This window comes from Bufo gargarizans, unplaced genomic scaffold (assembly GCF_014858855.1).
Source record: "Bufo gargarizans isolate SCDJY-AF-19 unplaced genomic scaffold, ASM1485885v1 original_scaffold_1895_pilon, whole genome shotgun sequence".
Classification (NCBI taxonomy): Eukaryota; Metazoa; Chordata; class Amphibia; order Anura; family Bufonidae; genus Bufo; species Bufo gargarizans.
In genome coordinates, this window is record NW_025334560.1 from 48,696 (window position 1) to 187,266 (window position 138,571).

General features: G+C 49.6%; 4 protein-coding genes across 6 annotated transcripts; 3 read left to right on the plus strand and 1 right to left on the minus strand.

Moving 5' to 3' along the window:
* Positions 1-36,925: 36,925 nt before the first annotated feature.
* AUP1 (AUP1 lipid droplet regulating VLDL assembly factor) lies at positions 36,926-48,838 on the minus strand. Of its 2 annotated transcripts, none has more exons than XM_044274613.1 (12): positions 48,770-48,838; positions 46,175-46,264; positions 45,953-46,090; positions 43,715-43,859; positions 43,449-43,636; positions 43,247-43,319; positions 43,090-43,163; positions 42,127-42,193; positions 41,849-42,050; positions 37,757-37,872; positions 37,380-37,468; positions 36,926-37,302 (listed from the first exon to the last, which is right to left on the minus strand). In XM_044274613.1, the coding sequence occupies exons 2-12, from the start codon at positions 46,213-46,215 to the stop codon at positions 37,248-37,250; spliced, it is 1,188 nt and encodes a 395-aa protein (XP_044130548.1). In that variant the 5' UTR covers positions 46,216-46,264; positions 48,770-48,838; the 3' UTR covers positions 36,926-37,247. The 2 variants fall into 2 exon arrangements, with proteins under 2 accessions (XP_044130548.1, XP_044130549.1); XM_044274614.1 differs by lacking the exon at positions 48,770-48,838 and adding an exon at positions 48,619-48,739.
* An 11,482-nt stretch (positions 48,839-60,320) lies between these two features.
* DQX1 (DEAQ-box RNA dependent ATPase 1) lies at positions 60,321-93,317 on the plus strand. 2 transcript variants are annotated; one of them, XM_044274611.1, is made up of 12 exons: positions 60,321-60,411; positions 62,471-62,762; positions 74,646-74,839; positions 75,188-75,566; positions 75,640-75,873; positions 76,829-76,925; positions 82,320-82,478; positions 82,862-83,053; positions 91,607-91,729; positions 91,813-91,997; positions 92,074-92,255; positions 93,132-93,317. In XM_044274611.1, the coding sequence occupies exons 2-12, from the start codon at positions 62,493-62,495 to the stop codon at positions 93,301-93,303; spliced, it is 2,187 nt and encodes a 728-aa protein (XP_044130546.1). In that variant the 5' UTR covers positions 60,321-60,411; positions 62,471-62,492; the 3' UTR covers positions 93,304-93,317. The 2 variants fall into 2 exon arrangements, with proteins under 2 accessions (XP_044130546.1, XP_044130547.1); XM_044274612.1 differs by lacking the exon at positions 60,321-60,411 and adding an exon at positions 60,419-60,465.
* LOC122923781 (basic proline-rich protein-like) lies at positions 60,519-62,150 on the plus strand. Its single transcript, XM_044274621.1, has one exon. The coding sequence runs from the start codon at positions 60,519-60,521 to the stop codon at positions 62,148-62,150; it is 1,632 nt and encodes a 543-aa protein (XP_044130556.1).
* A 31,949-nt stretch (positions 93,318-125,266) lies between the features above and the next one.
* Positions 125,267-132,888, plus strand: LOC122923782 (interleukin-12 subunit beta-like). The gene is made up of 7 exons (XM_044274622.1): positions 125,267-125,368; positions 128,253-128,334; positions 129,144-129,362; positions 129,881-129,989; positions 130,070-130,260; positions 131,526-131,659; positions 132,739-132,888. Exons 2-7 carry the CDS (start codon positions 128,253-128,255, stop codon positions 132,886-132,888), a joined length of 885 nt encoding a protein of 294 aa, XP_044130557.1. The 5' UTR covers positions 125,267-125,368.
* The last annotated feature ends 5,683 nt before the right edge of the window (positions 132,889-138,571 follow it).

Genomic DNA, 138,571 nt, shown 5'->3' on the forward strand with positions numbered 1-138,571 from the left:
CCGGGCCACATGCAGTGTGAATTGCTTCTCAATGTGGTGCTCAGCAAAATAATGGCTTGGTAGCAGACAAAATGGCAAATTGTGAGGAGAGTTGAAAAAGAAGTTGCGGCACTCACCGAAGTGTATCAAAGCTTTCTTTTATTGTGGCTTCCTTAGCAGGTAGCAAAAAGGATCCGGGGTGGACACATAGTTGCGAGCAGCGACGGCCGTTTCGCGCGCTAAGACGCGCTTCCTCAGGCCACTGATTACGTCATTGCGCCTACATGCGCTTTATACAGGTGAACAGGGGGACGGCCGACGCCGTCAGCAAGTACCTCACTCCCACGGATGTGACGTATAAAATACAAGCAAAACAACAGGTAAGATTGCAATCTGGAGGTTAATTGAGTCAGCAAAACATATTAAGCATACAGAGGAAGGGCGATTATGCGAGCGTACATAGGAAATAAGTGGCAAAATTACATCTCTTGAATTGCGGTCCAAAAGGGATGGAATGACTGGTATAAGTGGCGGCAGTGAATTACGATTCCCGACTAAGGACCATACACCCGTTATATATATTTCAGGGCCTCATCAAATTGGCACAGTATATATTGGGAAAAACGGTAGGAATGAATGATAGAAATGACATGTCCGTGTTTCTGTGAACCTTCATGCGCTCACACTAGGAGGGACTTTTTGCGACTTGTCTTTCCCATGTAGAAGCGGACCCTCCCCCTTTGTTTTTCCCAATATATACTGTGCCAATTTGATGAGGCCCTGAAATATATATAACGGGTGTATGGTCCTTAGTCGGGAATCGTAATTCACTGCCGCCACTTATACCAGTCATTCCATCCCTTTTGGACCGCAATTCAAGAGATGTAATTTTGCCACTTATTTCCTATGTTCGCTCGCATAATCGCCCTTCCTCTGTATGCTTAATATGTTTTGCTGACTCAATTAACCTCCAGATTGCAATCTTACCTGTTGTTTTGCTTGTATTTTATACGTCACATCCGTGGGAGTGAGGTACTTGCTGACGGCGTCGGCCGTCCCCCTGTTCACCTGTATAAAGCGCATGTAGGCGCAATGACGTAATCAGTGGCCTGAGGAAGCGCGTCTTAGCGCGCGAAACGGCCGTCGCTGCTCGCAACTATGTGTCCACCCCGGATCCTTTTTGCTACCTGCTAAGGAAGCCACAATAAAAGAAAGCTTTGATACACTTCGGTGAGTGCCGCAACTTCTTTTTCAACTCTCCTCACAATTTGCCCGGGCCCCCCAGTGCTCCCAGCACCTCACCTGCCTGAGAATAAGGGCGCCGTGCCCGTTCTGTGGACCGCAAAATGCCGTCTGCAATGCACAAGCACCCACCGTGGCCAGCCGCATGTGGATCGCGGACCCATCACTTAAATGGGGTCCGCGATCGGTCCGTTCGGAGGCCCAGGAGCGCTGCGTAGGGCTTTCCTGGGGTTCCATCTCCGGATGATGCCGGTGCCCCGTGTATTGCTGACCGCCGTATGCGGGCCACAGTCCGGCAAGAGAGGGGCAGCGGCCGTGTGAATGAGCCCTAAGGGTGAAGACGCCCATCAGATGGCAGCGGATACGGCGATGGCGGTGACAGACGCTCCGTACGTTATATATCTCCATCGGGGGAGGGTCCCAGTGCTAGGACCAATCAGCTGTTCCCAGCAGGCTCCTTATTATTGATGCGCTCTCTTCCTGCACCGGAGAACAGAAGAGGCGGTCTTACTGTACACCGGGGGCGGCGTGAAAACAGCCAGAGCCCCGCCCCCAGTGTGCAGAGCCCCGCCTCCAGTGTACAGCTCTCCTGCGCCAGACACACAGAGCCCCGCCCCCAAGGTGTACAGCTCTCCAGCTCCAGACACACAGAGCCCCGCCCCCAGTGTACAGCTCTCCTGCTCCAGACACACAGAGCCCCGCCTCCAGTGTACAGCGCTCCTGCTCCAGACACACAGAGCCCCGCCCCCAAGGTGTGCAGCTCTCCTGCTCCAGACACACAGAGCCCCGCCTCCAGTGTACAGCTCTCCTGCTCCAGATACACAGCCCCGCCCCCAAGGTGTACAGCTCTCCTGCTCCAGATACACAGCCCCGCCCCCAAGGTGTACAGCTCTCCTGCTCCAGACACACAGAGCCCCGCCCCCAGTGTACAGCTCTCCTGCTCCAGACACACAGATGCCCGCCCCCAGTGTACAGCTCTCCTGCTCCAGACACACAGCCCCGCCCTCAGTGTACAGCTCTCCTTCTCCAGACACAGCCCCGCCCGCAAGGTGTACAGCTCTCCTGCTCCAGACACACAGAGCCCCGCCCCCAAGGTGTACAGCTCTCCAGCTCCAGACACAGAGCCCCGCCCCCAAGGTGTACAGCTCTCCTGCTCCAGACACACAGAGCCCCGCCCCCAAGGTGTACAGCTCTTCAGCTCCAGACACATAGAGCCCTGCCCCATTGTACAGCTCTCCTGCTCCAGACACACAGAGCCCCGCCCCCAAGGTGTACAGCTCTCCTGCTCCAGACACACAGAGCCCCGCCCCCAGTGTACAGCTCTCCTGCTCCAGACACACAGAGCCCCGCCCCCAGTGTACAGCTCTCCTGCTTTAAACATACAGAGCCCCGCCCCCAAGGTGTACAGCTGTCCTGCTCCAGACATACAGAGCCCTGCCCCCAAGGTGTACAGCTCTCCTGCTCCAGACACACAGAGCCCCGCCCCCAGTGTACAGCTCTCCTGCTCCAGACACACAGAGCCCCACCCCCAGTGTACAGCTCTCCTGCTCCAGACACACAGTCCGGCCCCCAGTGTACAGCTCTCCTTCTCCAGACACAGCCCCGCCCGCAAGGTGTACAGCTCTCCTGCTCCAGACACACAGAGCCCCGCCCCCAAGGTGTACAGCTCTCCAGCTCCAGACACAGAGCCCCGCCCCCAAGGTGTACAGCTCTCCAGCTCCAGACACAGAGCCCCGCCCCCAAGGTGTACAGCTCTCCTGCTCCAGACACACAGAGCCCCACCCCCAGTGTACAGCTCTCCTGCTCCAGACACACAGAGCCCCACCCCCAGTGTACAGCTCTCCTGCTCCAGACACACAGTCCGGCCCCCAGTGTACAGCTCTCCTGCTCCAGACACACAGAGCCCCACCCCCAGTGTACAGCTCTCCTGCTCCAGACACACAGAGCCTCGCCCCCAGTGTACAGCTCTCCTGCTCCAGCCACACAGTCCGGCCCCCAGTGTACAGCTCTCCTGCTCCAGACACACAGATGCCCGCCCCCAGTGTACAGCTCTCCTGCTCCAGACACACAGCCCCGCCCTCAGTGAACAGCTCTCCTTCTCCAGACACAGCCCCGCCCGCAAGGTGTACAGCTCTCCAGCTCCAGACACAGAGCCCCGCCCCCAAGGTGTACAGCTCTTCAGCTCCAGACACACAGAGCCCCGCCCCCAAGGTGTACAGCTCTTCAGCTCCAGACACATAGAGCCCTGCCCCATTGTACAGCTCTCCTGCTCCAGACACACAGAGCCCCGCCCCCAAGGTGTACAGCTCTCCTGCTCCAGACACACAGAGCCCCGCCCCCAGTGTACAGCTCTCCTGCTCCAGACACACAGAGCCCCACCCCCAGTGTACAGCTCTCCTGCTTTAAACATACAGAGCCCCGCCCCCAAGGTGTACAGCTGTCCTGCTCCAGACATACAGAGCCCTGCCCCCAAGGTGTACAGCTCTCCTGCTCCGGACACACAGAGCCCCGCCCCCAGTGTACAGCTCTCCTGCTCCAGACACACAGAGCCCCGCCCACAGTGTACAGCTCTCCTGCTCCGGACACACAGAGCCCCGCCCACAGTGTACAGCTCTCCTGCTCCAGACACACAGAGCCTGCCACCCTGTTGGACCTGTACAGAGTATTTCACATTCATTCAGCCTAGAAGGCCAATCGCAGACATTTAACCTCTCAGGTTCCGTGGTCAAATGTGAGCATGGCATGCGAGTAGTGAGAATGTGGAAGCCGCGTGCTCCCGCTCCGATGACAACCTTCCCCAGCTGAGCTCGGGGAAGCCGTCGGGTTCCTGTGATAACCCGATCCTGCTGGAGGCGCAGATGCCTGGCACTGGTAAATGAATAAATATCCCTCGCAGAATACAACTGGCAGTCTAAGGGTTTCTTCTTATAGCGATTGTGAGGGATGAGAATCCATTTGGTATAAACATGTCCTCCATCTTGTACAGAAAATTACTGAGCCGGCTGGAAGGACGTGGGGCGTCTCTGTGTATATAGATCAGAAGGTCCTAACTACAAGGTCAAGATAGCAGCTTCCTCCTTATCGGTCTGACATACAAGAGAGTTCTGTCCCTTCCGAGTTTCGGGATGGACTGCTGGAGAATGCTAGTTTTGAGATAAAATGTTGCAGAAATGTTTTCATTATTAGAATTCTGTTAGTGTGGTGCTCAAGTATTGATAACGAATCAATCACTAGATTCGATCTCCACCCCTTGGTGATTGGCAGATTTATCTGTGATTATAAAGATGTATCCGTGTGAGGAAGAAAGTCAGAGATCAATCGGGGAGAGTCAGAAATCAATCGGGGAGAGTGATAAATCAATCGGGGAGAGCGAGAGGCCAATCGGGGAGAGCGAGAGGCCAATCGGGGAGAGTGAGAGGCCAATCGGGGAGAGCGAGAAACCAATCGGGGAGAGCGAGAAACCAATCGGGGAGAGCGAGAAACCAATCGGGGAGAGCGAGAAACCAATCGGGGAGAGCGAGAAACCAATCGGGGAGAGTGAGAAACCAATCGGGGAGAGAGAGAAACCACTCGGGGAGAGAGAGAAACCACTCGGGGAGAGCGAGAAACCAATCGGGAAGAGCAAGAAACCAATCGGGGAGAGTGAGAAACCAATCGGGGAGAGCGAGAAACCAATCGGGGAGAGCGAGAAACCAATCGGGGAGAGCGAGAAACCAATCGGGGAGAGCGAGAAACCAATCGGGGAGAGTCAGAAGCCAATCGGGGAGAGTGAGAAACCAATCGGGGAGAGAGAGAAACCACTCGGGGAGAGAGAGAAACCACTCGGGGAGAGCGAGAAACCAATCGGGAAGAGCAAGAAACCAATCGGGGAGAGTGAGAAACCAATCGGGGAGAGTCAGAAGCCAATCGGGGAGAGTGAGAAACCAATCGGGGAGAGTCAGAAGCCAATCGGGGAGACCGAGAAACCAATTGGGGAGAGTGAGAAAGCAATCGGGGAGAGCGAGAAACCAATCGGGGAGAGTGAGAGATCAATCGGGGAGAGTGAGAGATCAATCGGGGAGAGTGAGAAACCAATCGGGGAGAGTGAGAAACCAATCGGGGAGAGTGAGAAACCAATCTGTGAGAGTCAGAAATCAGACAGGGAGAGTTAGAGATCAATGAGGGAGAGTCAGAAATCAATGAGGGAGAGTCAGAGATCAATCGGGGAGAGTGAGAAACCAATCGGGGAGAGTGATAAATCAATCGGGGAGAGTCAGAAATCAATCGGGGAGAGTGATAAATCAATGAGGGAGAGTGAGAGATCAATCAGTGAGAGTCAGAAATCAATCGGGGAGAGTCAAAAATCAATCGGGGAGAGTCAAAAATCAATCGGGGAGAGTCAAAAATCAATCGGGGAGAGTCAAAAATCAATCGGGGAGAGTGAGAAATCAACCAGGGAGAGTCAGAGATCAATCAGGGAGAGTGAGAAATCAATCAGAGACAGTCAGAAACCTATCAGGGAGTGTCAGAAACCAGTCAGGAACAGTCAAAAATCAATCAGGGAGAGTCAGAAACCAATCGGGAAGAGTGAGAAATCAATCAGGGAGAGTCAAAGATCAATTAGGGAGAGTGAGAAACTAATCAGGGAGAGTGAGAGATCAATGAGGGACAGTCAGAGATCAATCAGGGAGAGTCAGAATTCAATCAGGGACAGTCAGAGATCAATCAGGGAGAGTCAGAGATCAATCAGGGAGAGTCAGAGATCAATCAGGGACAGTCAGAGATCAATCAGGGACAGTCAGAGATCAATCAGGGACAGTCAGAGATCAATCAGGGACAGTCAGAGATCAATCAGGGACAGTCAGAAACCAATCGGGGAGAGTCAGAGATCAATCGGGGAGAGTCAGAGATCAATCAGGGATAGTCAGAGATCAATCAGGGATAGTCAGAGATCAATCAGGGACAGTCAGAGATCAATCAGGGACAGTCAGAGATCAATCAGGGACAGTCAGAGATCAATCAGGGACAGTCAGAAACCAATCAGGGACAGTCAGAGATCAATCAGGGACAGTCAGAGATCAATCAGGGACAGTCAGAGATCAATCAGGGACAGTCAGAGATCAATCAGGGAGAGTCAGAAACCAATCGGGGAGAGTCAGAGATCAATCGGGGAGAGTCAGAGATCAATCAGGGAGAGTCAGAAACCAATCGGGGAGAGTCAGAGATCAATCAGGGAGAGTCAGAGATCAATCAGGGACAGTGAGAAACCAATCGGGGACAGTGAGAAACCAATCGGGGACAGTGAGAAACCAATCAGGGAGAGTCAGAGATCAATCAGGGGGAGTCAGAGATCAATCGGGGAGAGTCAGAAATCAATCGGGGACAGTGAGAAACCAATCGGGGACAGTGAGAAACCAATCAGGGAGAGTCAGAGATCAAGCTTCCTGCCAGACAGAGTGAAGGGACGGGCTAGTTTTACAAAGAAGAATTGTGTGTGTAGAATAGGGAAAGGCAGGTAAAGCTGTCAGCCAGGGAGCGAGGAGAGAGGAGCTGAGGCTGGCAGTGTCTGCAGCTGCTGCAGAACCTCAAAAGCAGCTACCTGCAAGATTATTTCTCTCATTTGAACAGAAAGACAGTTGTACTGCTGTTTTCCAAACCTGAAGTCCCTCCAGGCGTATTGCCCACTTGTCCCCAGTACAATGAGCCTCATGCTGCAGTGCTGGGCAGTTAGTACTTCTTTATATTCAGTACATCATCCGGCTGTGCTGGGCGCTTTGTAGCAGAAACATTTTACGTCATTACCGCCAGCGGCCGTTGCTGAGCAATTGTTTTGTTTCCAAGGCATCAGATCTGTGCTGTTTTTAAACGCATTGCAGAACAGCAAAAGCAATGCAGCTATTTTTCTGCAAAACTGAACATAAATTCCACCGTACACAGAGATCAAACCGCTTCCCTGCATAGTTCAAGTGTTGGTGTGTGTGTGTGTGTGGGGGGGAGAATTACCTGCAGTACAAGTGTGCAGCGCGTATTTTACATTCCCGTGTTTTAAATCAGACTGAAAATACCTAAAACAGTAATATAAAAATCCATGTCAGAGCATCTCTAGAAGGTCAAAGTGTTGGTGTGGGCCAAGGGGTGGGGGCAGTAATCTCCTAGTAGGTTGACAACTTATGATAGAGAAAGCTTTTTGTTTTATCTGCAGTTGAACGAGCAGAAGACACTAGGCCCAAACCTGTTAGCGGCACTGATACTGCAGTATTTACAAAGTTAATTGTCAATATCAGTGTCTTCAGTGTTTGTAGAAAGGGAAGGACATTGTATTGCGTCTCTTTTCTTTTTTCAAGAAATTAAAGACCGTTCCATCCATACCCAGAGCCAGAATGTGGGCAGAAGCAACACCAACTGACCCGGCCAGAAGTAGTAGTAGTAGGCCGCAGTTGTCCCTGGCTTCTGAAAGGCTCAACATTATAGTTTAGGCAAAAGAGGATGAGATTGTGGATTGGATGGCCCACTCCTCCTCCCAGTCACAGCCTGGACTGCAGAGTCTGACACCATGCCGTGGAGCCAGGGGTCACAGAGAAAGCTTTCAGTGGAGTCCTCCCAGTCTTCACTGCCCCTTTCTAGTGGTGCGCCTATCTTTTTCCTTACAGCTGGCAAAAAACCCTGCCATCCCCTATGGAAGATAGTCAAGAGAGTCTCCCTGTAGATGACTTGAATGGAGTCAGCATTTGGACGGCTCTGATGAGGAGGCGAAGCAGGAGGCTGGGGACCCCATGCATAGCTGTGATGGTGGTGGTAATAGTGGCATCCATAGCCATGGTATTGGCAGTAGGGAAAGCAGAGGAGACGTATCTTCCGAAAAACAACCAGGGCCATATCTGCTTCGGGATCTGGTGATGCCACTGACGCTGTGGGTGGGTTAGTCTCAAAAGATGCCAGAGCTAAGTTGAACTCAGCTGCCTTTACCTCTACTGTGCGAATATCTGCCGCCTGGCAGTTTTTGTCCACGCTGCCAGAAGAACAAAATAAGACATGGGCAGGCAAATACAAACATAGGCACCACGTTTCTACTGAACCACATGAAGCGGCATCATTGCATCCTGTGGGCAAATAGTGGTGGCAACCAGCCACGGCAGCAGGCGTTCCCTCCTCCTCGGGGTCGCCCTCGCAGCAGCCAGCTTCGTCATCATCCCTTTGCAACTTCTCCCGCTCAGACTCCTCCTCCGCTCTGTTATCGATAACAGAATGTGTAACCAGTAGAGTTGAGCCAACCCGAACTGTAAAGGATTTTTGGACCCCGGACCCGAACCCAAACATTTCAATAAAAGTTCGGGTTCGGTGTTCGGCGATTTCTTAGCACTTTTTGAAAGGTTGCAGAACAGCCAATCAACAAGCGTTTAACTGTCTGCCCTTAGAAGCCATCACAGCCATGCCTACTAATGGCATGGCTGTGATTGGCCAGAGCACCATGTGACCCAGGCTCTATATAAGCTGGAGTCACGTAGCGCTGCACATCACTCCGCTGTTACTAGTGTAGGGAGAGGATGCGGCTGCTGTTACTAGTGTAGGGAGAGGATGCGGCTGCTGTTACTAGTGTAGGGAGAGGATGCGGCTGCTGTTACTAGTGTAGGGAGAGGATGCGGCTGCTGTTACTAGTGTAGGGAGAGGATGCGGCTGCTGTGCTTAGTGTAGGGAGAGGATGCGGCTGCTGTGCTTAGTGTAGGGAGAGGATGCGGCTGCTGTGCTTAGTGTAGGGAGAGGATGCGGCTGCTGTGCTTAGTGTAGGGAGAGGATGCTGCTGCTGTGCTTAGTGTAGGGAGAGGATGCGGCTGCTGTGCTTAGTGTAGGGAGAGGATGCGGCTGCTGTACTTAGTGTAGGGAGAGGATGCGGCTGCTGTGCTTAGTGTAGGGAGAGGATGCGGCTGCTGTGCTTAGTGTAGGGAGAGGATGCGGCTGCTGTGCTTAGTGTAGGGGGAGGATGCTGCTGCTGTTACTAGTGTAGGGAGAGGATGTGGCTGCTGTGCTTAGTGTAGGGAGAGGATGCGGCTGCTGTGCTTAGTGTAGGGAGAGGATGCGGCTGCTGTGCTTAGTGTAGGGAGAGGATGCGGCTGCTGTTACTAGTGTAGGGAGAGGATGTGGCTGCTGTGCTTAGTGTAGGGAGAGGATGCGGCTGCTGTGCTTAGTGTAGGGAGAGGATGCGGCTGCTGTGCTTAGTGTAGGGAGAGGATGCGGCTGCTGTGCTTAGTGTAGGGAGAGGATGCGGCTGCTGTGCTTAGTGTAGGGAGAGGATGCGGCTGCTGTGCTTAGTGTAGGGAGAGGATGCGGCTGCTGTGCTTAGTGTAGGGAGAGGATGCGGCTGCTGTGCTTAGTGTAGGGAGAGGATGCGGCTGCTGTGCTTAGTGTAGGGAGAGGATGCGGCTGCTGTGCTTAGTGTAGGGAGAGGATGCGGCTGCTGTGCTTAGTGTAGGGAGAGGATGCGGCTGCTGTGCTTAGTGTAGGGAGAGGATGCGGCTGCTGTGCTTAGTGTAGGGAGAGGATGCGGCTGCTGTGCTTAGTGTAGGGAGAGGATGCTGCTGCTGTGCTTAGTGTAGGGAGAGGATGCTGCTGCTGTGCTTAGTGTAGGGAGAGGATGCTGCTGCTGTTACTAGTGTAGGGAGAGGATGCGGCTGCTGTTACTAGTGTAGGGAGAGGATGCGGCTGCTGTGCTTAGTGTAGGGAGAGGATGCTGCTGCTGTGCTTAGTGTAGGGAAAGGATGCTGCTGCTGTGAGGGAGAGAGTAGGACACAATCTGTGATCAGAACTCCAATTGAACTCAGCGATCTACATAGATTTAGTTGTGTGGGTGCAGGACACAATCTTTTTACCCTGCCCTGAGCCCAGTGACAGAGAAAATAACTTTTATCCGTCTGTTAGGTGGGCCGCGACGGCCATTTTATGCAAGCTCAGTGCACCAGCACAGCATATGTGCATTTGTGAGAGTCAAATCCAAGCTTGAAAAACTGCACTAATAATCTGGGTTTAAAAAAAACACCCTTTTTTTGGCAATATCCAACATCTGGTGCCTCTGCAGCATTAGTCAGTGTGCAATTTAAACTAGAAATAAAGCTATAATTTTCTGGGTTTTTAAAAACACCCTTTTTGGGCAAAATACTTAATATTGCAGCCTGTGCTGCATCTGTGATTGTTAAAAACAAGCTTGAAATACTGGCTTTGAAAAAACACCATTTTTGGCAATAACCTTCATTTTGTGCCTCTGCCGCATTAGTCAGTGTGTAATTTAAGCTAGAAATACAGCTATAATTTTCTGTGATATTCTGTTATTTGGAAAACATCCATTTTGGGCAAAAAACTTAAATTGTGGCCTAGTCTGGATCTGTACGTGTGAGATACATCCTTTACATACTGTCGTTCTATTCTACTATTAATTAAACACCCATTTAGGGAAAGATCCTAAATTTGAGAAATAGGAGAGCGTCAAATAAGGTACGTGGCCCAGGTCGTGGTGCTGCTGGTGGAGCTCCTGTTGCAGGGAGAGGACGTGGTCGAGCTGTTCCAGCTACACACACAAGTCAAACCCCTTCCTCAGGTGCGAGTAGGCGACAGAACCTGCAGCGGTATTTGGTCGGGCCTAATGCGGCTCTACGAATGGTGAGACCTGAACAAGTACAGGCGATAGTAGATTGGGCTGCTGACAGTGGCTCCAGTTCCTTCACATTGTCTCCCACCCAGTCTCCTGCTGAAAGACCACAGTTGGCACCTGCAGCCGATGTCCATCAGTCTTTCACCTCACCCCCTTGCACATCAGCCAAGCAGTCTGAGCCCCAAGTCATGCAGCAGTCTCCTCTGCTTGTTGATGACTCTGTTAGCAGGGTTTCCCAGGGCCATCCACCTAGCCCTGCCCCAGAAGTGGAAGAGATTGAGGGCACCGATGCCCAACCACTTATCTTTCAAGATGAGAACATGGGAGGACCATCACAGCACGTCTCGGATGATGACGAAACACAGGTGCCAACTGCTGGGGCTTTCTGCAGTGTGCAGACCGGCAAGGAGGACAGGGGTGAAGACTGGGTGGAAGATGATGTGGAGGACGATGAGGTCCTTGACCCCACATGGAATCAAGGTCATGTGAGTGACCTATGTAGTTCGGAGGAAGAGGCGGTGGTCGCACAGAGCCACCAGCACAGCAGAAGAGGGAGCAGGGTGCAAAAGCAAAGCGGCTGTCCCCTAGACAGTACGCCTGCTACTGCCCACCGCAGCAAGGGGCCGAGCACACCAAAGCCAGCTCCAAGGAGTTCCCTGGCGTGGCAGTTCTGCAGACAATGTGCTGACGACAAGACACGAGTGGTTTGCACGCTGTGCAATCAGAGCCTGAAGCGAGGCATAAACGTTCTCAACCTGAGCACAACCTGCATGACCAGCATCTAAGTGCAAAGCACGAGCTGCAGTGGAGAAGACACCTCAAAAACCAAGAAAGGTCTCTGGCTCCTCCTGCTTCCTCTTCTGCTGCAGTCTCGGCCTCTTCATCCTCCTCTGGAGTGACAGTGCCACCTGCCACCCCGCAAACAGAGGATCTGCCAGTAACACAACCACCTGGGTCACCAAGCATCTCCACAATGTCCCACGGAAGCGTTCAGCTCTCCATCTCCCGAACACTGGAGAGGAAGAGGAAGTACCCCCCACCCACCCGCGATCCCTGGCCCTGATTGCCAGCATTTCTAAATTACTGGCCTATGAAATGCTGCCATTCCGTCTGGTGGAGACGGAGAGTGTTAAAGGCCTTATGGCGGTGGCTGTCCCACAGTACGTCGTGCCCAGCCGCCACTACTTTCCCTTCCTGCACAACCAAGTAGGGGACAAAATCAGGTGTGCACTGTGCAACGCCATCTGTGGCAAGGTGCACCTGACTACGGATACGTGGACCAGTAAGCACGGTCAGGGACGTTATATCTCCATAACAGCACACTGGGTAAATGCAGTGGCGGCTGGGCCTGAGGCGGATAGCAGTTTGGCGCTTGTCCTTCCACCACCGAGGATTTCAGGGCGCTTCAGTTTGCCTCCTGTTGCTTCCTCATCCTCTACCGGCTCCTCATCCGGTCAGCGTAACACCGTCACCACCAACTTCAGCACAGCCCGGGGTAAACGACAGCAGGCAGTTCTAAAACGTATCTGTTTGGGGGACAAACCCCACACCGCGCAGGAGCTGTGGACGGGCCTTGAACAACAGACCGATGAGTGGTTGCTGCCGGTGAGCCTCAAGCCCGGCCTGGTTGTGTGCGATAATGGGCGAAATCTCGTTGCAGCTCTGGGACTAGCCGGTGTGACGCACATCCCTTGCCTGGCGCATGTGCTGAATTTGGTGGTGCAGAAGTTCATTCACAACTACCCCGACATGTCAGAGCTGCTGCATAAAGTGCGGGCCGTCTGTTCGCGCTTCCGGCGTTCACATCCTGCCTATGCTCGCCTGTCTGCGCTACAGCGTAACTTCGGCCTTCCCGCTCACCGCCTCATATGCGACGTGCCCACCAGGTGGAACTCCACCTTGCACATGCTGGACAGACTGTGCGAGCAGCAGCAGGCCATAGTGGAGTTTCAGCTGCAGCACGCACGGGTCAGTCGCACTACAGAACAGCACCACTTCACCACCAATGACTGGGCCTCCATGCGAGACCTGTGTGCCCTGTTGCGCTGTTTCGAGTACTCCACCAACATGGCCAGTGCCGATAACACCATTCTCAGAGTTACTATCCCACTTCTATGGCTCCTCGCTCCTGGCGATGATGGAAGAGGATGTGGCACAGGAGGAGGAGGAAGAAGAGGGATCATTTCGTAGGGTTTCCGGCCAGTCATTCCCAAGTGGCTCCGAGGGTGGGTTCCTGCACCCACAAACCCAAGGTACACAATTGTACAGCCAGGATGACGAGGTGGAGGATGAGGAGATGGAGGAGGAGGAACCATGTTCACAGCAGGGTGGCACCCAGACCAGCTCATGGCCATCACTGGTGCGTGGTTGGGGGATACAGAGGACACTGACGATACACCTCCCACAGAGGACAGCTTTTCGTTGCCTCTGGGCAGCCTGGCACACATGAGCGATTACATCCTGCAGTGTCTCCGCAACGACCGCCGAGTTGCCCACATTCTTACTTGTGCTGATTACTGGGTGGCCACGCTGCTGGATCCCCGTTACAAGGACATCGTACCGTCCTTAATTCTGTCACTGGAGCGTGATCGTAAGATGCGCGAGTACAAGCGCACGCTGGTAGACGCGCTGCTGGTGGCATTCCCACCTGACAGCGGGGGCACAGTGGAAGCACAAGGCGAAGGCAGAGGAAGAGGTCGCCAACGCAGCTGGGGCACCACCAGCACCTCAGAAGGCAGGGTTAGCATGGCCGACATGTGGAAAAGCTTTGTCAGCACAACAACCAGCACCACCAGCTGATTCAGCAACATGGTGGAGCAGTAAGTGGGCACACGTCTACACGGACTGACTGACGGGTCTGCCCCCTGCAACTTCTGGGTCTCCAAATTGGGCACATGGCCTGAGCTTGCCCTCTACGCCTTGGAGGTGCTGGCCTGTCCTGTAGCCAGTGTATTGTCTGAACGTGTGTTTAGCACGACTGGAGGGGGTTATATTTCCCAATGTTTTGAGGTGTACCCTAATTTAAAAAAATACAAATACATTTAAAACCAAAAAACAGTGTAGGCACCTCCTCCTCCTCCACCGCCTCCTCAACCTCCTACTCCATATGGACCTCGTCCTCAAAGATCAAGATTATTATTTTTTATTTGTACATATTTTGTTATTTGAAGTCATTTCCCTATCCACATTTGTTTGCAGAGCACTTGCCATGATCTTGACCGCATGTTGATGCCCTTTGCAGCCCTCTAGCCCTTTCCATGACATTTTTACAGCCATTTTAGTGCTAAAAAGTTCGGGTCCCCATTGACTTCAATAGGGTTCGGGTTCAGGTTCATGGTCAAGTTCGGGTCCCGAACTCAAACTTTGTTGTGAAGTTCGGCCGAACCCGAACATCCAGGTGTCCGCTCAACTCTAGTAACCAGGACACGACTCTTAATGCCCAACAATCCGCTGGTGCGCAAGCTTCATTCCCACCTGGCGAAGGTGCTGGCGGTGCAGTCACTGCCGTACCATTTAGTGAAGTCTGCTGCCCCAGTGGGGCTGTTGGTGTGCTCTCAGCCTCGCTAGAAGATACCTAGCCGACATTATTTCCCCAGTCATCCCTGCCTTGTTCTCTCAGGCGGGCTGCTTCTTAGGATTGTCACTGTGCGGCAAGGTTCACACCACGGTGGACACCTGGAGCAGCTCTTACAGGCAGGGACAGAACATTTCCTAAACTGCCCACTGGGTCATTGTTTTTGCGTTGAGCACCCCAGCAACAAGGCCAGGTCCTTTTGACCGATTCCTGACTGTGTCAGCCTGGCTCCCACTTCCTCCACAGTGTGGGGTTTTGCTCTGGTAGACAGGTTAGTGGACGCAGTATAGATTCAAGGAACCAGGTTGTAAATCAACTTCAGTGTTTTATTCACACTCAGCAAAAACACAACATTCTTGGTGCTTGTTCACACACAGCAAAACATAATAAGATAATAGTCTTTGTGCTTGTTCTCAGCAAGACAAAACAATGGTCACCTGGAATCCTAGGTGTCAGTTCACACCCGGCTGAATGCTCGCCACAGAAAAGTTCACTGGCCTCTTCCAGGCGGCCTGCACACCTGTTTGTAGTCTTCAGCACAGAGGCTCCACAGCTTCACTGTCAGATGGAGGTAAAATCCACCCAGCTGAGACTGGGTTTTATATGCCAGACAAAACCCGGCCTGGAGCGTGGGGAGAAGCCACCCACTCTGCACTTTGACTGCTCCCAGTAAGAGCCGGCCCGGATCAGCTCTACAGCCACACTAAATAACCAATAGTGTCAGCGAGCACTAACTGCCGCTGAGACTTAAAATTACCGGCTCTTACCTCACCGAGGCCAGGAACCTCGGTGACACATACCTTCCGTCAATGACGGCCCCTTGCGCCTTCCTACAACAGATACTCTCCCAACAGCAGCCGGATACAGCGTCGCTCTCACTCTCCCCGCTTCCTATCCATCACGTTATCTCAAGTGTTGCCACGCTGTGTCGAAGCTGATCGGCCTGGGCAAGAGTAGCCACAATGGCAAGTTATTGCTACAGTACATCGAGCAGCACACATCCCGCTGGCATCCCGTGTAAGGTGGTCAGGGACTATGGATGCAACATCCTGGCTGCCCTGAATCTGGGGAAATAACTCATGCTCCCTGCCTGGCGCACGTCATCACCCTACTTGTAAATACCTTTTTGAAACGTACACTGACCGAATCTTCCTCTTGATCCATGGCGTTCCAAAAAGCTGGAATTTGACATTGCACGAGCTTGAGCGTCTGCATGAGCACCGGAAAGCCGTGAATGATTTTTTTAAGCACCAGACCTCCTCGGCAGCAGGGAGCATGTGAGGCACTGAGGTCAGGCAGTGGAAGCTCATCGAAGATGCCTGTCGGGTATAGAAATCCTTTGAAGAGGCCACAGAATTTGCCATCAGAGACAACTGTGGCATGAACGAGGAGCAGAAGAGGCCACGGTGGAAGAAGAACAGCTGGCGCATCCTGCCGTCAGCCCTATATGGAAATCTGCCATGAAGGAGGATGAGGAAGATGAGAATGAGCTGCCACTGCAAGAAGTGGAGGAGGAAGAGGATGATGATGGCACCAGCCACAACACCCAATCTCAGTGGGTTGGTGTGTGTGACGGTGGAAAGAACTGGCTCCTCAGGCACGCTGACCAGTGGGCTCTCCTGCCTACACAGTGACCGGCGGTTCGGAGCCATCAGGCAGTCTGAGGATCACTGGATAGCCATGCTTTTACACCCTCACCACCAGGGTAAAATGGGGGAACAGAAGGAGGACAAATTACTTTATAATCAGGAAGCACTGTATACGCAGCCAGAAAGACACCCTCCGCCCGTCACCACAAGCAGTCTCTTCCGCTTAATGGAGACGTTTTCTCTGATGCTGCACCAGGCTGTGGGAAATCACAAGTGGAGACCTCCTGCCTCGAGGTCCAGGTTCAGGACTACATACGCTCTGGTTCTGGTACATACCTGTTCTCTGACCCAATGGATTTCTGGGCAAGCAGACTGGAAGAGTGGCCCGAACGGGCACAGCGCCTTCGCCTTTTTCTTCCTTGCCCAGTCCCCAGTGTCATGTCATAGAGGGTTTTCGGGGGGACAAGGGGTATGGCGACACCCAAAAGGACCACGTTGTCCTCTGCCAGTGTCCGAAACATCACTTTTCTCATATGAACCCAGCCTGGAATCAGGAGGATTTTCTCACTCCGCCAGCTGACAGAGCCCCATCTTGTTACTGTCTGTCTGCCAACATGTACCATATGTCTGCTGCCACCACCGGTGCTACTCCTCGCTACCAAACCCTACTGCCACCACCCGTAGACAGCCGACCTACTGCCTTGTATGTTCCATGTTCTGCTGCTGCTACTATTGTGTCCATGTGCCTCTAATACTCTACCCTTTCCACATCCACGCTGCTGGTTCAGCTACGACTACACCCATACCCTTCCAAATCTCCACTGCTGCTGCTACTACTCCCATACCTTTTCTACATCCATACTACTACTACTACTACACTTATTACTACTGCTACTACATCCATACTACTACTACTACACTTATTACTACTGCTACTACTACTACATCCATACTACGACTACTACTACACTTATTACTACTACCACTACTACATCCATACTACTACTACTACACTTATTACTATTACCACTACTACATCCATACTACTACTACCACTACTACATCCATACTACTACACTTATTACTACTACATCCATACTACCACTACTACTACTACACTTATTACTACTACCACTACTACATCCATACTACTACTACTACACTTATTACTACTACCACTACTACATCCATACTACTACTACCACTACTACATCCATACTACTACACTTATTACTATTACCACTACTACATCCATACTACCACTACTACATCCATACTACTACTACCACTACTACATCCATACTACTACACTTATTACTACTACCACTACTACATCCATACTACCACTACTACATCTATACTACCACTACTACATCCATACTACCACTACTACATCTATACTACCACTACTACATCCATACTACTACACTTATTACTATTACCACTACTACATCCATACTACTACTACTACATCTATACTACCACTACTACATCCACACTACTACACTTATTACTACTACCACTACTACATCCATACTACCACTACTACATCTATACTACCACTACTACATCCATACTACTACACTTATTACTATTACCACTACTACATCCATACTACTACTACTACTACATCTATACTACCACTACTACATCCACACTACTACACTTATTACTATTACCACTACTACATCTATACTACCACTACTACATCCACACTACTACACTTATTACTACTACCACTACTACATCCATACTACCACTACTACATCCATACTACTACACTTATTACTACTACCACTACTACATCCATACTACCACTACTACATCCATACTACTACACTTATTACTATTACCACTACTACATCCATACTACTACTACCACTACTACATCCATACTACTACACTTATTACTACTACCACTACTACATCCATACTACCACTACTACATCCATACTACTACTACTACACTTATTACTATTACCACTACTACATCCATACTACCACTACTACATCCATACTACTACTACCACTACTACATCCATACTACTACACTTATTACTACTACCACTACTACATCCATACTACCACTACTACATCCATACTACTACACTTATTACTACTACCACTACTACATCCATACTACTACTACCACTACTACATCCATACTACTACACTTATTACTACTACCACTACTACATCCATACTACCACTACTACATCCATACTACTACTACTACACTTATTACTATTACCACTACTACATCCATACTACCACTACTACATCCATACTACTACTACCACTACTACATCCATACTACTACACTTATTACTACTACCACTACTACATCCATACTACCACTACTACATCCATACTACTACACTTATTACTACTACCACTACTACATCCATACTACCACTACTACATCCATACTACTACACTTATTACTACTACCACTACTACATCCATACTACCACTACTACATCCATACTACTACACTTATTACTACTACCACTACTACATCCATACTACCACTACTACATCCATACTACTACACTTATTACTATTACCACTACTACATCCATACTACTACTACCACTACTACATCCACACTACTACACTTATTACTACTACCACTACTACATCCATACTACCACTACTACATCCATACTACTACACTTATTACTACTACCACTACTACACTTATTACTACTACCACTACTACATCCATACTACCACTACTACATCCATACTACTACTACCACATCCATACTACTACTACCACTACTACATCCATACTACCACTACTACATCCATACTACTACTACTACACTTATTACTACTACCACTACTACATCCATACTACCACTACTACATCCATACTACTACTACTACACTTATTACTATTACCACTACTACATCCATACTACCACTACTACATCCATACTACTACTACCACATCCATACTACTACTACCACTACTACATCCATACTACTACACTTATTACTACTACCACTACTACATCCATACTACCACTACTACATCCATACTACTACACTTATTACTATTACCACTACTACATCCATACTACTACTACACTTATTACTACTACCACTACTACAGCCATACTACTACTACACTTATTACTACTGCTACCACTACTACATCCATACCCTTCCCATGTCCAAACTGCTACTATTACTGTTATTACTATTAGAGATGAGCGAATCGAAGCCGATGAATTTGATTCGTACCGAAGCCGAATTTCCTTGCGAATCGTGGTAACAAATTGCATTTTTTCCTAAAATGTCTGGTGCACGTGTGAGGACATGGAGCAAGGAACTCTGGGAAGGCGGGATCACCCACAATGCCATGCATGCAGCCAATCAGCCGCCAGCCCGGTGATGTCACAGCCCTATAAATAGCGGCAGCCATCTTGGATTGCTGCACTGACTGCAGAGCCACATTGCCAGTATACAGCTCTGTAATTCCAGCAAACTGTTCTTGTTATTGGGGTGTACGTGCCGTGTGATACCGCCATTAACAGGGTTATTACAGGAGATGTCTACGTCCTATTTGCCCTTGTGCGGTGCAGTTATATGTTCTAAAGCAGTTTTTGGCTTATATTAGTGGGGAAAAAAGGGACGCATTAGCTGTTGTATGGTCAAGTAAGAAATTTTTACTTTTTTGGGGGTTTTTAATTTCCTTTTTATTTATTTGATCTAACAGTAGGTCAGACAGAGAAGTGCCTGCACGGGGGGGGGGGGGGGGGGGGGGGGGGGGTCAGAGGCCTAAATGTTCTGGCCACAGCAGAGTAAGGGTCCGTGGCCACAGCAAGAGGCCTGAGCTCATAGTGTCAGCTAGCGGTCGTGTCTTGAATGGTTGACTTAATCTTCGACTTCGTCGCAGGTGACCTCAGACACCCCCAGCCAAGAGTCGTTGGGTTCCTCTGACACAACCCTTAGTTGGCATGGCCCGGGAGCAGGCCCTGTGCCCTCACCTGTCCTCAACCTGCCTCTGTCCTTTGCTCCTTTGCTGTTCCCTCAGCCAGAGAAGTATTGTACGCTGTGGGCTCATCTCCACTATACAGCGAGGACGAGCTACTAGAGGACAGTCAGCAGCTACTGCCCAGCCAAGAGTCTGTGGGTTCCTCTGACACAACCCTTAGTTGGCATGGCCCGGGAGCAGGCCCTGTGCCCTCACCTGTCCTCAACCTGCCTCTGTCCTTTGCTGTTCCCTCAGCCACAGAAGTATTGTATGCTGTGGGCTCAGCTCCACTATACAGCGAGGACGAGCTACTAGAGGACAGTCAGCAGCTACTGCCCAGCCAAGAGTCTGTGGGTTCCTCTGACACAACCCTTAGTTGGCATGGCCCGGGAGCAGACCCTGTGCCCTCACCTGCCTCTGTCCTTTGCTGTTCCCTCAGCCAGAGAAGTATTATATGCTGTGGGCTCATCTCCACTATACAGCGAGGACGAGCTACTAGAGGACAGTCAGCAGCTCCTGGCCAGCCAAGATCTGGAGGAGACATCCGCCGCTTCCTCCGCTAGACGGGCAAGTAGTGATGAGGAGAGTGGTGTGGGATCTGGTGTTGTGAGCAGTCAGGCTCCTGACTCAGAGAACGTTGAGGAGGACAATAGTGACGTGCAGACCCTACTCAATGATGACGATGTAGCCGATCGCACTTGGGAGCCGGTGACGAAGAGGCTTCATCGTCGGGAGAAGAGGGTGGCAGCTTGCCTGTGAGGCAGCGGCTAAGCCAGCAAGTCTATAGCGTGGCCGGGAGTCAGCAGGGTGGCACCAGTGGGAGGTCGGGAGTCAAACCTGCCCGGGGTAAACCACCCGCTTCGCAGGAGCCTACCTACCCGGTAAATAGCGGTGCAAGGGCTCACTGAGGCAGCGGCGGTAGCAATCAGTCAGTGCGGAGTGTTGGGGGTAAAATCACCTACTCAGCGGTGTGGCAGTTTTTTGTTAAGCCGTCAGAGGAGGTGAACATGGCCATATGCAGAATCTGTGGGAAGAAGGTGAAGAGTGGCCAGGGTATGTTGGCACTACAGCCCTGCGTCAATATATGCAGCGTCACCATAAAGTGGCCTGGGAGAACCACAGCTTTGATGTGGTGGTCCAGCCTGTCGCAGCAACCGCTGCCATCACCCTGTGGCACGCACCCGATTTCAGGCAGTCAAGGCTCCACCACCTCAGCTGAAGGGAGCTGTCAGTCCTTCCCATCTTCTGCTGGTCCAGACGCTCCTGCTCCTCGTCAGTCATTCCGTCAGCAATCGATCACCGAAGCGATTGCCCAGAGACAGCAGTCTGCGTGCACTCACCCAACGGGGCAGAAGCTGAACGGGCTCCTGTCCAAGTTGCTGGTGCTGCAGTCCCTTCCTTTCCAAGTGGTGGACTCTGCACCTTTTTGAGAACGGACAGCTTGTGCCAAACCAAGGTGGAGAGTCCCAAGCTGTTATTTCTGTGCCAAAAAGTCAGTACCAGCCCTGCACACACATGTAGAACAGAAGGTGGGCCAGTCCTTGACCCTGTTGGTGTCTGCCAAAGTGCACGGCAGCGCCGACGTGTGGAGGTGTAACTACGGTCAGGGATAATACATACTTTATGGCCCACTGGGTGAATGTGGTTCCTGCACAGCCACACAAGCAACTTGGCCAGGTGATGCCGCTTCGCCTCCACATTGCCACGCCGTTGGTCCTGCAACAATGTCCACCTTTGCCTCCTCATCCTCCACAGTGTCCTCAGCCTCCACTGCAGGGACAATTCACAGGGCCCCTTCAGCATACGACATGTGCAGGGCACGGCGGTGTCACGCTGTTCTGCACCTCATTTGCCTGGGAGAATGGAGTCACACAGGGGAGGAACTGCTCCATGTGATTCATCAAGAAATCGAATCCTGGCTTTCTCCCCGGCGCTGCATCAAGGAAGGCTGAGCCATGCCTGAAGTCTTCCACCCATCCGCAAGACACTGCAAAGCACACACTCCTTGAGCGGCAGCGGCAGAACAGCATCCCCAACATAGGCTGATATGTGATGTTTCCACCCGTTGGAATTCCACCCTCCATACGTTGGACCGACTATACGAACAGAGAAAGGCAATTTCTTGATGATCCAAGCGGACAGGAGTACTCCCCTGTGTAACTTCGATGTCAGCCAGTGGTAGTTCATGCGTGACACCTGCCGTTTGCTCAGGCCCTTCGAGGAGGCCACATTATTTGTCACCAGGACTACGGGATGAACGACGTCATTCCACTGCTTTATGTTCTGGAACAGATGCTGGTAAATCTAGCTGGTCAGGGGACTGGAGACGTGGCACCATCTCATGGCCACATGAGCCCTGTGGGGGCTGAACTGGAGGAGGACATTAGAGCACAGGCAATGTGTAGAGAAAACTGTGTTTTTTCTACACAGGTGACAGGAGATGAGACGCAGGAGCAGCCAGGGGTGATGAGGAAGATGAGGCAGAGGACCCAGACACACCGTGGCAGTATGCAGTGGAGAGGGAGGCAGGGAGTCTCTCCGAGTCACTTGCACAAATGGCCCGATGCATGCTCACTTGCTTGTGTAGTTACAGCCTAATTGTCACCATTCGGGAGAGGGATGACTTCTGGCTCTCCACCTTGTTGGACCCTCACTACTGGTCCAAAATGGGGGCCTTTTTTTTTTTTACACCCGCTGAGGGGGAGGACAAACTGAACTACTACAGAGACATCCGATGTAGTCAGTTGGCTGCTGCCTATCTGCGCCATGGGGGGGGGGGGCACTCTGAGCTCACGTTCCTCAACCATGGTTGCCGTGGAGGGGGGGGGGAGTAGAAGCAGTTCCAGCTCAATCAGCAGCAACTTAAGTCTAGAGACCCTGATGAGCAGCTTTATTCACCCGCCTAGTGAATAATAACCTGGAACAGATAAACCTACAAAACCTCTCTAACGCCGACAGCACTACACCCCACCTGAGACAACACACAATGTCATAGCAAAAAAAATAATAATCATATATTAAAATATGGAGAAAAAGGGCATAGAGATATTTGGTCCCACAGTTTTTTTGCTAAGACATAGAGCAGAACCTGAACCAGCAGGTGGTGGCATACTTGGACAGCACCCTGCCACCCCACATTGAAGATCTACTGGGCTACTGGGCAGCCAAACTGGATTTGTGGCCGCAACTGGCAGTGTTTGCCCTGGAAAAGCTGTCCTGCCCGCCCAGTAGTGTGGCATCAGAGCGGGTGTTTAGTGCGGCAGGGGCCATAGTAACCCCAAGGAAAACTCGCTTGTCCACCCAAAATGTGGAGAGACTGACCTTTGTCAAGATGAATCAGGCGTGGATCAGCCAGGATTTCCACCCACCAATGCCTGATGCATCTGATTAGATCATCCACGGTGCCACACCCACATTTTATAAAAAGAGACTGGTTTCTTCTGGCTACCTGCCTCAGCTACTACTCTGATGCCAATTACTCCTTCTTTCACCCACTATCTTCAGCTGGTACTGCCACCCACGTACCCACTCTGTGGCCTTCTGATGCTGCTGCCACCTCCAGACTCTATGATTGGGCCACTCTGCAGTCTCCTCCTGCTGCTTCCACCTCACCACTATGTCATAGGGCCACTCCGTGGTCTCCTCATGCTGCTTCCACCTCACCACTATGTCATAGGGCCACTCTATGGACTTCTCATGCTGTTCCCACCCTCCCCACTCCATGACTGGTTCACTATTTTGCCTTTCGGCCTGGCTGACATCATGTATTTGAACCTTCTTCTGATCTGTCAGAAGGAAGGAAAAATGAGATGCACACCGGATCCTGTCTGTGTAGTAGCTGTAAGGCCTGTATGGTCCCATCAGAATTGGCTTGTGATTTAGTAGCCAAAAGCAGGAGTGGGTACAAAGCACAGAAGACATGCAAATATCCCATTCACGTGTCATCTCTGTTTTGGATCCACTCCTGTTTTTTTGGCTTTAGCCATACTGATGGATTACTGACCAAATGCTGACCGAGTGAAGGCGGACGCTCCACAGACAGGATCGGTTTTTGGGGGTTATTGCTCTGACGGATCAGAGGAAGGGCAAAATAATCAGTGACGTCACCACAACCTTACTGCTGACCCCCTCTCCACTCTGTCGGGGGCTCTACTTGTATAAGGGGTTAATAGAACAGGTTCTGTAGACATCTGTGTGGAATCAGCTGGCGGCGGTGTAAGAGGAGCGCGCTTCTTCTTGCTATAGTAGGATCTCGGGCCTCTGCACGGTTCTTTATACCTGCTGCTAACACTGACCTGTACGGTTGAGTTCACTCGACCGTTACCTCACTGTGACTGTATTGCAGTCCCCATCATGGACACGGAACCATTCACTTGAATGGGTCCGGAGATGCGGTGCGGAAGCAATACCGTACTTCCGTTGCACAAAAAAATAAAATAAAAATAACTTGTTCTATCTTTTTGTTGAACGGACGGATCACAGAACCCATTCAAGTGAATAGGGTCGCGATCTGCATGCGGCTGGCCAACGGTCGGTGCCCGTGCGTTGCAGACCACAATTTGCAGTCCGCAGCACTGGCACGGCCAGCACACGGTTGTGTGCAAGAGGCTTAAAAGGAATCTTTCACGCCGATTGACCCTATTAACACACTTATGTCCACGGCATCCCCCCTAATAAAACTGCTCTTACCGTTAGTTCCCTGCTAGCATCATTCATCCAAAAAACACTTTTATTCCGTATGCAAATGAGGCTGTGAAGGTGCCCAGGGGCGGCCTTACAACGGCCGGTGCCCAGGCCCCTGGGTCATTTTCATACCAATTCACTCCCCCTCCTCCGCGTCTGCCCACCCTTGGTCTCTTCTCTATCTTTCCTCCTACTGTCCGTTATCCCGCGCATGCACCGATGACCGCGACATCGCCGCGTGCGCATTGAATGACCAGAGTCTGGCCGGGGCATCACAGTTTACTGTGCGCATGCGCCGGCCCGGGCCTAACTTACGTTCTTGCCGTGATGCTGTGATCATTAAGATGGGAATACCCCTGTAAGGCTGAGTTCACACTGGAGTTATTTGGTCAGTTTTGGCCCCGTGACTGCCCTAATAAGTGCAGTGCGCAGTGATTGTAAGAGCGACGCCGGTCATCTGCATGTTATACGGACTCACAGTGTTATCACTACCACAGCAGACTCCCTATGTGTGTTACTGCAAGGCACAGTGTCCTACACCGCTATACAGGCACAGTGTTCTACGCCGCTATACAGGCGCAGTGCTCTACGCCGCTATACGGGCACAGTGCTCTACACCGCTATACAGGCACAGTGTTCTACACCGCTATACAGGCACAGTGTTCTACACCGCTATACAGGCACAGTGTTCTACACCGCTATACAGGCACAGCGTTCTACACCGCTATACAGGCACAGCGTTCTACACCGCTATACAGGCACAGCGTTCTACACCGCTATACAGGCACAGCGTTCTACACCGCTATACAGGCACAGCGTTCTACACCGCTAAACAGTCACAGTGTTCTACACCGCTATACAGGCACAGTGCTCTACACCGCTATACAGGCACAGTGCTCTACACCGCTATACAGGCACAGTGCTCTACACCGCTATACAGGCACAGTGTTCTACACCGCTATACAGGCACAGTGTTCTACACCGCTATACAGGCACAGTGTTCTACACCGCTATACAGGCACAGTGTTCTACACCGCTATACAGACACAGTGTTCTACACCGCTATACAGGCACAGTGTTCTACACCGCTATACAGGCACAGTGCTCTACACCGCTATACAGGCACAGTGTTCTACACCGCTATACAGGCACAGTGTTCTACACCGCTATACAGGCACAGTGCTCTACACCGCTATACAGGCACAGTGTTCTACACCGCTATACAGGCACAGTGTTCTACACCGCTATACAGCACAGTGCTCTACACCGCTATACAGGCGCAGTGCTCTACACCGCTATACAGGCGCAGTGCTCTACGCCTCTATACAGGCACAGTGCTCTACGCCGCTATACAGGCACAGTGTTCTACACCGCTATACAGGCGCAGTGTTCTACACCGCTATACAGGCACAGCGTTCTACACCGCTATACAGGCGCAGCGTTCTACACCGCTATACAGGCACAGCGTTCTACACCGCTATACAGGCACAGCGTTCTACACCGCTATACAGGCACAGCGTTCTACACCGCTATACAGGCACAGCGTTCTACGCCGCTATACAGGCACAGTGCTCTACGCCGCTATACAGGCACAGTGCTCTACGCCGCTATACAGGCACAGTGCTCTACGCCGCTATACAGGCACAGTGTTCTACACCGCTATACAGGCAGTGTTCTACACCGCTATACAGGCACAGTGCTCTACACCGCTATACAGGCACAGTGTTCTACACCACAATACAGGCACAGTGTTCTACACCGCTATACAGGCACAGTGCTCTACACCGCTATACAGGCACAGTGTTCTACACCGCTATACAGGCACAGTGTTCTACACCGCTATACAGGCACAGTGTTCTACACCGCTATACAGGCACAGTGTTCTACACCGCTATACAGGCACAGTGTTCTACACCGCTATACAGGCACAGTGTTCTACACCGCTATACAGGCACAGTGTTCTACACCGCTATACAGGCACAGTGCTCTACACCACTATACAGGCACAGTGCTCTACACCGCTATACAACGGCTATTTCCGGGCTGCAGAGAACCTGTGTAACAAAATTTGCCGCAAATAAATTCGGATCAAACCAGATTTTTCTCAAAAAATTCGGCAAACCAGCCAAATCAAATTTAGGAAAAATTTTCTCGTCTCTAATAACTACTGCTACCACTACATTCGTACCCTTTCCACATCCACACTGCTACCACTACATTCGTACCCTTTCCACATCCACACTGCTACTACTACATCTGTACCCTTTCCACATCCACACTGCTACTACTACATCCGTACCCTTTCCACATCCACACTGCTACTACTACATCCGTACCCTTTCCACATCCACACTGCACTACTACTACATCCGCACCCTTTCCACATCCACACTGCTACTACTACATCTGTACCCTTTCCACATCCACACTGCACTACTACTACATCCGCACCCTTTCCACATCCACACTGCACTACTACATCCGTACCCTTTCCACATCCACACTGCTGCTACTACATCCGTACCCTTTCCAAATCCACACTGCTACTACTACATCCGTACCCTTTCCACATCCACACTGCACTACTACTACATCCGTACCCTTTCCACATCCACACTGCACTACTACTACATCCGTACCCTTTCCATATCCACACTGCTACTACTACATCCGTACCCTTTCCACATCCACACTGCACTACTACTACATCCGTACCCTTTCCACATCCACACTGCTGCTACTACATCCGTACCCTTTCCACATCCACACTGCACTACTACTACATCCGTACCCTTTCCACATCCACACTGCTGCTACTACATCCGTACCCTTTCCAAATCCACACTGCTACTACTACATCCGTACCCTTTCCACATCCACACTGCACTACTACTACATCCGTACCCTTTCCACATCCACACTGCACTACTACTACATCCGTACCCTTTCCACATCCACACTGCACTACTACTACATCCGTACCCTTTCCACATCCACACTGCACTACTACATCCGTACCCTTTCCATATCCACACTGCTACTACTACATCCGTACCCTTTCCACATCCACACTGCACTACTACTACATCCGTACCCTTTCCACATCCACACTGCTGCTACTACATCCGTACCCTTTCCACATCCACACTGCACTACTACATCCGTACCCTTTCCACATCCACACTGCTACTACTACATCCGTACCCTTTCCACATCCACACTGCACTACTACATCCGTACCCTTTCCACATCCACACTGCACTACTACTACATCCGTACCCTTTCCACATCCACACTGCACTACTACATCCGTACCCTTTCCACACTGCACTACTACATCCGTACCCTTTCCACATCCACACTGCACTACTACATCCGTACCCTTTCCACATCCACACTGCTACTACTACATCCGTACCCTTTCCACATCCACACTGCTACTACTACATCCGTACCCTTTCCACATCCACACTGCTACTACTACAGCCGTACCCTTTCCACATCCACACTGCACTACTACTACATCCGTACCCTTTCCACATCCACACTGCACTACTACATCTGTACCCTTTACACATCCACACTGCACTACTACTACATCCGTACCCTTTCCACATCCACACTGCACTACTACATCCGTACCCTTTCCACACTGCACTACTACATCCGTACCCTTTCCACATCCACACTGCACTACTACTACATCCGTACCCTTTCCACATCCACACTGCACTACTACATCCGTACCCTTTCCACACTGCACTACTACATCCGTACCCTTTCCACATCCACACTGCACTACTACATCCGTACCCTTTCCACATCCACACTGCTACTACTACATCCGTACCCTTTCCACATCCACACTGCTACTACTACATCCGTACCCTTTCCACATCCACACTGCACTACCACTACATCCGTACCCTTTCCACATCCACACTGCTACCACTACATTCGTACCCTTTCCACATCCACACTGCACTACTACTACATCCGTACCCTTTCCACATCCACACTGCTACCACTACATCCGTACCCTTTCCACATCCACACTGCTACCACTACATCCGTACCCTTTCCACATCCACACTGCTCTACCACTACATCCGTACCCTTTCCACATCCACACTGCACTACCACTACATCCGTACCCTTTCCACATCCACACTGCACTATTATATCCGTACCCTTTCCACATCCACACTGCACTATTACATCCGTACCCTTTCCACATCCACACTGCACTATTATATCCGTACCCTTTCCACATCCACACTGCACTATTACATCCGTACCCTTTCCACATCCACACTGCACTATTACATCCGTACCCTTTCCACATCCACACTGCACTATTACATCCGTACCCTTTCCACATCCACACTGCTACTACTACATCTGTACCCTTTCCACATCCACACTGCACTACTACTACATCCGTACCCTTTCCACATCCACACTGCACTACTACATCCGTACCCTTTCCACATCCACACTGCTACTACTACATCCGTACCCTTTCCACATCCACACTGCTACTACTACATCCGTACCCTTTCCACATCCACACTGCACTACTACTACATCCGCACCCTTTCCACATCCACACTGCTACTACTACATCTGTACCCTTTCCACATCCACACTGCTACTACTACATCCGTACCCTTTCCACATCCACACTGCACTACTACATCCGTACCCTTTCCACATCCACACTGCTACTACTACATCCGTACCCTTTCCACATCCACACTGCTACTACTACATCCGTACCCTTTCCACATCCACACTGCTACTACTACATCCGTACCCTTTCCACATCCACACTGCTACTACTACTACATCCGTACCCTTTCCACATCCACACTGCACTACTACATCCGTACCCTTTCCACATCCACACTGCTACTACTACATCCGTACCCTTTCCACATCCACACTGCACTACTACTACATCCGTACCCTTTCCACATCCACACTGCTACTACTACATCCGTACCCTTTCCACATCCACACTGCTACTACTACATCCGTACCCTTTCCACATCCACACTGCTACTACTACTACATCCGTACCCTTTCCACATCCACACTGCACTACTACATCCGTACCCTTTCCACATCCACACTGCTACTACTACATCCGTACCCTTTCCACATCCACACTGCTACTACTACTACATCCGTACCCTTTCCACATCCACACTGCTACTACTACATCCGTACTCTTTCCACATCCACACTGCACTACTACATCCGTACCCTTTCCACATCCACACTGCTACTACTACATCCGTACCCTTTCCACATCCACACTGCTACTACTACATCCGTACCCTTTACACATCCACACTGCTACTACTACATCTGTACCCTTTCCACATCCACACTGCACTACTACATCCGTACCCTTTCCACATCCACACTGCACTACTACATCCGTACCCTTTCCACATCCACACTGCACTACTACTACAGCCGTACCCTTTCCACATCCACACTGCTGCTACTATTACTGCTACTACTTCATCTGTACCCTGTCCACATTGCTGCCACTACTTTTACTTCTTCATGCATATCCTTCCCACATCCACACTGATGCTACTGGTACTACTGAGGCTACTACTACTGGTACTACTACTAAATTCTGAGTCCTAGGAGGCTAGAGGGGGTTATAGACCAACTACTTTCAGTGCAATTTAAGCAACTCTGCTTTGGGCAGAATCTATTCAGGTTCAAACCAAACTTTCAAAAATTAGGTGAACAAGACCGGAAAGAAATCTCAAAAAGATCATAATGGAGAGGATTCCATGGTCAGTCTGTTAGTGCAGTGATGGAGCGGGTGCAAGTGAAGACAAAACCCATAAAACTATATAAATGTGGTATCGCTGTAATCGTACTGACCGGAGAATGAAGGGAACAGGTCAGTTTTATCTCATAGGGAACAATGTAAAAACAAAACCCATAAACTATATAAATGTGGTATCGCTGTAATCGTACTGACCCGGAGAATGAAGAGAACAGGACAGTTTTATCTCATAGGGAACACTGTAAATACCACATTTATATAGTTTTATGGGTTTTGTATTTACAGTGTTCCCTATGAGATAAAACTGTCCTGTTCTCTTCATTCTCCGGTCAGTACGATTACAGCGATACCACATTTATATAGTTTTATAGGTTTTGTTTCACTGTAATCGTACTGACCCAGAGAATGAAGGGAACAGGTCAGTTTTATCTCATAGGGAACATTGTAAATACAAAACCCATAAAACTACAGGTCCTTCTCAAAAAATTAGCATATTGTGATAAAGTTCATTATTTTCTGTAATGTGCTGATAAACATTAGACTTTCATATATTTTAGATTCATTACACACAACTGAAGTAGTTCAAGCCTTTTATTGTTGTAATATTGATGATTTTGGCCACAGCTCATGAAAACCCAAATTTCTTATCTAAAAAAACTAGCATATTTCATCCGACCAATAAAAGAAAAGTGTTTTTAATACAAAAAAAGTCAACCTTCAAATAATGATGTTCAGTTCTGCCCTCAATACTTGGTCGGGAATCCTTTTGCAGAAATGACTGCTTCACTGCGGCGTGGCCTGGAGGCAATCAGCCTGTGGCACTGCTGAGGTGTTATGGAGGCCCAGGATGCTTCAATGCGGCGTGGCATGGAGGCAATCAGCCTGTGGCACTGCTGAGGTGTTATGGAGGCCCAGGAGGCTTCAATGCGGCGTGGCATGGAGGCAATCAGCCTGTGGCACTGCTGAGGTGTTATGGAGGCCCAGGAGGCTTCAATGCGGCGTGGCATGGAGGCAATCAGCCTGTGGCCCTGCTGAGGTGTTATGGAGGCCCAGGATGCTTCAATGCGGCGTGGCATGGAGGCAATCAGCCTGTGGCACTGCTGAGGTGTTATGGAGGCCCAGGAGGCTTCAATGCGGCGTGGCATGGAGGCAATCAGCCTGTGGCACTGCTGAGGTGTTATGGAGGCCCAGGAGGCTTCAATGCGGCGTGGCATGGAGGCAATCAGCCTGTGGCCCTGCTGAGGTGTTATGGAGGCCCAGGATGCTTCAATGCGGCGTGGCATGGAGGCAATCAGCCTGTGGCACTGCTGAGGTGTTATGGAGGCCCAGGAGGCTTCAATGCGGCGTGGCATGGAGGCAATCAGCCTGTGGCACTGCTGAGGTGTTATGGAGGCCCAGGAGGCTTCAATGCGGCGTGGCATGGAGGCAATCAGCCTGTGGCACTGCTGAGGTGTTATGGAGGCACAGGAGGCTTCACTGCGGCGTGGCATGGAGGCGATCAGCCTGTGGCACTGCTGAGGTGTTATGGAGGCACAGGAGGCTTCACTGCGGCGTGGCATGGAGGCGATCAGCCTGTGGCACTGCTGAGGTGTTATGGAGGCCCAGGAGGCTTCAATGCAGCGTGGCATGGAGGCAATCAGCCTGTGGCACTGCTGAGGTGTTATGGAGGCCCAGGATGCTTCGATAGCGGCCTTAAGCTCATCCAGAGTGTTGGGTCTTGCGTCTCTCCACTTTCTCTTCCCAATATCCCACAGATTCTCTATGGGGTTCAGGTCAGGAGAGTTGGCAGGCCAATTGAGCCCAGTAATACCATGGTCAGTAAACCAGTTACCAGTGGTGTTGGCGCTGTGAGCAGGTGCCAGGTCGTGCTGAAAAATGAAATCTTCATCTCCATAAAGCTTTTCAGCAGATGGAAGCATGAAGTGCTCCACAATCTCCTGATAGCGGCTGCATTGACCCTGCCCTTGATAAAACACAGTGGACCAACACCAGCAGCTGACATGGCCCCCAGACCATCACTGACTGTGGGGACTGGACACTGGACTTCAGGCATTTTGGCATTTCCCTCTCCCCAGTCTTCCTCCAGACTCTGGCACCTTGATTTCCGAATGACATGTAACAGTCCAGTGCTGCTTCTCTGTAGCCCAGGTCAGGCGCTTCTGCCGCTGTTTCTGGGGAATGCGGCACCTGTAGCCCATTTCCTGCACACGCCTGCACACGGGGGCTCTGGATGTTTCTACTCCAGACTCAGTCCACTGCTTCCGCAGGTCCCCCAAGGTCTGGAATCGGTCCTTCTCCACAATCTTCCTCAGGGTCCGGTCACCTCTTCTCGTTGTGCAGCGTTTTCGGCCACACTTTTTCCTTCCCACAGACTTCCCACTGAGGGGCCTTGATACAGCGCTCTGGGAACAGCCTATTCCTTCAGACATGTCTCTCTGTGTCTTACCCTCTTGCTTGAGGGGTCAATGATGGCCTTCTGGACAGCAGTCAGGTCGGCAGTCTGACCCATGATTGCGGTTTGGAGTAATGAACCAGGCTGGGAGTTTGTAAAAGCCTCAGGAATCTTTTGCAGGTGTTTAGAGGTAATTAGTGGATTCAGATGATTAGGTTAATAGCTCGTTTAGAGAACCTTTTCAGGATATGCTAATTTTTTTAGATAGGAATTTGGGGTTTTCATGAGCTGTGGCCAAAATCATCAATATTACAACAATAAAAGGCTTGAACTACTTCAGTTGTGTGTAATGAATCTAAAATATATGAAAGTCTAATGTTTATCAGCACATTACAGAAAACAATGAACTTTATCACAATATGCTAATTATTTGAGAAGGACCTGTATATAAATGTGGTATCACTGTAATCGTACTGACCCCGAGAATGAAGAGAACAGGTCAGTTTTATCTCATAGGGAACGCCGTAAATACAAAACCCATAAAACTATATAAATGTGGTATCACTGTAATCGTACTGACCCGGAGAATGACGGGAACAGGTCAGTTTTATCTCATAGGGAACGCTGTAAATACAAAACCTATAAAACTATATAAATGTGGTATCACTGTAATCGTACTGACCAGAGAATGAAGAGAACAGGTCAGTTTTATCTCATAGGGAACGCTGTAAATACAAAACCCATAAAACTATATAAATGTGGTATCTCTGTAATCGTACTGACCCGGAGAATGACGGGAACAGGTCAGTTTTATCTCATAGGGAACGCTGTAAAAACAAAACCCATAAAACTATATAAATGTGGTATCACTGTAATTGTACTGACCCGGAGAATGAAGAGAACAGGACAGTTTTATCTCATAGGGAACAATGTAAATACAAAACCCATAAAACTATATAAATGTGGTATCACTGTAATTGTACTGACCCGGAGAATGAAGGGAACAGGTCAGTTTTATCTCATAGGGAACGCTGTAAATACAAAACCTATAAAACTATATGAATGTGGTATCTCTGTAATCGTACTGACCCGGAGAATGACAGGAACAGGTCAGTTTTATCTCATAGGGAACGCTGTAAACACAAAACCCATAAAACTATATAAATGTGGTATCTCTGTAATCGTACTGACCCGGAGAATGAAGAGAACAGGACAGTTTTATCTCATAGGGAACGCTGTAAATAAAAAACCCATAAAACTATATAAATGTGGTATCACTGTAATCGTACTGACCGGAGAATGAAGAGAACAGGTCAGTTTTATCTCATAGGGAACGCTGTAAATAAAAAACCCATAAAACTATATAAATGTGGTATCACTGTAATCGTACTGACCCGGAGAATGAAGGGAACAGGTCAGTTTTATCTTATAGGGAACGCTGTAAATACAAACCCATAAAACTATATAAAATGTGGCATCACTGTAATCGTACTGACCCGGAGAATGAAGAGAACAGGTCAGTTTTATCTCATAGGGAACGCTGTAAATACAAACCCATAAAACTATATAAAATGTGGCATCACTGTAATCGTACTGACTCGGAGAATGAAGGGAACAGGTCAGTTTTATCTCATAGGGAACGCTGTAAAAACATAACCCATAAAACTATATAAATGTGGTATCACTATAATTGTACTGACCCGGAGAATGAAGAGAACAGGTCAGTTTTAAAGCCTCTTCTGTAGGAAGTCTTCTGGAATGTAGGCTTTATGAGAAGCTCCTGCAAGCAACTCCATTCTAGTCAACTCACTATTTTAGTGTCTACAGTGCATTAGCTCTAAGAAAGATCTGCCAGCAGCTGCTCCATTCTAGATGCAACCAAGAAAAGAGTAATGACCTACTGAGGAGGAGAGCAGGACATGAAACACTGACCCAAACGGATCACCTCTATCTCCTCGTAGATTGTAAGCTCTTGTGATCATGTCTTCACTCCTCTTGTGCTTCCTCTATCTCCTCGTAGATTGTAAGCTCTTGTGTCTCCTCAGAGTGTAAGCTCTTGTGGTCACTGTGGATTTGTTGAGGCAGGAGATGAGGAGACACTCACAGACTGAACCGCTCGTCCTCCTCAGCTGTGTGCATGGCGGTCATCATGGTAAGGGTGTATATCTCTAGGTGCCCCAGCTGGGGCGGCAGATGACATTAACCCTCTGTGTCCAATAGGTAAGCTGTTTCTATAAGTCTCCATGGGACACCGTAAAGAGGGAGCCCCCTAGGAGTCAGATGCTGTGAACCCAGTTCATCAGAGTATACCACTGATCAGAGCTGTATTGATAAGGTGACAAGGCAAGCAAAGAAAGAGGGGGGTCAGAGGAGGGGGATGCACAGCAGGCCGAGGCGACAGAGTGGGGACAGCAATGTGAAGCGGTGGAGGGCATAGCGGAATAGGCGGCACAGTGAGGGGGGGGGGGGCAATGTGGAGCAGCGGAATAGGCGGCACAGTGAGGGGGGGGGGGGGCAATGTGGAGCAGCGGAATAGGCGGCACAGTGAGGGGGGGGGGGCAATGTGGAGCAGAGAAGGGCAGAGAGCGGGAGGGGCAGCACGGAGAGGGGGGCAATGTGGAGCAGAGAAGCGCAGAGAGCGGGAGGGGCAGCACGGAGAGGGGGGCAATGTGGAGCAGAGAAGGGCAGAGAGCGGGAGGGGCAGCACAGAGGAGGGGGGGGCAATGTGGAGCAGAGAAGGGCAGAGCGGGAGGGGCAGCACGGAGAGGGGGGCAATGTGGAGCAGAGAAGGGCAGAGAGCGGGAGGGGCAGCACGGAGAGGGGGGCAATGTGGAGCAGAGGAGGGCAGAGAGCGGGAGGGGCAGCACGGAGAGGGGGGGCAATGTGGAGCAGAGAAGAGCAGAGAGCGGGAGGGGCAGCACGGAGAGGGGGGCAATGTGGAGCAGAGAAGGGCAGAGAGCGGGAGGGGCAGCACGGAGAGGGGGGGGCAATGTGGAGCAGAGAAGGGCAGAGAGCGGGAGGGGCAGCACGGAGAGGGGGGCAATGTGGAGCAGAGGAGGGCAGAGAGCGGGAGGGGCAGCACAGAGGAGGGGGGGGGCAATGTGGAGCAGAGGAGGGCAGAGAGCGGGAGGGGCAGCACGGAGAGGGGGGGCAATGTGGAGCAGTGGAGAAGGGCAAAGTGGGAGGGGCAGCACGGAGAGGGGGGGCAATGTGGAGCAGAGAAGGGCAGAGAGTGGGAGGGGCAGCACGGAGAGGGGGGGCAATGTGGAGCAGAGAAGGGCAGAGAGTGGGAGGGGCAGCACAGAGGGGGGGCAATGTGGAGCAGAGAAGGGCAGAGAGCGGGAGGGGCAGCACGGAGAGGGGGGGGCAATGTGGAGCAGAGAAGGGCAGAGAGCGGGAGGGGCAGCACGGAGAGGGGGGCAATGTGGAGCAGAGAAGGGCAGAGAGCGGGAGGGGCAGCACAGAGGAGGGGGGGGGCAATGTGGAGCAGAGAAGGGCAGAGAGCGGGAGGGGCAGCACAGAGGGGGGGGCAATGTGGAGCAGTGGAGAAGGGCAAAGTGGGAGGGGCAGCACGGAGAGGGGGGGCAATGTGGAGCAGAGAAGGGCAGAGAGTGGGAGGGGCAGCACGGAGAGGGGGGGCAATGTGGAGCAGAGAAGGGCAGAGAGTGGGAGGGGCAGCACGGAGAGGGGGGGCAATGTGGAGCAGAGGAGGGCAGAGAGCGGGAGGGGCAGCACGGAGAGGGGGCAATGTGGAGCAGAGAAGGGCAGAGAGTGGGAGGGGCAGCACAGAGGGGGGGGCAATGTGGAGCAGAGGAGAAGGGCAGAGAGCGGGAGGGGCAGCACGGAGAGGGGGGGCAATGTGGAGCAGAGAAGGGCAGAGAGTGGGAGGGGCAGCACAGAGGGGGGGGCAATGTGGAACAGAGGAGAAGGGCAGAGAGCGGGAGGGGCAGCACGCAGAGGGGGGCAATGTGGAGCAGAGGAGAAGGGCAGAGCGGGAGGGGCAGCACGGAGAGGGGGGCAATGTGGAGCAGAGGAGGAGGGCAGCAGTCAGAATTACACTTTATTTTATATAAAATATGCTCATTATTTACAGTAATCCCAGGACAGCGGTCAGACACTCGCACTACAACTCTCATCATCACAAACCAGCAGCAGAGGACGCAACATCACCCCAAACAGGTGTCTGTAAGAGGAACCCCAGACATAGCTGCCAGCTCTGGGGCCCCGAGTCCCCCCACGTGTGGTTGCCAGCTCTGGGGCCCCGGGTCCCCCCACGTGTGGCTGCCAGCTCTGGGGCCCCATTACTATTTACCCCCCCCACCGCTCATTATTGTACGCCCCAAGCCCCCTCCCGAGCCCCACGTTCCCATCAATCGCTCTTCTTCTTGGCTGCAGCGACTCCTCCATACTTCTCCAGGTACCTCCTGCAAGAGACACAGAGGCAGCATGAGCAGGTGGCCCCTGGGTACCCTGTGTGCCCCCGAGTACCCTCAATACTCACCTCCGAGCACAGTCATACAGCGCCTCCTTCCGCTCCTGTAACGACAAGTGTCTGTCCTCTGGTCTCCGGGCAAATCCCCTGGGTATCAGCTGAGCATGAAAAACAGTGAAGATCAGCAGCGAAACGCTCAGAAGTACTACAGACCCCATCCAGGGTACCGGATTATTACTCCACAACTACACCCCATATAAAGTACTAGAACTGCCCCCAAGTGGCACTACTACTTCATGTACAAAATGCCGCCAGAAACACTACCACTCCCAGTCTCCAATACTCCCACATTACTACTCCTCAATACTAATGTATTACTACACACAGTACTACTCCCCATACTAATGTAGTACACTGGAGAGCAGGATGATCAGGGTTGTAGTTACCTTGTTGCTCGCGGTACACCCCGGCGCCTCACTCCCAGCCGATTCTGCTTCAGGCTCATACGGGACTCGTCCTTCTATTAGGTTTGTGATGGTGGCGTCTACACAACCGGTCAGAGCTGAGAACAGCAGAGGATTCTCAACGTCACAGTGTATCAGCGAAGCCAGACAGCGAGTACGACATAAGGGAGGCCATGACCAACACAGCAGCGCGCTACGCGTACAGCACACAGCAGCGCGCTACGCGTACAGCACACAGCAGCGCGCTACGCGTACAGCACACAGCAGCGCGCTACGCGTACAGCACACAGCAGCGCGCTACGCGTACAGCACACAGCAGCGCGCTACGCGTACAGCACACAGCAGCGCGCTACGCGTACACCCGTCATTTGAGTTACACGTACAATAGAAACCTAGAATGTGTCGGCAGATAAGACCCATCTGGGCCATCTAGTCTGCTCAATATACTAAATACTATGGATAGCCCCCGGCCCTATCTTATATGAAGGATAGCCTTATGCCTATCCCATGCATGCTTAACCTCCTCCACTGTATTTGCAGCTGCCACTTCTGCAGGAAGGCTATTCCATGCATCCACTACTCTCTCAGTAAAGTAATACTTCCTGATATTACTGTTAACCCTTTGCCCCTCTAATGTAACACGATGTCCTCTTGTAGCAGTTGTTCTTCCTGTAAATCTTCTCTCCTCTTTTCCCTTGTTGATTCCCTTTATGTATTTAGCAGTCTCTCTCATCTCCCCTCCGTCTCGTCTTTCTTCCAAGCTCTACATGTTAAGGTCCTTCCATCTTTCCTGGTAAGTTTTATCCTGCAATCCATGGACCAGTTTAGTAGCTCTTCTCTGAACTCTCTCCAAAGTATCAGTATCCTTCTGGAGATATGGTCTCCAGTACTGCGCACAATACTCCAGATGAGGTCTCACTAGTGCTCTGTAGAGCGGCATGAGCGCCCCCTCTGTCTACTGGTAATGCCTCTCCCTATACACCCCAGCATTCTGCTAGCATCTCCTGCTGCTCTATGACATGGTCTGCCTACCTTTAAGTCTTCTGAAATAATGACCCCTAAATCCCTTTCCTCAGATACTGAGGTCAGGACTGTATCACTGACTGTATATTCTGCTCTTGGGTTTTTACGCCCCAGGTGCATTATCTTGCACTTATCAACATTACATTTTAGTTGCCAGATTTTTTACCATTCCTCTAGTTTTCCTAAGTCCTTTTCCATTGGGTGTATCCCTCCAGGAACATCAACCCTGTTACACATCTTTGTGTCATCAGCAAAAAGACCCACCTTACCATCGAGGCCTTCTGCAATGTCGCTGATAAAGATATTAAACAATATGGGTCCCAGACCAGATCCCTGAGGTCCCCACTGGTAACAAGACCTTGGTCTGAATATACTCCATGGACTACAACCCTCTGTTGTCTGTCCCTCAGCCGCTGCCTAATCCATTCAACAATATGGGAATCCAAGCCCAAAGACTGCACTTTATTGATAAGCCTTCTATGTGGGACAGTGTCAAAAGCCTTACTAAAGTCCAGATAAGCGATGTCTACTGCACCTCCGCCATCTATTATTTTAGTCACCCAGTCAAAAAAATCTATAAGATTAGTCTGACATGATCTCCCTGAAGTAAGCCCATGCTGTTCTTCATCTTTCAATCCATGGGATTTTAGATGGTCCACAATCCTCTCCTTAAAGGGGTTCTGCACTTTTATTTAACTGATGATCTATCCTCTGGATAGATCATCAGCTTCTGATCGGCCGGGGTCCGACACCCGGGACCCCCGCCGATCAGCTGTTTGAGAAGGCCGCGGCGCTCCAGCAGCGCCGCGGCCTTCTCACTGTTTATCGCCGGGCCGCCCGCCCACTGACGTCACGACTTGTATCAACTAGAGTGGGCGTGGCTAAGCTCCATTCAAGTGAACAGAGCTTAGCCGCGCCCACTCTAGTTGATACAAGTCGTGACGTCAGTGGGCGGGCGGCCCGGCGATAAATATTGAGAAGGCAGCGGCACTACTGGAGCGCCGCGGCCTTCTCAAACAGCTGATCGGTGGGGGTCCCGGGTGTCGGACGCCCGCCGATCAGAAGCTGATGATCTATCCAGAGGATAGATCATCAGTTAAATGAAGGTGCAGAACCCCTTTAAGTATGGTTTCCATTCATTTCCCCACTATTGATGTCAGGCTTACTGGCCTATAGTTGCCCGATTCCTCCCTACTACCTTTCTTGTGAATGGGCACAACATTTGCTAATTTCCAATCTTCTGGGGCGACTCCTGTTGCCAGTGATTGGTTAAATAAATCTGTTAATGGTTTTGCTAGTTCACCGCTGAGCTCTGTTAATAGCTTTGGGTGTATCTCATCAGGCCCCTGGGACTTATTTGTAGTAATTTTAGACAGCTGACTCAGAACCTCTTCCTCTGTAAAGACACATGCGTCAACAGAGTCATTAGTCTTCCTTCCTAACTGAGGTCCTTCTCCTTCATTTTCCTTTGTAAGAACTGAGCAGAAGTATTCACTGAGGCCGTCAGCTAGTTCTGTATCTTCCATATACCTTCCTTCTTTAGTTCTTAGTTTGGTAATTCCTTGTTTTAGTTTCATTTATGTATCTGTAGAATGTCTTATCGCCTTTTTCCCTGCCTGAGCTCATTTCTCTTCTGCCTGGGCTTTAGAAGCTCTTATAACTTGTTTGGCCTCTCTCTGCCTAATCTTATACATTTGTCTGTCATCCTCATATTTTTTTATAATTCCTAAATGCCATCTTTTTGTTGTTAATGATTTTGGCCACTTCTGCTGAGTACCACAGTGGTCTCTTCCTTTTTTTGCTTTTACTGACAAGCCTAATGCAATTTTCTGTTGCCTTCAATAGTGACACTTTAAGGTAGTCCCATTTCTCCTGGACTCCAATGAAACTGTTCCAGTCTGATAGGGACTCGTGTACCACTAATCTAATTTGAGAAAAGTCAGTTTTTCTAAAATCTAAAACTTTTGTTTTTGTGTGGTGTGACTCAGTCACTGTACTTATAGTAAACCACACTGACTGGTGGTCACTAGATCCCAAGCTTTCCCCTACAGTAATATCAGATACCAAATTCCCATTTGTGAATACTAGATCTAAAATGGCCTCCTTCCGGGTTGGCTCCTCCACTACTTGCTGTAGAGATAATCCCAGTAGGGGGTTTAGAATATCTGTACTCCTGGCAGAACTAGTCTCCCATAATGATAACTTCCCCCTTCAATGTCCTTTTAGCTATTTCCTCAACTAGTAGATCATCTAATTCTTTGACTTGGCCAGGTGGTCTATATATATCACACCTACACGAGTTACCTTATGATTATCAAGCTGCAAGGTGACCCAAACTGACTCTGAATTGTTCTCGCTAACTTGTATCAAATTAGATTTTATGCTATCTTTCACATACAGGGCCACCCCTCCCCCTTCTTGTCTTCTCTGTCTTTCCTATATAGAGAGAACCTTGGTATTGTTATATCCCAGTCATTACTCCCATTGAACCACGTCTCAGTAACAGCCACTACATCTATATTCTCAGATGCCATTATAGCCTCAAGTTCATTGATCTTATTCCCTAGACTGCGAGCACTTCCCTACACAGCAGAGCGCTATACGTACACCCGTCATGTGATCTACACGTACAATACACAGCAGAGCGCTATACGTACACCCGTCATGTGATCTACACGTACAGTACACAGCAGAGCGCTATACGTACACCCGTCATGTGATCTACACGTACAGTACACATCAGAGCGCTATACGTACACCCGTCATGCGATCTACACGTACAGTACACATCAGAGCGCTATACGTACACCCGTCATGCGATCTACACGTACAGTACACAGCAGAGCGCTATACGTACACCCGCCATGTGATCTACACGTACAGTACACAGCAGAGCGCTATACGTACACCCGCCATGTGATCTACACGTACACAGCAGAGAGCTATACGTACACCCGTCATGTGATCTACACGTGATCTTCTACACGTACAGTACACAGCAGACCGTTCTATACACCATCATGTGACCCATGCGCAGATACAGACACTTACCCAGGTCCTGGTGAATTACAGAGAGCGGCACTTGGGGTAACACTTCTTTCACGCGCTGCGCCATGTGACTTGAGGCTGTAGACGCGGTGGGCGGGTTGTGGCGGCTGCGGGGTGGGGGCTCTTTCCTCCTCCTCTTCATATGTTCTGCTCTGTCTGCAGCCGTGTGCTTTGTGCCATGGACACCAAGTGAATGCGCCAACAGCTGTGGAGAGAAGATGGCAGGTGATGGTGGCGATGGCGGGCGGCACGTCACTGGCGGCAGGCCCTCCTCCGCTTACCTTCTGAACACGGGAGGCAAAGTCTTTATCTGACTCTCTTGGTGAGCGGTACACGGGCAGCAACCATCTGTAATCAGAGAGGGGGATGGGAAGAGTCCTTCTGTATGAGAGGGGAATAGAACACGCCACTGGAGACCACCCCCTCACTAAGACAATGATACACCTAGAACATAGGATATAAGGGGGGGGGGGGGGGGAGTAATGGAAGACATCCCCTGGAGACCACCCCCTCACTAGGATGAGGATACATCTAGACCATAGGATGTAAGGGGGGGGGGGGGGGGGAAGTAATGGAAGACGTTCCCCGGAGACCACCCCCTCACTAGGATGATGATACACCTAGACCATAGGATGTAAGGGGGGGGGGGAGTAATGGAAGACATCCCCTGGAGACCACCCCCTCGCTAGGATGAGGATACATCTAGACCATAGGATGTAAGGGGGGGGAGTAATGGAAGACATCCCCTGGAGACCACCCCCTCACTAAGACAATGATACACCTAGAACATAGGATGTAAGGGGGGGGGGGGGAGTAATGGAGGACATCCCCCAGAGACCACCCCCTCACTAGGATGATGATACACCTAGAACATAGGATGTAAGGGGGGAATGTAATGGAAGACGTTCCCACGAAGATCACCCCCTCACAACACTAGACAAGACCCCATATAGATCACAAGGATGATGCACCTAGAACATAGGACGTGGGGGAGGTAAGAGTAATGGAACATGCCCCTGGAGTCTACCAGTACCAGACAAGACCCCATAACTCTCTAGGATCATACACCTACAAGATAGGGGCAGAGTAATAAAAGACATTCCCCAGAGACAACCCCCTCACAGTACTAGACAAGACCCCATCTAGATCACTAGGATGATGACACACCTAGAACATAGGCTGTAGGGGGAAGGTAATAGACATATCCCTGAGACCACCATGAACAGAGAAAGTGCAGTCAGTACCTTACATGATAAACTGTGTACAGGGAGAAGAGCGTCCAGAACAACTCCACGCACCAGGGCGAGCCAGGCACCGCCTGCAAGAGACACACACGTGAGAATGAAAGAGGCCAGACCCCAGCCGAGGAGGACACGTGTGCGGTATAATTACAGGACTCACCACAGATACGAGGGGTCGGCTCACCCGCAGGGCCACAGGCTGCACAGAGTCCGACAGCGAGAATGCCCACGAGCTGAAAGACAGAGTCATCAATAAGAACAGCACCTGGTACAATCCAGCGAGCACGCCCTCGGTGCCCCGACCACCATGAGCACTCTCTAGATTATCCGATCCCTATACACAGGACACACGTGTCAGGTACCTGAAGTGCAGAAGGCCGGCTCTGCCGTTAGTCGTCTCCTCCTCGGGGAACAGCAGGAGCGGAGAACTCCCCGTCTGAGAGAGAAAATGCTTCAGAGACTCCTGCAGTTGAGTTTGGCTCCCAGGGGCCCCAAGTTCCAGGAATCCTCGAGCCCAGCAAAGAAATCCAGGAGGACAGGACACTGATGGCTGCAAAATTAAGAAGACGAAATGGAATATTGGACTAAAACGAGGGATAGTGGCGCCCCCACTAGGTCAGTGACTTACGGTGCTGCACGAAGTGAGGAGACTAAGGACGTTGTGGTCAATAAAGGTAAAGTGATTAGAGACGAAAATCTTCAGAGCGCGATCCGGTTCTCCAGACTGAGAGACGATGACCCCGAGCACCGAGCACATGACCCGCACCAGGAACCTGACACCAGGGGACAAAACACAGCATGTGAGGGGGGCACAGAGGACCCCAGACAGAGACGAGGACCCCGAGCACATGACCCGCACCAGGAACCTGACACCAGGGGACAAAACACAGCATGTGAGGGGGGCCACAGAGGACCCCAGACAGAGACGAGGACCCCGAGCACATGACCCGCACCAGGAACCTGACACCAGGGGACAAAACACAGCATGTGAGGGGGGCACAGAGGACCCCAGACAGAGACGAGGACCCCGAGCACATGACCAGCACCAGGAACCTGACACCAGGGGACAAAACACAGCATGTGAGGGGGGCACAGGGGACCCCAGACAGAGACGAGGACCCCGAGCACATGACCCGCACCAGGAACCTGACACCAGGGGACAAAACACAGCATGTGAGGGGGGCACAGAGGACCCCAGACAGAGACGAGGACCCCGAGCACATGACCCGCACCAGGAACCTGACACCAGGGGACAAAACACAGCATGTGAGGGGGGCACAGAGGACCCCAGACAGACTAGGACCCCGAGCACATGACCCGCACCAGGAACCTGACACCAAGGGACAAAACACAGCATGTGAGGGGGGCACAGAGGACCCCAGACAGACGAGGACCCCGAGCACATGACCAGCACCAGGAACCTGACACCAGGGGACAAAACACAGCACGTGAGGGGGGCACAGAGGACCCCAGACAGAGACGAGGACCCCGAGCACATGACCCGCACCAGGAACCTGACACCAGGGGACAAAACACAGCATGTGAGGGGGGCACAGAGGACCCCAGACAGAGACGAGGACCCCGAGCACATGACCCGCACCAGGAACCTGACACCAGGGGACAAAACACAGCATGTGAGGGGGGCCACAGAGGACCCCAGACAGAGACGAGGACCCCGAGCACATGACCCGCACCAGGAACCTGACACCAGGGGACAAAACACAGCATGTGAGGGGGGCCACAGAGGACCCCAGACAGACGAGGACCCCGAGCACATGACCAGCACCAAGAACCTGACACCAGGGGACAAAACACAGCATGTGAGGGGGGCACAGAGGACCCCAGACAGAGACGAGGACCCCGAGCACATGACCCGCACCAGGAACCTGACACCAGGGGACAAAACACAGCATGTGAGGGGGGCACAGAGGACCCCAGACAGAGACGAGGACCCCGAGCACATGACCCGCACCAGGAACCTGACACCAGGGGACAAAACACAGCATGTGAGGGGGGCCACAGAGGACCCCAGACAGAGACGAGGACCCCGAGCACATGACCAGCACCAGGAACCTGACACCAGGGGACAAAACACAGCATGTGAGGGGGGCACAGGGGACCCCAGACAGAGACGAGGACCCCGAGCACATGACCAGCACCAGGAACCTGACACCAGGGGACAAAACACAGCATGTGAGGGGGGCACAGGGGACCCCAGACAGAGACGAGGACCCCGAGCACATGACCAGCACCAGGAACCTGACACCAGGGGACAAAACACAGCATGTGAGGGGGGCCACAGAGGACCCCAGACAGAGACGAGGACCCCGAGCACATGACCAGCACCAGGAACCTGACACCAGGGGACAAAACACAGCATGTGAGGGGGGCACAGAGGACCCCAGACAGAGACGAGGACCCCGAGCACCGAGCACATGACCAGCACCAGGAACCTGACACCAGGGGACAAAACACAGCATGTGAGGGGGGCCACAGAGGACCCCAGACAGAGACGAGGACCCCGAGCACATGACCCGCACCAGGAACCTGACACCAGGGGACAAAACACAGCATGTGAGGGGGGCCACAGAGGACCCCAGAGACGAGGACCCCGAGCACATGACCCGCACCAGGAACCTGACACCAGGGGACAAAACACAGCATGTGAGGGGAGCACAGAGGACCCCAGACAGAGACGAGGACCCCGAGCACAAGACCCGCACCAGGAACCTGACAGAGTTGGTGGGGGGCGAGATATGCATTACACCTCCATGTTCTCATTTTCCAGGCATAATGTGAGGTCTCAGCAAGGACCACCCTAGTAAGATGCCTCCCCGGTAACCCCTGGTGTAATACACAGACAGACCTTCTGATGGCGCAGTCGGGCAGGACGCAGCTGACCAGAAACACATGGGCTCCAATGAAGAGACGCAGCAAGAAGAGGCAGAGCCCGAGGGGAGCATACAGGAGGAGCAGACCTCGGGACAGCAGCTCCACCGGAAACCTGCAGGAGAAGAAGCACAACCTCAGAGGAGGACAAGACCCAGACGACATCTGACACCCCCAATGCTACCCCTCCCTCACTCACCGCTGCCCATCCAGCATTTGCTCCAGCCCAGGTTGCTCCATGTGGGATGATGAGAGTAGTAGTGACGTTCTCTATACTGCCAGAACTAACCTGCAGGGAGCAGAAGAGTCATCACAAACCGTAATGTGACCCCCCCCCCCATCCCCCTCCATGTAAACCGCACTAATCACAAGAGCTTACAATCTATGAGGAGATGGAGGAGGAGGAGGAGCGAGGACCTGATGACAAGAGCTTACAATCTATGAGGAGATGATGGAGGAGGAGCGAGGACCTGACTACAAGAGCTTACAATCTATGAGGAGGAGCGAGGACCTGACCACAAGAGCTTACAATCTATGAGGAGATGGAGGAGGAGCGAGGACCTGACCACAAGAGTTTATAATCTATGAGGAGATGGAGGAGGAGCGAGGACCTGATCACAATAGCTTACAGTCTATGAGGAGATGGAGGAGGAGCGAGGACCTGACCACAAGAGCTTACAGTCTATGAGGAGATGGAGGAGGAGCGAGGAGCGAGGACCTGACCACAAGAGCTTACAGTCTATGAGGAGATGGAGGAGGAGCGAGGACCTGACCACAAGAGCTTACAGTCTATGAGGAGATGGAGGAGGAGCGAGGACCTGACCACAAGAGCTTACAGTCTATGAGGAGATGGAGGAGGAGCGAGGACCTGACCACAAGAGCTTACAGTCTATGAGGAGATGGAGGAGGAGCGAGGACCTGACCACAAGGCTACAATCTATGAGGAGATGGAGGAGGAGCGAGGACCTGACCACAAGAGCTTACAATCTATGAGGAGATGGAGGAGGAGCGAGGACCTGACCACAAGAGCTTACAATCTATGAGGAGATGGAGGAGGAGCGAGGACCTGACCACAAGAGCTTACAATCTATGAGGAGATGGAGGAGGAGCGAGGACCTGACCACAAGAGCTTACAATCTATGAGGGATGGAGGAGGAGCGAGGACCTGACCACAAGAGCTACAATCTATGAGGAGATGGAGGAGGAGCGAGGACCTGACCACAAGAGCTTACAATCTATGAGGAGATGGAGGAGGAGCGAGGACCTGACCACAAGAGCTTACAATCTATGAGGAGATGGAGGAGGAGCGAGGACCTGATCACAAGAGCTTACAATCTATGAGGGAGATGGAGGAGGAGCGAGGACCTGACCACAAGAGCTTACAATCTATGAGGAGATGGAGGAGGAGCGAGGACCTGACCACAAGAGCTTACAATCTATGAAGGAGATGGAGGAGGAGCGAGGACCTGACCACAAGAGCTTACAATCTATGAGGAGATGGAGGAGGAGCGAGGACCTGACCACAAGAGCTTACAATCTATGAGGAGATGGAGGAGGAGCGAGGACCTGATCACAAGAGCTTACAATCTATGAGGGATGGAGGAGGAGCGAGGACCTGACCACAAGAGCTTACACTCTATGAGGGGATGGAGGAGGAGCGAGGACCTGACGACAAGAGCTTACAATATATGAGGGGATGGAGGAGGAGCGAGGACCTGACGACAAGAGCTTACAATATATGAGGGGATGGAGGAGGAGCGAGGACCTGACGACAAGAGCTTACAATCTATGAGGAGATGGAGGAGGAGCGAGGACCTGACGACAAGAGCTTACAATCTATGAGGAGATGGAGGAGGAGCGAGGACCTGACGACAAGAGCTTACAATCTATGAGGAGATGGAGGAGGAGCGAGGACCTGACGACAAGAGCTTACAATCTATGAGGAGATGGAGGAGGAGCGAGGACCTGACCACAAGAGCTTACAATCTATGAGGGGATGGAGAAGGAGCGAGGACCTGACCACAAGAGCTTACAATCTATGAGGAGATGGAGGAGGAGCGAAGACCTGACCACAAGAGCTTACAATCTATGAGGAGATGGAGGAGGAGCGAGGACCTGACCACAAGAGCTTACAATCTATGAGGGGATGGAGGAGGAGCGAGGACCTGACCACAAGAGCATACACTCTATGAGGAGATGGAGGAGGAGCGAGGACCTGACCACAAGAGCTTACAATCTATGAGGGGATGGAGGAGGAGCGAGGACCTGATCACAAGAGCTTACAATCTATGAGGGGATGGAGGAGGAGCGAGGACCTGACCACAAGAGCATACACTCTATGAGGAGATGGAGGAGGAGCGAGGACCTGAACACAAGAGCTTACAATCTATGAGGAGATGGAGGAGGAGCGAGGACCTGACCACAAGAGCATACACTCTATGAGGAGATGGAGGAGGAGCGAGGACCTGATCACAAGAGCTTACAGTCTATGAGGAGATGGAGGAGGAGCGAGGACCTGACCACAAGAGCATACACTCTATGAGGAGATGGAGGAGGAGCGAGGACCTGACCACAAGAGCTTACAATCTATGAGGAGATGGAGGAGGAGCGAGGACCTGACCACAAGAGCCTAATCTGTTACACCTGTCTGATGACATCATCCACCACAGTACTGACGTCACCGAACTCTCCTCCACCTTCACAGTTGAGGCGCCCCCACTTCGTTCGGCTCCTAAATAGTAGCTGTGGCCCCGCCCTGTCTCAGGGGCCCCCGCCAGCGGTCACAGGTACTCACTCGTCCGTTCTCGGCACACGGGCTCCGCCATGTTTATGGCTGACGCGCAGCGATGTGACTGGTTCGCAGAGGATGCTGGGAATACACTGGAAGCACTAGAGGTCGCACTGTCCTCCCCGGCTGGAGGAATTATACCAGGAGCATTACAGCGGGAAATCACAGACTACGACAAGATGGCGGTTGCCGGAAGTCCTGTGTTCTTTTATAATATGTCCCCCGACGTGCTGGCAAACAGAACGTTCCTACTAACTGCATTGTGAAAGCTGTCTGCTGTAGCAATGATGGGGGTTATAGTACAGTGAAGGTATCTGATCTGAGATAAATATGCATGCCCCTACACTCTGCAGAGGAAAGGCCAGTGACCCCTCTCCTTCCACCTGTAGGGGCTCTTCTGATCTCAGGGAGCTATATGGAGTCCTCCTCCTTCTGAGAAGGTCCCCCCTTTGCTCCTCTGGGAAGACTACCAGATTTTGGAAGGCGTCTGTGGGATTTTCACCCCTTTATCTATGAGACCATTTATAAGGTCAGACCCTGATGTTGGAGGAGAGGGCCCGGCCCTGAATGGGGTTGAGGTCGGGGCAGTATGCGGCCGGTCAGGTTCTTCTAGACCACCTAACCATGTCGTCATGGAGGAGCAAACCTCCACCAGACTGTACGCCCTGAAGACCGCCATAACATTACCTCTCCTCCACCAGACTGTACGCCCTGAAGACCCCCATAGCATCACCCCTCCTCCACCAGACTGTACACCCTAAAGACCCCCATAGCATCACCCCTCCTCCACCAGACTGTACGCCCTGAAGACCCCCATAGCATTACCCCTCCTCCACCAGACTGTACACCCTGAAGACCCCCATAGCATCACCTCTCCTCCACCAGACTGTACACCCTAAAGACCCCCATAGCATCACCCCTCCTCCACCAGACTGTACGCCCTGAAGACCGCCATAACATTACCTTTCCTCCACCAGACTGTACGCCCTGAAGACCCCCATAGCATCACCCCCCCTCCACCAGACTGTACACCCTAAAGACCGCCATAACATTACCTTTCCTCCACCAGACTGTACGCCCTGAAGACCCCCATAGCATCACCCCTCCTCCACCAGACTGTACACCCTAAAGACCCCCATAGCATCACCCCTCCTCCACCAGACTGTACGCCCTGAAGAACCCCATAGCATCACCTCTCCTCCACCAGACTGTACGCCCTAAAGACCCCCCATAACATCACCCCTCCTCCACCAGACTGTACGTCCTGAAGACCCCCATAACATTACCCCTCCTCCACCAGACTGTACACCCTGAAGACCCCCATAGCATCACCCCTCCTCCACCAGACTGTACTCCCTGAAGACCCCCCATACCATTACCCCTCCTCCACCAGATTGTACACCCTAAAGACCCCCATAGCATTACCCCTCCTCCACCAGACTGTACACCCTAAAGACCCCCATAACATTACCCCTCCTATACCAGACTGTACGCCCTAAAGACCCCCATAGCATCACCCCTCATCCACCAGACTGTACGCCCTAAAGACCCCCATAACATTACCCCTCCTCCACCAGACTGTACGTCCTGAAGACCCCCATAACATTACCCCTCCTCCACCAGACTGTACGCCCTGAAGACCATCATAGCATTACCCCTCCTCCACCAGACTGTACGCCCTGAAGACCGCCATAACATTACCTCTCCTCCACCAGACTGTACGCCCTGAAGACCGCCATAACATTACCTCTCCTCCACCAGACTGTACGCCCTGAAGACCACCATAGCATCACCCCTCCTCCACCAGACTGTACACCCTGAAGACCCTCATAACATCACCCCTCCTCCACCAGACTGTACGTCCTGAAGACCCCCATAGCATCACCCCTCCTCCACCAGACTGTACACCCTGAAGACCCCCATAGCATTACCTCTCCTCCACCAGACTGTACGCCCTGAAGACCCCCATAGCATTACCCCTCCTCCACCAGACTGAACGCCCTGAAGACCCCCATAACATCACCCCTCCTCCACCAGATTGTACACCCTGAAGACCCCCATAGCATTACCCCTCCTCCACCAGACTATACGCCCTGAAGACCCCCATAACATTACCCCTCCTCCACCAGACAGTACGCCCTAAAGACCCCCATAACATCACCCCTCCTCCACCAGACTGTACGTCCTGAAGACCCCCATAGCATTACCCCTCCTCCACCAGACTGTACGCCCTAAAGACCCTCATAACATCACCCCTCCTCCACCAGACTGTACACCCTGAAGAACCCCATAGCATCACCCCTCCTCCACCAGACTGTACACCCTGAAGACCCCCATAGCATCACCCCTCCTCCACCAGACTGTACACCCTGAAGACCATCATAACATCACCCCTCCTCCACCAGACTGTACGCCCTGAAGACCCCCATAACATCACCCCTCCTCCACCAGACTGTACGTCCTGAAGACCCCCATAGCATCACCCCTCCTCCACCAGACTGTACGCCCTGAAGACCCCCATAACATCACCCCTCCTCCACCAGACTGTACACCCTGAAGATCGCCATAACATTACCTCTCCTCCACCAGACTGTACGCCCTGAAGACCCCCATAACATCACCCCTCCTCCACCAGACTGTACACCCTGAAGACCCCCATAGCATTACCGCTCCTCCACCAGACTATACGCCCTGAAGACCCCCATAACATTACCCCTCCTCCACCAGACTGTACGCCCTAAAGACCCCCATAACATCACCCCTCCTCCACCAGACTGTACGTCCTGAAGACCCCCATAGCATTACCCCTCCTCCACCAGACTGTACACCCTGAAGACCCCCATAACATTACCCCTCCTCTACCAGACTGTAAGCCCTGAAGACCCCCATAGCATTACCTCTCCTCCACCAGACTGTACGCCCTAAAGACCCCCATAACATCACCCCTCCTCCACCAGACTGTACACCCTGAAGACCCCCATAGCATTACCTCTCCTCCACCAGACTGTAAGCCCTGAAGACCCCCATAGCATTACCTCTCCTCCACCAGACTGTACGCCCTAAAGACCCTCATAACATCACCCCTCCTCCACCAGACTGTACGCCCTGAAGAACCCCATAGCATCACCCCTCCTCCACCAGACTGTACACCCTGAAGAACCCCATAGCATCACCCCTCCTCCACCAGACTGTACACCCTGAAGACCCCCATAGCATCACCCCTCCTCCACCAGACTGTACACCCTGAAGACCATCATAACATCACCCCTCCTCCACCAGACTGTACGCCCTGAAGACCCCCATAACATCACCCCTCCTCCACCAGACTGTACGTCCTGAAGACCCCCATAGCATCACCCCTCCTCCACCAGACTGTACGCCCTGAAGACCCCCATAACATCACCCCTCCTCCACCAGACTGTATACCCTGAAGATCGCCATAACATTACCTCTCCTCCACCAGACTGTACGCCCTGAAGACCCCCATAACATCACCCCTCCTCCACCAGACTGTACACCCTGAAGACCCCCATAGCATTACCGCTCCTCCACCAGACTATACGCCCTGAAGACCCCCATAACATTACCCCTCCTCCACCAGACTGTACGCCCTAAAGACCCCCATAACATCACCCCTCCTCCACCAGACTGTACGTCCTGAAGACACCCATAGCATTACCCCTCCTCCACCAGACTGTACACCCTGAAGACCCCCATAACATCACCCCTCCTCCACCAGACTGTAAGCCCTGAAGACCCCCATAGCATTACCTCTCCTCCACCAGACTGTACGCCCTAAAGACCCCCATAACATCACCCCTCCTCCACCAGACTGTACACCCTGAAGACCCCCATAGCATTACCTCTCCTCCACCAGACTGTACACCCTGAAGACCCCCATAGCATTACCCCTCCTCCACCAGACTGTAAGCCCTGAAGACCCCCATAGCATTACCTCTCCTCCACCAGACTGTACACACTGAAGACCCCTATAGCATTACCCCTCCTACACCAGACTGTACACCCTGAAGACCCTCATAGCATCACCCATCCTCCAACAGACTGTACACCCTGAAGACCCCCATAGCATTACCCCTCCTCTACCAGACTGTACGCTCTGAAGACCCCATAGCATTACCCCTCCTCCACTAGACTGTACACCCTGAAGACCCTCATAGCATTACCCCTCCTCCACCAGACTGTACACCCTGAAGACCCCCATAGCATCACCCCTCCTCCACCAGACTGTACACCCTGAAGATCTCCCATAGCATCACCCCTCCTCTACCAGACTGTACGCTCTGAAGACCCCATAGCATTACCCATCTTCCCCTAGACTGTACACCCTGAAGACCCCCATAGCATTACCCCTCCTCCACCAGACTGTACACCCTGAAGATCTCCCATAGCATCACCCCTCCTCCACCAGACTGTACACCCTGAAGACCCCCATAACATTACCCCTCCTCCACCAGACTGTACGCCCTGAAGACACCCATAGCATTACCCCTCCTCCACCAGACTGTACACCCTGAAGACCTCCCATAGAATTACCTCTCCTCCACCAGACTGTACACCCTGAAGACCCCCATAGCATTAACCCTCCTCCACCAGACTGTATACCCGGAAGACCCCATAGCATCACCCCTCCTCCTCCAGACTGTACACCCTGAAGACCCCCATAGCATTACCCCTCCTCCACCAGACTGTACACCCTGAAGACCCCCATAGCATTACCCCTCCTCCACCAGACTGTACACCCTGAAGACCCCAATACATTACCCCTCCTCCACCAGACTGTACGCCCTGAAGACCCCCATAGCATCATCCCTCCTCCACCAGACTGTACGCCCTGAAGACCCCCATAGCATCACCCCTCCTCCACCAGACTGTACGCCCTGAAGACCCCCCATAGCATCACCCCTCCTCCACCAGACTGTACGTCCTGAAAGCCCCCATAGCATTACCTCTCCTCCACCAAACTGTACACCCTGAAGACCCCCATAGCATCACCCCTCCTCCACCAGACTGTACACCCTGAAGACCCCCATAGCATCACCCCTCCTCCACCAGACTGTACGCCCTGAAGACCCCCATAACATCACCCCTCTTCCACCAGACTGTACGTCCTGAAGACCCCCATAGCATCACCCCTCCTCCACCACACTGTACACATTGAAGACCCCAATACATTACCCCACCTCCACCAGACTGTACACCCTGAAGACCCCCATAGCATTACCCCTCCTCCACCAGACTGTACGCCCTGAAGACCCCCATAACATCACCCCTCTTCCACCAGACTGTACATCCTGAAGACCCCCATAGCACTACCTCTCCTCCACCAGACTGTACACCCTGAAGACCCCTATAGCATTACCTCTCCTCCACCAGACTGTACGCCCTGAAGACCCCCATAGCATTACCTCTCCTCCACCAGATTGTACACCCTGAAGACCCCCATAGCATTAACCCTCCTCCACCAGACTGTATACCCGGAAGACCCCATAGCATCACCCCTCCTCCTCCAGACTGTACACCCTGAAGACCCCCATAGCATTACCCCTCCTCCACCAGACTTTACACCCTGAAGACCCCAATACATTACCCCTCCTCCACCAGACTGTACGCCCTGAAGACCCCTATAGCATCACCCCTCCTCCACCAGACTGTACGCCCTGAAGACCCCCATAGCATCATCCCTCCTCCACCAGACTGTACGCCCTGAAGACCCCCCATAGCATTACCCCTCCTCCACCAGACTGTACGCCCTAAAGTCCCCCATAACATCACCCCTCCTCCACCAGACTGTACACCCTGAAGACCCCAATACATTACCTCTCCTCCACCAGACTGTACGTCCTGAAAGCCCCCATAGCATTACCCCTCCTCCACCAGACTGTACAACCTGAAGACCCCCATAGCATTACCTCTCCTCCACCAAACTGTACACCCTGAAGACCCCCATAGCATCACCCCTCCTCCACCAGACTGTACGTCCTGAAAGCCCCCATAGCATTACCCCTCCTCCACCAGACTGTACAACCTGAAGACCCCCATAGCATTACCTCTCCTCCACCAGACTGTACACCCTGAAGACCCCAATACATTACACCTCCTCCACCAGACTGTACGCCCTGAAGACCCCCATAGCATCACCCCTCCTCCACCAGACTGTACGCCCTGAAGACCCCCATAGCATTACCTCTCCTCCACCAGCCTGTACACCCTGAAGACCCCCATAGCATCACCCCTCCTCCACCAGACTGTACACCCTGAAGAACCCCATAGCATCACCCCTCCTCCACCAGACTGTACACCCTGAAGACCCCCATAGCATTACCTCTCCTCCACCAGCCTGTACACCCTGAAGACCCCCATAGCATCACCCCTCCTCCACCAGACTGTACACCCTGAAGAACCCCATAGCATCACCCCTCCTCCACCAGACTGTACACCCTGAAGACCCCCATAGCATTACCCCTCCTCCACCAGACTGTACACCCTGAAGACCCCCATAGCATTACCCCTCCTCCACCACACTGTACACCCTGAAGACCCCCATAGCATTACCCCTCCTCCACCACACTGTACACACTGAAGACCCCAATACATTACCCCACCTCCACCAGACTGTACACCCTGAAGACCCCCATAGCGTTACCCCTCCTCCACCAGACTGTACACCCTGAAGACCCCCATAGCATCACCCCTCCTCCACCAGACTGTACGCCCTGAAGACCCCCATAACATCACCCCTCTTCCACCAGACTGTACACCCTGAAGACCCCCATAGCATTACCTCTCCTCCACCAGACTGTACGTCCTAAAGACCCCCATAGCATCACCCCTCCTCCACCAGACTGTACACCCTGAAGACCCCCATAGCATTACCTCTCCTCCACCAGACTGTACACCCTGAAGACCCCCATAGCATCACCCCTCCTCCACCAGACTATACGCCCTGAAGACCCCCATAGCATTACCCCTCCTCCACCAGACTGTACGCCCTGAAGACCCCCATAGCATCACCCCTCCTCCACCAGACTGTACACTGGTGATACGGGGTATCTAAGCCATACACTGGTGATACAGTCTGCTGACACTGGTGATACGGGGTATCTAAGCCGTACACTGGTGATACAGTCTGCTGACACTGGGGATACTGGGTATCTAAGCCGTACACTGGTGATACAGTCTGCTGACACTGGTGATACGGGGTATCTAAGCCATACACTGGTGATACAGTCTGCTGACACTGGTTATAGGAGGTATCTAAGCCATGCACTGGTGATACAGTCTGCTGACACTGGTGATACGGGGTATCTAAGCCATACACTGGTGATACAGTCTGCTGACACTGGTGATACAGGGTATCTAAGCCATACACTGGTGATACAGACTGCTGACACTGGTTATAGGGGGTATCTAAGCCATACACTGGCGATACATTCTGCTGACACTGGTGATACGGGGTATCTAAGCCGTATACTGGTGATACAGTCTGCTGACACTGGGGATACGGGGTATCTAAGCCATGCACTGGTGATACAGTCTGCTGACACTGGTGATACGGGGTATCTAAGCCATACACAGGTGATACAGTCTGCCGACACTGGGGATACAGGGTATCTAAGCCGTACACTGGTGATACAGTCTGCTGACAGTGGGGATACGGGGTATCTAAGCCATACACTGGTGATACAGTCTGCTTGCACTGGGGATACAGGGTATCTAAGCCGTACACTGGTGATACAGTCTGCTGACACTGGGGATACAGGGTATCTAAGCTATACACTGGTGATACAGTCTGCTGACACTGGTGATACAGGGTATCTAAGCCGTACACTGGTGATACAGTCTGCTGACACTGGTGATACGGGGTATCTAAGCCGTACACTGGTGATACAGTCTGCTGACACTGGTGATACGGGGTATCTAAGCCGTACACTGGTGATACAGTCTGCTGACACTGGTTATAGGGGGTATCTAAGCCATACACTGGCGATACAGTCTGCTGACACTGGTGATACTGGGTATCTAAGCCATACACTGGTGATACAGTCTGCTGACACTGTTGATACGGGTTATCTAAGCCATACACTGGTGATACAGTCTGCTGACACTGGTGATACAGGGTATCTAAGCCATACACTGGTGATACAGTCTGCTGACACTGGGGATACAGTCTGCTGACACTGGTGATACAGTCTGCTGACACTGGTGATACAGGGTATCTAAGCCGTACACTGGTGATACAGTCTGCCGACACTAGGGATACAGGGTATCTAAGCCGTACACTGGTGATACAGTCTGCTGACACTGGTGATACAGGGTATCTAAGCCATACACTGGTGATACAGTCTGCTGACACTGGTGATACAGGGTATCTAAGCCATACACTGGTGATACAGTCTGCTGACACTGGTGATACGGGGTATCTAAGCCGTACACTGGTGATACAGTCTGCTGACACTGGTGATACAGGGTATCTAAGCCATACACTGGTGATACAGTCTGCTGACACTGGGGATACGGGGTATCTAAGCCATACACTGGTGATACAGTCTGCTGACACTGGTTATAGGGGGTATCTAAGCCGTACACTGGTGATACAGTCTGCTGACACTGGTTATAGGGGGTATCTAAGCCGTACACTGGTGATACAGTCTGCTGACACTGGTTATAGGGGGTATCTAAGCCGTACACTGGTGATACAGTCTGCTGACACTGGTGATACGGGGTATCTAAGCCGTACACTGGTGATACAGTCTTCTGACACTGGTTATAGGGGGTATCTAAGCCGTACACTGGTGATACAGTCTGCTGACACTGGTGATACGGGGTATCTAAGCCGTGCACTGGTGATACAGTCTGCTGACACTGGTGATACGGGGTATCTAAGCCGTGCACTGGTGATACAGTCTGCTGACACTGGTGATATGGGGTATCTAAGCCATGCACTGGTGATACCCCCTATAACCAGTGTCAGCAGACTGTATCACCAGTGCATGGCTTAGATACCCCATATCACCAGTGTCAGCAGACTGTATCTAAGCCATACACTGGTGATACAGACTGCTGACACTGGTTATAGGGGGTATCTAAGCCATATACTGGTGATACAGTCTGCTGACACTGGAGATACAGGGTATCTAAGCCGTACACTGGTGATACAGTCTGCTGACACTGGTGATACGGGGTATCTAAGCCATACACTGGTGATACAGTCTGCTGACACTGGTTATAGGGGGTATCTAAGCCATATACTGGTGATACAGTCTGCTGACACTGGTAATAGGGGGTATCTAAGCCATATACTGGTGATACAGTCTGCTGACACTGGTTATAGGGGGTATCTAAGCCGTACACTGGTGATACAGTCTGCTGACACTGGGGATACAGGGTATCTAAGCCATACACTGGTGATACAGACTTCTGACACTGGTTATAGGGGGTATCTAAGCCATATACTGGTGATACAGTCTGCTGACACTGGTGATACGGGGTATCTAAGCCATACACTGGTGATACAGTCTGCTGACACTGGTGATACGGGGTATCTAAGCCATACACTGGTGATACAGTCTGCTGACACTGGTGATACGGGGTATCTAAGCCGTACACTGGTGATACAGTCTGCTGACACTGGTGATACAGGGTATCTAAGCCATACACTGGTGATACAGACTGCTGACACTGGTTATAGGGGGTATCTAAGCCATACACTAGTGATACAGTCTGCTGACACTGGTGATACGGGGTATCTACGCCATGCACTGGTGATACAGTCTGCTGACACTGGTGATACACGGTATCTAAGCCATATACTGGTGATACAGTCTGCTGACACTGGTGATACGGGGTATCTAAGCCATATACTGGTGATACAGTCTGCTGACACTGGTGATACGGGGTATCTAAGCCATACACTGGTGATACAGTCTGCTGACACTGGTGATACAGGGAATCTAAGCCGTACACTGGTGATACAGTCTGCTGACACTGGTGATACAGGGTATCTAAGCCATACACTGGTGATACAGACTGCTGACACTGGTTATAGGGGGTATCTAAGCCATACACTGGTGATACAGTCTGCTGACACTGGTGATACGGGGTATCTAAGCCGTACACTGGTGATACAGTCTGCTGACACTGGGGATACAGGGTATCTAAGCCGTACACTGGTGATACAGTCTGCTGACACTGGTGATACGGGGTATCTAAGCCATATACTGGTGATACAGTCTGCTGACACTGGTGATACGGGGTATCTAAGCCATACACTGGTGATACAGTCTGCTGACACTGGTGATACAGGGTATCTAAGCCATACACTGGTGATACAGTCTGCTGACACTGGTGATACAGGGTATCTAAGCCATACACTGGTGATACAGACTGCTGACACTGGTTATAGGGGGTATCTAAGCCATACACTAGTGATACAGTCTGCTGACACTGGTGATACGGGGTATCTAAGCCGTACACTGGTGATACAGTCTGCTGACACTGGTTATAGGGGGTATCTAAGCCGTACACTGGTGATACAGTCTGCTGACACTGGTTATAGGGGGTATCTAAGCCATGCACTGGTGATACAGTCTGCTGACACTGGTTATAGGGGGTATCTAAGCCGTACACTGGTGATACAGTCTGCTGACACTGGTGATACAGTCTGCTGACACTGGTGATACAGTCTGCTGACACTGGTGATACAGGGTATCTAAGCCATGCACTGCTGATACAGTCTGCTTACACTGGGGATACAGGGTATCTAAGCCGTACACTGGTGATACAGTCTGCTGACACTGGTGATACAGGGTATCTAAGCCGTACACTGGTGATACAGTCTGCTGACACTGGTGATACAGTCTGCTGACACTGGTGATACAGTCTGCTGACACTGGTGATACAGTCTGCTGACACTGGTGATACGGGGTATCTAAGCCATGCACTGCTGATACAGTCTGCTTACACTGGGGATACAGGGTATCTAAGCCGTACACTGGTGATACAGTCTGCTGACACTGGTGATACAGGGTATCTAAGCCATGCACTGGTGATACAGTCTGCTGACACTGGTGATACTGGGTATCTAAGCCATACACTGGTGATACAGTCTGCTGACACTGGTGATACGGGGTATCTAAGCCGTACACTGGTGATACAGTCTGCTGACACTGGTGATACGGGGTATCTAAGCCATGCACTGCTGATACAGTCTGCTTACACTGGGGATACAGGGTATCTAAGCCGTACACTGGTGATACAGTCTGCTGACACTGGTGATACAGGGTATCTAAGCCATGCACTGGTGATACAGTCTGCTGACACTGGTGATACGGGGTATCTAAGCCATACACTGGTGATACAGTCTGCGGCTGCTATAGTTCTGTTATACTGTAGTGGTGGAAAGAAGTCAGGTGATGAAGGGGTTAATTTGTGGGCGTGACCTGGGTGTAGTGGGCAAAGAGTCTGCGCTTTCCCCGGGGCATGCTGGGAAATGTAGGCGGAAGTCATTGTGAAAGTGACGGATGTGTCGGAAGTGACGTCAGCAGCGATCGGCAGCTGGGAATTGAGGGCGGAAGTAAGCGAAGGTGTGGGCGGAACTGTGAACCATCGTCTGCTAGAGTCAGCTAGAGGTGAGACCCCGGGATGACTGTGCTGACGGCTGTGTGTGAATAACCTCCTGCACAGTGCGTGCGGCATCTCGTCACCGTGCGCTCCACTGTCACCGGATACTCCTAACATGTCAACTACTCCTCCTAACGTGTCAACTACTCCTCCTAACGTGTCAACTACTCCTCCTAACGTGTCAACTACTCCTCCTAACGTGTCAACTACTCCTCCTAACATGTCAACTACTCCTCCTGACGTGTCCCCGCACACTGCTCCTCCTAACATGTCAACTACTCCTCCTAACATGTCAACTACTCCTCCTAACGTGTCAACTACTCCTCCTAACGTGTCAACTACTCCTCCTAACGTGTCAACTACTCCTCCTAACATGTCAACTACTCCTCCTAACGTGTCAACTACTCCTACTGACGTGTCCCCGCGCACCGCTCCTCCTGACGTGTCCCCGCGCACCGCTCCTCCTGACGTGTCCCCGCGCACCGCTCCTCCTGACGTGTCCCCGCGCACCGCTTCTCCTGACGTGTCCCCGCGCAACGCTCCTCTGACGTGTCCCCCGCGCACCGCTCCTCCTGACGTGTCTCCGCGCACCGCTCCTCCTGACGTGTCCCCGCGCACCGCTCCTCCTGACGTGTCCCTGCGCACCGCTCCTCCTGACGTGTACCCGCACACTGCTCCTCCTAACGTGTCAACTACTCCTCCTAACGTGTCAACTACTCCTCCTAACATGTCAACTACTCCTCCTGACGTGTCCCCGCCCACCGCTCCTCCTGACGTGTCCCCGCGCACCGCTCCTCCTGACGTGTCCCCGCGCACCGCTCCTCCTGACGTGTCCCCGCGCACCGCTCCTCCTGACGTGTCCCCGCGCACCGCTCCTCCTGACGTGTCGCCGCGCACCGCTCCTCCTGACGTGTCGCCGCGCACCGCTCCTCCTGACGTGTCGCCGCGCACCGCTCCTCCTGACGTGTCGCCGCGCCCCGCTCCTCCTGACGTGTCCCCGCGCACCGCTCCTCCTGACGTGTCCCCGCGCACCGCTCCTCCTGACGTGTCGCCGCGCACCGCTCCTCCTGACGTGTCGCCGCGCACCGCTCCTCCTGACGTGTCGCCGCGCACCGCTCCTCCTGACGTGTCGCCGCGCACCGCTCCTCCTGACGTGTCGCCGCGCACCGCTCCTCCTGACGTGTCGCCGCGCACCGCTCCTCCTGACGTGTCGCCGCGCACCGCTCCTCCTGACGTGTCGCCGCGCACCGCTCCTCCTGACGTGTCGCCGCGCACCGCTCCTCCTGACGTGTCGCCGCGCACCGCTCCTCCTGACGTGTCGCCGCGCCCCGCTCCTCCTGACGTGTCGCCGCGCACCGCTCCTCCTGACGTGTCGCCGCGCACCGCTCCTCCTGACGTGTCCTCGCACACTGCTCCTCCTAACATGTCAACTACTCCTCCTAACATGTCAACTACTCCTCCTAACATGTCAACTACTCCTCCTAACATGTCATCTACTCCTCCTAACGTGCCCCCGCGCACCGCTCCTCCTGACGTGTCCCCGCACCCCGCTCCTCCTGACGTGTCCCCGCACCCCGCTCCTCCTGACGTGCCCCCGCGCACCGCTCCTCCTGACGTGTCCCCGCGCACCGCTCCTCCTGACGTGCCCCCGCGCACCGCTCCTCCTGACGTGCCCCCGCGCACCGCTCCTCCTGACGTGCCCCCGCGCACCGCTCCTCCTGACGTGTCCCCGGCACCGCTCCTCTGACTTGACCCCGCACCGCTCCTCCTGACGTGCCCCCGCGCACCGCTCCTCCTGACGTGCCCCCGCGCACCGCTCCTCCTGACGTGCCCCCGCGCACCGCTCCTCCTGACGTGCCCCCGCGCACCGCTCCTCCTGACGTGCCCCCGCGCACCGCTCCTCCTGACGTGCCCCCGCGCACCGCTCCTCCTGACGTGCCCCCGCGCACCGCTCCTCCTGACGTGCCCCCGCGCACCGCTCCTCCTGACGTGCCCCCGCACACCGCGCGCGCACAGCCCCTCGTGGTCAGTGAGGTACATGGTCACTCACTTATTATCTGTGTCTAGGCCTTGGTCCATCTCGGCTTGTATGGAGTCGACAGACGTCTCTTCAGAGGAGAGGCAGCTGGTAGAAGAGGACACTGTTCTTTTGGATGACCTGGAGCGGGATGACCTGGAGCGGGATGACCTGGAGCAGAACCCCTTTGATGGTCTCCCGTTTTCCTCGCGCTATTATCAGCTGCTCGCCGGACGGCGGTCATTGTCTATATGGAGTGTGAAATACCAGTTCCTGGAGAGTCTGCAGAGCAGTAACATCGTCCTGGTTTGTGCAGAGCCCGGCGCCGGCAAAAGTACCCAGGTGAGTACTGACCCATGATTTCTCTAGTCACACTCAAAGCTGCAGTCACAGAAATTCTGGCATTCAGGCTAAAGGAAGCCATAGCTCTCTGCTGCCTGTGGTGTGGTGTTCACACTGATAGTGGTCGTGTTGTTACATCTCTGCTGCCTGCAGTAGTGTCAGACTCTGAGCAGAGCACGCTGTAGTACACTATGGTAGGTGTGGTGTTCACACTGATAGTGGCCGTGTTGTTACATCTCTGCTGCCTGCAGTAGTGTCAGACTCTGAGCAGAGCACGCTGTAGTACACTATGGTAGATGTGGTGTTCACACTGATAGTGGTCGTGTTGTTACATCTCTGCTGCCTGCAGTAGTGTCAGACTCTGAGCAGAGCACGCTGTAGTACACTATGGTAGATGTGGTGTTCACACTGATAGTGGCCGTGTTGTTACATCTCTGCTGCCTGCAGTAGTGTCAGACTCTGAGCAGAGCACGCTGTAGTACACTATGGTAGATGTGGTGTTCACACTGATAGTGGCCGTGTTGTTACATCTCTGCTGCCTGCAGTAGTGTCAGACTCTGAGCAGAGCACGCTGTAGTACACTATGGTAGATGTGGTGTTCACACTGATAGTGGTCGTGTTGTTACATCTCTGCTGCCTGCAGTGGTGTCAGACTCTGAGCAGAGGACGCTGTAGTACACTATGGTAGATGTGGTGTTCACACTGATAGTGGCCGTGTTGTTACATCTCTGCTGCCTGCAGTAGTGTCAGACTCTGAGCAGAGCACGCTGTAGTACACTATGGTAGATGTGGTGTTCACACTGATAGTGGTCGTGTTGTTACATCTCTGCTGCCTGCAGTAGTGTCAGACTCTGAGCAGAGCACGCTGTAGTACACTATGGTAGATGTGGTGTTCACACTGATAGTGGCCGTGTTGTTACATCTCTGCTGCCTGCAGTAGTGTCAGACTCTGAGCAGAGCACGCTGTAGTACACTATGGTAGATGTAGTGTTCACACTGATAGTGGCCGTGTTATATCTCTGCTGCCTGCAGTAGTGTCAGACTCTGAGCAGAGCACGCTGTAGTGCACTATGGTAGATGTAGTGTTCACACTGATAGTGGTCGTGTTGTTACATCTCTGCTGCCTGCAGTAGTGTCAGACTCTGAGCAGAGCACGCTGTAGTACACTATGGTAGATGTGGTGTTCACACTGATAGTGGCCGTGTTACATCTCTGCTGCCTGCAGTAGTGTCAGACTCTGAGCAGAGCACGCTGTAGTACACTATGGTAGATGTAGTGTTCACCCTGATAGTGGTCATGTTGTTACATCTCTGCTGCCTGCAGTAGTGTCAGACTCTGAGCAGAGCACGCTGTAGTACACTATGGTAGATGTGGTGTTCACACTGATAGTGGTCGTGTTGTTATATCTCTGCTGCCTGCAGTAGTGTCAGACTCTGAGCAGAGCACGCTGTAGTACACTATGGTAGATGTGGTGTTCACACTGATAGTGGTCGTGTTGTTACATCTCTGCTGCCTGCAGTAGTGTCAGACTCTGAGCAGAGCACGCTGTAGTACACTATGGTAGATGTGGTGTTCACACTGATAGTGGTCGTGTTGTTACATCTCTGCTGCCTGCAGTAGTGTCAGACTCTGAGCAGAGCACGCTGTAGTACACTATGGTAGATGTAGTGTTCACACTGATAGTGGTCGTGTTGTTACATCTCTGCTGCCTGCAGTAGTGTCAGACTCTGAGCAGAGCACAGCTGTAGTACACTATGGTAGATGTGGTGTTCACACTGATAGTGGTCGTGTTGTTACATCTCTGCTGCCTGCAGTAGTGTCAGACTCTGAGCAGAGCACGCTGTAGTACACTATGGTAGATGTGGTGTTCACACTGATAGTGGTCCGTGTTGTTACATCTCTGCTGCCTGCAGTAGTGTCAGACTCTGAGCAGAGCACGCTGTAGTACACTATGGTAGATGTGGTGTTCACACTGATAGTGGCCGTGTTGTTACATCTCTGCTGCCTGCAGTAGTGTCAGACTCTGAGCAGAGCACGCTGTAGTACACTATGGTAGATGTGGTGTTCACACTGATAGTGGTCAGTGTTGTTACATCTCTGCTGCCTGCAGTAGTGTCAGACTCTGAGCAGAGCACGCTGTAGTACACTATGGTAGATGTGGTGTTCACACTGATAGTGGTCGTGTTGTTACATCTCTGCTGCCTGCAGTAGTGTCAGACTCTGAGCAGAGCACGCTGTAGTACACTATGGTAGATGTGGTGTTCACACTGATAGTGGCCGTGTTGTTACATCTCTGCTGCCTGCAGTAGTGTCAGACTCTGAGCAGAGCACGCTGTAGTACACTATGGTAGATGTGGTGTTCACACTGATAGTGGCCGTGTTGTTACATCTCTGCTGCCTGCAGTAGTGTCAGACTCTGAGCAGAGCACGCTGTAGTACACTATGGTAGATGTGGTGTTCACACTGATAGTGGTCGTGTTGTTACATCTCTGCTGCCTGCAGTAGTGTCAGACTCTGAGCAGAGCACGCTGTAGTACACTATGGTAGATGTGGTGTTCACACTGATAGTGGTCGTGTTGTTACATCTCTGCTGCCTGCAGTAGTGTCAGACTCTGAGCAGAGCACGCTGTAGTACACTATGGTAGATGTAGTGTTCACACTGATAGTGGTCAGTGTTGTTACATCTCTGCTGCCTGCAGTAGTGTCAGACTCTGAGCAGAGCACGCTGTAGTACACTATGGTAGATGTAGTGTTCACACTGATAGTGGTCGTGTTGTTACATCTCTGCTGCCTGCAGTAGTGTCAGACTCTGAGCAGAGCACGCTGTAGTACACTATGGTAGATGTAGTGTTCACACTGATAGTGGTCGTGTTGTTACATCTCTGCTGCCTGCAGTAGTGTCAGACTCTGAGCAGAGCACGCTGTAGTACACTATGGTAGATGTGGTGTTCACACTGATAGTGGTCGTGTTGTTACATCTCTGCTGCCTGCAGTAGTGTCAGACTCTGAGCAGAGCACGCTGTAGTACACTATGGTAGATGTAGTGTTCACACTGATAGTGGTCGTGTTGTTACATCTCTGCTGCCTGCAGTAGTGTCAGACTCTGAGCAGAGCACGCTGTAGTACACTATGGTAGATGTAGTGTTAGCACTGATAGTGGCCGTGTTGTTACATCTCTGCTACCTGCAGTAGTGTCAGACTCTGAGCAGAGCACGATGTAGTACACTATGGTAGATGTGGTGTTCACACTGATAGTGGTCGTGTTGTTACATCTCTGCTGCCTGCAGTAGTGTCAGACTCTGAGCAGAGCACGCTGTAGTACACTATGGTAGATGTAGTGTTCACACTGATAGTGGTCATGTTGTTACATCTCTGCTGCCTGCAGTAGTGTCAGACTCTGAGCAGAGCACGCTGTAGTACACTATGGTAGATGTGGTGTTCACACTGATAGTGGTCGTGTTGTTACATCTCTGCTGCCTGCAGTAGTGTCAGACTCTGAGCAGAGCACGCTGTAGTACACTATGGTAGATGTGGTGTTCACACTGATAGTGGTCGTGTTGTTACATCTCTGCTGCCTGCAGTAGTGTCAGACTCTGAGCAGAGCACGCTGTAGTACACTATGGTAGATGTGGTGTTCACACTGATAGTGGCCGTGTTGTTACATCTCTGCTGCCTGCAGTAGTGTCAGACTCTGAGCAGAGCACGCTGTAGTACACTATGGTAGATGTAGTGTTCACACTGATAGTGGCCGTGTTGTTACATCTCTGCTGCCTGCAGTAGTGTCAGACTCTGAGCAGAGCACGCTGTAGTACACTATGGTAGATGTGGTGTTCACACTGATAGTGGCCGTGTTGTTACATCTCTGCTGCCTGCAGTAGTGTCAGACACTGAGCAGAGCACGCTGTAGTACACTATGGTAGATGTAGTGTTCACACTGATAGTGGTCGTGTTGTTATATCTCTGCTGCCTGCAGTAGTGTCAGACTCTGAGCAGAGCACGCTGTAGTACACTATGGTAGATGTGGTGTTCACACTGATAGTGGCCGTGTTGTTACATCTCTGCTGCCTGCAGTAGTGTCAGACTCTGAGCAGAGCACGCTGTAGTACACTATGGTAGATGTGGTGTTCACACTGATAGTGGCCGTGTTGTTACATCTCTGCTGCCTGCAGTAGTGTCAGACTCTGAGCAGAGCACGCTGTAGTACACTATGGTAGATGTGGTGTTCACACTGATAGTGGTCGTGTTGTTACATCTCTGCTGCCTGCAGTAGTGTCAGACTCTGAGCAGAGCACGCTGTAGTACACTATGGTAGATGTAGTGTTCACACTGATAGTGGTCGTGTTACATCTCTGCTGCCTGCAGTAGTGTCAGACTCTGAGCAGAGCACGCTGTAGTACACTATGGTAGATGTAGTGTTCACACTGATAGTGGTCGTGTTGTTACATCTCTGCTGCCTGCAGTAGTGTCAGACTCTGAGCAGAGCACGCTGTAGTACACTATGGTAGATGTGGTGTTCACACTGATAGTGGTCGTGTTGTTACATCTCTGCTGCCTGCAGTAGTGTCAGACTCTGAGCAGAGCACGCTGTAGTACACTATGGTAGATGTGGTGTTCACACTGATAGTGGTCGTGGTGTTACATCTCTGCTGCCTGCAGTAGTGTCAGACTCTGAGCAGAGCACGCTGTAGTACACTATGGTAGATGTGGTGTTCACACTGATAGTGGTCGTGTTGTTACATCTCTGCTGCCTGCAGTAGTGTCAGACTCTGAGCAGAGCACGCTGTAGTACACTATGGTAGATGTGGTGTTCACACTGATAGTGGTCGTGTTGTTACATCTCTGCTGCCTGCAGTAGTGTCAGACTCTGAGCAGAGCACGCTGTAGTACACTATGGTAGATGTGGTGTTCACACTGATAGTGGCCGTGTTGTTACATCTCTGCTGCCTGCAGTAGTGTCAGACTCTGAGCAGAGCACTCTGTAGTACACTATGGTAGATGTGGTGTTCACACTGATAGTGTTGTTACATCTCTGCTGCCTGCAGTAGTGTCAGACTCTGAGCAGAGCACGCTGTAGTACACTATGGTAGATGTAGTGTTCACACTGATAGTGGTCGTGTTGTTACATCTCTGCTGCCTGCAGTAGTGTCAGACTCTGAGCAGAGCACGCTGTAGTACACTATGGTAGATGTGGTGTTCACACTGATAGTGGTCGTGTTGTTACATCTCTGCTGCCTGCAGTAGTGTCAGACTCTGAGCAGAGCACGCTGTAGTACACTATGGTAGATGTGGTGTTCACACTGATAGTGGTCGTGTTGTTACATCTCTGCTGCCTGCAGTAGTGTCAGACTCTGAGCAGAGCACGCTGTAGTACACTATGGTAGATGTGGTGTTCACACTGATAGTGGTCGTGTTGTTATATCTCTGCTGCCTGCAGTAGTGTCAGACTCTGAGCAGAGCACGCTGTAGTACACTATGGTAGATGTGGTGTTCACACTGATAGTGGCCGTGTTGTTACATCTCTGCTGCCTGCAGTAGTGTCAGACTCTGAGCAGAGCACGCTGTAGTACACTATGGTAGATGTAGGTGTTCACACTGATAGTGGTCCGTGTTGTTACATCTCTGCTGCCTGCAGTAGTGTCAGACTCTGAGCAGAGCACGCTGTAGTACACTATGGTAGATGTGGTGTTCACACTGATAGTGGCCGTGTTGTTACATCTCTGCTGCCTGCAGTAGTGTCAGACTCTGAGCAGAGCACGCTGTAGTACACTATGGTAGATGTGGTGTTCACACTGATAGTGGTCGTGTTGTTACATCTCTGCTGCCTGCAGTAGTGTCAGACTCTGAGCAGAGCACGCTGTAGTACACTATGGTAGATGTGGTGTTCACACTGATAGTGGCCGTGTTGTTACATCTCTGCTGCCTGCAGTAGTGTCAGACTCTGAGCAGAGCACGCTGTAGTACACTATGGTAGATGTGGTGTTCACACTGATAGTGGCCGTGTTGTTACATCTCTGCTGCCTGCAGTAGTGTCAGACTCTGAGCAGAGCACGCTGTAGTACACTATGGTAGATGTGGTGTTCACACTGATAGTGGTCGTGTTGTTACATCTCTGCTGCCTGCAGTAGTGTCAGACTCTGAGCAGAGCACGCTGTAGTACACTATGGTAGATGTGGTGTTCACACTGATAGTGGCCGTGTTGTTACATCTCTGCTGCCTGCAGTAGTGTCAGACTCTGAGCAGAGCACGCTGTAGTACACTATGGTAGATGTGGTGTTCACACTGATAGTGGCCGTGTTGTTACATCTCTGCTGCCTGCAGTAGTGTCAGACTCTGAGCAGAGCACGCTGTAGTACACTATGGTAGATGTGGTGTTCACACTGATAGTGCCGTGTTGTTACATCTCTGCTGCCTGCAGTAGTGTCAGACTCTGAGCAGAGCACGCTGTAGTACACTATGGTAGATGTGGTGTTCACACTGATAGTGGTCGTGTTGTTACATCTCTGCTGCCTGCAGTAGTGTCAGACTCTGAGCAGAGCACGCTGTAGTACACTATGGTAGATGTGGTGTTCACACTGATAGTGGTCGTGTTGTTACATCTCTGCTGCCTGCAGTAGTGTCAGACTCTGAGCAGAGCACGCTGTAGTACACTATGGTAGATGTGGTGTTCACACTGATAGTGGTCGTGTTGTTACATCTCTGCTGCCTGCAGTAGTGTCAGACTCTGAGCAGAGCACGCTGTAGTACACTATGGTAGATGTGGTGTTCACACTGATAGTGGCCGTGTTGTTATATCTCTGCTGCCTGCAGTAGTGTCAGACTCTGAGCAGAGCACGCTGTAGTACACTATGGTAGATGTGGTGTTCACACTGATAGTGGTCGTGTTGTTACATCTCTGCTGCCTGCAGTAGTGTCAGACTCTGAGCAGAGCACGCTGTAGTACACTATGGTAGATGTGGTGTTCACACTGATAGTGGTCGTGTTGTTACATCTCTGCTGCCTGCAGTAGTGTCAGACTCTGAGCAGAGCACGCTGTAGTACACTATGGTAGATGTGAGTGTTCACACTGATAGTGGTTGTGTTGTTACATCTCTGCTGCCTGCAGTAGTGTCAGACTCTGAGCAGAGCTTGCTGTAGTACACTATGGTAGATGTGGTGTTCACACTGATAGTGGCCGTGTTGTTACATCTCTGCTGCCTGCAGTAGTGTCAGACTCTGAGCAGAGCACGCTGTAGTACACTATGGTAGATGTGGTGTTCACACTGATAGTGGTCGTGTTGTTACATCTCTGCTGCCTGCAGTAGTGTCAGACTCTGAGCAGAGCACGCTGTAGTGCACTATGGTAGGATGTGGTGTTCACACTGATAGTGGTCGTGTTGTTACATCTCTGCTGCCTGCAGTAGTGTCAGACTCTGAGCAGAGCACGCTGTAGTACACTATGGTAGATGTAGTGTTCACACTGATAGTGGCCGTGTTGTTATATCTCTGCTGCCTGCAGTAGTGTCAGACTCTGAGCAGAGCACGCTGTAGTACATGATAGTAGATGTGCGTGTTACACTGATAGTGGTCGTGTTGTTACATCTCTGCTGCCTGCAGTAGTGTCAGACTCTGAGCAGAGCACGCTGTAGTACACTATGGTAGATGTAGTGTTCACACTGATAGTGGTCGTGTTGTTACATCTCTGCTGCCTGCAGTAGTGTCAGACTCTGAGCAGAGCACGCTGTAGTACACTATGGTAGATGTGGTGTTCACACTGATAGTGGTCGTGTTGTTACATCTCTGCTGCCTGCAGTAGTGTCAGACTCTGAGCAGAGGCACGCTGTAGTACACTATGGTAGATGTGGTGTTCACACTGATAGTGGCCGTGTTGTTACATCTCTGCTGCCTGCAGTAGTGTCAGACTCTGAGCAGAGCACGCTGTAGTACACTATGGTAGATGTGGTGTTCACACTGATAGTGGTCGTGTTGTTACATCTCTGCTGCCTGCAGTAGTGTCAGACTCTGAGCAGAGCACGCTGTAGTACATGATAGTAGGTGTGGTGTTCACACTGATAGTGGTAGTGTTGTTACATCTCTGCTGCCTGCAGTAGTGTCAGACTCTGAGCAGAGCACGCTGTAGTACACTATGGTAGATGTAGTGTTAGCACTGATAGTGGTCGTGTTGTTACATCTCTGCTGCCTGCAGTAGTGTCAGACTCTGAGCAGAGCACGCTGTAGTACACTATGGTAGATGTGGTGTTCACACTGATAGTGGTCGTGTTGTTACATCTCTGCTGCCTGCAGTAGTGTCAGACTCTGAGCAGAGCACGCTGTAGTACACTATGGTAGATGTAGTGTTCACACTGATAGTGGTCGTGTTACATCTCTGCTGCCTGCAGTAGTGTCAGACTCTGAGCAGAGCACGCTGTAGTACACTATGGTAGATGTGGTGTTCACACTGATAGTGGCCGTGTTGTTACATCTCTGCTGCCTGCAGTAGTGTCAGACTCTGAGCAGAGCACGCTGTAGTACATCTATGGTAGATGTGGTGTTCACACTGATAGTGGCCGTGTTGTTACATCTCTGCTGCCTGCAGTAGTGTCAGACTCTGAGCAGAGCACGCTGTAGTACACTATGGTAGATGTGGTGTTCACACTGATAGTGGCCGTGTTGTTACATCTCTGCTGCCTGCAGTAGTGTCAGACTCTGAGCAGAGCACGCTGTAGTACACTATGGTAGATGTAGTGTTCACACTGATAGTGGTCGTGTTGTTACATCTCTGCTGCCTGCAGTAGTGTCAGACTCTGAGCAGAGCACGCTGTAGTACACTATGGTAGATGTAGTGTTAGCACTGATAGTGGCCGTGTTGTTATATCTCTGCTGCCTGCAGTAGTGTCAGACTCTGAGCAGAGCACGCTGTAGTACACTATGGTAGATGTGGTGTTCACACTGATAGTGGCCGTGTTGTTACATCTCTGCTGCCTGCAGTAGTGTCAGACTCTGAGCAGAGCACGCTGTAGTACACTATGGTAGATGTGGTGTTCACACTGATAGTGGTCGTGTTGTTACATCTCTGCTGCCTGCAGTAGTGTCAGACTCTGAGCAGAGCACGCTGTAGTACACTATGGTAGATGTGGTGTTCACACTGATAGTGTCATGGTGTTACATCTCTGCTGCCTGCATTAGTGTCAGACTCTGAGCAGAGCACGCTGTAGTACACTATGGTAGATGTGGTGTTTACACTGATAGTGGCCGTGTTGTTACATCTCTGCTGCCTACAGTAGTGTCAGACTCTGAGCAGAGCACGCTGTAGTACACTATGGTAGATGTGGTGTTCACACTGATAGTGGTCGTGTTGTTACATCTCTGCTGCCTGCAGTAGTGTCAGACTCTGAGCAGAGCACGCTGTAGTACATCATGGTAGATGTGGTGTTCACACTGATAGTGGTTGTGTTGTTACATCTCTGCTGCCTGCAGTAGTGTCAGACTCTGAGCAGATCATGCTGTAGTACACTATGGTAGATGTAGTGTTAGCACTGATAGTCGTCATGGTGTTACATCTCTGCTGCCTGCAGTAGTGTCAGACTCTGAGCAGAGCACGCTGTAGTACACTATGGTAGGTGTGGTGTTCACACTGATAGTGGCCGTGTTGTTATATCTCTGCTGCCTGCAGTAGTGTCAGACTCTGAGCAGAGCACGCTGTAGTACATCATGGTAGGTGTGGTGTTCACACTGATAGTGGCCGTGTTGTTACATCTCTGCTGCCTGCAGTAGTGTCAGACTCTGAGCAGAGCACGCTGTAGTACACTATGGTAGATGTGGTGTTCACCCTGATAGTGGCCGTGTTGTTACATCTCTGCTGCCTGCAGTAGTGTCAGACTCTGAGCAGAGCACGCTGTAGTACACTATGGTAGATGTAGTGTTCACACTGATAGTGGTCGTGTTGTTACATCTCTGCTGCCTGCAGTAGTGTCAGACTCTAAGCAGAGCACGCTGTAGTACACTATGGTAGATGTAGTGTTAGCACTGATAGTGGCCGTGTTATATCTCTGCTGCCTGCAGTTGTGTCAGACTCTGAGCAGAGCACGCTGTAGTACACTATGGTAGATGTAGTGTTCACACTGATAGTGGCCATGTTGTTACATCTCTGCTGCCTGCAGTAGTGTCAGACTCTGAGCAGAGCACGCTGTAGTACACTATGGTAGATGTGGTGTTCACACTGATAGTGGCCATGTTGTTACATCTCTGCTGCCTGCAGTAGTGTCAGACTCTGAGCAGAGCACGCTGTAGTACACTATGGTAGATGTGGTGTTCACACTGATAGTGGTCGTGTTGTTACATCTCTGCTGCCTGCAGTAGTGTCAGACTCTGAGCAGAGCACGCTGTAGTACACTATGGTAGATGTAGTGTTCACACTGATAGTGGCCGTGTTGTTATATCTCTGCTGCCTGCAGTAGTGTCAGACTCTGAGCAGAGCACGCTGTAGTACACTATGGTAGATGTAGTGTTCACACTGATAGTGGCCGTGTTGTTATATCTCTGCTGCCTGCAGTAGTGTCAGACTCTGAGCAGAGCACGCTGTAGTACACTATGGTAGATGTGGTGTTCACACTGATAGTGGTCGTGTTGTTACATCTCTGCTGCCTGCAGTAGTGTCAGACTCTGAGCAGAGCACGCTGTAGTACACTATGGTAGATGTGGTGTTCACACTGATAGTGGTCGTGTTGTTACATCTCTGCTGCCTGCAGTAGTGTCAGACTCTGAGCAGAGCACGCTGTAGTACACTATGGTAGATGTGGTGTTCACACTGATAGTGGTCGTGTTGTTACATCTCTGCTGCCTGCAGTTGTGTCAGACTCTGAGCAGAGCACGCTGTAGTACAAGATAGTAGATGTGGTGTTCACACTGATAGTGGTCGTGTTGTTAATGCTACCACAAAGTCGCTGCAGATTCCAATTGTGGCGAAACCAACCTCGCCACTGGGTTTTGGGGAGGCCTGTTTAAAAGTCTCTTGCCTCGGGATTATGGCCCTGTGGCAAACCCAGCCACTATATACGGTAATTCCTGTACGTATGATGTTAGGGCATATGGGTATACCACTTTAAAGAACCAAGCGTATATATGTTTGTGTAACTTGTCAGCTTGGGAGACAGTTGGGTGGATAGACAGAGGGGAGGAAAATGCTGGTTGTGGTCCATTGTCCCATTGTCCCATTGTGTGTTTAAATGGTGATGTCTGTCCTGTTGTCTCCACATGTGTATTGGCGATTTCCCTTTGTCCTGAGAGATAATTGGATTACTTCTCGGTTGTCTCCGGGACAGAGAGGAGGAAACCATGATGTATTGTGGGGATGTGTTGTATCTGTCCTGTATTTGCAACAACTGTAATAAAAACCAGGCTGGGTGTGCCAGCACATCAGACCACTGCTTGACCCTCAACACGGAGCCTTGTCTCGTTATTGGGGGGATTCCCTGTATGCTGTTGGAGACTGATTGCCAGGAGTGTAAGCTGATTGTATGCTTTTCCTGTTCGTCTGCTAGCAGCTATTCGCGAGGTTCCAGTTTGGAGTGCTATTTTGTATCCAGTTCGGGAGTTTGGTGTTCTGCAGTAGCTGTGCCTGTCTCTCAGAAAGGGGCATATTGCCTAAACGGATTTTAACCCCTTGTCTGCTGAAACGGTCCGTTACACCAATGCTTACACATTCTGCAGCTCTGAATGTGACTGGAGCTGCCCTGAGATGATCCCTGTGCAGGTGGGTGTGCTCTGAGTGTTCATCGGTCGGGCCCAATGCCCCAGTCTCCACTGCTGCTCTGGTTTTCTTCTGCCTTTATTGGCAGGGTATCATTGTTGTATATTTTGTGCCCTCTAGTGGTCAGTTATATTGCAGTATATTCTGTATCCTCGTAGGTGCCACAATGGTGTGCAGAATATGCGCTCTCCCAGCAGTACCGTGAGGGTTCTGTCGTCTGCTCCCAGCCCTACCCCACTGCTGCCTTCAGCCTGGCCCTCAGAGTGGCGGATGAGATGGACCTGAATGTGGGCCATGAAGTCGGGTTCTCCATTCCACACGAGGACTGCTCCTCTGCTAACACTGTCCTGAGGTATGGAGGGAGATCACCCACACTGGCCAATGGTGGTCTGCAAGTTGTCAGAGGCCAGTAAGATGGTGAGAGAGGTTCAGCATGTAGGGTAGAGAAGAGTGAATAATTATTGGTTAGTGTGTAGGGTAACAGTCAGTAGGTAAGGTTAAGCCTGTTGTGTGGTTTATGGTTCAGTTGGTAAGGTAGAGGTCACTATGTAGGTCAAGGGTCAGTGGGACAACTAGAGGGACAGGGTAAGGGTCAGTCAAGATCAGTGTGTTGGGTAAAAGTCACGGTAAGGATCAGTTGAGGTCATTTCCTTATCCCTCTCTGCAGGTAGTCCATTACTTGGTCTCTGTTGTCCACCAGGTTCTGCTGGGATTCCCTTCTGCTCCAAGAGCTGACCTCTGACCCTCTGATGCAGACCACTGGTGTGGTTGTACTTGATGAAGTAGATGAGCGTACAGTGGCCACTGACCTTCTTCTGGGCCTCCTTAAGGACATGACACTTCAGAGACCGTTCCTTCGCTTGGTGGTGATGACATCACCCGGGTTTCGTCAGCGTATGGTGGACTACTTAGGTGCAGACGTCTCCGTAGTGAATGTTCCAGTGCGAGAACACCTGCCGAATGTTGTCTACCGCCCATCAGTGTCACATGACCACATCATGGCTGCATGTCACATGGTCCTAGATGTTCACCGCAGGAATGAGCCGGGGGATGTGTTGGTGTTTTTGGCCAGTGAAGAGGTAAGATGTTGCTGAAGGTTGCAGTTCTTGGATCTGCAGAGCAACAGCTTTAATGTTATTTTGTGCCCTGCAGGAAGTTCTTCGGTGTTGCTCCGCTCTTCTCACAGAGTCCGTGTCTTTGAGTCCCAGTTTGGGGTCGCTATCGCCTGTGTCTCTGATGGCCAGTGCTGGTAATGGATTGCAGTCAGTGTACGAGGCTGAATCCACAGACGAGCGCCGAGTTTACCTCTCGGGTTCACTGACAGAACTTTCCTTCTCTCTCCCGGGGATTCATTACGTCATCGATACAGGGCACGAGCTGCAGACCGTGAGTATGGCGGCTGTGGGGTCATGTATGTCTGCATGACATGGTGGGAGGAAAATGGAGGGCAGCCCGTGTGCTGAGGGGAGGAAAATGGAGGGCAGCCCGTGTGCTGAGGGGAGGAAAATGGAGGGCAGCCCGTGTGCTGAGGGGAGGAAAATGGAGGGCAGCCCGTGTGCTGAGGGGAGGAAAATGGAGGGCAGCCCGTGTGCTGAGGGGAGGAAAATGGAGGGCAGCCCGTGTGCTGAGGGGAGGAAAATGGAGGGCAGCCCGTGTGCTGAGGGGAGGAAAATGGAGGGCAGCCCGTGTGCTGAGGGGAGGAAAATGGAGGGCAGCCCGTGTGCTGAGGGGAGGAAAATGGAGGGCAGCCCGTGTGCTGAGGGGAGGAAAATGGAGGGCAGCCCGTGTGCTGAGGGGAGGAAAATGGAGGGCAGCCCCGTGTGCTGAGGGGAGGAAAATGGAGGGCAGCCCCTGTGCTGAGGGGAGGAAAATGGAGGGCAGCCCCTGTGCTGAGGGGAGGAAAATGGAGGGCAGCCCCTGTGCTGAGGGGAGGAAAATGGAGGGCAGCCCCTGTGCTGAGGGGAGGAAAATGGAGGGCAGCCCCTGTGCTGAGGGGAGGAAAATGGAGGGCAGCCCCTGTGCTGAGGGGAGGAAAATGGAGGGCAGCCCCTGTGCTGAGGGGAGGAAAATGGAGGGCAGCCCCTGTGCTGAGGGGAGGAAAATGGAGGGCAGCCCCTGTGCTGAGGGGAGGAAAATGGAGGGCAGCCCCTGTGCTGAGGGGAGGAAAATGGAGGGCAGCCCCTGTGCTGAGGGGAGGAAAATGGAGGGCAGCCCCTGTGCTGAGGGGAGGAAAAGGAAGAGCAGCTCACATGCTGTCAGGAGTACTCGGGCTGGGAGTAGTCGGCTCTGGTGCTGGAAGTAGTTGTCAGAGGGAGTAATTAGGTCTCTATTTCCTCTGCAGGTTTACAATCCCCGGATCCGGGCAGATTCTCAGCTTCTCCGAGTGATCAGTAAAAGCCGAGCTGAGATCCGCAGGATGAGAGTGCAGGCCCCTGATGGTGAGTGACCACCAGAAGGAGACACTGGACTCCTTAAGAGCAGTGGGTGATCCTTGTGGTGAACCATTCAATCACTCCATTCCGATGTCCATCCTGATGCTTTCCTCTCACTGATGTGTATCCCTGTCATGTTCTTCTTTAGTCTAAGTCCACCCTGATGGTTTCTTCTCACTTCTCGTGTTGTCCTTTTCTCTGTTGTCCACCCTGATGGTTTCTTCTCACTTCTCGTGTTGTTCTTTTCTCTGTTGTCCACCCTGATGGTTTCTTCTCACTTCTCGTGTTGTCCTCTTCTCTGTTGTCTACCTGATGGTTTCTTCTCACTTCTCATGTTGTCTCCTCTCTGTTGTCTACTGTGGGGTTTTGCTCTGGTAGACAGGATTAGCGGACGCAGTACAGAGGCAACAAGTTCTTCGGATCAAACAGTTCAGTATTTTATTCATACTTTAGGCAAGTGACAAAACAAACAGTCATATTCAAACAAAGGTCACCTTGCGGTGTTGGTGGTAAAAGTGGGGACAAACCTCATGTAATAGCCCACCATTCCCAGGAATTACTTTATTTGCCTAGTGGTGACAGGTCGGGGCCTATTCTATATCTCCTCTATTTTGTTCACTTGGGGGATGACTCCGCTCCCAATGACATACCCCAGGTATTTGGTCTCTTCTGACCCTATCGCAATTTTTGGGGGTTAGCGGTTAGGCCAGCTTTCCGAAGGGAGTCCACTACAGCCTGTACTTTGGGTAGGTGACTTTCCCATTCGGTACTGTGGATGACGATATCGTCCAGGTAAGCTGAAGCGTACCGACGATGTGGACGAAGCACAATGTCCATTAGTCGCTGTGGCGAAACCAACCTCGCCGCGGGGTTTTGGAGAGGGCTGTTTAAAAGCCTCTTGCCTCAGGATTATGGCCCATAGTAACTTTAAAGGAGAAGACAGACCGGCCGCACAGCTTAAATCTGTCTGTGGAATTGTATTTTATGTTATTATGCGTTCGGTTAAATTGTATGTTATGTGAGGGCACCCAGATAGCTAATATTATTGTATTCGTGTATTCTGAGTGCCATTCACCTAATGATATGCACTCAGACTTGAGCTATCTGGGGATATGTTAAATGTCTGTGTTTGCTGTGGGGGTGTGCCATTGTGTGTTTGGGTGGTGATTCCTGTCCTGTTGTCTCCACATGTGTATTGGTGATCTCCCCTTTGTCCTGAGAGATAATTGGATTGCCTTCGGTTGTCTCTGGGACAGAGAGGAGGAAACCATGATGCATTGTGGGGATGTGTTGTATCTGTCCTGTGTCGCAGTCTCCCTTCTGGTCCTCTAGGGGGCGGGAACGATTGGTTGCTGTACTTGCATTGTGTGTGTTGTAAGGTATTGATTGGTTGGATTTCAAAACCCTGTGGGCAGTACTATGTATGTTTCTTATGAATAAAAGAGGCTGTACTTGAAGTACAGTCAGACCACTGCTGACCCTCAAGACGGAGCCTTGTCTCATTATTGGGGGGATTCCCTGTATGCTGTTGGAGACTGATTGCCAGGAGTGTAAGAGGACTGTACGCTTTTCCTGTTCGTCTGCAGGCAGCTATTCGCGAGGTTCCAGTTTGGAGTGCTATTTTGTATCCAGTTCGGGAGGTTGGTGTTCTGCAGTAGCTGTGCCTGTCTCTCAGAAAGGGGCATATCGCCTAAACGGATTTTAACCCCTTGTCTGCTGAAACGGTCCGTTACAGTCGCTGAAAAGTGTCGGGGGCGCCATGCAGACCAAAGGCTAACACCTTATACCGATACAGCCCCTCAGGCGTGATGAAGGCAGTTTTCTCTTTCGCAGTCTCCATTAAGGGCACCTGCCAGTACCCTTTGGTGAGGTCCAACACAGAAAAATACCGGGCTTGTCCTAACCTCTCGATGAGCTCATCCACCCGGGGCATGAGATACGCATCGAATTTGAAAACCTTGTTACGTTTTCGAAAGTCGTTACAAAACCGCAACATCCCGTCCGGTTTGGATATCAATACTATCGGACTGGCTCACTCACTTTTTGACTCCTCAATGACGTCTAGCTGCAACATTAGCTGCACCTCCTCTGATATGACTTATTGCCGAGCCTCGGGCACCCGGTATGGTTTTAACCGGACAATGTCATGCTGGATTATGGAAGTGCGTCCAGGAAGGTCCGAGAACACATCCGTGTTCCGACTAACGAACTCCCTGCCCTCCTGAGTCTGTTTAGAGGAGAGGCTGTCAGCAATTTTTACTGTGGCAGCCGCCTCTTTTGCATCAGACAGAGGGGCCGGTACCTCTTCTTCTAGAAAACCTGGCCACGGGCTGTCTTCTGTACAGGTTTACCTATCTTTCCACGGTTTGAGTAAATTCACATGGTAAACCTGCTCCGGCTTTCACCGCCCTGGCTGGTGTGCCTTGTAGTTTACATCTCCAATTTTCTTGAGTACCTCGTAGGCGCCCTGCCATCTAGCTGTCCACGGTCGGCACCAGAACCGAAACCTGATCACCCGGGTTAAAGATCCGGACCCCAACCCTGACGATTATAGATCCTACTCTGGGCTCGCTGAGCTGTCTCCATATGCTCCCTAACAAGAGGCAACACTGTCTCTATCCGATCCTGCATCTGGGTAACATACTCAATAACACTTTTACGTGGAGTGGGTTGTTGTTCCCACGCCTCTTTGGCCACGTCCAAGAGACTGCGAGGGTGTCTGCCATATAGCAGTTTGAAGGGCGAGAACCCAGTAGAGGCCTGGGGCACCTCTCGCATTGCGAACATGAGATAGGGCAGAAGGAGGTCCCAGTCCTTCCCATCTTTAGACATGACCCTTTTCAACATATTTATTAATGTTTGGTTAAACCATTCTACCAGACCGTCCGTTTGCAGACGGTAAACGGATGTCCATATTTGTTTTATCTGCAGCAACTTACAGAGCTCCCTCATCACCTTGGACATAAAAGGTGTCCCTTGGTCGGTCAGAACCTCTTTAGGTAGTCCTACTCGGGAAAACATCTCCATTAGCTCCTTAGCTCTGAGTTTGGCCGAGGTATGTCGCAGTGGCACCGCCTCCAGGTACCGAGTGGCGTAGTCTAGAATAACTAAGATGTGTTGATGCCCTCTGGCGGACTTCGGTACTGGGCCTATGAGGTCCATAATACTTCGATAATCGGGAGAGGTACTGGGGGACTACGGAAATGTGGCTAAGGGCTAGTTATCTGGCAGGGAGGGCAAGACTTACAAAACCCTTCCACTTCTTTGAATATGCTGGACCAGTAAAACCGATGTAGAATACGATCCTGAGTTTTCTGCAGCCCCAGGTGACCCCCGGGAACGTGTTGGTGGGCTAGATCTAACACAAGCTTGTGATAAGCCTTGGGGACCACCAACTGTTCAATAGGCTCACCCCGTGGCTGGTTTACCCGATACAACATATCCTGATGAACCACAAAACAGGGAAACACTGTATCTGCCCCAGGTTGTTGTGGTTTACCATCTACTATTAACACATTTTCCCAAGGGCGGGATAGGGTTGGGTCCCGATGTTGGGTGGTACCAAAATTATTCTCAGAGACATTGAGGTCTGCCAATTCAGGACCTGGTGGCAAGTCCTCCACGTCTCCCACCATCACACTTAGCGGGGTTGTCTCCCCCTCTTCCACAGAAGTGGCAGTCACCCCTACCGCTGGCCCTTCGGTCTCAGGTTCCCAGGGTTCTGGTCTCCCCCCTGAGCTGGGACATTCTGCTAGGGTTACCCCTGTCTCATGGGCATCAGTTACTACTTTCATAGCAGGCCACAGTGCCGAGAAGTCTCTCCCTTTAATGAGTTTATAGTGTAGATTTGTGGCAACATCCACCTTGTGGGTCCATCTACCGGCTACCGTCGTGGGGTAGTCTTTTAAGTCTCCGTGGATGCACATCACCCACAATTTCCGGCCAGTATACTCAGGAGACTGCGCCAGGGTAGCCCTTACTAGGGGCACCAGACTCCCTGAGTCCAGCAGAGCCTCCGCCGGAGTGTCTCCCACTTTCACCTAAAACAAATGATCTAGAGACTCTGGTGTACCTGTTGCCCGTATCCTCCACCAATTGTGGGGTTTCGCTCTGGTAGACAGGATTAGCGGATGCAGTACAGAGACAACAACAAGTTCTTTGGTTCAAACAGTTCAGTGTTTTATTCACACTTTAGGCAAGTGACAAAACAAGCAGTCATAATCAAAGAAAAAGTCACCTTGCGGTGTTGGTGGTAGTTCACACCATGCAGAAATTTTGCGTCAAAGAGTCCTTGACCATAGCAGCACCAACCTGTTTTCACGGCAAACAGGTAGCAAGCCTTCATCCAGACACAAGGCTCCCAGATCCCAACACAGAGACCTGGCTTCTGAGCCCAGCTGCCTATTTAAGGACAGCCAGGTGCTGCCAAAACCTGGACCGACACTTAAAATCCAGTCCGGTATTTGACCTCACCTGGCTGTAAATCCGCCCAGCAGCACATGCTGGGAGAAAAATACCTGTTTTCCCAGACAAAACCTCTCACTGTGTCACCCTATCCAGATGGTTTCTTCCCACTTCTCATGTTGTCTTTCTATATGTTGTTTACTCTGATGGTTACTTCTCATTTCTCATGTTGTCTCCTCTCTTTTGTCTACCCTGATGGTTTCTTCTCAGTTCTTGTGTTGTTCTCCTTTCTGTTGTCCACCCTGATGGTTTCTTCTCACTTCTCGTGTTGTTCTCCTTTCTGTTGTCCTCCCTGATGGTTTCTTCTCACTTCTCGTGTTGTCTTCCTATACGTTGTCTACCCTGATGGTTTATTCTCACTTCTCGTGTTGTTCTCCTTTCTGTTGTCCACCCTGATGGTTTCTTCTCACTTCTCGTGTTGTTCTCCTTTTTGTTGTCCACCCTGATGGTTTCTTCTCACTTATCGTGTTGTGCTTCTCTCTGTTGTCCACCCTAATGGTTTCTTCTCACTTCTCAGGTTGTTCTTCTCTTTGTTGTCCACCCTAATGGTTTCTTCTCGCTTCTCGTGTTGTTCTTCTCTTTGTGGTCCACCCTGATGGTTTCTTCTCGCTTCTCGTGTTGTTCTCCTTTCTGTTGTCTACCCTGATGGTTTCTTCTCACTTCTCAGGTTGTTCTCCTTTCTGTTGTCCATCCTGATGGTTTTTTCTCACCTCTCGTGTTAGGCTCCTCTCTGGTGTCCACCCTGATAGCTTATTCTCACTTCCCCGTGTTAGGCTCCTCTCTGGTGTCCTCCCTGATGGTTTCTTCTGATGTCTCATGTTGTGCTCTTTTTTAGTCTTTGTCAATGCTGATGGTTTCCCTCAACTGCTGTGTATCCTAGCGTGCTCCAGTCAATGTACTTCCTGATGGTTTCCTCTCCCTTTATTTTTACCTCAGGGGTGTGTTATCGATTGTACTCAGAAAACGTCTTTGAGACTCAGATGCCGGAGTTTTCCCCTCCTCGAGTTCTGGAGGACAACCTGAGCCGCATGGTCCTGCTGCTAAAGAGACTGGACATTGCGGACCTCGGCCAGTGTGACTTCCTAGAGCGACCTGGTAATAAATGACATGAGTGCGCCGCCCGCAGGCCATGCAGCTATTTCACATGATCCAGGAATGTCCACTACACTCCTCATCCTCCTAGTCCTCAATCATACTTTCTCCTCATCTCACCCAGTTTAGCAAACTACTCTCCCCATCCTCCTAGTTCTCACTCCCACCATCTCCTCATCTAATCCGGTGTTGTGCACTACTCTCCCCTTCCTCCTAGTCCTTAATCATACCTTCTCATCTCACCCAGTTTAGTGAACTACTCTCCCCATCCTCCTAGTCCTCAATCATACCTTCTCCTCATCTCATCCAGTGGTGTGCACTACTCTCCCCACCTCTGTTGCACTGGCTCTTTTTCATGTTCACTCTTCATTTTCCCTCCTCCCCAGCCCCGGAGGCCCTCATGCAGGCTCTGGAGGATCTGGATTACCTGGCGGCACTGGACGATGATGGGAACCTGTCTGAGGTCGGCATCGTCATGTCAGAGTTTCCACTGGATCCTCAGATCTCCAAGTCCCTCCTGGCGGCCTGCGAGTTCCAGTGTGTCAGCGAGATGCTCACACTGGCAGCAATGCTTACTGGTACCTCGAGAGGAGGGGTTATTTTGGGGTGGTCGTTCTATGGAGTGGGAGGAGTCTTTAGTAGGGACAGCATCATGTGGAGAATACACAGTGGAGTCCCATTTTTCTGACCATTTCCTACTCTTGACGTCTGCAGTGTGTAGATCATGAAGGAAGTCACGTGAGCTGAGCTAGCTAGGTGGGTATAGTATATATGGTGTGTAATAGGTTGCCTGCACACGTATCCCTCAGTGGGTTTATAAGGTGTGTTATAGGCTGTCTGCACACATATCCCTCGGTGGTTATATAAGGTGTGTGATAGGCTGTCTGCACACATATCCCTCGGTGGGAATAAAAGTTGTGTGATAGGCTGTCTGCACACACATCCCTTTGTGGGTATATAAGGTGTTATAGGCTGTCTGCACACATATCCCTCAGTGGGTATATAAGGTGTGATAGGCGGTCTGCACACATATCCCTCAGTGGGTATATAAGGTGTGATAGGCTGTCTGCACACATATCCCTCGGTGGGTATATAAGGTGTGTGATAGGCTGTCTGCACACATATCCCTCACTGGGTATATAAGGGGTGTGATAGGCTGTCTGCACACATATCCCTCGGTGGGTATATAAGATGTGTGATAGGCTGTCTGCACGCATATCCCTCGGCGGGTATATAAGGTGTGATAGGCTGTCTGCACACATATCCCTCGGTGGGTATATAAGGTGTGTGATAGGCTGTCTGCACACATATCCCTCAGTGGGTATATAAGGTGTGAGATAGGCTGTCTGCACACATATCCCTCAGTGGGTATATAAGGTGTGTGATAGGCTGTCTGCACACATATCCCTCAGTGGGTATATAAGGTGTGTGATAGGCTGTCTGCACACATATCCCTCAGTGGGTATATAAGGTGTGTGATAGGCTGTCTGCACACATATCCCTCAGTGGGTATATAAGGTGTGTGACAGGCTGTCTGCACACATATCCCTCGGTGGGTATATAAGGTGTGATAGGCTGTCTGCACACATATTCCTCGTGGGTATATAAGGTGTGTGATAGGCTGTCTGCACACATATCCCTCGGTGTGTATATAAGGTGTGTGATAGGCTGTCTGCACACATATTCCTTGGTGGGTATATAAGGTGTGTGATAGGCTGTCTGCACGCATATCCCTCGGCGGGTATATCAGGTGTGATAGGCTGTCTGCACACATATCCCTTGGTGGGTATATAAGACGTGTGATAGGCTGTCTGCACACATATCCCTCGGTGGGTATATAAGGTGTGTGATAGGCTGTCTGCACACATATCCCTCAGTGGGTATATAAGGTGTGTGATAGGCTGTCTGCACACATATCCCTTGGTGGGTATATAAGGTGTGTGATAGGCTGTCTGCGCGCATATCCCTCGGTGGGTATCTAAGGGGTGTGATAGGCTGTCTGCACACATATCCCTCGGTGGGTATATAAGGGGTGTTATAGGCTGTCTGCACACATATCCCTTGGTGGGTATATGAGGTGTGATGGGCTGCCTGCACACATACCCTCGGTTGGTATATAAGGTGTGATTGGCTGTCTGCACACATATTCCTCGGTGGGTATCTAAGGTGTGTGATAGGCTGTCTGCACACATATTCCTTGGTGGGTATATAAGGTGTGTGATAGGCTGTCTGCACGCATATCCCTCGGCGGGTATATCAGGTGTGATAGGCTGTCTGCACACATATCCCTTGGTGGGTATATAAGGTGTGATAGGCTGTCTGCACACATATTCCTCGGTGGGTATCTAAGGTGTGTGATAGGCTGCCTGCACACATATCCCTCGGTGGATATATAAGGTGTGTGATAGGCTGCCTGCACACATTTCCCTTAGTGGGTATATAAGGTGTGATAGGCTGCCTGCACACATTTCCCTCGGTGGATATTTAAGATGTGTGATAGGCTGTCTGCACGCATATCCCTCGGCGGGTATATCAGGTGTGATAGGCTGTCTGCACACATATCCCTTGGTGGGTATATAAGACGTGTGATAGGCTGTCTGCACACATATCCCTCAGTGGGTATATAAGGTGTGTGATAGGCTGTCTGCACACATATCCCTCAGTGGGTATATAAGGTGTGTGATAGGCTGTCTGCACACATATCCCTCAGTGGGTATATAAGGTGTGTGATAGGCTGTCTGCACACATATCCCTTGGTGGGTATATAAGATGTGTGATAGGCTGTCTGCACGCATATCCCTCGGCGGGTATATCAGGTGTGATAGGCTGTCTGCACGCATATCCCTTGGTGGGTATATGAGGTGTAATGGGCTGCCTGCACACATACCCTCGGTGGGTATATAAGGTGTGATAGGCTGTCTGCACACATATTCCTCGGTGGATATATAAGGTGTGATAGGCTGCCTGCACACATATCCCTTAGTGGGTATATAAGGTGTGGTAGGCTGCCTGCACACATATCCCTCGGTGGATATATAAGGTGTGATAGGCTGCCTGCACACATATCCCTTAGTGGGTATATAAGGTGTGATAGGCTGCCTGCACACATTTCCCTCGGTGGATATTTAAGATGTGTGATAGGCTGTCTGCACACATATCCCTCAGTTGGTATATAAGGTGTGAAAGGCTGTCTGCACACATATACCTCGGTGGGTATATATGGTATGATAGGCTGTCTGCACACATATCCCTTGGTGGGTATATATGGTATGATAGGCTGTCTGCACACATATCCCTTGGTGGGTATATAAGGTGTGTGATAGGCTGTCTGCACACATATCCCTCAGTGGGTATATAAGGTGTGAGATAGGCTGTCTGCACACATATCCCTCAGTGGGTATATAAGGTGTGTGATAGGCTGTCTGCACACATATCCCTCGGTGGGTATATAAGGGGTGTTATAGGCTGTCTGCACACATATCCCTTGGTGGGTATATGAGGTGTGATGGGCTGCCTGCACACATACCCTCGGTTGGTATATAAGGTGTGATAGGCTGTCTGCACACATATTCCTCGGTGGGTATCTAAGGTGTGTGATAGGCTGTCTGCACACATATTCCTTGGTGGGTATATAAGGTGTGTGATAGGCTGTCTGCACGCATATCCCTCGGCGGGTATATCAGGTGTGATAGGCTGTCTGCACACATATCCCTTGGTGGGTATATAAGGTGTGATAGGCTGTCTGCACACATATTCCTCGGTGGGTATCTAAGGTGTGTGATAGGCTGCCTGCACACATATCCCTCGGTGGATATATAAGGTGTGTGATAGGCTGCCTGCACACATTTCCCTTAGTGGGTATATAAGGTGTGATAGGCTGCCTGCACACATTTCCCTCGGTGGATATTTAAGATGTGTGATAGGCTGTCTGCACGCATATCCCTCGGCGGGTATATCAGGTGTGATAGGCTGTCTGCACACATATCCCTTGGTGGGTATATAAGACGTGTGATAGGCTGTCTGCACACATATCCCTCAGTGGGTATATAAGGTGTGTGATAGGCTGTCTGCACACATATCCCTCAGTGGGTATATAAGGTGTGTGATAGGCTGTCTGCACACATATCCCTTGGTGGGTATATAAGATGTGTGATAGGCTGTCTGCACGCATATCCCTCGGCGGGTATATCAGGTGTGATAGGCTGTCTGCACGCATATCCCTTGGTGGGTATATGAGGTGTAATGGGCTGCCTGCACACATACCCTCGGTGGGTATATAAGGTGTGATAGGCTGTCTGCACACATATTCCTCGGTGGATATATAAGGTGTGATAGGCTGCCTGCACACATATCCCTTAGTGGGTATATAAGGTGTGGTAGGCTGCCTGCACACATATCCCTCGGTGGATATATAAGGTGTGATAGGCTGCCTGCACACATATCCCTTAGTGGGTATATAAGGTGTGATAGGCTGCCTGCACACATTTCCCTCGGTGGATATTTAAGATGTGTGATAGGCTGTCTGCACACATATCCCTCAGTTGGTATATAAGGTGTGAAAGGCTGTCTGCACACATATACCTCGGTGGGTATATATGGTATGATAGGCTGTCTGCACACATATCCCTTGGTGGGTATATATGGTATGATAGGCTGTCTGCACACATATCCCTTGGTGGGTATATAAGGTGTGTGATAGGCTGTCTGCACACATATCCCTCAGTGGGTATATAAGGTGTGAGATAGGCTGTCTGCACACATATCCCTCAGTGGGTATATAAGGTGTGTGATAGGCTGTCTGCACACATATCCCTCAGTGGGTATATAAGGTGTGTGACAGGCTGTCTGCACACATATCCCTCGGTGGGTATATGAGGTGTGATGGGCTGCCTGCACACATACCCTCGGTGGGTATATAAGGTGTGATAGGCTGTCTGCACACATATTCCTCGTGGGTATATAAGGTGTGTGATAGGCTGTCTGCACACATATCCCTCGGTGTGTATATAAGGTGTGTGATAGGCTGTCTGCACACATATTCCTTGGTGGGTATATAAGGTGTGTGATAGGCTGTCTGCACGCATATCCCTCGGCGGGTATATCAGGTGTGATAGGCTGTCTGCACACATATCCCTTGGTGGGTATATAAGACGTGTGATAGGCTGTCTGCACACATATCCCTCGGTGGGTATATAAGGTGTGTGATAGGCTGTCTGCACACATATCCCTCAGTGGGTATATAAGGTGTGTGATAGGCTGTCTGCACACATATCCCTTGGTGGGTATATAAGGTGTGTGATAGGCTGTCTGCACGCATATCCCTCGGCGGGTATATCAGGTGTGATAGGCTGTCTGCACACATATCCCTTGGTGGGTATATAAGGTGTGTGATAGGCTGCCTGCACACATATCCCTCGGTGGATATATAAGGTGTGTGATAGGCTGCCTGCACACATTTCCCTTAGTGGGTATATAAGGTGTGATAGGCTGCCTGCACACATTTCCCTCGGTGGGTATATAAGGTGTGTGATAGGCTGTCTGCACACATATCCCTCGGGTATATAAGGTGTGATAGGCTGTCTGCACACATATCCCTCGGGGGGTATATAAGATGTGTGATAGGCTGTCTGCACACATATCTCTCGGTGGGTACATAAGGTGTGTGATAGGCTGTCTGCACACATATCCCTCAGTGGGTATATAAGGTGTGTGATAGGCTGTCTGCACACATATCCCTCAGTGGGTATATAAGGTGTGTGATAGGCTGTCTGCACACATATCCCTTGGTGGGTATATAAGGTGTGTGATAGGCTGTCTGCACACATATCCCTCGGGTATATAAGGTGTGATAGGCTGTCTGCACACATATCCCTCGGGGGGTATATAAGGTGTGATAGGCTGTCTGCACACATATCCCTCGGGGGGTATATAAGATGTGTGATAGGCTGTCTGCACACATATCCCTCAGTGGGTATATAAGGTGTGTGATAGGCTGTCTGCACACATATCCCTCAGTGGGTATATAAGGTGTGTGATAGGCTGTCTGCACACATATCCCTCAGTGGGTATATAAGGTGTGTGATAGGCTGTCTGCACACATATCCCTTGGTGGGTATATAAGATGTGTGATAGGCTGTCTGCACGCATATCCCTCGGTGGGTATATAAGGTGTGTGATAGGCTGTCTGCACACATATCCCTTGGTGGGTATATAAGATGTGTGATAGGCTGTCTGCACGCATATCCCTCGGTGGATATATAAGGTGTGATAGGCTGTCTGCACACATATCCCTCGGTGGGTATATAAGGTGTGATAGGCTGTCTGCACACATATCCCTCGGGGGGTATATAAGATGTGTGATAGGCTGTCTGCACGCATATCCCTCAGTGGGTATATAAGGTGTGTGATAGGCTGTCTGCACACATATCCCTTGGTGGGTATATAAGATGTGTGATAGGCTGTCTGCACGCATATCCCTCGGTGGATATATAAGGTGTGATAGGCTGTCTGCACACATATCCCTCGGTGGGTATATAAGGTGTGATAGGCTGTCTGCACACATATCCCTCGGTGGATATATAAGGTGTGATAGGCTGTCTGCACACATATCCTCGGTGGGTATATAAGGTGTGATAGGCTGTCTGCACACATATCCCTCGGTGGGTATATAAGGTGTGATAGGCTGTCTGCACACATATCCTCGGTGGGTATATAAGGTGTGATAGGCTGTCTGCACACATATCCCTCGGTGGGTATATAAGGTGTGATAGGCTGTCTGCACACATTTCCCTCATCATGGGTAAAAGGAGCGATTTATCAGAGTTGCCAGAAAGGCTTTCGAGTCCCATGTGGCGGTATTTCTGAACTTGCACAGTGTGAACTGTTCATGTGCTGCTGTGGTGAAAGTGTATCGTGAGTGGACATATGGCATCATTGTGAATAAGAGACGTGGTCACTGCAGAGACCACATGCTACTGATGTGAGAAGTGAACGTTGGCTACAAAGGCACACGAGAGCTGAATGACACTACAGTGGAGCATCTCATGGCCAAAATGTACCACGGCAGCACCAGGCACGAAACATCAGAGAGCAAACACCCTGCAACCATTGTCAGAAGATCACAAGCTGGAGGTGGCAGGGTTGTTGTCCGGGGAAGGTTTTCCTGGCATTCTCTGGGCCCACTCATCTATGTGGAAGGCACTTCACCGATTTGGGAATTAATCTATTCCTGCAGATCACATACACCCATACATGCTGATTGTCTCCACTGGGGTGGATTTTCAAGCAAGACAATATGACATGTCACAGAACTAGAAATGTCTGACATTAGTTGGAAGAGCATTAGCAAGACTTCCAAGTGCCTCCTAAATACCCTGACCTGAACCCAAATGAGCACCTTAATGGTGATGTTCACTCTATGGATTCTCCCCCCCCCCATCCTCTCTAGCAGCTGTGGGACCACCTTAATGGTTGTGTTCACTCTATGGATCCCCTCCCAACACACCCTCCAGCAGCTGTGGGACCACCTAATGGTTGTGTTCACTCTATGGATCCCCTCCCAACACACCCTCCAGAAGCTGTGGGACCACCTTAATGGTTGTGTTCAGTCTATGGATCCCCTCCCAACGCACCCTCCAGCAGCTGTGGGACCACCTAGATGGTTGTGTTCGCTCTATGGATCCCCTCCCAACACACCCTCCAGCAGCTGTGGGACTGTCTCGATGGTCATGTTCTCTTTATAGATCCTTCTCCACAACATCTCCAGCAGCTGTGGGACCACCTAGATGGTTGTGTTCGCTCTATGGATCCCCTCCCGCAGCTGTAGGACCACCTCGATTGTCGTCTCCTCTCTTTGGATCCACCCACATCCCCTCTAGCTCCTGTGTGACAACCTCAATGGTTGTGTTCACTCTATGGATCCTCCCCCACATCCCCTCCAGCAGCTGTGGGACCACCTCGATGGTCGTGTTTGCTCTATGGATCCCCTCCAGCAGCTGTGGGACCACCTCGATGGTTGTGTTCTCTCTCTGGATCCCCTCCAGCAGCTGTGAGACCACCTAGATGGTTGTGTTCGCTCTATGGAGCCCCTCCAGCAGCTGTGGGACCACCTCGATTGTCATGTTGGCTCTATTGATCCCCCCACTCCCCCTCCAGCAGCTGTAGGACCATCTCGATTGTCATGTTGGCTCTATGGATCCTCCCCACACTCCCTCCAGCAGCTGTGGGACCACCTCGATTGTCATGTTGGCTCTATCGATCCCCCCACGCCCCCTCTAGCAGCTGTAGGACCACCTCGATTGTCATGTTGGCTCTGTGAATCCCCTATGCCCCCTCCAGCAGCTGTGGGACCACCTCGATTGTCATGTTGGCTCTGTGAATCCTCCCACGCACCCTCCAGCAGCTGTAGGACCACCTCGATTCTCATGTTGTCTCTATGGATCCCCCTCCAGCAGCTGTAGGACCACCTCGATTGTCATGTTGGCTCTGTGAATACCCCTGCACCCCCTCCAGCAGCTGTAGGACCATCTCGATGGTCGTGTTCACGCTGTGAATCCCCCTGCACCCCCTCCAGCAGCTGTAGGACCATCTCGATGGTCGTGTTCACTCTATGGATCCCCCTGCACCCCCTCCAGCAGCTGTAGGACCATCTCGATGGTCGTGTTCACTCTATGGATCCCCCTGCACCCCCTCCAGCAGCTATAGGACCATCTCGATGGTCGTGTTCTCTCTATGGATCCCCCTGCACCCCCTCCAGCAGCTGTGGGGTGCACTGCAGTCAGCATGGCTCCAGATAGCTGTGACGACCTACCAGGACCTTACGTAGTCCCTCCGGGACAGTCAAGCTGTGGTTACTCTAGAGATCGGCTGCTGGTCTGAACAATGGGACTGGACTGTGTATTATGAGTTAGGGAGGAGTTATATGGAGTTGGAGGGGTCAGTAAAAAGACCAGGTTATGTGGAGAACATTCGGAGGTATGGAAGGGGGGGGGGGGGCTTCCTGGAGTATAATAGAGTTATGTAGTAGTTGGATTTATAAGGGCAGGGTCATGTATGTAGTTTATAATGAGGGTTGTCATGAGAGGTTCTCTAGTTTTTACCCTTCTCCCACCTTTTGTCTCCTTCTGCCCCAGTCGCCCCCTGCTGTTTTCTGCCCCCTCCACATAGCGCTCCTGTGCTGAGTTCTCGTCGTGCTCTGCAGCGCCCTGAGGGTGATCACATGACCCTCATCCACATCTACAACCACTATAAGGAGCGTGAGTATTCCTCATTGCTTATGGTTCCCATGTTCTGTTCCCTCCTGACATTTACTGGAATGGTCCTGCGTTTGCTCTCCTAGACGGTGACGCTTGGTGCTGTGATGCGGCGCTGTGCCCGCGCTCCTTGCACCAGGCTGACGTGCTGCGCGCAGAGCTCCTGGACATCATGCAGAGAATTGAGCTGCCGGTCTCTGCCCCCATGTTTCCCGATGAGGAGTGTATTCTGAACGTCACCCGGGCTCTGCTATCTGGAGGATTCCTCAAGGTGAGATGACAAGACCTAAGACCTCATGTAACAAGGCCGAGTGGATCCCCTCACTAACCCCTTGTAATTCCACCAGGTGGCCCGGGACGTGGACGGACAAGGAAATTATGTGATGCTGACTCACAAGCACGTGGCCCACCTGCACCCGTCCTCTGTGTACTACGGCCAGATGCCACTGCCCACTTGGGTCTTGTACCATGACTTCAGCATCTCCCAGGACAACTGCATCAGCGTAGCCACAGAAATCCTCCCCGAGATGTGAGCTCCTCTTAAATCTAACCCGCTGGCGGTGTACTGCTCCCCGTCCGCTTCTCCTCCATGTTGTACACCTCCCGGGGTCGTATTGGCCAGCACTGATTAAAAATGGAGGCATTTGCTCCATTTTTTGTTATGTTTTTTTGGTCAGTTTTGCAACATTTTCTCATTTTACGTGAACAGTTGGCAATTAATAAATTAAATGAACAAAGTGGGAGACGTGCGAGGAATCACGCCACCTACACGGAAAATGATTAAACCACCAGTAGTGAGTAAGAGGCGCCGCTTACCAAGTGTGCTGCATCTTGTGGCGTCCGTGTGACAGAACCACAAATCTGCAACAGCTTTATTTGTAGTAAATATGTCTGGAAGCCACTCCCCTCTGATAAGCCACACCCCTTTAAAACATTGTTGGAAGAGTAGTTTATAAAGAAGTTGCAAATTGTTGCACTAATATGGCGTGTGCCAAAATCTGGACGTTTTTACATGCCAGAAAAGTGGCGTACATTGAGGTTAGGTGGGATCGGGCAGGACCCGCAAAGACTAGGGTGTGCTCCTCTTAGTAAATATGTGACACGTTTTGCTCCAGCTTTTGAGACTGGGAATCCGATCTTATACATTCCGCAGATCGGGGTGAATTTGGCCAATTCTATGGGAAGGCACTGGCGCAAAAGTCTAAAATATAAAAGGTCCTGCTCTGATCAGATGTAGATTTGAACCACAATCTGCAGCATTTTCTGTTATGTGTTGCACCTCTAAGGGGCCGCTCCATTGAGTGCACTCCACATTGTACTCTAACCACTGGCAGGATGGATGACACATGGGCAGCGTCTACACGGCCACACGCCGCCTCATCTCTGCTCCTGTTTCTTCTTGCAGGTTGCTGGAGTTCGCCCCTCAATATTACTTGAGTAATCTCCCTTTAAGCGAGAGCCGCGATCTACTTATGGAACTGCGAGATCAACTTCAAGACCAAGATACGTTTACTGCACAGAGAGAGGAGGACTCCCTGAAGGAGGCAGAGGAGAAGGACACGTGCTGTCTACAATGAGGGCTCTACTCTTTACTGGAACGTGCACTTTACTCACTGCTGAGCCAAGGAGAGCCACCATCTCCAGACACTACAGGCCATGGCTCCAACCCTCCCAGGAGCAAGGGCCAGGGCCGACATTATCCTGCCAATACCCAGATGTGAGGGGGCAAACCTGCAGTGCCAGGGTAACCCCTACCATCTGGGCTGCTCTGGAGCTTAGAAAAGTAGTTGTATATGAAATTCTCTATGACAGATGCTATAATTTATCAATCAGGGAGAGATCAAGACACATAATGGACAAGGGGGATTAGTGCTCCTGCCTTTCTCTATAGTTTCATAGTGGATTTACGGTATGATGTGGCGCTCTCGGCAGGACACTTGGTTCTGTATATGATAAATGTCTGATGATTGACGTCTGACTGACGAGTGCTCCTGCTCTCCTCCATATTTCCATAATGGAGTAACTGTATGATGTGGCGCTCTCGGCAGGATGTGTGGTTTTGTGTATAACAGATCTCTTCATCATAGGAAACTGATGATTGACGTCTGACTGACAAGTGCTCCTGCTCTCCTCCATATTTCCGTAATGGAGTAACTGTATGATGTGGCGCTTTCGCCAGGATGTGTGGTTTTGTGTATGACAGATCTCTTCATCATAGGAAACTGATGATTGATATGTAAATGACAAGTGCCCCTGCTCTCCTCCATATTTCCACCGTGAGGTTACGGTATGATGTGGCGCTCTCAGCAGGACACTTGGTTCTGTGTGAGATAAATGTCTTCATCATAGAACATTGATGATTGACGTGTGACTGACGAGTGCATCTTCTCTTCTCCATCTTTCCACCGTGAGGTTACTGTATGATGTGGTGCTCTCGGCAGGACACTCGGTTCTGTGTGAGATAAATGTCTGATGATTGACGTCTGACTGACGAGTGCATCTTTTCTTCTCCATCTTTCCACCGTGAGGTTACTGTATGATGTGGTACTCTCGGCAGGACACTTGGTTCTGTGTGAGATAAATGTCTGATGATTGACGTGTGACTGACGAGTGCATCTTCTCTTCTCCATCTTTCCACCGTGAGGTTACTGTATGATGTGGCGCTCTCTGCAGGACACTTGGTTCTGTGTGAGATAAATGTCTGATGATTGACGTCTGACTGACGAGTGCATCTTCTCTTCTCCATCTTTCCACCGTGAGGTTACTGTATGATGTGGTGCTCTCGGGAGGATATATTTGTAGGAGGCAGTGGGATTTCACTTGAATTGTGCTAGATATAGACTTGCAACATTGATAACACTATTCATAGTTTTAAAGAAATACTTAACATTTTAAGATATTTTTAAAGTTGATCCTCTTTAGCATTGTCTTATGCACTTTTGTTTGTCCTTTTGAAAGTCTTTCATGCCTGACAACCAGTTTACAAATGTACAGTAATAATGAGTCTGCTTCCCAGGTTACTGTCCAACAGCTTCATGGGGTCTACTGGTCTATGTACAGAGATGATGGGTCTACTCCTTGGGTTACTGTCCAGCAGCTTCATGAGGTCTACTGGTCTATGTACAGTAATGATGGGTCTACTCCTCAGGTTACTGTCCATCAGCTTCATGGGGTCTACTGGTCTATGTACAGTAATGATGGGTCTACTCCTCAGGTTACTGTCCATCAGCTTCATGGGGTCTACTGGTCTATGTACAGAGATGATGGATCTACTCCTCAGGTTACTGTCCAGCAGCTTCATGAGGTCTACTGGTCTATTTACAGTATTGATGAGTCTGCTTCCCAGGATACCGTTCATCAGCTTTGTGGGGTCTACTGGTCTATGTAAAGTAATGATGAGTCTGCTTCCCAGATTACTGTTTGGCATCTTCATGAGGTCTACTGGTCTATGTACAGTAATGATGGGTCTACTCCTCAGGTTACTGTCCATCAGCTTCATAGGGTCTACTGGTCTATGTACAGTAATGATGGATCCACTCCTTGGGTTACTGTCCAGCAGCTTCATGAGGTCTACTGGTCTATTTACAGTAATGATGGGTCTACTCCTTGGGTTACTGTCTGGCAGCTTCATGGGGTCTACTGGTCTATGGGTACAGAGATGATGGGTCTACTCCTCAGGTTACTGTCCAGGAGCTCTATAGGGTCTACTGGTCTATGTACAGAGATGATGGGTCTACTCCTCAGGTTACTGTCCAGGAGCTTTATAGGGTCTACTGGTCTATGTACAGAGATGATGGGTCTACTCCTCAGGTTACTGTCCAGGAGCTTTATAGGGTCTACTGGTCTATGTACAGAGATGATGGGTCTACTTCCCAGGTTACTGTTCAGGAGATTCATGGGGTCTACTGGTCTATGTACAGAGATTATAGGTCTACTCCTCAGGTTACTGTCTAGGAGCTCTATAGGGTCTACTGGTCTATGTACAGTAATAATGGGTCTACTTCTGGGGTTACTGTTCAGGAGATTCATGGAGTCTACTGGTCTAGGTACAGAGATGATGAAGCTACTTTTGGGAGTGCTCTCCAGCAGCTTTAGAGGATTCTCTAAATTGTGTACAGAAATGACCAGTCTGCTTCCCAGGATGCTGTCCAGCAGCTGAAGTGGGTCTAGTAATCTTGTCATAATATTATTCTGTCAGCAGTCTTAACTTTGCTAAACTGCTGACAGCACTGGGAAGATGCCGAGAAGAGCAGGACAAACATACATTGTGTGAAACCTGAGGCGGTGCTTCACTGAGAAGTGCTGCTATAGCCCCTCCCCTCTACTCTGAGTGACATCTGTAGCATCCAACCAGGTAAACACTACAGCTGTCACTCAGACAAAGGGGAGGGGCCATGAAGCAGCTGAGAGTCTGGGGAGCACTTCACAGTGAAGCTCCGCCTCCTGGGCACTTGAATGTAATCTACCAGAAAAATACTCTTAATACTAATTTTTATCCTGATGATGAAACTACCACAAAATGTGTTTGTTCTTCACTCCACAGCTCCTGCCTAGTACTGTCAGCAGTTTAGTACGGTCAGAACTGCTGACAGACTCCCTTTAAATGGGGACCTGTCCCAGAAACCTGCTGAGCAGTACACCTAGACGTTTACTGCTGGCTTCTCACAGTGGCTCCTCCAGTCCTCGGTCCTCTCCTGCTCGTATAATCCCTTTCCACCCGAATCATTTTGATTTGCCCATTATAGTTTCCACCATATTGGCTTATTTTTCAGGAATTTCACTGGCGATCATCTTCTATAACAGGGCAGGGTCAACGCTGTGCTCTCCAGAACATTTCAGTAAAATAAGCCAGTTATCGACCCTGGAAATGATGGCGCCTGTATCTCTAACATGTGGCTCGGGCAGTGACTCATCGGTACTGCGCAGTGGGTTGTAGGATGGTACGCTCTGCTATGCTGTGTAATCTGAGAACGTGTTTGCTTGGTTGGAGAACTTCTGTCCCTCTGGGACTTCCTCTGTGAATGGGTCTGTGCAATGAACTGAAAGTGACCATACGTCTGGCTGCTGTCTGTGTGACCATGGTCATCCTCTCTGCTCTCACTGTGCTGTGTAGAGGCTGCATGTGGAGCCCCCACCATTACAATAAATCCGTTGTGTGCACAGCCGCTCGGCTCTCGTGTCCTTCCTGATTGTACGCGCCGTCGTCTTCTCAACAGCTTTACATCACCGATTTGTGGCCATTTTATCTGTAAAGTAACAGGAAACCTTGAATTAAAAAATAAAAGTCAAAAACATTGCTGAATGTGACCGAGGTCCTATCATAACAGGGCCGTGGGGAAGGCCTCCTGCTGTTGCCAGTTGCCTTACAGCCAGAGACAAGTTTGTGGGAAGTGAGGGGAGGAAATGGGTAAACCCCCTGGACACAAAGGGCAAAATATTTTGGCTATCAAGTCTGATCGGTTGGGCAGAGAAGGACTTTCCCTTCTAGATGTAATGGGAGGAGTAGTGACCAGCGCATGGCTGGGGCTGATAGGACAAGCAGGGAAGGACTCTGCGCTGTAGATCTGATGGGAGGACAGTCCAGATTATGGAGGAGGCAGGGATGAGAGTGAGCCAAAATCACACAATAAATAAAGAAGAAATACATTAAAAACCAACATAAAAATATTTTTAAAAGTTTTTATCCTGAATCAAGTTTCTTAGGTCGGAGTGTCCCCGACGACACTGAATTGTCAGCAATTTTGTGGCTTTTACAAGGAAAACTCAGCACTTCTAAAATATGCTGCACAGTGACCTACAGAAGATTTATAGGTGTGAAAGCTGAAGCGGGAAACTGCCTACAATTCTGTCCGAGCCCTGTGGGCTCCGCGCTGGTGTCTGAGACACAGAGACCACTTCAGGAGGCAGCAACCTGGTGGTTCCCCTGCAGTCAAGTCCAGATACCTCTATAGGGGTTAAAGGGTGAAAACCAAGAGACCACCAGGATAACGTCCAAGGGACCACCAGGATAATGCCCTTAGGTTTATCCCAAAGTCAAATCTGTTGGTGGACACCGTGGTTCCACGTCCACTGCTGTGACACCAGTAATCAGACTGAAGCATCTATGTATATAGATTGTCGTCCTCATCGCGATCATTGCGGCACTTATACGTAATGCTATAATTGTCAACACCTTGAAAACGGAAGGAGTCGATAATTTGTGGAGACTGGGACAGATCACTGAGGTTTACTCCCTTCTGTGCTGCTTATTGGTCCTAACTTTGAGGGACATCTCAGAGCTTCTGGACAACATTGTAAAGGTCAGGTTTAGACGGAGGAGTTTGTTGTCATCACAATGATCCCAGCATCTCCCCAACACCAGTAAAATGTCAGTGGAAACCACATCTCCATGACTCAGAGCTAAACACGGCAGAAAAGAGGAAGATGTGATGAGCTACAATCAGAGATCATTTTCCTGGGCAGAATGTGGAAGTGGTTGGATGAGCAGCGTGCGGGGACATTTCACTGCTGGGGCGTCTTCTATGCACCTCTCTGAAAGAAGCCTGAATGTTACAAAGCAGGAAATAACGTGAAGGAGTTAAGTTTTAGTTATAATGACCTGAGTGAGGGGGCACAAGACATGGCTCCACCAAATTGTAGGAAGTACTGGACTCCTGCATGAAGAGTGCCCCCACGTCCAGCACAACCTCTGCGGTTATTCTAGCGCTATTGTCACCTGCCATCTGGGAGCGCAGCCATGCACTTACCCTGCACCTATAAAGGTTGGGTGTGCGGTAATTAAGCCCACGGGATTCATCCCTGCAGGCTGAGGCTTGCTTCAGCTGCACCCATAGGGCGCGCTCACTCGCTCTGGCTCTTAAATGACCATCACTTGCACCATAATCTTGACCACTCAATGGGGTACATAAGGCGCCTTCCCCTGTGGGAAGGTGTCTGAGCGATTAGGTTCTAGTTCCTTAGGTTCCTGAAATGGTGTGCTGTTTATTCCTTTGTCCGTGTTCTGACTTCTGACTGTTTCCTGGATTTGATCTTTCCCTGCCTGACCTCCATTCTGACCCTGAGCTGCCCACCTTGATCTTGGATTGCACAAACTCTATCCACTCTCACCTCGATCTGTCTCTGACTGTAGTTTTTCCTGATCCTTTGGTGCTCCAAACTGGTGTCTCTTAATCCCTGTGGGTCAGCAACCTACCAGAGATGACTTTAAGGGTTTGTGGGGTGTGTTTCCCCTGCAGCAGAGTCCAGATAACTGTATAGGGCTTAAAGGATGAAGGAGTAGGAGTCAAATCTGTGTGGTAGGCACAGCAGGTCCACATCCACTCAACAGATTGCCTTCAGCCATGAATCCTGCTGGACCACCCAAGTTAGGTTTCTCTTAGGGATATATATTGAGTTGACTAATCAATGTGGTTGCCAAGATCAAGGACTGCAATGTTTAAATACAATTTCCACTCGCCTGGATTCCTTAGCGGTCACCACATCTGCACCACCTTTACTAAGCCGCAGCACCTGCGCCTCAATCTCTGCCAGCTCCAGATCCTAGCAGGTCAAGTCTGCATTTACCTCTGCCTCTACACTGTAAAGGAGACCCCAAGTCCTGTCATGATCAGTCCATGTAAAATCAGTGTGTAACGGACTTTTTCAGCAGACAAGGGGTTCAAATCCGTTTAGGCAATATGCCCCTTTCTGAGAGACAGGCACAGCTACTGCAGAACACCAAACTCCCGAACTGGATACAAAATAGCACTCCAAACTGGAACCTCACGAATAGCTGCCAGCAGACGAACAGGAAAAGCATACAATCAGCTTACACTCCTGGCAATCAGTCTCCAACAGCATATAGGGAATCCCCCCAATAACGAGACAAGGCTCCGTGTTGAGGGTCAAGCAGTGCTCTGACGTGCTGGCACACCCAGCCTGGTTTTTATTACAGTTGTTGCAAATACAGGACAGATACAACACATCCCCACAATGCATCATGGTTTCCTCCTCTCTGTCCCGGAGACAACCGAGAAGTAATCCAATTATCTCTCAGGACAAAGGGAGATCGCCAATACACATGTGGAGACAACAGGACAGACATCACCATTTAAACACACAATGGGACAATAGAAACACACCCACACAAAATCCTCCCCTCTGCCGGTGATGATTATTGAACACAATGGCGAATATAATTATCACAGGCAGAGAAATACAGTTTTATAAAACATATCACAGGAACCCCAAAACATGCAATAACCCCATAACCAATATATCCTCGGAACCGGGGGATCTGGGTGAACCACATATCCAAAATTCACCCACATCCGTTCAGTAGTTTGGAAGATACAGTTACACTGAAAATATACAAGTTATACAGAAAATAGTCACTAATAAATGTGTCCTCTGTTTGGTAGTTTCACACTACTGAATGATGTCTCTGTGCACCAAATACAGGCAAGATAGCGCCGTGTGGGAAAAGTCAGAACAGTGTCTGTGAGTTACAATGGCCGCTATCTATTGTTCTCACCATGTGCTTCATCCAAGCAAGTAAGGCAAAGGATGCAGTCCAGGGACAGAGGGCTCCGTCCCAAGTGCCTTAAGACCCAATAACTTAAGGGACCATAATCCCAGGGCAGGAGGCTGGCAAACAGCCCCCTCCAAAACACCGTGGCGAGGTTGGTTTCGCCACACAGTGCATGTACACTTTGAATTGCAGACCCATCAGTTCCCTAATGGCAGGTCCAAGGTTGCCATTCCTGCTTTCCCTCCTGTCCAGAGAAGCTTTAGCTTAGGCTACTCCCATCTGGTAATGCAGTTACCTCTTATAACCTGCAGGAATTTCTGTCCCACTCTCTGCAGATTTTTTGAAGAACATGGACAAACTACCTCTGCATCCTTTCTGCCAGGGTAACCTCACTGTGGGTCATAACATACAATCCTTTTTTTTACCCTCGCTTCTGAGCTTGCATGGAACAGTAAGGCTCTGGGGTCAGCTTCACACATGGGTATGACTGCATCAAAAATGAACTGGCAGGTCGGGATATGCCAACAACCTTGGATGAATCTAATCTCAAAAGCTACCCGCATAGATCTTCTCTTCAGAGAACACCTCACAGAAACCACACGAGAGGAGGGCTCCTAGATTAGCACCTTCTTTTAGGAGACCCCTATGTTTCCACCTTCCTTAACTTCTACTTTTGGAACCTGTGCAGCTGGACCGAGTCTGACTGAGGAAGAGCGTCCACATAGACACCACAGTGATCTATGCATGTATTCTGATGTCAAGGGCAACCTGTCCTCTCAAAGAGGAAAACTCCAGAGCCTTGGGTCAATTAGAGACATGACTGGGTGAGAACGAGCTCTCTCCAAAGTTTACATCTCAGGTTTTCCTGTCACATGGTGATATTCAGTTTAGCAAACAGGCCTTCCACGACTTGGCAGTTGGTGAAGTCCTTGGTGGTGTCATCTGTGAACGGCTTCCGATTCCCACATCCAGAATCTATAGCATTATGTCACCATTCACATGGACCTCCAAATTGTAGTCTTGCATTCTAAGATTTCTTTTATTGTCCTGTCTCAATTAGTCCCCTCTTGTTGGTGTTACCCTGGTCCATCTCCATTCCCCTGTTACAGACTGGGACTCTGGACAAATTATGTGTAGGGGAACAAGATGCCCCTCTCATTACATGGCCCCTGTGCATCCAGTCCAGCCACTGCATGTTCCCCAGTATCTCCAAAGAGGGTTCATCAGAAAGTCCCTCTCTCCACCTTGAGCTGGATTCTTCTTTGTTAAGTTCCAAGCAACCCTAAGTCTGGGATCCCAAGTCTGAGTGAGATTACTGTGAAGAATAGATCTCTTCTGCCTCAGGATTCAGACTTCATAGAGCCTGGGTGTCAGATCTCCGAGGGGCCTACAATTTTATGTGCATTTGCAGGCGAGTGCAGCCGGCAGGGGGAGCAGTTCTTGCTGGCACAGAGGATGGGAGTGGCAGTGGGTGATAAGGAGATCATAGTCCTCATGGTGGCGGATCCTACTTGACCTATCCACTAGACTGCAGTGTCGGGAGGGGTGCACTCTTTCTTCCTCTCAGGGCACACCCAGGATTTGGAGGCTTCTGTCTGGTGGTGGCTGGGATGCCAGGCAGGAAAACGAGGACTGGGTCAGATATGCAGACAAATGACCAGGCTTGCTTTGTTAAAGCAAAAAATAGTCTCTTTTTTACTGAGTGCATAATGGGTGTCACAGTACATATAATGGGCATAGTTCTAAGATATACCATAGCATAGATGCTCTCAAAGGTTGTGTATAGGGGGTAGAAATGGTAACCGTCCCCTCTGAGTCTCTTACTCCACCAAACAACACATTCTTCCCAAATAACCTTTGGTGTGCATTTCTCTTAGTACTACAATGCTGAACCGTGGGGAGTAGTTCTTTAATAGATGGCTGCTCTTTCTGAACAGTGAAGCGGGTGCCTGAAGCAATATAACCCAAACCACTTGCAGTGAAGTCTATGGCCATAAATGTGTTTATCTTTGCTGGCTTTCTTGTCAATACAATGTCCCTTTAAAGGTCCTCAACCTTTTGCAGAGGGTCAGACCTTCTCCTCCATCAGAAGTTAGCTTCTAGCACAGCAGCATTGTCTGGCAGCTTTTATCTTACAGGGATGGAGTGGTGCCAGACTGTGTGCATCGTTGTGGAATATGAAAGCGCTTCATGAATGCAATAAGTAATCTAGAAGGATGGAGATGTTGTAACATCTGTTAGAACAGCAGGTGTCCAAACTTTTGAAGAAAGTTGATAACAGGAGGAACTAGGCTCTGCGAGGCCATGATAGAACGATCACCAGTGCAGGGTTAACCACAGAATATGCCATAAATCCCTCCTAGGTGCAGGTCCTCCGTCTAAAAGCTTCACCTACTAAGAGAACTGGTGGACCCGGTCACCGATTCTCAACAGTCCTGTTGGTGACCATGGAGAGAATCTGTTGACCTGGGTGCAGAAGTGGGCCAGTCGGGTTTATTGAGCACCGACATAGACCGAATGAACAGTCTTTCATGTTTTGTTCTGCAGAGACCCGACTTCTCTCCTGCCTCAAGGAAGAACTTCTTATCCACCTGCATGTTGATGTGCTGTAGACTAAACCAAACTGTGTCTGATCGATAGAAACATGAAATTAAGCATGGCCAGTTTGATAGCCTTCATCTTCACGATGGACGACATTTATTTCTCCAATGGAACAGCAGTGTTAAGTCCAAACCTCCCATACATGAGCTTTGTGCATCCATGGTCAGGAACATTGTATGGTTGTGATTTGAGAGACACGCCCTAGGACAACACCATTTCAAGTCCAGAATGGTAGGTTCTGTGTACAGACCGCAGGCCTGAACCACCTGTGTACAGACCCCAGCCCTGAGTGGTGGAGGCCATATCAATCCTATGAACATCCAGAACAAAAGATCTTTTCCTCCTGGGGTTTCTGCATAGATAGGCATGTGTTCTATAAGCTCTATGATGTTATTATGTGGACACTATGGATGATCCTATATTCTGTGGACAGTATATAATATGGACCCTATAGCTTGTCCTATATCTATGTATGAAATGGTAAAATCCAGAATATGCCAATTACTTTTACCCCCAGAAGTGGAGAACAGTGCTTGTGTGTAAGCCCCCACCACCATGGGTGGATTTTGGTGGGATCTATTGACATCTAATTCATAGTTTATCAGCACACATTGACTATTCGGACAGAATTAGATCCAATCCTCAAGTCACCCATCCCTTTAATGGTGTCCACCTGGGATTGCACTTGTTTCACTTTCGTCACTATTGCGAAGAGCCCGGTCCTAATAAGTATTAGTAGAAGACCTTGATGTGAGGTTAGAGGCAGAAATAAGCATCATCATATTGTATGATCTCCTCTGGTGACGCTGCTTATTATTACAGTCTTCTATAATGTTGCCACAGTGGTGTGTGTCACCTATTACACCAGGGCCCTCTACCCACGTGGCGTCTGTAATCACCATGTCACATCATAGGATCTCCTCACCCCTTGTGCATAGAAATAGGGCATTGCCAAATTCAAGGTGAGTAGGGTGAAACTTTTCCAGATGATCACCTCTTTGAGAGGACCACCTTTCCAGAAGACCACCACTCTAGAAGATCATCTCTGTGAGAAGACCATATCAACAGAATACCATGTTAATGAAAAACCCACCTCTCCAGAAGATCACCTATGTGAGAAGAGCACCTCACCAAAATATCACATCTGTCAGAAGACAGTCTCTCTAGAATATCACATCTGTGAGACTATCAAGATCACCTCACCTGAATGGTATGTTGAGTGAGAGGACCACCTCTCCAGATAGCACATCTGTGAAAATGTCACCTGCTGAGAAGTAGAGATGGCCTTGCGGTTCGCCCGGTGGTCGTTTTGTGGCAAACTTTGCTCGTTCGTGATTCGCCAAACAGCAAACATATGGAGATATTTGCTCCCGCCATATTCTTTTACATTGTGAAGAACTTTGACCCATGACACGTCCAGCAGGTGGTACAGGACGGCCAATGGAGACGTTTCAGCACATGGACACCCCCCCTACCTTATAAATAAACCCGATCTGGCCGCCATTTTACATTCAGTGTTTTGCCAGTGTAGGGAGAGGTTGCTGTGTGGAGCAGGGACAGGCTGTTAGGGACACCAAACGCTAGCTAATAGGGCCACAAAAGTCCATGTAAGGACCGGTATAGGTGCTATCGATAGGGGTGATACACAGAGGGTGCGATATACTAATTATATACTTTCTAACATAGATAGTACATTATACTGCATCTGTATAGTGCAGCAGTTGTGTGCGGTTCTGCTGAGATACTGCAGCTATACAGAGGGACAAACGCTATTGGAACAGATAATTTCTACTGGTGCGATTTACCAGTTGCCCCCCCAAAAAATACTGATTGAAGCGGGAGTGTTATATACCAATAATATACCTTCTATATAGTGCATCTGTATTGTGCAGCAGTTGTGTGCGGTTCTGCTGAGATACCGCAGCTACACAGAGGAACAAACGCTATTGGAACAGATAATTTCTACTGGTGCGATTTACCAGTTGCCCCCCAATAAGCTGATTGAAGCGGGGTGTTATATACCAATAATATACTTTCTATATAGTGCATTTAGCGAGTGCAGCATTTGTCTGCGGTTCTGCTGCGTTACCGCAGCTACACAGAGGGGCAAACGCTATTGGAACCAATAATTGCAACTGTTGTGATTAGAGATGAGCGAATCGAAGCTGACGAAGTCGAATTTGTTCAGAATTTCCGGAAAAATGCGATTTTGAACAAATGGGAATTTCCTTACGCTTTGTGGTAACGAATCGCATTATTTCTTACAATGGAGGGCGGCTAAAATGGCGGCTACACGTGTGAGGACACGGGGCAAGGAACTCTGGGAAGGCGGGATGACCCATAATGCCGTGCATGCAGCCAATCAGCAGCCGGTCCGGTGATGTCACAGCCCTATAAATACGCGGCCATCTTAGAGTCTGCCATTCACTCTCGTACTTTGTTCAGGGACAGACGTGTATGCCGGCGCTCGGCAGAGGGAAAGAAAAGGAAAGCAGCGATTTACTAGAGCAGAGAGAGGAATCATTTCTCAGGCAGGGAGAGAAGTGTGCAGATGCCGGGCAGAGTCATCGGAAAATCCTCATTGTGAAAACCAGCGATTTACTAGAGCAGAGAGAGGAATCATTTCTCAGGCAGGGAGAGAAGTGTGCAGATGCCGGGCAGAGTCATCGGAAAATCCTCATTGTGAAAACCAGCGATTTACTAGAGCAGAGAGAGGAATCATTTCTCAGGTAGGGAGAGAAGTGTGCGGATGCCGGGCAGAGTCATCGGAAAATCCTCATTGTGAAAACCAGCGATTTACTAGAGCAGAGAGAGGAATCATTTCTCAGGCAGGGAGAGAAGTGTGCGGATGCCGGGCAGAGTCATCGGAAAATCCTCATTGTGAAAACCAGCGATTTACTAGAGCAGAGAGAGGAATCATTTCTCAGGCAGGGAGAGAAGTGTGCGGATGCCGGGCAGAGTCATCGGAAAATCCTCATTGTGAAAACCAGCGATTTACGAGGGCAGGGAAACATGACGGGGGATCCAGAGCGTCTCAGAACCCAGCCCTGTCCTTCCAGCTATTAGTTACCGGGCTGCTGGTGCTCTGTGGGAGCCGTTAGTGGCCGGTATCTGTACGCAGGTCCCTTCCGCTGTTAGCTGCGCAGATATCAGTGAGTGGCCGATCTCACTACAGTCCCAGAAGTATATACGCAGGTCACACTTTGTGTTATTTACGTCATTTCTGGTGAAAGAGCATAGGGCGGTATTTCAGTAATACACGAGTCATTTAAACGCACGGCACAGTTGCATTCATTTCTAGTTAGAGTATAGGGGCTTATTTCATAAAAAAAATAAAAATACATCCGCACTGCTGGTGAAAGCGTATAGGGGCGTATTTCAGTATTACAAGAAATATACATGTAGCACAGATTAGCGCAGTAGTATGTTGTCATGTAGCACAGATTAGCGCAGTAGTATGTTGTCATGTAGCACAGATTAGCGCAGTAGTATGTTGTCATGTAGCACAGATTAGCGCAGTAGTATGTTGTCATGTAGCACAGATTAGCGCAGTAGTATGATGTCATGTAGCACAGATTAGCGCAGTAGTATGCTGTCATGTAGCACAGATTAGCGCAGTAGTATGTTGTCATGTAGCACAGATTAGCGCAGTAGTATGTGTCATGTAGCACAGATTAGCGCAGTAGTATGTTGTCATGTAGCACAGATTAGCGCAGTAGTATGCTGTCATGTAGCACAGATTAGCGCAGTAGTATGTTGTCATGTAGCACAGATTAGCGCAGTAGTATGCTGTCATGTAGCACAGATTAGCGCAGTAGTATGCTGTCATGTAGCACAGATTAGCGCAGTAGTATGTTGTCATGTAGCACAGATTAGCGCAGTAGTATGTTGTCATGTAGCACAGATTAGCGCAGTAGTATGTTGTCATGTAGCACAGATTAGCGCAGTAGTATGTTGTCATGTAGCACAGATTAGCGCAGTAGTATGTTGTCATGTAGCACAGATTAGCGCAGTAGTATGCTGTCATGTAGCACAGATTAGCGCAGTAGTATGCTGTCATGTAGGCACAGATTAGCGCAGTAGTATGTTGTCATGTAGCACAGATTAGCGCAGTAGTATGCTGTCATGTAGCACAGATTAGCGCAGTAGTATGCTGTCATGTAGCACAGATTAGCGCAGTAGTATGTTGTCATGTAGCACAGATTAGCGCAGTAGTATGCTGTCATGTAGCACAGATTAGCGCAGTAGTATGTTGTCATGTAGCACAGATTAGCGCAGTAGTATGCTGTCATGTAGCACAGATTAGCGCAGTAGTATGTTGTCATGTAGCACAGATTAGCGCAGTAGTATGCTGTCATGTAGCACAGATTAGCGCAGTAGTATGCTTGTCATGTAGCACAGATTAGCGCAGTAGTATGCTGTCATGTAGCACAGATTAGCGCAGTAGTATGCTGTCATGTAGCACAGATTAGCGCAGTAGTATGCTGTCATGTAGCACAGATTAGCGCAGTAGTATGCTGTCATGTAGCACAGATTAGCGCAGTAGTATGTTGGTCATGTAGCACAGATTAGCGCAGTAGTATGTTGTCATGTAGCACAGATTAGCGCAGTAGTATGCTGTCATGTAGCACAGATTAGCGCAGTAGTATGTTGTCATGTAGCACAGATTAGCGCAGTAGTATGCTGTCATGTAGCACAGATTAGCGCAGTAGTATGCTGTCATGTAGCACAGATTAGCGCAGTAGTATGCTGTCATGTAGCACAGATTAGCGCAGTAGTATGCTGTCATGTAGCACAGATTAGCGCAGTAGTATGCTGTCATGTAGCACAGATTAGCGCAGTAGTATGCTGTCATGTAGCACAGATTAGCGCAGTAGTATGCTGTCATGTAGCACAGATTAGCGCAGTAGTATGCTGTCATGTAGCACAGATTAGCGCAGTAGTATATGTCATGTAGCACAGATTAGCGCAGTAGTATGTTGTCATGTAGCACAGATTAGCGCAGTAGTATGCTGTCATGTAGCACAGATTAGCGCAGTAGTATGCTGTCATGTAGCACAGATTAGCGCAGTAGTATGCTGTCATGTAGCACAGATTAGCGCAGTAGTATGCTGTCATGTAGCACAGATTAGCGCAGTAGTATGCTGTCATGTAGCACAGATTAGCGCAGTAGTATGCTGTCATGTAGCACAGATTAGCGCAGTAGTATGTTGTCATGTAGCACAGATTAGCGCAGTAGTATGTTGTCATGTAGCACAGATTAGCGCAGTAGTATGCTGTCATGTAGCACAGATTAGCGCAGTAGTATGTTGTCATGTAGCACAGATTAGAGCAGTAGTATGCTGTCATGTAGCACAGATTAGCGCAGTAGTATGCTGTCATGTAGCACAGATTAGCGCAGTAGTATGTGTCATGTAGCACAGATTAGCGCAGTAGTATGCTGTCATGTAGCACAGATTAGCTGCAGTAGTATGCTTGTCATGTAGCACAGATTAGCGCAGTAGTATGCTGTCATGTAGCACAGATTAGGCGTAGTATGCTGTCATGTAGCACAGATTAGCGCATGTAGTATGCTGTCATGTAGCACAGATTAGCGCAGTAGTATGTTGTCATGTAGCACAGATTAGCGCAGTAGTATGCTTGTCATGTAGCACAGATTAGCGCAGTAGTATGCTTGTCATGTAGCACAGATTAGCGCAGTAGTATGCTTGTCATGTAGCACAGATTAGCGCAGTAGTATGCTGTCATGTAGCACAGATTAGCGCAGTAGTATGCTGTCATGTAGCACAGATTAGCGCAGTAGTATGCTGTCATGTAGCACAGATTAGCGCAGTAGTATGCTGTCATGTAGCACAGATTAGCGCAGTAGTATGCTGTCATGTAGCACAGATTAGCGCAGTAGTATGCTGTCATGTAGCACAGATTAGCGCAGTAGTATGTTGTCATGTAGCACAGATTAGCGCAGTAGTATAGCTGTCAGTAGCACAGATTAGCGCAGTAGTATGTTGTCATGTAGCACAGATTAGCGCAGTAGTATGCTGTCATGTAGCACAGATTAGCGCAGTAGTATGTTGTCATGTAGCACAGATTAGCGCAGTAGTATGTTGTCATGTAGCACAGATTAGCGCAGTAGTATGCTGTCATGTAGCACAGATTAGCGCAGTAGTATGTTGTCATGTAGCACAGATTAGCGCAGTAGTATGTTGTCATGTAGCACAGATTAGCGCAGTAGTATGTTGTCATGTAGCACAGATTAGCGCAGTAGTATGTTGTCATGTAGCACAGATTAGCGCAGTAGTATGCTTGTCATGTAGCACAGATTAGCGCAGTAGTATGTGGTCATGTAGCACAGATTAGCGCAGTAGTATGTTGTCATGTAGCACAGATTAGCGCAGTAGTATGCTGTCATGTAGCACAGATTAGCGCAGTAGTATGCTGTCATGTAGCACAGATTAGCGCAGTAGTATGTTGTCATGTAGCACAGATTAGCGCAGTAGTATGTTGTCATGTAGCACAGATTAGCGCAGTAGTATGTTGTCATGTAGCACAGATTAGCGCAGTAGTATGCTGTCATGTAGCACAGATTAGCGCAGTAGTATGTTGTCATGTAGCACAGATTAGCGCAGTAGTATGTTGTCATGTAGCACAGATTAGCGCAGTAGTATGCTGTCATGTAGCACAGATTAGCGCAGTAGTATGTTGTCATGTAGCACAGATTAGCGCAGTAGTATGTTGTCATGTAGCACAGATTAGCGCAGTAGTATGTTGTCATGTAGCACAGATTAGCGCAGTAGTATGTTGTCATGTAGCACAGATTAGCGCAGTAGTATGTTGTCATGTAGCACAGATTAGCGCAGTAGTATGTTGTCATGTAGCACAGATTAGCGCAGTAGTATGCTGTCATGTAGCACAGATTAGCGCAGTAGTATGTTGTCATGTAGCACAGATTAGCGCAGTAGTATGTTGTCATGTAGCACAGATTAGCGCAGTAGTATGCTGTCATGTAGCACAGATTAGCGCAGTAGTATGCTGTCATGTAGCACAGATTAGCGCAGTAGTATGTTGTCATGTAGCACAGATTAGCGCAGTAGTATGCTGTCATGTAGCACAGATTAGCGCAGTAGTATGCTGTCATGTAGCACAGATTAGCGCAGTAGTATGTTGTCATGTAGCACAGATTAGCGCAGTAGTATGTTGTCATGTAGCACAGATTAGCGCAGTAGTATGCTGTCATGTAGCACAGATTAGCGCAGTAGTATGCTGTCATGTAGCACAGATTAGCGCAGTAGTATGCTGTCATGTAGCACAGATTAGCGCAGTAGTATGTGTCATGTAGCACAGATTAGCGCAGTAGTATGCTGTCATGTAGCACAGATTAGCGCAGTAGTATGTTGTCATGTAGCACAGATTAGCGCAGTAGTATGTTGTCATGTAGCACAGATTAGCGCAGTAGTATGTTGTCATGTAGCACAGATTAGCGCAGTAGTATGCTTGTCATGTAGCACAGATTAGCGCAGTAGTATGCTGTCATGTAGCACAGATTAGCGCAGTAGTATGTTGTCATGTAGCACAGATTAGCGCAGTAGTATGCTTGTCATGTAGCACAGATTAGCGCAGTAGTATGTGTCATGTAGCACAGATTAGCGCAGTAGTATGCTGTCATGTAGCACAGATTAGCGCAGTAGTATGTTGTCATGTAGCACAGATTAGCGCAGTAGTATGCTGTCATGTAGCACAGATTAGCGCAGTAGTATGTTGTCATGTAGCACAGATTAGCGCAGTAGTATGCTTGTCATGTAGCACAGATTAGCGCAGTAGTATGTTGTCATGTAGCACAGATTAGCGCAGTAGTATGTTGTCATGTAGCACAGATTAGCGCAGTAGTATGTTGTCATGTAGCACAGATTAGCGCAGTAGTATGTGTCATGTAGCACAGATTAGGCATAGTATGTGGGATCATGTAGCACAGATTAGCGCAGTAGTATGTTGTCATGTAGCACAGATTAGCGCAGTAGTATGCTGTCATGTAGCACAGATTAGCGCAGTAGTATGTTGTCATGTAGCACAGATTAGCGCAGTAGTATGTTGTCATGTAGCACAGATTAGCGCAGTAGTATGCTGTCATGTAGCACAGATTAGCGCAGTAGTATGCTTGTCATGTAGCACAGATTAGCGCAGTAGTATGTTGTCATGTAGCACAGATTAGCGCAGTAGTATGTTGTCATGTAGCACAGATTAGCGCAGTAGTATGTTGTCATGTAGCACAGATTAGCGCAGTAGTATGTTGTCATGTAGCACAGATTAGCGCAGTAGTATGTTGTCATGTAGCACAGATTAGCGCAGTAGTATGCTGTCATGTAGCACAGATTAGCGCAGTAGTATGTTGTCATGTAGCACAGATTAGCGCAGTAGTATGCTGTCATGTAGCACAGATTAGCGCAGTAGTATGTTGTCATGTAGCACAGATTAGCGCAGTAGTATGTTGTCATGTAGCACAGATTAGCGCAGTAGTATGCTGTCATGTAGCACAGATTAGCGCAGTAGTATGCTGTCATGTAGCACAGATTAGCGCAGTAGTATGCTGTATGTAGCAATAGGCAGTAGTATGTAGCACAGATTAGCGCAGTAGTATGTTGTCATGTAGCACAGATTAGCGCAGTAGTATGTTGTCATGTAGCACAGATTAGCGCAGTAGTATGCTGTCATGTAGCACAGATTAGCGCAGTAGTATGCTGTCATGTAGCACAGATTAGCGCAGTAGTATGCTGTCATGTAGCACAGATTAGCGCAGTAGTATGCTGTCATGTAGCACAGATTAGCGCAGTAGTATGCTGTCATGTAGCACAGATTAGCGCAGTAGTATGTTGTCATGTAGCACAGATTAGCGCAGTAGTATGTTGTCATGTAGCACAGATTAGCGCAGTAGTATGTTGTCATGTAGCACAGATTAGCGCAGTAGTATGTTGTCATGTAGCACAGATTAGCGCAGTAGTATGTTGTCATGTAGCACAGATTAGCGCAGTAGTATGCTTGTCATGTAGCACAGATTAGCGCAGTAGTATGTTGTCATGTAGCACAGATTAGCGCAGTAGTATGCTGTCATGTAGCACAGATTAGCGCAGTAGTATGCTGTCATGTAGCACAGATTAGCGCAGTAGTATGCTTGTCATGTAGCACAGATTAGCGCAGTAGTATGCTGTCATGTAGCACAGATTAGCGCAGTAGTATGTTGTCATGTAGCACAGATTAGCGCAGTAGTATGCTGTCATGTAGCACAGATTAGCGCAGTAGTATGCTGTCATGTAGCACAGATTAGCGCAGTAGTATGTTGTCATGTAGCACAGATTAGCGCAGTAGTATGCTGTCATGTAGCACAGATTTAGCGCAGTAGTATGCTGTCATGTAGCACAGATTAGCGCAGTAGTATGCTGTCATGTAGCACAGATTAGCGCAGTAGTATGCTGTCATGTAGCACAGATTAGCGCAGTAGGTATGTTGTCATGTAGCACAGATTAGCGCAGTAGTATGTTGTCATGTAGCACAGATTAGCGCAGTAGTATGCTGTCATGTAGCACAGATTAGCGCAGTAGTATGTGTCATGTAGCACAGATTAGCGCTAGTAGTATGCTGTTCATGTAGCACAGATTAGCGCAGTAGTATGCTGTCATGTAGCACAGATTAGCGCAGTAGTATGTTGTCATGTAGCACAGATTAGCGCAGTAGTATGTTGTCATGTAGCACAGATTAGCGCAGTAGTATGTGTCATGTAGCACAGATTAGCGCAGTAGTATGCTGTCATGTAGCACAGATTAGCGCAGTAGTATGTTGTCATGTAGCACAGATTAGCGCAGTAGTATGCTGTCATGTAGCACAGATTAGCGCAGTAGTATGCTGTCATGTAGCACAGATTAGCGCAGTAGTATGCTGTCATGTAGCACAGATTAGCGCAGTAGTATGCTGTCATGTAGCACAGATTAGCGCAGTAGTATGTTGTCATGTAACAGATTAGCGCAGTAGTATGTTGTCATGTAGCACAGATTAGCGCAGTAGTATGCTGTCATGTAGCACAGATTAGCGCAGTAGTATGTTGTCATGTAGCACAGATTAGCGCAGTAGTATGTTGTCATGTAGCACAGATTAGCGCAGTAGTATGTTGTCATGTAGCACAGATTAGCGCAGTAGTATGTTGTCATGTAGCACAGATTAGCGCAGTAGTATGTTGTCATGTAGCACAGATTAGCGCAGTAGTATGCTGTCATGTAGCACAGATTAGCGCAGTAGTATGCTGTCATGTAGCACAGATTAGCGCAGTAGTATGTTGTCATGTAGCACAGATTAGCGCAGTAGTATGTTGTCATGTAGCACAGATTAGCGCAGTAGTATGCTGTCATGTAGCACAGATTAGCGCAGTAGTATGCTGTCATGTAGCACAGATTAGCGCAGTAGTATGCTGTCATGTAGCACAGATTAGCGCAGTAGTATGTTGTCATGTAGCACAGATTAGCGCAGTAGTATGTTGTCATGTAGCACAGATTAGAGCAGTAGTATGTTGTCATGTAGCACAGATTAGCGCAGTAGTATGATGTCATGTAGCACAGATTAGCGCAGTAGTATGTTGTCATGTAGCACAGATTAGGCAGTAGTATGCTGTCATGTAGCACAGATTAGCGCAGTAGTATGTTGTCATGTAGCACAGATTAGCGCAGTAGTATGTTGTCATGTAGCACAGATTAGCGCAGTAGTATGTTGTCATGTAGCACAGATTCGCGCAGTAGTATGCTGTCATGTAGCACAGATTAGCGCAGTAGTATGTGTCATGTAGCACAGATTAGCGCTAGTAGTATGTTGTCATGTAGCACAGATTAGCGCAGTAGTATGCTTGTCATGTAGCAAGATTAGCGCAGTAGTATGCTGTCATGTAGCACAGATTAGCGCAGTAGTTGTGTCCTGTAGCACAGATTAGTGTCAGTAGTATGTTGTCATGTAGCACAGATTAGCGCCAGTAGTATGTGTCATGTAGCACAGATTAGCGCAGTAGTATGCTTGTCATGTAGCACAGATTAGCGCATGTAGTATGCTGTCATGTAGCACAGATTAGCGCAGTAGTATGTTGTCATGTAGCACAGATTAGGCTAGTAGTATGTTGTCATGTAGCACAGATTAGCGCTAGTAGTATGTTGTCATGTAGCACAGATTAGCGCAGTAGTATGTTGTCATGTAGCACAGATTAGCGCTAGTAGTATGTTGTCATGTAGCACAGATTAGCGCAGTAGTATGCTGTTCATGTAGCACCGATAGCGCAGTAGTATGTGTCATGTAGCACAGATTAGCGCTAGTAGTATGCTGTCATGTAGCACAGATTAGCGCAGTAGTATGTTGTCATGTAGCACAGATTAGCGCAGTAGTATGCTTGTCATGTAGCACAGATTAGCGCAGTAGTATGCTGTCATGTAGCACAGATTAGCGCAGTAGTATGTTGTCATGTAGCACAGATTAGCGCAGTAGTATGCTGTCATGTAGCTACAGATTAGAGCAGTAGTATGTTGTCATGTAGCACAGATTAGCGCAGTAGTATGTCTGTCATGTAGCACAGATTAGCGCAGTAGTATGTTGTCATGTAGCACAGATTAGCGCAGTAGTATGCTGTCATGTAGCACAGATTAGCGCAGTAGTATGTTGTCATGTAGCACAGATTAGCGCAGTAGTATGTTGTCATGTAGCACAGATTAGCGCAGTAGTATGTTGTCATGTAGCACAGATTAGCGCAGTAGTATGCTGTCATGTAGCACAGATTAGCGCAGTAGTATGTGTCATGTAGCACAGATTAGCGCAGTAGTATGTGTCATGTAGCACAGATTAGCGCAGTAGTATGTTGTCATGTAGCACAGATTAGCGCAGTAGTATGTGTCATGTAGCACAGATTAGCGCAGTAGTATGCTGTCATGTAGCACAGATTAGCGCAGTAGTATGTTGTCATGTAGCACAGATTAGCGCAGTAGTATGTTGTCATGTAGCACAGATTAGCGCAGTAGTATGTGTCATGTAGCACAGATTAGCGCAGTAGTATGTTGTCATGTAGCACAGATTAGCGCAGTAGTATGTGTCATGTAGCACAGATTAGCGCAGTAGTATGTTGTCATGTAGCACAGATTAGCGCAGTAGTATGTGTGTCATGTAGCACAGATTAGCGCAGTAGTATGTGTCATGTAGCACAGATTAGCGCAGTAGTATGTGTCATGTAGCACAGATTAGCGCAGTAGTATGCTGTCATGTAGCACAGATTAGCGCAGTAGTATGTTGTCATGTAGCACAGATTAGCGCAGTAGTATGCTGTCATGTAGCACAGATTAGCGCAGTAGTATGTGTCATGTAGCACAGATTAGCGCAGTAGTATGTTGTCATGTAGCACAGATTAGCGCAGTAGTATGGTCATGTAGCACAGATTAGCGCAGTAGTATGTTGTCATGTAGCACAGATTAGCGCAGTAGTATGCTGTCATGTAGCACAGATTAGCGCAGTAGTATGCTGTCATGTAGCACAGATTAGCGCAGTAGTATGCTGTCATGTAGCACAGATTAGCGCAGTAGTATGCTGTCATGTAGCACAGATTAGCGCAAGTAGTATGCTGTCATGTAGCACAGATTAGCGCAGTAGTATGTTGTATGTAGCACAGATTAGCGCAGTAGTATGTTGTCATGTAGCACAGATTAGCGCAGTAGTATGCTGTCATGTAGCACAGATTAGCGCAGTATATGCTCTCGTACAGATTAGCGCCAGATTAGTATGTAGCCAGTAGTATGCTGTCATGTAGCACAGATTAGCGCAGTAGTATGTTGTCATGTAGCACAGATTAGCGCAGTTAGTATGCTTGTCATGTAGCACAGATTAGCGCAGTAGTATGTTGTCATGTAGCACAGATTAGCGCAGTAGTATGTTGTCATGTAGCACAGATTAGCGCAGTAGTATGTTGTCATGTAGCACAGATTAGCGCAGTAGTATGCTGTCATGTAGCACAGATTAGCGCAGTAGTATGTTGTCATGTAGCACAGATTAGGCAGTAGTATGTTGTCATGTAGCACAGATTAGCGCAAGTAGTATGCTGTCATGTAGCACAGATTAGCGCAGTAGTATGTTGTCATGTAGCACAGATTAGCGCAGTAGTATGCTGTCATGTAGCACAGATTAGCGCAGTAGTATGCTGTCATGTAGCACAGATTAGCGTCAGTAGTATGCTTGTCATGTAGCACAGATTAGCGCAGTAGTATGCTTGTCATGTAGCACAGATTAGCGCAGTAGTATGCTTGTCATGTAGCACAGATTAGCGCAGTAGTATGCTTGTCATGTAGCACAGATTAGCGCAGTAGTATGTGTCATGTAGCACAGATTAGCGCAGTAGTATGCTGTCATGTAGCACAGATTAGCGCAGTAGTATGTTGTCATGTAGCACAGATTAGCGCAGTAGTATGCTGTCATGTAGCACAGATTAGCGCAGTAGTATGTTGTCATGTAGCACAGATTAGCGCAGTAGTATGTGTCATGTAGCACAGATTAGCGCAGTAGTAGTTGTCATGTAGCACAGATTAGCGCAGTAGTATGTTGTCATGTAGCACAGATTAGCGCCAGTAGTATGTTGTCATGTAGCAAGATTAGCGCAGTAGTATGTTGTCATGTAGTAAGATTGTAGCACAGATTAGCGCAGTAGTATGCTGTCATGTAGCACAGATTAGCGCAGTAGTATGCTTGTCATGTAGCACAGATTAGCGCAGTAGTATGTTGTCATGTAGCACAGATTAGCGCAGTAGTATGTTGTCATGTAGCACAGATTAGCGCAGTAGTATGCTGTCATGTAGCACAGATTAGCGCAGTAGTATGTTGTCATGTAGCACAGATTAGCGCAGTAGTATGGCTGTCATGTAGCACAGATTAGCGCAGTAGTATGTTGTCATGTAGCACAGATTAGCGCAGTAGTATGTTGTCATGTAGCACAGATTAGCGCAGTAGTATGCTGTCATGTAGCACAGATTAGCGCAGTAGTATGCTTGTCATGTAGCACAGATTAGCGCAGTAGTATGTTGTCATGTAGCACAGATTAGCGCAGTAGTATGTTGTCATGTAGCACAGATTAGCGCAGTAGTATGTTGTCATGTAGCACAGATTAGCGCAGTAGTATGCTTGTCATGTAGCACAGATTAGCGCAGTAGTATGCTGTCATGTAGTACAGATTAGCGCAGTAGTATGTTGTCATGTAGCACAGATTAGCGCAGTAGTATGCTGTCATGTAGCACAGATTAGCGCAGTAGGATGCTGTCATGTAGCACAGATTAGCGCAGTAGTATGCTGTCATGTAGCACAGATTAGCGCAGTAGTATGTGTCATGTAGCACAGATTAGCGCAGTAGTATGTTGTCATGTAGCACAGATTAGCGCAGTAGTATGTGTCATGTAGCACAGATTAGCGCAGTAGTATGTGTCATGTAGCACAGATTAGCGCAGTAGTATGTGTCATGTAGCACAGATTAGCGCAGTAGTATGTTGTCATGTAGCACAGATTAGCGCAGTAGTATGTCATGTAGCACAGATTAGCGCAGTAGTATGTGTCATGTAGCACAGATTAGCGCAGTAGTATGGTCATGTAGCACAGATTAGCGCAGTAGTATGTTGTCATGTAGCACAGATTAGCGCAGTAGTATGCTGTCATGTAGCACAGATTAGCGCAGTAGTATGTGTCATGTAGCACAGATTAGCGCAGTAGTATGCTGTCATGTAGCACAGATTAGCGCAGTAGTATGTTGTCATGTAGCACAGATTAGCGCAGTAGTAGTTGCTGTCATGTAGCACAGATTAGCGCAGTAGTATGCTTGTCATGTAGCACAGATTAGCGCAGTAGTATGTTGTCATGTAGCACAGATTAGCGCAGTAGTATGCTGTCATGTAGTACAGATTAGCGCAGTAGTATGTTGTCATGTAGCACAGATTAGCGCAGTAGTATGATGTCATGTAGCACAGATTAGCGCAGTAGTATGCTGTCATGTAGCACAGATTAGCGCAGTAGTATGCTGTCATGTAGCACAGATTAGCGCAGTAGTATGCTGTCATGTAGCACAGATTAGCGCAGTAGTATGCTGTCATGTAGCACAGATTAGCGCAGTAGTATGTTGTCATGTAGCACAGATTAGCGCAGTAGTATGCTGTCATGTAGTACAGATTAGCGCAGTAGTATGTTGTCATGTAGCACAGATTAGCGCAGTAGTATGCTGTCATGTAGTACAGATTAGCGCAGTAGTATGCTGTCATGTAGTACAGATTAGCGCAGTAGTATGCTGTCATGTAGCACAGATTAGCGCAGTAGTATGTTGTCATGTAGCACAGATTAGCGCAGTAGTATGCTGTCATGTAGTACAGATTAGCGCAGTAGTATGTTGTCATGTAGCACAGATTAGCGCAGTAGTATGCTGTCATGTAGTACAGATTAGCGCAGTAGTATGTTGTCATGTAGCACAGATTACTGAAAAAATGTGAGTGAAGGACTAAGTGAGAAGAAGGGAGTAGAAAAAAGCGGCAGAAGTATAGACAAAGGAAAAAATAGAAAAAATAAAACAGAAACAAAGAATAAAAATTAATATAAAAATAAAAGTGTAAATATAGATATAAATAAAAAAATAAAAATAAAAATAAAAAAAAGAACATTTTTATATTTAATTTTATTCTTTATTTCTGTTTTATTTTTTTCCATTTTTTCTTTTGTTCCTCCTTTGTCTATACTTTTGCCCTTTTCTTCCCCTCCATTGACCTCTATGAGAAGAGCCTATCTCCAGAACAGCACTGTATATTCACTGTAACGGATCTCCTGGCACCCTGACCGGGTACCTCCGTCGAGAGTTGCTCCTAGTGCTTTCCGAGGACTCTAAGCACTCCACCTGACACTTTACGCCCTGCAGACCCCATGAACCGCCGCAGCTTGGTTGGGGTCTCACCGTCCTCCACCCACGCTGGACCCAAGACCGGGCTTCAGCTTCCAGTGGGTGAACCTCTCCTACATCCAGAGAGCAGGAGCCATGACCAAGCTCTTACAAGAGCTTATACTCAGGGGAGTATTGTGATATAGCGATCCCCAAGAGTGTCGTTATCGCTTTCCCCAAACAGACAAGACTTCAGGAAGGTATAAAGCAGCCTCTATATTTGAACACACAGCATTTTATACACATCTTCCAACAAGGTCACCACCCACAGGGTTTTGTAAAAACAGCCAATAACCACGTACAATACACTCAGACACTCCCACACAAAATCCTCCCCTCTGCCTGTGATAGAATTACCTCACACTGGGTTGATGCAATCACAGGCAGGAGAATACACAATGTCCTCTGTCCTGGAGACAACCGAGGAGTAATTCAATTATCTCTCAGGACAAAGGACATCGCCAATACACCCAGAGAGACAATGGAACAGACCTCACTACTCAACGTCTACAATGTCCACCCTTTACAATACACAGACATTTAACCTCCCAAAATGGCACGAATTAGACCAGGGGTTCAAGTGAGTACAAGTCCTTTGTGAACAACGGAGGCCTGGCTGATGAGAGGGCCCATAATCCTGGGGCAGGAGGCTGGCAAACAGGTCCCTCCAAAACACTGTGGCGAAGTGGCTTTTGCCACATATCTTCCCATTCGGGGGGAGACTAACCAGGTAGCTGACCTTCTGTCGGTCAGTGCCTGAAATAGTCGAGTCACCCACCCACAGTAAATTACAATCAACAAGGCAGCCCCCCCACAATAATATACAATCCGCAGTGCAGTCACCCCCAACACTTGGTTACTGCACCCGGGCAATTTTGTAGCTTGTTTCGGTCACATGGCTTCACCATGGCTGTGATGGGCATTGGTCTCTTGACTTTGTGGGTCACTGAGTGAGCAGAGACCGGCGGTACTCTGCCCTGGTGCCAGCGCTTCAGCTGGGGGGACCTGCAGATAGACGAGCCTGGGACAAGGGGACAAAGGAGGGCAGAGGCCAACTGTGCTCTGCCCCGTTGCCAGCTCTTCCGCTGGGGAAGCCTGTGTGGAGTCAGCCTCTGGAGAAGAGCATAGGGGAGGGCAGAGGCCATCTGCGCTCTGCCCAGATGCCAGCTCTTCCGCTGGGATGGGGTCAGGGAATCCTACCCCAGGACCTTGTTGCGGATCAGCTGTGGAGAGGAAGGATCGCTTACCACCTCCTCCTCCTGGCATTCCTGTGGGGTTGGTGGGGACTCTGTACCGGCCGCCCAGCATCCCGGTAGGCCTGGTGCAGAGACTACGGTACCATCTGCATCATTGGAGTTAGGGGTGCTGTCCCCCTGTGGTTGGGGAGAGACTGGTTGTCTCCTCTCCCTTCAAAGTACACTGCCGCTGGGGAGCAGGACCAACTGTCCCTACTCCCTGAAACTCCGGCTGCCGATGTAGATCTGGGCCGACTGCCCAGCATCCCTGTAGGGCTGGTGGAGAGATCTCGGTCCCATCTCCACCTGCCGACTGGGGTTCCTCCCAGTACCAGTCTATGAAGTCCCCTACCTCCACAGTTGGTGAGGAAGTAGGGGATACCTCAGCTGTGACTTGCCAGGGGTAGGGCTGCAGGTCTGGGCCTGGTATCCAACTGTCTTGTATCTTGTGCTGGGCTTGAATGGAGCGAAACAACTGTTGATAATCTTGCTCCAGCTCCCACTCCCTTTGGACAAGAAAGGTCAGATCTGCCCTCACCCCACTAGTTGTAGGCCAATTGTGCAAGTCCCTCCTGTAGTCAGTAATGTCCCAAAATCTAAACTCTTCTGTGCTCCCAAAGTCAATGTCTTCAAAAGACTCCCACAATAAACCAGGGCAATTATATTCCTCACCTTCTGGCTTGGCGTACTCCTCCATCCATGGAGACTGTTGTACTGTGTCCCACCATAGTGCTTGGTAAGCGTCATCCAGCCAGGTTTCCTGCCATACCAGTGTCTCAACCTCTGCACCCACTCCATCAATGGTTGCTCTCCCAGTAGAGGTATTCGCAGCGCCAATCGCATTCGTAATCTCTGCTCCTCACTGGGAAGACTCTCACCCCTCTGACGCTGCACGTCCTCCAGGGTCTGGTGCCATACGCCTTTCCGCACGGCATCCCTGTAATCCGGGTGATCTTCCCCAATGCTGTGCAGGAAACAACGGCATCCATATTGCTGTAGCCATGGGCGCTGTACGGATACTAGCGTTGCCCTCAATTGTAAAATCCACGAACGGTGTCTCCGAGCTGCTTCTCCTCTCACTGGGACGCCATCCCACTGCTGCCACCAATGTAACGGATCTCCTAGGCACCCCGACCGGGTACCTCCGTCGATAGATGCTCCTAGAGCTTTCCGAGGACTCCAAGCACTCCACTTGACACCGTACGCACTGCAGACCCTACGAACCGCCGCAACTTGGTTTGGGGTCTCACCGTCCTCCACCCACGCTGGACCCAAGACCGGGCTTCAGCTTCCAGTGGGTGAACCTCTCCTACATCCAGAGAGCAGGAGCCATGACCAAGCTCTTACAAGAGCTTATACTAAGGGGAGTATTGTGATATAGCGATCCCCAAGAGTGTAGTTATCCCATTCCCCAAACATGAGCCAAGACTTCAGGAAGGTATAAAGCAGTTTCTTTATTTTAGCACACAAGCATTTTATACACATCTTCCAACAAGGTCACCACCCACAGCCAATAACCACGTACAATACACTCAGACACTCCCGCACAAAATCCTCCCCTCTACCTGTGATAGAATTACCTCACACTGGGTTGATGCAATCATCACAGGCAGGAGAATACACAATGTCCTCTGTCCTGGAGACAACAGAGAAGTAATTCAATTATCTCTCAGGACAAAGGACATCACCAATACACACAGAGACAATAGAACAGACCTCACTACTCAACGTATACAATGTCCCCCCCTTTTCAATACACAGACATTTAACATCCCAAAATGGCACAAATTAGACCAGGGGTTCAAGTTAGTACAAGTCCTTTGTGAACAACGGAGGCCTGGCTGATGAGAGGGCCCATAATCCTGGGGCAGGAGGCTGGCAAACAGGTCCCTCCAAAACACTGTGGCGAGGTTGGTTTCGTCACATGTACCTTCATATACACAAGCAGACCAAAAGAACAACAGTCCAGAGCCCCGAGTAGACAACCCCCATCTATCATATAACCCCCATCTGAATTCAGTATTTAACCCTTGTGGTTTCAAGGTATGTAAGCGATCTATCCATACCAGTTCTCTGCGTTTCAATGTTTCCTCTCTATTACCACCTCTGATGATAAGGGGAGGAATGGGATCAATTATCCTGAATTTCAGGACCTTCTCTCTATGCCCAGCTTCTGGACACAGGTGAATCTAGCTTTTTCTGTCGAATAGTGTACCTGTGCCGATTCAGACGTGTCTTCAGATCAAGAGTGGTTTCTCCCACGTATAATAGGTCACATGGACACTGGAGCAGATAGATTACAAACGAACTATCGCATGTCAAGAAATGGCGAATATCACGTGTTGTGTGTCGAGTCGGGTGTACAAACCTGTCACCTTTAAGCATGTACCTGCAGTTCACTCAATTCATGCACGGAAAGCAACCTTTCCCTCTGGTGCCTATATAGGATTGACTAGGACCTCTGGATGTCTTCAGTTTTAACAAGTTTATCTCGTAGATTCGAAGATCTCCTATATGACATTAGGTGTAATTCTCTCACAGAATGTAGATTACTGCGCAGGATGGGCCAATGTTTCTTAATGATGGCAGCTATTTGACCGCTGCGCCCCGTAGAGATAACAGGTTTGCGTGTCTCAGTCTCCCTATTGGTCACTGGATTATCTGTTCCCACGTTATCTAGATGTGTCTGGATCAAATGCCTGGGGTATCCCCTGTGTATAAATTTTCTAGCCATACCATGCGGTCTCCTAATTTGCGTTACAGGATCCTTAACGATCCGCTGTACGAGTAGAAGTTGACTTCTTGAGAGAGACTTAACAATTGCTCGTGGATGACAGCTGTCAAATGCAGCATAGTGTTATAATCTGTCGGATTAATGAACAGATCCGTGGTAAGGGATCCCCTTGTGTCCTAACCATAGTGTCTAGAACCTGGACTTGCTGTGTAGAGTGGGTGAGGGTCAACCTGATCTCAGGATCAATAGTGTTGAGGAAGCAATGGTAGTCCAACAGCTCGTCCTCTCCCTCTGACGCAGAAGGCGTCCTCTCGTCAGCACGTCCTGGGGGCCTTGTGTCCTAACCATAGTGTCTAGAACCTGGACTTGCTGTGTAGAGTGGGTGAGGGTCAACCTGATCTCAGGATCAATAGTGTTGAGGAAGCAATGGTAGTCCAACAGCTCGTCCTCTCCCTCTGACGCAGAAGGCGTCCTCTCGTCAGCACGTCCTGGGGGCCTTGTGTCCTAACCATAGTGTCTAGAACCTGGACTTGCTGTGTAGAGTGGGTGAGGGTCAACCTGATCTCAGGATCAATAGTGTTGAGGAAGCAATGGAAGTCCAACAGCTCGTCCTCTCCCTCTGACGCAGAAGGCGTCCTCTCGTCAGCACGTCCTGGGGGCCTTGTGTCCTAACCATAGTGTCTAGAACCTGGACTTGCTGTGTAGAGTGGGTGAGAGTCAACCTGATCTCAGGATCAATAGTGTTGAGGAAGCAATGGTAGTCCAACAGCTCGTCCTCTCCCTCTGACGCAGAAGGCGTCCTCTCGTCAGCACGTCCTGGGGGCCTTGTGTCCTAACCATAGTGTCTAGAACCTGGACTTGCTGTGTAGAGTGGGTGAGGGTCAACCTGATCTCAGGATCAATAGTGTTGAGGAAGCAATGGAAGTCCAACAGCTCGTCCTCTCCCTCTGACGCAGAAGGCGTCCTCTCGTCAGCACGTCCTGGGGGCCTTGTGTCCTAACCATAGTGTCTAGAACCTGGACTTGCTGTGTAGAGTGGGTGAGAGTCAACCTGATCTCAGGATCAATAGTGTTGAGGAAGCAATGGTAGTCCAACAGCTCGTCCTCTCCCTCTGACGCAGAAGGCGTCCTCTCGTCAGCACGTCCTGGGGGCCTTGTGTCCTAACCATAGTGTCTAGAACCTGGACTTGCTGTGTAGAGTGGGTGAGAGTCAAGCTGATCTCAGGATCAATAGTGTTGAGGAAGCAATGGTAGTCCAACAGCTCGTCCTCTCCCTCTGACGCAGAAGGCGTCCTCTCGTCAGCACGTCCTGGGGGCCTTGTGTCCTAACCATAGTGTCTAGAACCTGGACTTGCTGTGTAGAGTGGGTGAGAGTCAACCTGATCTCAGGATCAATAGTGTTGAGGAAGCAATGGAAGTCCAACAGCTCGTCCTCACTGCCGTCCCAGACGACAAACACATTGTCTATGTATCTCTACCACCCAAGCACATGGCCGTAGTGGTGGGACACATAGACGTGGTCCGCCTCCAGGCACGACATGAAGATGTTGGCACCATGTTTGAACCCATTGGAGGTACTAGCCATCTTGGAACGCAAAGTAATTGTATCTCACCTAGGTGACTGACACACCCCTGTCTCTGATTGGCCGGGCCGTAGTCATGTGGCTCGTCCTCTCCCTCTGACGCAGAAGGCGTCCTCTCGTCAGGGCATCCTCTGCCATGTGGGCGCTGCTGGGGGTGGCGCCGCTGCGTCCATGGAATTCTATTGACTTTGCACCTGCGCAGTGGCTACTGGGGAACGCCGACTCCATGCGGACACACTAGGCCTCTAATGGTACGCTGATTTGTTATCTTTCTATATCAAATATAGGTCAGCTGCGCAAGCTCAACTGAGCCTATCTTCTTTTTAACCCTTCACTTACCTGATGCACCAGCACTTTATATGTTTGTATAAATATCGACATGATAGATGTATTTTAATCACGTTTGTAACTATGGAAATACTGGATGTGTTCATTATAATCATGCACTTTTATGTTGGACTGAACTATTACAAGTTGTAACCACTGATACTCTGAATGGTTAAAGGACCCACTTTCATCACATGACCAGATTCGGGTATTTATACCCATGTGAGGCACTATTGTAATGCTTGACAAGGGCCCCAGTGTGTGGGCTGAAACGTTGCCTGGGAATAAACGGCTCATCACCTTTTACCACGTTTGGATATTTTGGATATGCTCTATGACTCGTTTTACGCACAACCCTACCCTGGAGTAGGATGTGGGTGTGAAGTGTGGGGGCAGCTGCTCCTCATCCTTCTCCATGATGTCGGAGGTGTATGATAGGAGTGATCCCTCAGCGTCACACGTGGAGGCGTCTGAGGTGTTGGTGACTTAAGCCCCTTGTTATCAGTGGAATCTGTGGTGACAAATACTTGGCCGAAGACTCTCTGCGGTGATAAATATATTCTTCCTCTTTCTCCACATTCACCGGTCACTCTCTTATCTCCCAGCCGCCCTCTTCAGGACGCCCCCACATCCACTCACCCCGAATAAAAGGAGCGAGGGCCCCAGACTCCACCATCACACCGAACAAGAAGGAAGGTAATAAGACCTGACTGCTACACTGTACACCGCCACACCATGACTACAGCCTGAGCTCTGCTACACTGTACACCGCCACACCATGACTACAGCCTGAGCTCTACTACACTGTACACGGCCACACCATGACTACAGCCTGAGCTCTACTACACTGTACACCGCCACACCATGACTACAGCCTGACCTCTACTACACTGTACACTGCCACACCATGACTACAGCCTGAGCTCTACTACACTGTACACCGCCACACCATGACTACAGCCTGAGCTCTACTACACCGTACACCGCCACACCATGACTACAGCCTGAGCTCTACTACACTGTACACGGCCACACCATGACTACAGCCTGAGCTCTACTACACTGTACACGGCCACACCATGACTACAACCTGAGCTCTACTACACTGTACACGGCCACACCATGACTACAGCCTGAGCTCTACTACACTGTACACTGCCACACCATGACTACAGCCTGAGCTCTACTACACTGTACACCGCCACACCATGACTACAACCTGAGCTCTACTACACTGTACACGGCCACACCATGACTACAGCCTGAGCTCTACTACACTGTACACTGCCACACCATGACTACAGCCTTAGCTCTACTACACTGTACACCGCCACACCATAACTACAGCCTGAGCTCTACTACACTGTACACCGCCACACCATGACTACAGCCTGAGCTCTGCTACACTGTACACCGTCACACCATGACTACAGCCTGAGCTCTGCTACACTGTACACGACCACACCATGACTACAGCCTGAGCTCTACTACACTGTAAACCGCCACACCATGACTACAGCCTGACCTCTACTACACTGTACACTGCCACACCATGACTACAGCCTGAGCTCTACTACACTGTACACCGCCACACCATGACTACAGCCTGAGCTCTACTACACTGTACACCGCCACACCATGACTACAGCCTGAGCTCTACTACACTGTACACCGCCACACCATGACTACAGCCTGACCTCTACTACACTGTACACTGCCACACCATGACTACAGCCTGAGCTCTACTACACTGTACACCGCCACACCATGACTACAGCCTGAGCTCTACTACACTGTACACCGCCACACCATGACTACAGCCTGAGCTCTGCTACATTGTACACCACCACACCATGACTACAGCCTGAGCTCTACTACACTGTACACGGCCACACCATGACTACAGCCTGAGCTCTACTACACTGTACACCGCCACACCATGACTACAGCCTGAGCTCTACTACACTGTACACCGTCACACCATAACTACAGCCTGAGCTCTACTACACTGTACACCGCCACACCATGACTACAGCCTGAGCTCTGCTACACTGTACACGACCACACCATGACTACAGCCTGAGCTCTGCTACACTGTACACCGCCACACCATGACTACAGCCTGAGCTCTACTACACTGTACACCGCCACACCATGACTACAGCCTGAGCTCTACTACACTGTACACCGCCACACCATGACTACAGCCTGAGCTCTACTACACTGTACACGGCCACACCATGACTACAGCCTGAGCTCTACTACACTGTACACCGCCACACCATGACTACAGCCTGAGCTCTACTACACTGTACACCGCCACACCATGACTACAGCCTGAGCTCTACTACACTGTACACGGCCACACCATGACTACAGCCTGAGCTCTACTACACTGTACACCGCCACACCATGACTACAGCCTGAGCTCTACTACACTGTACACGGCCACACCATGACTACAGCCTGAGCTCTACTACACTGTACACCGCCACACTATAACTACGGCCTGAGCTCTACTACACTGTACACTGCCACACCATGACTACAGCCTGAGCTCTACTACACTGTACACCGCCACACCATGACTACAGCCTGAGCTCTACTACATTGTACACCACCACACCATGACTACAGCCTGAGCTCTACCACATTGTACACCGCCACACCATGACTACAGCCTGAGCTCTACTACATTGTACACCGCCACACCATGACTACAGCCTGAGCTCTACTACACTGTACACCGCGACACCATGACTACAGCCTGAGCTCTACTACACTGTACACCGCCACACCATGACTACAGCCTGAGCTCTACTACACTGTACACCGCCACACCATGACTACAGCCTGAGCTCTACTACACTGTACACCGCCACACCATGACTACAGCCTGAGCTCTACTACACTGTACACCGCCACACCATGACTACAGCCTGAGCTCTACTACACTGTACACGGCCACACCATGACTACAGCCTGAGCTCTACTACACTGTACACCGCCACACCATGACTACAGCCTGAGCTCTACTACACTGTACACGGCCACACCATGACTACAGCCTGAGCTCTACTACACTGTACACCGCCACACTATAACTACGGCCTGAGCTCTACTACACTGTACACTGCCACACCATGACTACAGCCTGAGCTCTACTACATTGTACACCGCCACACCATGACTACAGCCTGAGCTCTACTACACTGTACACCGCCACACCATGACTACAGCCTGAGCTCTACTACATTGTTGTACACCGCCACACCATGACTACAGCCTGAGCTCTACTACACTGTACACCGCTACACCATGACTACAGCCTGAGCTCTACTACACTGTACACCACCACACCATGACTACGGCCTGAGCTCTACTACACTGTACACCGCCACACCATGACTACAGCCTGACCTCTACTACACCATACACAGTCCAACATGAGTACAGCCTGAGCTCTACTACACCATGACTACAGCTTGTGAGGTGATGGATACGCCTGTTATATGTGGGGTGGTAGAGACGTGTGTGTGTGAGGTTCCCTCTATAGGAACGGTTCCTCTTCGTCTTGCAGATGTCTCTCTTGCTCGCTCTTGGTGTCTTGGTCTTAGGATTCCACCATCTTCATTCCCTTCCGAGTTCCTGGCCGCCGCTCTGTGAGTATGGAGTAAATGTGGGGGCTCCTGTTATTGGGGTGTCCTGCTTGGTTCTGGGTCATGATTCCACATTAGGGCGCTCTGCTGGGAGTAGTTGTATCCTGGTCAGAACAAGATCTATACTTGTGTCACTATCAGTGACAATGATCGTGTTTTCTGAAGAATCGCCTGACCCAGTGCTGACATCCCTAAATAATGTCCATAAGTGCAGGTCCTGAGGCAGCAGACACCCCACCATCTCCATGTGACTACTGTATGATGGTCTTACTGGTGTATACTGGATATACTGCTAATATACCAGGACCTGTGTTGTCTACTCCACTTCTGACCCTTCCATCCACAGAACTTTCTCCCCATGGCTCGGTGTCCTCCAGGGCTTTGTTACATGCAGTATGTGATGTTCCTCATGGGTAGTAGAGATCTCCTCCTCCAATACTGAAGTCCTTCCAATGGTGAGGCTGGAGGGTCTTGGAGGTTCTGTCACCTCCTGGATGAGACATGTCTGGCTCTGTTGTGACTCCTGAGAAGATCCGTCATTTCCCAAGTCTCCTCCATGTGCAGAGGGTGGACAGCATTAAGGGTCCCTGAGTACAGACCCTCACACATGTGGTCCCTAGACGAGAGAGACCAATATTTCTACTTTGTGTAGATAGTCATGACGTTGTTCTTCCTGATCTTCTGGGGTTGATAGCATTGTTCTAATTTCTTTTGATGCCTCAAGTTCCGCAGTATGTAGGGGGAGGGGGAGAAATACTTTTGCACATTGCTATGTAATAAGGTACACCACTCTGTATTTTCCTTTCTTCTAGACCCCACTGCCAGATTGAGGGGCGAGCATGTCCTCAAGTGTCCGCTAGAAGCTAACAACATATCCTGGACTTTTCCACGTAAGACCTGTGTAAAAGACGCGACCAATAAGAAGACACTCCACCTGCACCGCCTGGATCACCGCTGCACTGGCTTCTACACCTGCACCAATGCCCAGAACAACAGCCACAAGTACTCCGGGTACTTGCTGATAGATGAAGGTAATCTCCCATCATGCATCATTTCCATCTGGGCAGAGCTTAGTTGTCACAGGACTGCCTGGGGGAGGGAAATAATACAAGTGGGTGGAGCCTGACAACTATTTGCAGCTTGGGAAAATCTTATGCAGATAAAAGACACAAGCTGCTAGAAGGTAGAAACCTCCTGAGTGTAAGGAGGCACAAAGATGTACACTGTGTGGAAGTGGGGTCACTATACTCCATGAAGAGCCATGGAGGATGGGAGTTCCCATTTAACTACCCTCCCACTTGGCTAGACTCATTATTACAGGCTCATTCACATGTGGGTATCTTGGAGTGATAACTGTCCCACTGCTCGAGCTTTAGAACCAGCAGATGTACCTTCAGGAGACAGGGAGAGCTAGGTGGCAGTCCAAGTGGGTGCTGTAATTGGTTGTCACCCAGCGGGGCAGGAGACAACTATCCTTCAGAGGAAATTCTGCTCTATAGGTTATTGTACAATGTCTTCATTGCCAGCCTTGAGACATCTTCTCCCTCAGGGCCCTTGATGTTCTCCTGCATTGTGGATTCTTACACCAGCTCTGTCCTACGCTGTACACTGGCCGAAGAAATCATTGGCCCAAGTCTGGTACGAATGAAGTCCAAAAGGTAAGTGCTCCTCACTTGGGTTACATAGAACCACCATTCTATCATCACAAAGATCAAATAGTCACTGATTTCTCCTTTAGCTCCAAGATGGACCAAGACTGGAAGATAATAAAGGTCCCACAGGGCAGGCATGAGCGACTTTTGTTTGACATTCCTTTTCCTGGTTTCTGTCCTTTTGAAGAGCAGGTGGGTCCCATCCACGTGTTTATGGAGTTCATGTCAAAAAGTGAATATATGAGTGGACACAGGACCTTCTATCTGAGAGATGTTGGTGAGTACCCATCTTAGATATTCTGCAGACCCAACAAATGATGAGAACTACCGTCACCCTCAGATTTAACTATTAATCCTCATAATCCAAGTCTAACCTTCATATTCCAAGACTACCACTAATATTCTGGGACTAACCATAACCCTAAAATTCCAAGACTAAACCTAATCCTAACCCTACTGTTCTAAAATATCCCAAGATTAATATTTTTTCATAACCGAAATATTCCTAGACTGATCCTGACTCTAAAGTCACAACCCTAATATTCCAAGACTAATCCTAGTCCTAACCATATTATTTCACGACTAATCCTAACCCTTATATTCCAAGATGAACCCAAATCCTAATATTTCAATATTAACCCTACTTTTCAAATGGCCCAGAGCATATAGTATATAATCTCTGTTAACTGGAGCGGAGAGAGAAGACACAGAACATCAGTCATGCCGCTCACAAGAAAAAGCAGAAGATGTAAGCAGATAACACACCGGAGGCTACAGCGTAATCTAGAAGATTATTATCTCCAACTGAACTCGCAATATTCAAGTGTTTTATAAGATGTATGTGATACTGAGCTCCATAAGTGTGCTCATATTGTAGAAGGTCAGAGACAGAGGAGGAAGGACAATGTTCTGAGAATATCAGAGTAGAGGTGCAGCACAGGAGAAGTCCTGGAGGTGAGGGTGAAAGGTTGTGATGATGGAGGAGGACACTTCAGCACTGAAGAAGTCCTGGAGGTGAGGATAAGGGGTTGTTGTGATGATGGAGGAGAGCACAGAAGTACAGGAGAGGTCCTGGAGGTGAGGGTGAAAGGTTGTGATAATGGAGGAGAACACTGCAGCACAGGAGAGGTCCTAGAGGAGAGGATGTGGAGTTGTTGTGATGATGGAGTAGAGCACAGCAGCACAGGAGAGGTCCTGGAGGTAAGGATTAGGGGTTGTGATGATGGAGAAGGAGGACACTGCAGTACAGAAGAAGTCCTGGTGGTGAGAGTGAGGGGTTGTGATGATGGAGGAGGATATGCTGCTGCACTGGAGATGAGCCTGTTATACATGTGTAGAATGTATCAGTTATAGAGGAGCATATTCTACACCATACACTGGTCATAGAGGGGCACATCCAACACAATGTTCCTGTTATAGAGGGGAAAATATTGACCAGATGCCCTACCCGCGCCTTCCTCCACCCTTCCATCTCAGGATTAATAAAAATATCTCTTTTCTTCTGTATGTTGAATGCTGTTAATGAGGTTTCTGGTCTTCTAGTATTACCAAGGGCCCCGGAGAATGTTTCTGTCACCAGAGAGCAGATTATTTGGTCTAACCCATCTTGGACGCATCACTTATCTTTCTTCCCCCTGGTGTTTGAGCTCTGGATCAACTATCGTAACAACACCAACGTGAGTAAAGTTTACATGTGTGCAGATAACCTCAAAGCAAAGCAAAGTTAAGAGATAAAGTGTGAGATGTTCCCCAGGCTTTACATTTTCCAGGGGCCCCCCATCATCACCAGGTTCCACATCTTCACCAGGCTCCACATTTTCACCATGTGCCACATCTTTATCAGGTTACACGTTGTAATCAGTTTCCACATCTTCACCACGTTCTGCACTTTTTTCCACCAGGTTCCAAATCTTCTCAATGTTCTACATCTTCTCAAGGTTCCAAATGTTCACCAGGTTCCACATTTAACATTTTCTACATTGTCACCAGGTTTCCTCACCAAGTTCCAAATTTGTACAAGGTTCCATTTTTATTAGGGTCTCCATCCTCACTAGCTTCCATATATTCACAAGGTTTAACATTTTCACCAAGTTCTACATTGTCAGTAGGTTCTACGTCTCCACCAAGTCTCACATTTTACCCAGTCACTCATCCCCACCATGTTTCACTCTCTCATCTGGTTTCATATTTTCACCATGTTCCACATTTTTACAAAGTTCTACATTTCTATTAGGTTCCTCAACTTCACTACGTTCTATATCTTTATTAGGTTCCACATTTACCATGTCCAATATATGTACCTAATTCCACAATTTCACCATGTTTCATATATTTACCAGATTCAGCATCATCTCCGGGTACAACATTTTCACCAGGTTTCACATTCTGCAGGTTACTCATCTTCAACACGTTACACATTTTACCATGTTCCACATTGTCACCAGGTGTCACATCTTCGCCATGTTCCACATCTTCGCCATGTTCCACATCTTAACTAGTTTCTATATCTTCATCAGGTTCAACAACATAATCAGGTTCTTCATTTTTATTTGGCTCCACATTTTCACCAACTTTCATATCTTTACCAAGTTCCACATTTTCACATAAGTCACAGGATATAAGTTGATGTAAACCTGGCAGGTATCGGCTCCTCATGTATTAGGGACAGCAGTATACCCCACATGTTAATACTCAGCTCCAGAGATCTGTACAGGAGTGGAATGTGAGGTTCTGGAAATATATCCTCATTTTGCAGGTGACCAGGACAACAGAGGAACAAAATCACAATGTGAAGGATGTATGTACTTTCAGTGTACGCTGCAGAGATCTCTATAACCCTTCATCATGGAGCTCGTGGACCCCACCACTGGACATCACTGTGTGCAGAAAAACTACTATATCTTAGGTATTCTAAATGACTTTACCAGAATAATGTACTCATCTGTGTCCTCCTTACCTTAATATGACCACACTGCCCCACCATCATTTCAGAACTATAGTGTGAGCACTCCTGTCATCTCATCAAGAAAAATGTGACCAGTGGTAAACCTCTTGGCATCTCATCACCAGTAAATAGTCTCACTGCTCTTACAGTATAGAGTCCATAGTCTCACTGCTCTTACAGTATAGAGTCCATAGTCTCACTGCTCTTACAGTATAGAGTCCATAGTCTCACTGCTCTTACAGTATAGAGTCCATAGTCTCACTGCTCTTACAGTAAAGAGTCCATAGTCTCACTGCTCTTACAGTACAGAGTCCACAGTCTCACTGCTCTTACAGTACAGAGTCCATAGTCTCACTGCTCTTACAGTACAGAGTCCATAGTCTCACTGCTCTTACAGTAAAGAGTCTATAGTCTCACTGCTCTTACAGTACAGAGTCCATAGTCTCACTGCTCTTACAGTATAGAGTCCATAGTCTCACTGCTCTTACAGTATAGAGTCCATAGTCTCACTGCTCTTACAGTATAGAGTCCATAGTGTCACTGCTCTTACAGTAAAGAGTCCATAGTCTCACTGCTCTTACAGTATAGAGTCCATAGTCTCACTGCTCTTACAGTACAGAGTCCATAGTCTCACTGCTCTTACAGTACAGAGTCCATAGTCTCACTGCTCTTACAGTATAGAGTCCATAGTCTCACTGCTCTTACAGTATAGAGTCCATAGTCTCACTGCTCTTACAGTAAAGAGTCCATAGTCTCACTGCTCTTACAGTATAGAGTCCATAGTCTCACTGCTCTTACAGTATAGAGTCCATAGTCTCACCGCTCTTACAGTATAGAGTCCATAGTCCTCACTGCTCTTACAGTATAGAGTCCATAGTCTCACTGCTCTTACAGTAAAGAGTCCATAGTCTCACTGCTCTTACTGTAAAGAGTCCATAGTCTCACTGCTCTTACAGTAAAGAGTCCATAGTCTCACTGCTCTTACAGTATAGAGTCCATAGTCTCACTGCTCTTACAAGTATAGAGTCCCTAGTCCTCACTGCTCGTACAGTATAGAGTCCATAGTCTCACTGCTCTTACTAGTATAGAGTCCATAGGTCTCACTGCTCTTACAGTAAAGAGTCCATAGTCTCACTGCTCTTACATGTAAAGAGTCCATAGTCTCACTGCTCTTACAGTATAGAGTCCATAGTGTCACTGCTCTTACAGTAAAGAGTCCATAGTCTCACTGCTCTTACAGTATAGAGTCCATAGTCCTCACTGCTCTTACAGTATAGAGTCCACTAGTCTCACTGCTCTCACAGTATAGAGTCCATAGTCTCACTGCTCTTACAGTATAGAGTCCATAGTCTCACTGCTCTTACAGTATAGAGTCCATAGTCTCACTGCTCTTACAGTATAGAGTCCATAGTCTCACTGCTCTTACAGTATAGAGTCCATAGTCTCACTGCTCTTACAGTATAGAGTCCATAGTCTCACTGCTCTTACAGTATAGAGGTCCATAGTCTCACTGCTCTTACAGTACTAGAGTCCACAGTCTCACTGCTCTTACAGTATAGAGTCCATAGTCTCACTGCTCTTACAGTATAGAGTCTATAGTCTCACTGCTCCTTACAGTATAGAGTCCATAGTCTCACTGCTCTTACAGTAAAGAGTCCATAGTCTCACTGCTCTTACAGTAAGAGTCCATAGTCTCACTGCTCTTACAGTAAGAGTCCATAGTCTCACTGCTCTTACAGTATAGAGTCCATAGTCTCACTGCTCTTACAGTAAGAGTCCATAGTCTCACTGCTCTTACAGTAGAGTCCATAGTCTCACTGCTCTTACAGTAAAGTCCATAGTCTCACTGCTCTTACAGTAAGAGTCCATAGTCTCACTGCTCTTACAGTATAGAGTCCATAGTCTCACTGCTCTTACATAGAGTCCATAGTCTCACTGCTCTTACAGTATAGAGTCCATAGTCTCACTGCTCTTACAGTAGAGTCCATAGTCTCACTGCTCTTACAGTAGAGTCCATAGTCTCACTGCTCTTACAGTAAGAGTCCATAGTCTCACTGCTCTTACAGTAAGAGTCCATAGTCTCACTGCTCTTACATAGAGTCCATAGTCTCACTGCTCTTACAGTAAGAGTCCATAGTCTCACTGCTCTTACAGTATAGAGTCCATAGTCTCACTGCTCTTACAGTAAAGAGTCCACTAGTCTCAATGCTCTTACAGTACAGAGGTCCATAGTCTCACTACTCTTACAGTATAGAGTCCATAGTCTCACTGCTCTTACAGTAAAGAGTCCATAGTCTCACTGCTCTTACAGTATAGAGTCCATAGTCTCACTGCTCTTACAGTAAGAGTCCATAGTCTACACTGCTCTACAGTAAAGAGTCCATAGTCTCACTGCTCTTACCAGTATAAGAGTCCATAGTCTCACTGCTCTTACAGTAAGAGTCCATAGTCTCACTGCTCTTACGTAAGAGTCCTAGTCTCACTGCTCTTACAGTACAGAGTCCATAGTCCTCACTGCTCTTACGTACAGAGTCCATAGTATCACTGCTCTTACAGTAAGAGTCCATAGTCTCACTGCTCTTACAGTATAGAGTCCATAGTCTCACTGCTCTTACAGTAAGAGTCCATAGTCTCACTGCTCTTACAGTAAAGAGTCCATGTCCTCAAATCAGACCGCTCTTACAGTAAAGAGTCCATAGTCTCACTGCTCTTACAGTATAGAGTCCATAGTCTCACTGCCTTACAGTAAAGAGTCCATAGTCTCACTGCTCTTACAGTATAGAGTCACTAGTCTCACTGCTCTTACAGTAAGAGTCATAGTCTCACTGCTCTTACAGTAAAGAGTCCATAGTCTCACTGCTCTTACAGTACAGAGTCCATAGTCTCACCTGCTCTTACAGTATAGAGTCCATAGTCTCACCGCTCTTACAGTATAAGAGTCCATAGTCTCACCGCTCTTACAGTATAGAGTCCATAGTCTCACCGCTCTTACAGTATAGAGTCCATAGTCTCACTGCTCTTACCGTATAGAGTCCATAGGTCTCACGCTCTTACAGTATAGAGTCCATAGTCCTCACTGCCTTACAGTAAGAGTTCCATAGTCTCACCGCTCTTACAGTAAAGAGTCCATAGTCTCACTGCTCTTACAGTAAGAGTCCATAGTCTCACTGCTCTACAGTATAGAGTCCATGTCTCACTGCTCTTACCGTAAAGAGTCCATAGTCTCACTGCTCTTACAGTATAGAGTCCATAGTCCTCACTGCTCTTACAGTAAAGAGTCCATAGTCTCACTGCTCTTACAGTAAGAGTCCATAGTCTACCGCTCTTACAGTAAAGAGTCATAGTCTCACTTGCTCTTACAGTAAGAGTCCATAGTCTCACCTGCTCTTCAGTATAGAGTCCATAGTCTCACTGCTCTTACAGTAAGAGTCCATAGTCTCACTGCTCTTACAGTATAGAGTCCTAGTCTCACCGCTCTTACAGTATAGAGTCCCATAGTCTCACCTGCTCTTACAGTAAAGAGTCCATAGTCTCAATGCTTCTTACAGTAAAGAGTCCATAGTCTCACTGCTCTTACAGTATAGAGTCCATAGTCTCACTGCTCTTACAGTAAAGAGTCCATCAGTCTCACGCTCTTACAGTATAGAGTCCATAGTCTCAGCTGCTCTTACAGTAAAGTCCATAGTCTCACTGCTCTTACAGTAAGAGTCCATAGTCTCACTGCTCTTACAGTAAGAGTCCATAGTCTCACTGCTCTTACAGTAAGAGTCCATAGTCTCACTGCTCTTACAGTATAGAGTCCATAGTCTCACTGCTCTTACAGTAAGAGTCCATAGTCTCACTGCTCTTACAGTAAGAGTCCATAGTCTCACTGCTCTTACAGTAAGAGTCCATAGTCTCACTGCTCTTACAGTATAGAGTCCATAGTCTCACTGCTCTTACAGTAAGAGTCCATAGTCTCACTGCTCTTACAGTAAGAGTCCATAGTCTCACTGCTCTTACAGTAAAGTCCATAGTCACTGCTCTTACAGTAAGAGTCCATAGTCTCACTGCTCTTACAGTAAGAGTCCATAGTCTCACTGCTCTTACAGTAAGAGTCCATAGTCTCACTGCTCTTACAGTAAGAGTCCATAGTCTCACTGCTCTTACAGTAAGAGTCCATAGTCTCACTGCTCTTACAGTATAGAGTCCATAGTCTCACTGCTCTTACAGTAAGAGTCCATAGTCTCACTGCTCTTACAGTATAGAGTCCATAGTCTCACTGCTCTTACAGTAAGAGTCCATAGTCTCACTGCTCTTACAGTAAGAGTCCATAGTCTCACTGCTCTTACAGTAAAGTCCATAGTCTCACTGCTCTTACAGTAAGAGTCCATAGTCTCACTGCTCTTACAGTAAGAGTCCATAGTCTCACTGCTCTTACAGTAAAGTCCATAGTCTCACTGCTCTTACAGTAAGAGTCCATAGTCTCACTGCTCTTACAGTCCACATAGTCTCACTGCTCTTACAGTAAAGTCCATAGTCTCACTGCTCTTACAGTAAGAGTCCATAGTCTCACTGCTCTTACAGTAGAGTCCATAGTCTCACTGCTCTTACAGTAAAGAGTCCATAGTCTCACTGCTCTTACAGTAAGAGTCCATAGTCTCACTGCTCTTACAGTAGAGTCCATAGTCTCATGCTCTTACAGTAAGAGTCCATAGTCTCACTGCTCTTACAGTATAGAGTCCATAGTCTCACTGCTCTTACAGTAAGAGTCCATAGTCTCACTGCTCTTACAGTAAGAGTCCATAGTCTCACTGCTCTTACAGTATAGAGTCCATAGTCTCACTGCTCTTACAGTAAGAGTCCATAGTCTCACTGCTCTTACAGTAGAGTCCATAGTCTCACTGCTCTTACAGTAAGAGTCCATAGTCTCACTGCTCTTACAGTAAAGTCCATAGTCTCACTGCTCTTACAGTATAGAGTCCATAGTCTCACTGCTCTTACAGTAGAGTCCATAGTCTCACTGCTCTTACAGTAAGAGTCCATAGTCTCACTGCTCTTACAGTAAGAGTCCATAGTCTCACTGCTCTTACAGTATAGAGTCCATAGTCTCACTGCTCTTACAGTAAAGTCCATAGTCTCACTGCTCTTACAGTAAGAGTCCATAGTCTCACTGCTCTTACAGTATAGAGTCCATAGTCTCACTGCTCTTACAGTATAGAGTCCATAGTCTCACTTGCTCTTACAGTATAGAGTCCATAGTCTCACTGCTTTACAGTATAGAGTCCATAGTCTCACTGCTCTTACAGTTAAGAGTCCATAGTCTCACTGCTCTTACAGTATAGAGTCCCATGTCTCACTGCTCTTACGTAAGGAGTCCATAGTCTCACTGCTCTACAGTATAGAGTCATAGTCCATGCTCTTACAGTATAGAGTGCCATAGTCTCACTGCTCTTACAGTAAGAGTCCATAGTCTCACTGCTCTTACAGTAAGAGTCCATAGTCTCACTGCTCTTACAGTAAGAGTCCATAGTCTCACTGCTCTTACAGTAAGAGTCCATAGTCTCACTGCTCTTACAGTAAGAGTCCATAGTCTCACTGCTCTTACAGTAAGAGTCCATAGTCTCACTCCTCTTACAGTATAGAGTCCATAGTCTCACTGCCT

What these genes read in the sequence shown, in the direction of transcription:
- LOC122923782 (XM_044274622.1), top strand. Translation starts at nt 128,253, where the DNA reads ATGTCTCTCTTGCTCGCTCTTGGTGTCTTGGTCTTAGGATTCCACCAT. An exon ending in GTACTTGCTGATAGATGAAG is followed by an intron (nt 129,363 to 129,880) that starts GTAATCTCCCAT and finishes CTTCTCCCTCAG; the next exon opens with GGCCCTTGATGTTCTCCTGC. An exon ending in CTTCTATCTGAGAGATGTTG is followed by an intron (nt 130,261 to 131,525) that starts GTGAGTACCCAT and finishes CTGGTCTTCTAG; the next exon opens with TATTACCAAGGGCCCCGGAG.
- AUP1 (XM_044274613.1), bottom strand. Translation starts at nt 46,215, where the DNA reads ATGGAGCAACCTGGGCTGGAGCAAATGCTGGATGGGCAGCG. An exon ending in GCCGGCCTTCTGCACTTCAG is followed by an intron (nt 43,320 to 43,448) that starts GTACCTGACACG and finishes TCTGTCTTTCAG; the next exon opens with CTCGTGGGCATTCTCGCTGT. An exon ending in GGTGTACCGCGAGCAACAAG is followed by an intron (nt 37,469 to 37,756) that starts GTAACTACAACC and finishes TTTCATGCTCAG; the next exon opens with CTGATACCCAGGGGATTTGC.
- LOC122923781 (XM_044274621.1), top strand. Translation starts at nt 60,519, where the DNA reads ATGTCAACTACTCCTCCTAACGTGTCAACTACTCCTCCTAACGTGTCA.
- DQX1 (XM_044274611.1), top strand. Translation starts at nt 62,493, where the DNA reads ATGGAGTCGACAGACGTCTCTTCAGAGGAGAGGCAGCTGGTAGAAGAG. An exon ending in ACTGGCAGCAATGCTTACTG is followed by an intron (nt 83,054 to 91,606) that starts GTACCTCGAGAG and finishes CTTCTGCCCCAG; the next exon opens with TCGCCCCCTGCTGTTTTCTG. An exon ending in ACAGAAATCCTCCCCGAGAT is followed by an intron (nt 92,256 to 93,131) that starts GTGAGCTCCTCT and finishes TTCTTCTTGCAG; the next exon opens with GTTGCTGGAGTTCGCCCCTC.